The 144,179-nt window shown below is 40.3% G+C and overlaps 2 protein-coding genes and 1 pseudogene across 9 annotated transcripts; all 3 read left to right on the top strand.

Annotated features, from left to right (window-relative positions):
- The first annotated feature begins 40,646 nt into the window (after nucleotides 1-40,646).
- LOC114512395 lies at nucleotides 40,647-41,389 on the top strand (annotated as a pseudogene).
- Nucleotides 41,390-60,127: 18,738 nt separating this feature from the next.
- On the top strand, nucleotides 60,128-112,720 carry TUT7 (terminal uridylyl transferase 7). 8 transcript variants are annotated; one of them, XM_036021803.1, is made up of 30 exons: nucleotides 60,151-60,289; nucleotides 61,445-61,995; nucleotides 66,656-66,837; nucleotides 67,150-67,266; nucleotides 67,759-67,936; nucleotides 69,434-69,522; nucleotides 71,474-71,525; nucleotides 72,428-72,497; nucleotides 73,248-73,374; nucleotides 74,687-74,806; nucleotides 77,920-78,072; nucleotides 80,766-80,946; nucleotides 82,385-83,049; nucleotides 83,080-83,499; nucleotides 83,896-84,046; nucleotides 84,672-84,758; nucleotides 85,351-85,451; nucleotides 86,956-87,013; nucleotides 90,122-90,225; nucleotides 90,863-90,952; nucleotides 91,385-91,498; nucleotides 91,668-91,745; nucleotides 92,350-92,527; nucleotides 95,147-95,194; nucleotides 95,275-95,366; nucleotides 96,613-96,728; nucleotides 98,164-98,489; nucleotides 100,507-100,583; nucleotides 100,957-101,020; nucleotides 111,703-112,720. In XM_036021803.1, the coding sequence occupies exons 2-30, from the start codon at nucleotides 61,476-61,478 to the stop codon at nucleotides 111,768-111,770; spliced, it is 4,626 nt and encodes a 1,541-aa protein (XP_035877696.1). In that variant the 5' UTR covers nucleotides 60,151-60,289; nucleotides 61,445-61,475; the 3' UTR covers nucleotides 111,771-112,720. The 8 variants fall into 8 exon arrangements, with proteins under 8 accessions (XP_028363064.1, XP_035877696.1, XP_028363057.1 ...); XM_028507256.2 differs by having other exon boundaries at nucleotides 82,385-83,499; XM_036021802.1 differs by lacking the exon at nucleotides 60,151-60,289 and adding an exon at nucleotides 60,329-60,603 and having other exon boundaries at nucleotides 82,385-83,499.
- Nucleotides 112,721-116,890: 4,170 nt separating this feature from the next.
- Nucleotides 116,891-129,483, top strand: ISCA1 (iron-sulfur cluster assembly 1). Its single transcript, XM_028514855.2, has 4 exons — nucleotides 116,891-117,092; nucleotides 122,780-122,833; nucleotides 126,350-126,455; nucleotides 127,836-129,483. The coding sequence occupies exons 1-4, from the start codon at nucleotides 117,012-117,014 to the stop codon at nucleotides 127,982-127,984; spliced, it is 390 nt and encodes a 129-aa protein (XP_028370656.1). The 5' UTR covers nucleotides 116,891-117,011; the 3' UTR covers nucleotides 127,985-129,483.
- Nucleotides 129,484-144,179: the final 14,696 nt, after the last annotated feature.

Genomic DNA, 144,179 nt, shown 5'->3' with positions numbered 1-144,179 from the left:
CCTTATTCTTCGCCAACAGGTAAACTGCAAAACCAAAAACCTAAGTGAAAAAAAACCTACATAATCCAGGGCTGGGGTGAAAGGCAATATGCGGTATTTTCCTCCTAGTGTTCCAAAGGGAGAAACATCTGTTCCTGCCCGTGTGTTCATCTGATTGTCTTCTAGAGCTGCAGGCCTCATCCATCTCTCTGGCTGAGTCGGGGAAAGTGGGGGGACAGCCTGAGCAGGAGATAAAGGGGACTTGTGATTGGGCTGTATGCCATTTCCAAGTTCTCATCTCAAGAACAAATTAAGTCCAGATGGGAGTAATTTAAACTATTTATTTATATCATACTTTTAAAATACAGAGCCAGCTGGAAAGATGGCAGCCTGAAGTCGGCCTGCCCCCTCCCTCACTTTCTAAACTGGTGTAACAACCTGAGTGGACAAGGCAATATGAACTGCTATAACTCTCAGGGAAGGGAAGCTGCCACTCTCTATTAAAGAGTAAAAAGTGCCTACACTGAACTCGGTAACCCCACTTGCAGTAACGCAGCAGCACGGGAAGATGCATGTGCTCGCGCTTGGCTTGCTGGTTATTTGTAATGGTGTAAGTATTGGGAAAAGAAAAGCTAACCAAAGACACGTGCGTGGTGTTGAGATCTATAGAAAGAAATGCTTTTTTTAAAAAATCTACTACAAGAAGAAGATATCGAAGTGCATTTTTCATCTAACACCCCAAGACAAAATGGGCATCCGTAGACTTTAAGCATAATGGACCTTTTTGAAAGATTTAATAAGCTTCCTGATGAATCACTTACATTAGCTACTACATTTTAAAATCATCATTAGTTTTCACAACAACCACTGTTTTATGACTCATGTAATTATCTAAATCATGTTTCCGAAACATTCATAACAACTAAGCTCTCTAAAGAGTCTATATGGGTTTAGAAAAATAAAATGTATAAGCACTAGGAAAATTCTTGCCTTTTTTTTACCTTCTATGTCCTGAGCCTGGGAACCAAGCTGAAACGCACTGTTTTTCAACTTCTCCTTAGCCTTGAAAATCCACCTAGCAAGAACCTCACTGTTTAGTGGTTAACTTTCATTCTTAAAGAGAAATCCATACTTCTGATTTCATATTTCCCCTAAGGCAAGATGTAGGTATGCATTTCTTATACAATATTTATCAAGTGGCTAAATAAATTGTGATACCTAATTCATATGAAATATTACAGAGCTTTATTTTTTAAATGTGTTTGATCTATATTTATCATCCTGGAGGGAAACCTACATTGTATAAAGTAGGAAAAGAAATTTGCTGAATTTCCTCAGCAAAGAAAAATGAGCATAAGCCAAAAAAACAATTCCAATACATATAGAATCTATATATTTTAATCCTATTATTTAAAAAATCCAACATAGGTGTTTCTGTGTGTGTATCTTTCTATAGAAAAAGAGAAAGAAATGGAAACATTTATTCTAGATCATTGGGGGGTAGGGTATCGTGAAATTTTTCTTTATGCATTTTATATTGTTGAAATAGCCATAATGATCATAAATTACCCTTGTTTAAAAAAATCAAGAAGAAATAAAAGTAAAAAAGGAAGTATAGATGGTGCTAATAATTTCTTTCAAAGTTTTATATGCCAATAATTTATTTCTGGTAACCTAAATTGTTTTCTTGCTTTTAGCATTTTTTTCCCTTTGGTTAATTCTTTCCACTTGAATTCTTCTTCCAAGAACACATAATTTTTTTAAGTTTTTTATCTGTTTTATTTCCAGAAAGGATGGAAGGGAAGGGGAGAAAGAGGGAAAGAAATATCCACGTGAGAGAGAAAACATCGATCAGTTGCCTCTGGTACATGTCCTGACCAGGGACTGAACCTGCAACCCAGGCCTGTGCTCTGACCAGGAAACAAACCAGTGACCTTTTCTTTGTGGGACAACACCCAACCAACTGAGTCACACTGGTCAAGGCCCAGGAATTTTTTTGATAAATTAGATTTATCTAATTTGACTAGCAGTTACCGGTTTTCTAGATAGCACCTGCATATATTCAGGAGCAATCTGTCATTAAACAATGCTGTGTAAAAAGGAAGAGCCAAGTAGTATGCAAAGTTTAAATGTCTGTGACATGAAAGAGAGGACCTGAAAAGTCAGCATAGGCCTTTGACTTTAATAAATTCACCTTTAACTTGCCAATGCCTTCAGACAAATCAGTATGGGAATATACTAAGTTGCGGAGATTCATCAAGTATAACCACTCCCCAAAGTTCAAGTGTGTGTGTGTGTGTGTGTGTGTGTGTGTGTGTGTACATATGACCCTTAGTAAATGTATCCAATAGTATTTTGATTGGACTGTAGAAAAAGGTGGCTTCTACCTTAAGTACCATAGTTTAAATGGGTGCTCTTTGGAAGACTGACCTTGAACACTGGAACAAGATGACATTAGAATAAAAGATAGAGGTGCCCTACAACCTTCAGCACCCTGCAGTTTACACATGCCCATGTGTATAAACTTTAGGCCGACTAAAGTGTAATCCTGACACTGCGTCTGCTCTGGAAGCCTAAGGCTGTGGGGTGCTGGTAAGGGCAGGAAAAGCCCTCTTAGCCACAGGCTGCCTCATAACCATGACCTTGGGCCAAAGTACTCCAGACACCTGATAGGGAGTTTCTGCACGTTCCCAGGCCCTAATTCCTTCCTGTTACGCAGAACACGCAAGACCATGTGAATATGTAATTACATAACTACACGACTTGACCAGAGGGAGAAGGAAGACAGATCAGCGCTCCCAGGAGCACTCTGGAGCCTGCAGCCTCCAGTTAATGCCTTTCACACTGCAGAGTCCTCCCTTTCATGACTTCCTTCAGGAACAGGTCCTCCCAAACTTTCCCAAAAACTTTCTTTACAGTGAAGCTATCAGACCACCTGGGACTCTCCCTTTAATTACTGCTTATGACATTCGGTGTGGTTTTACTCATTAGAATTCTATTACCAAAAGGAACCAAAGCAATCAGGGACTGAGGAAGCAGAGACAGAACTGTCACTCCACTTGGTCAGATTTCTACCAGGTAAATGACAGTCCAGAGCTCTTCCTGGCTTCTCTCCTCTTTCTCTTATGATATAATATTAACAGAATAATGCTATTTTATTTATTATAATTCCCTACTCTGATTTATATTAAGATACCAACTTCCCTGACCCCATCTTCCTAAGATGACAGACATCCACTTAATCAAGACCTAACTGCTGCATCCAGATGGACATTTTTCTAACATCTTAATTTTTATTGCATTTATTGGGGTTACATTGGTTAATAAAATCATACAGGTTTCAAGTGTACAATTCTATAAAATGAGGACACCCAAAAATGGAATTTATTTACAAAAAATTGTGTATTTATTCTTACATACTTAAACTTCAGTCACCTTCAAAGTACTCTCCATTTGATGCAATACACCTATCGAGACTTTTTATTCCACTGCTCAAAACAGTTTTTTTATCAGTGTTTTTTTTATTTTATTTTAATCATTGTTCAAGTACAGTTTTTTGTCCATTACTCTCATCCCAGCCCACCCACCCATCCCTTCCCACCTCCCTCCCATTTCCACCCCCCTAGTTTTTGTCCATGTGTCCTTTATTCAGAACAGTTTTTGAACTTGTTGATTCTGATGCCTTTTAGTGCTTCTCCAATTTTTTGTTTCTCCTCTTCCACATTGGCAAAATGTTTCCCTTCGAGGACTTTTTTCATCAGGGAAACAAAAAAGAGTCACTTGGGGAGAGACCTGGTGAATAGGGAGGGTGGGGCACAGGGTCAAGCCATTTTTGGTCAAAAACTGCTGAGCACCCAGCCAGCATGGGCTGGTGTCCTCGTAAATCACCCGTCATGACATGGACAGATGCACTGAAAGAGTTTTCCAACAATGTTCACTGAAGCTGAACGCAGCCTCTCACAATACCACCAGTGGTACACTGATGCAGATGGGTTCCTAAAACACTCACCTAGTGGGGGACGCCTGTACTACAAGGCGTCCAGCCTCCAGAAGATAATTCCAGTTTTGGGGGGTCCCCCATCATACATCATCTCTATATTGCATTCACTGTCCAAAGTCAAGTCTTCTTCCATTACCATTTATCCCCCCCTTTACCCTCTTCTACCTGACCCTACCCCTCTTTCCCTCTGGTAATCTCCATACTGTTGTTTATGAGGGGGGGTTTGTTTGCTTGGTTGGGAGCTTTTTTCTTAATCCTTTCACTTAATTCATTCATCCCCTCATCTTCCCCACTCTGGGAGCTGTCAGTCTGTTCTCTGTATCTATGAGTCTGTTTCCATTTTGCTTGTTTATTTTGTTCTTTAGGTTCTTCATGTAGGTGAAATCATAGCACAGTTTTGACTGCTGACAATAATTTTGAGCTAACTCAAATCATCCCATTGTCCCTAGGGCTTCCCACTTGGTGACCCTGCCATCATTCTCTCATAGAACTGTCTGCATTTTTTTGTTTAGGGTCACCCCTCCAATATCCAGTTGGGTTAAGAGACCTCTCATAGGCCTGAAAGAGCCCAAATCACCATCACACATCCCTGTTCCCATACAGTGTTCAGTCTCTGACAACTCAGGATGCACGTCCAGGGGTCAAGGAACATCCCACAGCCCACACTAGTTACCTAACAAGTGCGTGGTGAGGAGCACCCTAAGCCCCAGATGTTGGGTTACAGAAACAACGGGAAGAGCTATCACACCAACCAAAACCGTTATGGAAGGTGGCTTGAGATAAATGTGGTGGCTTGTCCTAGGCTCCATTTACTCATTAAAATAAGCTCTTTCATTTGATAGGCAAGGCCCACCCACATTCCTAACTCCGTCACCCAAACAACTCAAGCTGGAAAGTGCTTGCTAATCTGCTAAGTCTTCTCTTCAGTAAAAAGACGCTGACTTGAGTTTTCGGTCCAACTCTCCACAGAGAGCAAACATCTTGAGCTGTTTGTTTGCTAGGAAAGGGGTGATGTTGACTTTGATTTCCTGCCCCATACTTTGTGACGTTCCCCAAGAAAATGTGTGAATATTCACCACCGCCAAACAAATTTGGGCATATATAAAATCCTCGCCCACGCATGGTTCATACTTTCCTCTCCTCTGCAAATGGGAGCCGTCAAAAACAAATTAAGTAATTACATAATGTTGCTGCAGCTGTGTGTATCCTCATTACATTATATGACTGCAGCTCAAGGATGACTCTCTCCTGCCTAGCTGTTAAAATATTTATAATGGAAGGTAGGTTGTCAGGGCACGTTCCACCACTGCCAGAAAAAACAAAAAGTAAATAAAACTGGCATTGACAGCATGACCCGACTGTGTGCGCAGCGCTTGTGTGTGCGTGGGTGTGCACGGGTGCGTGTGCTGTGCACGCTCTACTGTAAAGGTTACTCTGGTTACCAGGCTTTACAAATTAATGTTAAAATGGCCATAAAAATAGAATCAAAGGGTCTACCAATTTTCTAATGAAAATAAATAAATAAAATACCCTTAGAACAAGCAGGTTTTACTGACCATGATTTATCATTTCTTTCAAAAATTACCACTCTCTGTTAAAAGACACTGTCTAAATTAACAGCAAGGATGTGTACAAGAAAATCACATCTTTAAAACCTAATGATCCCATAAGGTGAGAGTTTTATTATTTTTTGTTGTTTGATATGGGTATGGAAGAAAAGAGTAAAAAAGAAAAAATAAGAAAAAATGAATAAAAATCATAGATCATTCTAGAATATCTTGCTTTAAAAATCCTGCATTAACCTTTGGAGACTGGTAGCCTCAAAACCCTTAATTTCAGCATTCTTAGTAAGAATGAAGAAAGAAAACTTATCATTTCAAAGTTTGTGTCAACTTTCTCAGGGAAAGTCCTCTATCTAGAAGGGAGTAATTTTCAACAAATTGTATTTTCACAACTCTAAGAATATATGTGTTTAATGGAAATACCAGGCAAAGGCATCTGAGTAAAAAAGAGGCTATTATATATGTATTATATATTAACTTTTTATTAAATCTTTAAGATAATATAGTTATTTTGAAACATACCATACTTAGAATGTTAGAGTTTCAACTGGAAGCAACAACAAAGGCCAAACAAGGAATTAAAGAACTACAAAGAAACACCAAGACAAACTAAGAAACAAGCTAGAAAAAAATGACAATAAACAAACAAACAAAAATCTCTAAGACCAATATGACATGAAGAACAGGAATTCCTTTGTTGTCATGAAGGAATCACCTATTCATTATTAACATTTACAGGTAATGAGTAAACCGCAGCCAAACCAACAAAAAAATTAACATGTATCCATGCTAGGAAGAAAAATACCCAGAAAATCCCGATGTGCCAATATGCAAAGAAATCAAGGCCAGAACAAAGAGCTGACCCAACAGCAGTTTCTGTCTTAATCACAGGTACTAGAGGTTCAGGGCTGGGTCCCCATGTCTCTGTAGGACGAGACGTGGAGTGTCTGCAAAGGGCCGAAGAGCTGTAATTGGATATCCCACATGAGGCATGGAGCCATAAAGAAAGCTACCTCCTCCGTGAAAAAACTAAAATAACTCCTCCTTACTAACTGTAAAAGCAGTTAGTAAGCTTGCCACCTCTCCATAGCCTAGGGTTAAAAATAATCACCTGTGAGAAATCAAAACTCCAGGTACCTATTACACATGGGTGTAGGGTTTAAAGGTGTAACGTCCACATGATTAAAGTACCACAAACCATGAAGTCCATATAAAAAGTGTTCTAAAAGCACTCTTAGTACTGTAGAAAGTATGAAACCACTCTTAGTGGATACCTTAAAAGAAGTGAGAAACTCCCAAGGGATCAGAGGTGGGGGTGGGGAGCCCTGTTGTTGAAAATTATTTATAAACCCAATGAGAAATCAAGATACTGTTAGAGAGATTCAGGAAATTCAATCAACAGGAAAATATGGATATAATCCAAAATATGGATTATATACAGCGTGAAAGAGGCTACAAGTTTACTTAAAATTATTCAGATAGGACTTCTAGTCAAGGTGGCAACATAGGTAAATGTGGTACCCGAATCCTCCCACAACCACATCAAATTGCCACTAAACTACAGAACAACCATCATTCAGACCCACATGAAATCTAGCTGAACTGAAGCCCTACAACTAAAGATATAAAGAAGAAGACACATCTAGACTGGTAGGAGGGGCAGGGACACAAAACAGGCTGGTCCCACACCCACATGTGACGGTGTAAAATCAGGTGGGCTATCTCAGCTGCGGAGAACCCCCCTGAGGAAGGAGGGTTCCCAGTCCCATACCAGCCCCCCAGCCCTGGGTTCCAGTGCCAGGAATTGAAGTCCCCATAGCTTCTGGTTCTAAAAACCAGCAAGGATTGTGGCTAAGTGAGATGGAGGGCAGCTGGATTCCCAGACATTCCTCTTCTAGGGCCCCCACGGGGACTTACTCAGACTCACTAGCTTTGAGCCATAGCACTGGGGCAGCACCTCAAAGAATTCCAGGGCCACATGGGGAGTAATTGAATTATCTGGCATCAGGGCAAGAGATGGAAGGGCAGCTTTCTTCCAGACAGAAATGCTGGCAGAGACCACTGTTTCTTTTCTGAGCCCTCCCCGCACAGAGCCAGCAGGCAGGCACCCCATCTGAGTTTCTATCAACTTGGCTATCACTGTTCTCCCTTTCCTGGTGATTCACTGAGACTCCACCCAACCCAACTTTCTGACCCACCCAAGCTGTTTCCCATGGCTTTTCCATATGAATGGCCTGTCTTCGCTCATGTCAAATGGGTACTAGATTTATCAGGATAATTACTTAGCAAGTTATGTAATGTCTAATCAGTGAGTTGTACATCAGAAACTAATATAATATTGCATGTCAACTGTAATTGAAAAATAAAAAGTATTCAAAGTCAAAAATTATTGAGATAAAGAAGGAACAAAACCATAAAAAATGATCAGGCATAATGAAAAAGAACAGGCCAATATGACAAGAAGCCAAATAGAACTTACTGAAATGAATGACAAACTTATTGAATGTAAAAGCAAATAAAAATATCCACACCCAGATACATTATAGAAAACCTTCAAAACTCCAATGACAAACAAATGAGAAAGTAAAGACAAATGATCTATAAACAAAGGGCAGTTAGCCTGACAGCAGATGTCTCATCAGAATGATGGTTCCAGAAGGCAGTGAAATACTTTCAAAGCAATGAGGGAGTGCATATTCAGCAAATTATATAGAAGTAATCGTGAAATAAAAACATTTTAAGATAAGCTAACTTAAAAAGTTTACTGCCGACAATTCCTTCCTGTAATGATTATTAGGTTGGACCTATAGCAGACCATTCTGCGTGGTGTGGGAAATGTAGCCCAGCTCCCACTCAGTAAGTCCAGTGGAAAGCGAGGTCTGGCACACAGGACCCACTCCCACAGATAGGTTCTCCCATGGGGAATCAGGCCTGCATTGTACCTAAGCTACTTTGAGACTTGTTTTTTGCTAAAACTACCTCACCCTGAATTGAGGCAGCAAACGTTTACTGCATGTTTTTAAAGTAACTTCCTAAAATCTATGCTAAACCTCCCAATGATGAATATAACCAGTTCAGCCACTTTTCCCTTTACATTTGCAAATACCCTTCTTTTTTTATGTAATTAGCAACATCTTCTCCTTTGTTTTCTGTGAAAGGTAACCTAAAGCAAAGCTATACATAGTAAATGAGGACCATCCTCAATGTAATGTGCCCAGAAAAGCAATAAAAGCCTGTGTAGGCAAGGGATGGGGCTGGCCCTCTCTTTCACTGAGAGAGTGGTAATGTCATCCCTTTTTCTCCACAGGACTTATGTAGTCCATGTGAATTTGTCTCATCTCATCCATAACACCATGGACACTGCAGGCCAGTGTCTGCATCATGAACCATATGAAATGTCTGGCATTTGGGCATTTTTGACCCACAAAAATTATAATTTTATATAATTAAAACCAAAATTAAAATTTCTAGTCTGTTCCAGACTAGAAATTAATGATGAAAAAAACAAAGTCCCTGTCCTCACGTAGCTTACAGTGCTGTGGGCAGAATATATTTGTTTCAAAATAAATTTTGAAAACACCTGGATCACATATGAGAAATTACAGTAGTATCTAAAATAACATGCCGCACTCAAATTACTTATTCAGTCATACTGCCCAATGCCTAAGTGGTTCTCTGACAATAAACCGGCTATTGTTTAAGAGATTTGTTAATGTTTTAAAGGCTTCACCTGTTCAATGGGCTTTATATGTTTGTTCACATATATATTTATTTCTCACTTTTCTTGACCATGAATATAGAGCTGACACCCCACAGAATGAAATAAAAGACATTAAAATTGCCTAATGTTAAATATACCAAGTCTCAAAAGAATGATATTTTACTGCCAAAGTATGCATGTGGCCAATTAACAATGGTTATAAAAATAATGACTTCATAATTATGGCCTGATACATGAGCAATGTAACTGAAAATCTACCACAGTTCCATGATTTAGAAAGTATAAATAGCAACACAGAAATTCAGCTCACTTTTCCGTTATTTGCTTTACTCTCCTGATGTAAAAGGCATAGATTCACTTACAGTTCTTTGTACAGACATATTGCCATTAAGTTATACGTTAAGGTGACATAAACATGTAAATAGGGAAATCTTTATGAAGTGTATCTCTTTTCATTAACTGTCAAAGTCTACATAAAATATTCCAAAAGAACAAATGACAAAAAAGGTTTTCTAAATATGGTCAAAAAATAATTGGCACAAGCTACCAAAAGAAATGTAGTCAGGTGGCAAGTGATATTTAACTTATATCTGGAAATATTTACAGAAACTATTAAATATTAATGATGAATGATAAGACTGCACTTACAATTTCTGCTATAAATTTCTGCTATACATAACAAGCACAATTTTAGCCAATATAAACACAATTCTAACAATTAGAATGAAAATGTTCCAGGAATTACAACCTGTCCCCACAAAAAGTCAACCTGATACCAAAAATAAGTTTCTACATGCTTAGAAACTTTACCTAGAATAAAAATAAAAGTTTCAAGTTAACCTGATATTTAACAGAGTCTCATTTTGCTGTGTGGATGATGGTATGTCATGTTTGGGCTAGTACATCTAGTGGTCATTTCGAAAAGTTTATGGTTTCCTCATCAATGGAGACAGTTAAGTAACTGTGAACTACACCCAAGAATTCTATGTCCCCAGAAAGTCCAGCATTTTATTGGAAGATTTCCTCGGGTTTAATTTTCTGGTGATCATGGCCCTAAAATTGACTCCCACTACTTTTGCCCATTTGATCTAACCAACTCCACCCAGAATCTCTGTATATATGTTACGTAACTTGCCAACAACTCCAGGGGGAAGGAAAATGCCAAATCTGCTTTACCTCAAGTTTTTGGTACATTCCTACAGTCAGTGAGTTTCCACTTTCCTGTGCATGGAGAGACTGGCAGTAAAGCCCAGGCCTGCCAAGGTACCGAATGAGACAGGATATCCCTGCATAAAGCTGAAGCCCAGAGGCCTACCCTGTGAGGGAGAAGGAGAACTAAGCCCCACCAGCGGAAGAAGATGGAGGCATATGAACTTGCCTACTCCACCCTTGATGCTAATCTAAAGTGAAGGGAAAGAAGGAAAAATCTCCTCTGAGGGGTAATACTCAGCAGGTGGCCCTCACTAGAGTTTGGGGTACCAATTCACAGTGCTTGGATAGTCCAAAGAATCAGTAAGTGGAGAAGTTAGTTTAAAATAGTTGCAGAAGGAATTATTAGGGAGAATAAAGAAGAAATGATATTTAAAGAGATGTGATGAGAGTCTGTAGAGTTTCTGAAAGGTATCAGTCTGCAGATCAGGGCACCCAATGAAACCCAAACAAATATAACATGTACTAGACATATTACAGTGAATCTAAAGAACAGCAGCAGTTAAGAGAACTTTTAGAAACAGCCAAAGAGGGAAGATGTGTTTTCTGCAGAGAAATGGCCCTGAAGCTGAAGGCTGATTTTATAATAATCAGGACTGATTCCACCCACGGGAAGCTGGAAGACAGCACCCTGAAAAAAAAGAAAATAATCAGGACCTGGAATTCTAGTTTCAGCAAATATTCCTTTTAAATAATAATGGTAAGTGGTGAGTATATGGGTGTTCACGATAAAATTCTTTCTACTTGGCTATATGTTTGAAAACCTTCATACTCAAATATTAGAAAAATACTTTTCAAGAATGAGGCAGAATTAGGGCACTGTCAGATAAACCAAAACATTGTTGGACTGTACTTCAGGCAAGAAGAGTATCTAAGATGGAAAGGATTAGATGCAAAAAAGAAAAGGCAAGCAAAGCTGCTGAATTAGTAAGTAGGTAAGTACATATAAACAAATTTATTGTCTCAAACAATATTAACAATCCAGTTTTGGGCAGAAAATATTCTAAATATAAAATACAATTGCAGTCATGTGTAAGGGCGAAGGAGAATGAATAGAAGTGAACCATTCTCAGGTCTTGCAAACAATACAGATACGGACTAGCTTGAACTTTCATAAGCATACTTGGATATGTTAAGCTAGCTTTGATAGTGGCTTAAAGAGAATAGAACTTCCAAGCTAAAGTCAAGTTAGAAAAAACAATTTTTTAAACAAACAAAAACTGAACCCAAATGATGCCAAAAATATTTTTAAGGAAAGGAGGAAGAACTAGAAATAAAAATGAGACAAAAAGAAAGTTGATAATAAAGCTAAATATAGCAAGTAAAAACAATGAAAACAAAACTGAATTTTTTTAAAAAAACTGAAAGCAGGTTATACAATTTGTAAGAGATGCACCTAAAAAGATCATAAAATGGTTGGAAAATATTAAATTACATATACTATGAAAATATCTACAAAATAAAAGCGAAAGTAGATAAAATCGTCACTAAAGCAGTAAGATTTCCATTTCTGAGAATAGAATGATGACTTGAACTTCTTTTCCACAAACTTTGAAGGTCCCAGTTCAGCAAAAATGACCCTTCAGACAGGGTAACTTGGCTTTTTACCCTCACTCTCTGTGACACCTTAGACTTCTGTTCTCACACCTGGGATCCTCACAAAATCTAATCCCTCATTCCCAGTTTTTCCATCTCTATCACAATGGCCTTACCCTCTGGCTTTCTCCCTTTCTCCAAACCTAATCTACTTCCCTGAACCTTCAAAACGCAGCTTTTTTCATTACATCCTGGTGTTGGGGGTTTTATAGACACCAGTAAGTAAATCCAGTTCCCCTCTTGACCTCTGGACCAATTGCAAAATAAAAGTAAAGCAACTAGGAGTGCCTTATCCATTTTAAACAATAAAGCAGCCTTTCCCAAATTCTCATATTTGAGATCTTTTCTGAATACAGTGGCCAAAAACACTGAATGATTTTGTCACCGTAGCTATAGTCTAAGAATGGCCAACAGTTAATCTCACAAAGCATGGCATTTGAGAGTGATTAGTGATTAACTGAGCAATTGGATGGAAATTCTCCTTCCAAGCATAGTGACCTAAGACAAAGCAGGGCACAGTAACAGAAAAAGAAAAATGAAAGAAGAAGAAGGAGGAGGAGGAGAAGTAGAGGAGGAGGAAGAGGAAGTAGAGGAGGAGGAAGAAGAAGTAGAGGAGGAGGAAGGAGAAGAAGAAGAAGAAGAAGAAGAAGAAGAAGAAGAAGAAGAAGAAGAGGAGGAGGAGGAGGAGGAAGAGGAAGAAGAAGAAGGAGAAGGAGATGGAGAAGGAGAAGAAGAAAGGAGGAGAAGGTGGCAGCTAAAGGTGATAGTAAGAAAGAGCCAAAAACAAAAACAAAAAAACAGTTCACTTACTTTTTAACCCAGATTGACCCTGAAAACATTAACATATTATTGGAGTTAGACAATTACCAAAATCTGTCCAATGAAAGGAGGAAATAATTAAATTCCAAACAGCACAAATATTTTTCTCTTTTTTCAAAAGAGCAAAGGGCAAAGTTGCTGATTGCTACTGAATTTCTGTATCTTTTTTCTCCAAAACACTAACAAAATGAGAAAAGCCTCGACTCTTATGTAGAAGATTTTTTTCAGCCACAGATATTAATGCACATTCTAGCTGGAGAGAAAAGGCATAAACAAAGAAAAATATTAAAATAAAAAGAGAGACTTCCAAGATATGGAAGCAGCCCAAGTGTCCATCAGTAGATGAGTGGATAAAACAGCTATGGGCCATTTACACAATGGAATGCTACTTGGCTATAAAGAAGAGAACATTTTATCCTCTATGACACTACAGATAGACCTGGAGAACATTATGCTAAGTGAAATAAGCCAGTCAGAGAAAGACAAATACCAATATAATTTCACTCATATGTGGAATCTAACGAGCAAACTGAACTAATCAAGAAAATAGACTCATAGATAAGAGAGGGGAGGGGAGGGAGTGGAGGGATTGAGTAAAAAGGAGAAAGGACTCGTGGACATGGGCAACAGTGTGGTGATTGTCGGGGTGAGGAGGGTATAAAAGGACTATAATGGAAAAAATACAACAAAAATAAAATAAAATAAAGAATATTTTATTGAAAAAATAAAAAGAAAGACTCAAACACTGGCTAGGAAATACAGGAAATACCAGAAGATTTAAAGCTAATGTCAAAAGAATTGTATTCCAAAGAAGTGCTAAAAAAGATGGCCTGATGGTATCACACTAAAGCATTTGTTGCCAGACCAAAAGATAAGCAAAGGCAAAGAAAACAGCCCCCACATAAGCCTAACTGAACCGGTAACTAGAGAAGCTGTGAAGAAAAGAGGAGCAAGTGAAACAAGCAAAATGTCTGGTTGCATGAACCAACACTTGCAGGAGAGGGAGGAGGTGGGCAGGAGGGAGTGCTGCTTCCTTCACTCAGCCCACAGCCCAGGTCCTAAGAAAGAACCACACCGTGGGAGTGAGTCCGGCGAGACAGGAGAGAACAGCAGGTGTCCTATCTCTGCTAAGTCAGCTGTGGAGATACTGGGAACAGACACTGGAGACTCTGGAATGGGAGCTGATGAGACAGGGAGGGAGAATGCATCCCAGATCTCACTCTGCAGCCACATCAAAGGTTTTGAGAATTAGCAAAAATGCCTGGCCCGTTATGCAAGCAATCCTGGGTCCCCAGAATCTAACCCAGTTGATGAGTTTATTCAGGCCAGTGTTTTGTGGACTTGGTACAAAATTCACATAGGATTTTTTTTTTGTCAAGGAAGCAAAACAAAATAACAGTCTTTTTGCAGCACCATCTTCAACATTCCCCCAACAGCCGTAAAGTAATCCTATAACTCTGCTAATTCTTTAACATAAAAATCACGATTGTCAAGACCACATCATAGACTCAGAACCCCATCTCTCCAGATAAAATCAAGTCTTGGTTATCTGGGCTGTTTAAGTAGCACCCCATCTGTGCACTTACTTTCAGTCCTAGAAATCAAAGCATAGGTCCACTGCTCCCTCTACTGGCGCTGCCGCTGCAGTCAGAGATGAGTTCAGAACGCCGCCTTTTAGCTGGATTCCTTTCTCCAATGACCAAAAAAATGGAGCAGTGCAAGTTTCTCACCGTCAACCTTAACCGAAGATTTACAAAACGTTTAGCAAACATCACTTTAAAAAGTTACCATAAACATGTTTTAAATCCTTTCAAAAAAATTTTACTCGTTTATTTTTGCTGATATTTGCGGGAGCTATTGAAATTTTCTGGTGTTAACGACCGTGGAAAATTAAGAACTAGAAAGGTAATTTGAGAAAGGAAAACAATGAATAATGACGCCACTTTACACGTCAAGAAGCAACGTCTCCGTGCGTTCCCTAGTAGTGCCTCCCAGCTCAACCCTCACAGAGCCTTCGCCACCCACCTCCCACCGCCGAAACGTAAAAACACCTATTTTCGCTGCACATCTAGGAAAGACTATAGCTGTACAGATTATTTTTAAGTAAAATTGAAAACTATGTGGTATTCCCTGGTACTGGAAAACTAATAGAAATAATGGCAGTGTTCTCTACAGAGCTGATTTCACCCGGCAGGAGCCAATTTTGACTTACGCGGTTCAATGGCTCTGTTTCCTCCTTGCTAATAACCTAGCAAACGGTGCGAAGCTGACATTCCAGATTCTCTCTCCCAAGGCCCAATTCCATCCTTAGTGATTTATTCAAACAAATTCACTCATGTGGTCAGTGGATAAATATTCATTGAGCACCTACGTGTGTTGGGCAATGTCGTGGGTGCTGCAGGTATGGGAGCGATGGGATGACCCCAGCCCACTCCGCTGAAAAGACAGAAGCCAGCTTGGGGAGTTCCCATGCATGCTCCTCACAGCCCAATGAGTTTGCACACACACACACACGGTCAAATTCCAATTCTTCCAAGTCTTCCTGGCCAACTTGGGCGTTAGGTCTCACACCAACTCTCATTTTCTGAAGTATTCACCATTAAGCCGCTACACATTTCCTCTGTAGCCAGGTGTTGGCTGCCAATGAATTAGATGTTACTCGTATCTGTTAGTGCCTTGAATTAATATTTAAAGATTTCACTGCCATCTGACTTTTAACATATGTCAGTGTTTTCTCCTCAACTAAATTAAAAGTGCTTTGAACTAAGTAGCACAAGGCTTGACACAGAATTATACAAGAAACCCTTAGAAAGCATAAAATAAATCACATTTAATAACTTACCTTTCTTTTAAAAATAATTACCATCAGCAAAATTTTATGTATCATATAGATTAAGTTGGTTACTAATCCAAATGAGATTGTTTTATATTAAGATGTTCATTATAAACCCTAAGGCAAGCTCTAAGAAAATAATTCAAAAATATAGTAAAAGAAACAGCATAAGAGAATTTAAATGGTATACTAGAATATATCTAACACAAAAGAAGGCAGTAATGGAGAAATAGAGGAACAAAAATGACAAAAGACATAGAGAAAACAAATAAAATGACACTCATAAATTCTACCTTATTAGTAATTATATTAAATGTAAATGGCCTAAGCATTACCATAAAAACGCAGATATTGGCAGAATAGCTGAAAATGATCCAGCTCCATGGTGTCTACAAGACAGACACTTTAGATTCACACACAAATAGGTTAAGAGTAAAACAATGGGAAAAGATATACCATGCAAACAGTAACCAAAAGAGAGCAGGGAAAGAAAGTGAGAGTCCTTTATTAATATCAGACAAATTAGACTTTAAGACAAAGAAGATTTTATGATGCTCAATATACAAAAATCAATTGCATTTCTAGATGCTATCAATAAACGATACAAAAATGAAATTAAAAAGCAATTCAATTTATAATAGCATCAAAAACAATAAAATACTTAGAAATAAATTCAATAAAATATGTGTAAGAATTATACACTGAAAACTACAAAGCATCATTTAAAAAACATAAAGAAGCCCTGGCCAGTGTGACTCAGTTTGTTGGAGTGTCATCCCATAAACCAAAAGTTTAAGGATTCAGTTCCTGGTCAGGGCACATACCTGGGTTGCAGGTTTGATCACCAGTCGGGGTGAGTACATGAGGCAACTGATTGATGTTTCTCTCTCACAAAGATGTTTCTCTCTCTCTCTCTTTCTCAAATCGAGGGTATATATTTATATATATTTCTAAGGATATATATATATATATATATATATATCCTTCAGTGAGTATTAAAAAGAGAGAAAAATTAAAGAAAACCTAAATTAATTGAAACGCATCCTATATCCGTGGATTGGAAGACAGTACTGTCAAGATGGTAATACTCCCCAAACTGGTCTACAGATTCTACATAGTCTCTTTCACACCCCAGCTACCTCATTTTGCAGAAATTGACAAGCTGGTGATCCTAAGAATCATATGGAAATTCAAAGGACCCCAAACAGCCTAAATTATCTTTGAAAAATAGTTGGGGAACTTGGACCTCCCAACTTCAAAACTTACTACAAAGCCACAGAAATCAAAACAATGTGGTATTGACAGGAAGCTAAATACATAGAGCAATGGAATAAATAAACCCATGTATTTCATGTATATAACAGAAATAAACTCATACATCTATGGGCAGAACAGCCTCTTCATTAAACGATCCTGAATATCTGGATATCCACATGCAAAAGAATAAAGTTAGATCCTCATAACACATACAATACACAAAAATCTACTAAAAATGGATCAATGACCTGAAGAGCTAAAGCCATAAAACTCTTAGGATAAAACATAGGATAACTCTTCAAAACCTCAAATTTGGCAACATATTCTTAGACACAACACCAAAAACATGAACAACAAAAAGAAATAGATGAATTGGATTTCATGAAAATTAAAACTTTTCTGCATTAAGGACATTATCAAGGATGTGAAAAGACATCCTACAGAGTGGGAGAAAATTTTTGCAAATCACATATAAGTTAAAAGTTTAGTATGTGGGATAAATGAACTCCCACAACTCAATAGTAAAACAAGAAACAACTCAATATTTAAATGGGCAAAGAACTTGAATAGACATTGCCTCATAGAAGACACACCAGTGGCCAACTAAGCAGATGAAAATATGTTAACATCATTAGGCATCAGGGAAATGCAAAGGAAAACCACAAAGATATTACTTCAACCCACTATGATGGTTATAATAGAAAAGGATAGATAATAACAAGCGTTGGCAAAGATGTGGAGAAATTGGGACCATTGTACACTGCTTGTGGGTAAGATTAACATGGAGCAGCCACCTTGAAAAACAGCTGGTAATTCCTCAAAAAGCTAAATGGAATTGCCATATGACCCAGCAATTTCACTCCCAGGTATGTATATACTTAAGCAAAATCAAAACATATGTCCACATAAAAACTTGTACACAAATGTTCATAGCAGCACCATTAATAATAGCTAAAAAGTGTACATAATCCAAATATCCATTGACAGACAAATGGATCAACAAAATGTGGTATAGCCATACAGTGGAATATTTTTGGCCATAAAAAGGAATTAAATATTGATATATGTACAACACGATGAACCTTGAACACAATATGCTAAGTGAAAAAAGTAAGACATGATAGGTCACATACTACATGATCTCATTTCTATGAAATCTTTTCTATTTGCAGAAATTCACAAAGTTCCAAATTTGTTCTCTTTTAAGACTATTTTGGCTTTTCTGGGTCCTTGCATTTCCATGTGAGTCTTAAGATCATCAGCTTGTCAATTTCTGCAAATTGAGATTTCATAGAAATGAAATCAATGTTGCAAATAGACAAATCTACAGAGACAAAAAGTTAATTAGTGGTTGTCAGGGGCTCAGAGTCATCAGTGGGAAACAGAAAAATGACTGCTAATGGTTATAGGATTTCCTTTGGGATGGTAAAAATGTTCTAAAATTAGAACTGTGAATGTGCTTAAAACCACTGAATTGTAGACTTTAAAAGGATAAATTTTATATGAATTATATTGTGATAAAGCTACCATCTTTAAAAATCCAGTCCATCCTGGAAGATTGGGATGGTATAATACTGTACCCATTTTACCTTGTAACCCTCACAGTCTAACAAGATTGTACAGAGAGGTGCGAAAAAACATATGTATATGTAGATGAATGCATATTACTTTGCATTGTTCACAAATTGTTCCAAATATTAGTTGAAGTTTCTCAGGTGGTCCAAACTCCTTGAACCAGAGTTCTTGTCTTACATTTTGTGAATATTCATCATTATCGGACAGTTCATCGTGGTAACATTGAGCCTGGATATAATCACATGCGTAAAGGGTAGAAACACTCACTACCTTACCTGTGCTTCAATTGTTCAGGAGGCACCTCTGTGCCATGGTTATAGGGGAGGGCTCTGACGCCAGACTATCCAGGTTCGAATCCAGCTTCTCCAACTTAGCATGACCTTGGATGAATAACTTAAGCTCTGTGAGCCTGGGTTTCCTCATCTTAAGGACAGGATTAATAATAGTAACCAACTTCTAGGGCTGTGTGAAGCTTAAATGAGGTGAGATATGTAAAAGCACTTGCATGGCATGTGATAAATGCTTGTTATTCGTTCATTGTGCATTAATTTTAATTCTCTGCCCTCATAAGATAGAAATAGAAAACATGTAACCGTATCAACGCAACAAAATGCTCTAACACTCTGAAAGACACAGGAAGAGCACAAAAGAGATTCCCAAGGGAAGAGAGACCATATGTGTGCATGTGGGAGGGGGCAGGAGCACAGGACATCAGGAAAGGTTTTATGAAAGTACCACTAGCCCTGGCTGGCGTAGCTCAGTGGATTGAGCACGGGCTGGGAACCAAAGTGTCCCAGGTTCAATTCCCAGCCAGGGTACATTCCTGGGTTGCAGGCCATAACCCCCAGCAACCGCACATTGATGTTTCTCTCTCTCTCTCTATCTCCCTCCCTTCCCTCTCTAAAAATAAATAAATAAAAATTAAAAAAATTAAAAAATAAAAAAAAGAGTACCACTAGAAGAGAGTGCTTATTATTTAACTTTGTTTAAGTATTCACTCCCCAGGTTGAGGGAAATAGGAAAACAGGACAGTCTGAATGGAGGACGTAATAAGAGGAAAGCGTCATTTGTTCAAGGAGCTGTGATTAGCTCAGCATGACAGGAAGGCATCCCAGGTGAAAGACGGTGACAGAAAAAGCTAGCAATGCAGGAGCCAGATCACGGAAGGCCTTGTTTTCCCCCTTCATGAGGGCAGAATGAATCTCCTGACAAAAGTAAATCCCCCTCCCCTCTGCAGCAGAGGCATTCTCTTTGGTTGGGTTTGTTTCCTAAGGCTGTAGAACAAAGCAGAGGAAGGATTGAACCTTTGAGACTGCTTTACTATTTCCAAAGTGTTCTAGTAATTTTGATGCTGAGAAAGCCAGACATTCGTGGGTCAGTCACTGAGCACTCAGAGGCTACAGGACAATATTAGGAGTGACAAGTGTCCGGGATAAACATCTGCACTGTGCATGGGCCCGGTTTCCCGCAGTGTCCCCAGCGTGCACTGTTCCCACACTGTGCAATAGAAGGGCTGGAGCAAGATGGCAGCCCTCAGAGGAGAGCCCTCAATTACTCACAACAAGCATCTGGGCATAAGCCTTCATCATAGGTGATTATGGCCACGGGTTAATCTAGTGGTTCCTCCTAATTAATAGACTGGAGTATTGAAGAAGCCAGAAGTGGCCACAATGCTCCAAGTTTTTGGAAAAGCCCAGCTGGCTGAGTGTCAGCCCTCCATTAGAACAAACCTTGGTGTGTTGTTTAACCACATCACCCTTTCCTGGAATCCAGCCCCTTGGCTGACACTTTTCTGTGGAGACAGAGTGTCCCTCCTGTGGCTCCAAAATACCATTTAGGTTTTTCTTTTGCCTCAGCATTCCTCATGCTTTCAGCTTCTTCCAATCCATCTTCTCTTCTCCTGGAACAACACTCAGTCTTTCCTTACTCATTTCTTCAGCTTATTTTCTCCACAGTTGCTTTATTTTCTTCTTTTCCTTCAAAAGACCTGATGGCCCTTTCTTTCCCTATTCTTGATTTCTTGATTTCTCTCTTTCCCTCTGCCTTCCTCCCTCTTTTCCCCACTCACTGTCTTTTCCTTTTTAATTGACCTCAAACAAAAATAAATACATTAATCACACCATGTTTCATAAACTCTCATCAAGTTCCAGCATGGTCCTCTAATTTGATTCATGTTTTTTTTCTAACTTCTTGTTTTTAATAATGCATTAAGCACCAATGACAACTACTGCAACTACTGAAACAAAAGGAGGAATCTCAGTAATATCCTACAGCAAACCATTTGGTAGCCCACTGGCCGGCCCCCTGCCACCCCTACCCAGCGCAGTTACCATGCTCAATCCTGGCCATCATTTCTTCCTTTCTTTTTATATAGGTTAACTGCAACTATATGTAATTCTAAAAACTTATTTTACTCTATTTTTTAAAGTTTAATGGTTAATGCTATTACTTCATTTTACCTACATGATTACAGATATTTTTCACTTTTTATTTTGAAATAAGTTCAAACTTTTAGAAATTTTCCAAGTAATAATACATAGGATTCTCATATAGCCTCACTATACATATTATATATTAATATTTTTTTCTGTCCGGAAAAAGTCCACTCACTTTTAATATAATGAGAACAGTTTGCATGACATCAGTGTAACCTGGCAGCCAAGGACAGTGAACTAGAATGTGAACAGTGGACTAGAATGTGCATGCATGAACAATGATGACTTCACTGCACTAGTTCGTGGGTGCAGTAGACTCCATTGAGTGAGCACATATACTGTGTGACTGTCACATTCAAAATGACTGAGTAGAGCAATAAATCTGCATCAGCTTTTTCATTAAGCTTGAACATTGCTTCACAGAAACTATTTGAAAGATTCAGAAGGCTTTGGAGGACAATGCAATGAGGCAATGCAAATAAAAGTGTGGCACAAACACTTCAAAGATGGTTGAGAATCTGTTGAAAGTGATCCACATTCTGGAAGGGCTGCCACAAGCAGAACACCTGAGCATGTTGAATGTGTATGGGTTGCAATCAACAAAGACTGGTGACTGACAGTGTGAGAACTACAAGTTGATATAGGGATTCTAAAAACTACTGTGTCTGAGATTTTGATGCAAGATCTTGGCATGAAATGTGTCATGGCAAAATTCATTCTGTGGCTTCTGCTACCAGATCAGAAGGAACATCATGCTGCACTTGCTAAAAACTTGATTAAAACTACTACCAATAAACCAGATTTCCTCAAGAAGGTCATAACTGGAAATGAATCGTGGGTGTAAGGCTATAATCCAGAAACGAAGGCCCAGTCCTCCCAAAGGAAGTCATCTACTTCTCCACCACTGAAGAAGGTGTGGCAAAGTCACAGCAAGATTAAGACCATGTTAACTGTGTTTTTTGATTGGGAAGGTGTTGTCCATCACAAATGATTAATAGGTAGTACTACCTCAATGTTCTTTCTCGGTTGAGAGATGCAATATGACAAAAATGGCCACAGCTATGGCAACTGATGATTGGCAGCTTCACCACAACAATGTGCCTGCTCATGCATCACATTTTGTGCAGAATTTTTTTGCAAAACAGCAGATCACCCAGGTTGACTCAGCCCCACTACAACCCAGACTTGGCACCCTATGACTTCTGGCTTTTCCCAAAACTAAAATCACCTTTGAAAGGGAAGAGATTCCAGACTGTCAATGAGATTCAGGAAAATATGATGGGGCAACTGATCGTGACTCCAACAAAGGATTTTGCAGAGTGTTTTAATAGTGGAAGACACACTGAGAGAACTATGTGAGGTCCTAAGGGGCCTATTTTGAAGGGGACTAATACATCATTGTCTTATGTACAATGTTCCTTATATCTTTTTCAAAAGTGTCACTATTTTTCATATTACATGCCTGGACACTTTCTGAACAGACCTCATATATGAGTTATTATTCTCTAAATCACTTGAAAATATGGTGTATATATCTTGCCTCTTTACCCCTTAATATATCAGTGTGTATTTCTAAGAACAAGCATTTCTTTCATAACCACTAGTGAGGAAATTTAACATTAATACCATGCTTATATTATATCTCAATAGTCTACTTTTTAAGTTTTTTCAATTGTCTCATTTATAGAAATTTTTTCTGGTCCAGAATCAGGTCAAAAATCATATATTACAGTTGTTGTGTCTCTTTAGTCTTATTTAACCTAAAATGCTTCCTCAGCCTTATTTTTCACATTATGACCTTAATATTCATGTAATTTTTTTTCAATTTTTTGTTGTTGACACTATTACAGATTTTCTCCTCCCCACTTTGTCCCTTTCCACCCAGCCCCCACCCTTCCCCTTCATCACATTGTTGTCTGTGTCCTTGTACTATGTATATATGTATATATGGTCTTTGGCTAATCTCCTCCAGCCCCTACAACCTTCCTCCCCTCTGAGATCTGTAAGTCTGTTCCATGTGTCTATTCCTCTAATTTTATTCTGTTTATCAGTTTGTTTTGTTCATTAGATTCCACATATGAGTGAGATTTACATGGTATTTGTCTTTCTCTGACTGGCTTATTTTGCTTAGCATAATATTCCCCAGGTCCATCTGTGCTGTCACAAAGGGTAAGCGTTCCTTCTTTTTTACAGCCATGTAGAATTGCATCGTGTTGATTTACTACAGCTTTTTTATCTGTTCATCTACTGATGGGCACTTGGGCAGTTTACAGACCTTGGTTACTGCAAATGCTGCAATGAACATTATGTTCTCCTTATGTTCTTTCTGATTAGTTTCAACATTCTTAGGCTATATTCCTAGAAGTGGGATCTCTGGATCAAAAGGCAGTTCCATTTTTATTTTGTTAAGGAAAGTCCATACTGTTTTCTACATCAGTGTTGCTCAGGAAGCATCAGGTTCTCCTGATGTTTCCTTTGATCGCATTAGGTTATACATTTTCGGCAAGAATGCCATAGAAGTGATACTATGTGCTGTGTCCTCAGTAAATCACATCTGGAGGAATGCTGTTGGTGATATTATCTTTGGTCCCTTGGTTACAGTGCTGACCAGTTTCTCCAGACTGTATGTTGCATATATTCTTTGTTTTCTGTAGATTTGGGAAGAAGATAGAGGCCAAGTACATAGAAGCTGAGTCTCCTTGCTCTTACCCCAAATCAGGTTCTCGATTGATCTCCCAACAAATAACCTGAATAATCAATGGAATCTTAGATGATATGAAGTTTGGTAGCCAAGCAGTACAGAAGACACTTCACAATTAGTGGTAAGGAGATTTTATAGGTTGAAGGAGAAACACCCCATGCATGGTGCCTGTAGCCATGGAGAATCTATTCAGAAATTGCAGCCTTGCAGCTCCCTCCCCTCTCAGGGCAAAGAACCCCTAGACCCAGGCAAGGAGTGACTTGGTAGGATATATGAAGTTGGGGAAATCCAGGCTACACACACACACAGCAAGGAGCACACCCATAGCTGCAGAAGCAAATGCTAACCAGGAGAGTTCTGGAGAGAGAGGGGGACTCTATCTGCACCTGGGTCAGGCAGAAGCAGGCTATGGCCAGCTGTGACTGTGAGAGGATTTTGGCTTTTTGGAGGGGTGGTATGTGTGGTAAACTGGGTAGTGTCTCAGTACTGCAATGGATGCACCCAGAGTAGCTTTTTAAATGGGGAGCTAAAGCGTGCAGGGCAGGGACTCCATGCACAGCTGCCTGGCCAGCAAATGGACAAGACTGAAAGTGTGGTTTGCCCCCACTGACTACAGCTGGGCAGAGAGATCAACAAGCTGCACAGCAAGGGGATTTCTGGGCCCCAGCCTGGAATGACTAGCAGGCGGGAGACTGTACAAAGTGGAGAGTTTGGGACTGTGTCCACTGTGAGGGTAATGGGTAGAAACTGGATAGGCTAGGGTTGAGCACCTGAGATTATTTACAATCAGGCAGAGCCCCCTACCCCAGCAGAGTTCATACTTCTGGGAAGGGAAGGGTGTACCCCCACCTCCTGCAAGACTGCAAACACAGCATCCAATGGGGAAGCTCTGCAAAAAAGGCAGGAGAGGCTTGAGAACCCTCTGCAGCATGCATAAGACAGGAGAAAGACAGGAAGAGGAATGCCCAAAGGGCACATTTTGTACATCTCTCAGGCAGATGAAATATACTGGTTCACGGGCCCTATTCCACTGAGACTAGCAAGGCAGGGAAATCAGAAATTGGTGTAGCAAGGGGGAACCAGGGCCCTGCCCAGCCTCAGCTCCCACACAGAGCCACTATCAGCACCAAGCATGAAAGAGCTGACACTCTTATACAGATTGGCCCCTCCCTTGAAATGGAAAGCTAGTTCACCAGCAACTATACATTATTGGAAATAAGCTGGGACAGACCAAGATGGGTGGTGCAGGGGAAGAGGGAACACAACCACAATTTTCCCAGAAGACTAAATAGTAACAACAGCATATAAGACACAGTGGAGGTTGTGACTCTCAGTCAGCTGGCCAAAGTGTAGAGCCCACCAACAAATGAGCCATCAATAATCAAAGACCAAGTACAGTAAGAGAGCCCACATAAACTTAATAAAGGGTACCCTAGAACATCTGAATCAGGAGATGAAAACAAAGGCCAAAACAAGAGTCAAAGAAGGTCACTACATAATACTTAAGGGAGTGGACCAACTAGAGGATATAACCCTTGTAAACATATATGCACCCCAACATAGGAGCACATAAATACATAAGGAAAATCCTGGACGACTTTAAGAAAGAGATTGACAGCAGTACAGTCATTGTAGGGGATTTTAACACCCCACTGACAACAAAGGATAGATCTTCCAGACAAAGAATCAATAAGAATATTGTGGCATTGAACAACACTCTAGATCAAATGGACTTAACTGATATTTACAGAACATTTAACCCCAGAGAAGCAAAATGTATATTCTTTTCAAAGGCATATGAAACATTTTCAAAGGTAGACCACATGGTAGGACACAAAACAAGCCTTAAAAAATCAAGAAAATTGAAATTATATCGAGCATCCTCTCAGATCACAATGTCTTGAAACTAGAAACCAACCTCAAAGAAAAAAGCTCAAAAATATTCAAATACATGGAGACTAAATAACATGTTATTAAATAATGAATGGGTTAACAATGAGATCAAGAAATAAATCAAAAAGCATCTGGAAAGAAATGAAAATAAACACACAACAACACAAAACCTATTGGACAGAGCAAAGGCAGTCCTGAGAGGGAAGTTCATAGCAATACAGGCCTACCTTAAAAAGAGAGAAAAATCTCAAATAAACAACCTACCCCTACATCTAAAAGAACTAGAGGAACAACAACAAACAAAGTCCAGAGCGAGTAGAAGAAAGGAAATAAGATTGGAGCAGTAAATGACATACAGACTAAAAAAAACAATCCAAAGAATCGGTGAATCCAGAAGCTGTATCTTGTTTGTTTTTAATTAATTGTTTATATATTTTGGATCTTAACCTATCAGAGGATACATATTTGTAATCATCTTTCCCATTAAAGACTGCCTTTTCATTTTGTTGATAGTTGTCTTCACTAGGCAAAATCTTCTTAATTCGATGGCATCCCATTGTTTATTTTTGCCTTTGTTGACCTTGTCTGAAAAAACAGATATAAAAATTACTATTGCTGAAACTTACGTCAAAGAGTTTATGGCCCATCTTTTCTTCTAGCAGTTTTATGGTTTCAGATTTTGCAATGTAGTCTTCAATCCACTTTAAGTTTATTTTTGGAGATGGTGTAATAAAGTGATCCAGTTTCATTCATTTGCATGTAGCTGTCCAATTTTCCCAGCACTTTGTACTGAAGAGACCGTCTTGTCCCCCATCGTATATTCTCACCTCCTTTGTTACAGATTAATTGACCACATAAGTGTGGGTTTATTTGTGGGTTCTCTATTGTTTCATTTTCAATGTGTCTTTTTTTAATTCATTTTTTAATTATCTTATTATTGTATTTTTTTCCACTATCATTTTTTCCCCTTACACTGTCCTCCCCATTGCAATTGCCACCCTGCTGTCCACAGATAAAAAGCAGGGTGACAGCTAGGAGGGAGAAGTGTGGGGGGCAGGGACTGAGCAAAAAGAAAAAGGACATGTGGACATGCACATATTCTTTGGGGAATTATTATTTCACTTAATATTACTTTGCTAAGATTTATCCACATTGTTGCATCACACCTCTCTCTATCTCACCCAGCCCCTCTTTCCTCAGCCCCACCCACAGACACACACAGCTACACGTACTCACACACAAACACTAACTTCCTTTATGTTTTTCCTTCCCTGTCTCATTTCCCAGCCACATTCTTACTTGAAATCAATTTGGAAGTATACAATTCCACATTCCGTCACTATAGGCTAAATCTCCAAAGATCTGCACAAAACAGGCCAAAATTATATGTTGTAAAAATAGGTGGCTTAACAAAGAAGCACACACCAAAAAGATAAAAAAGAGATCCTTCACTGTTCCCTCACTCAACCAACCAGCCTGTCAATATGTATTAACTAAGCAACCATTATTTTTCTCGAACCATGGTTGACTAGATGGGGGCTTATCAAATACAAAACTACAAAAGGTGCAGGAGCCTGATGCTCCCGCGCCCAACAGAGTACCCACGGACACCTTTCTCAAGACACAGTTCAAATTTCATCTCCTCTGTAAAACTACCCTTGCCTGCTCCTGCCCTAAGCACCTAACTTAATACCCATTGTTTTCCAAGCCCAGTATTAGATACAACTAGTACTAGATTATGTAGGCAAAAACAGATTATCATACAACAAGGAGAGCATACAAAATGGAAGAGTAATAAATTACATATTTTATTGAATGGGAAGAAAATGTTCTGTGATAATGTTTCCAAAAGAATATTTATTATGCAAATCCAAGCATATCTGGCTGCCCTGAATTTAATAATCCACAATTCATAGTTTTTGGTTTTGTATTTCATTGAGCACATTAAAAATCTGCATGATTTATGTTTGTGAAAATATAATAGTACCACATTTTTTAACCACAGGAGTTTTCGAGGGCTCATTACAACTCTTTTCCAAATTTTTTTATTATTATACTTTTTCTTACTAATTAGCACAGCATGATTATGTCCACTTTTAAATAAGAAAGCTCTGGAATATTTATCTTTGAGCTCTTCATAAAGCAAAGAGAAAGAATTTGTTTAATCTTCTCACTGACTTTATAAAACAGATTCTACACTGTTGCATGATGGGAGAGGGCCTGGCCTGCCTGCTCCTTATCCATATGATTGTGGTAAAAGCAGACATAACATTATGGCTCAAAGAGAGCAAAGATGAGCTTACAAAGTACATGGTTTAAATCATTCCAGAGCTGTAGGACACAGATCTCTTTTTTCAAGACATGAATCTCGTGTAACCATAATCATGACTGGTGGTGGGGAATTTTAAAAACAGAATCTCCCCTAAAACCCCCCAGACTTAGTTGTGCCACAGCTAAATCAGGTGATTCCAACGCATGATTCCCATCCCGCAAAAATGAAATGTTTACAAGAGCAAATCTCCCAAAGGACAAAGTAGCCTTTTTTCAGAATCTATCCAAACTTTAAGCCAATCTATGTTTTGTTGGGCATAACTACCATGTTTCCCATTCTAAAATAAAAGTTTCATATAAACACACAGTTTTCACATCCAAGTATCAGGGTGCTGACATATATTAAATGCAACTTTGCCATGGTAGATTAGGTCATGAATCAGGTCTATTACTACAGTGATGTGTGCATACACATAATTCCTTTATTATGGAAATTTTTAACCACACATGCAAATGGTAGAAGAAACAATATAATAAACTTCCATGAACTAACCACCCAGCTTCAAAATTATTAGAGGTGTTAGAGATTATATTTTCAAATATGAAGAAAAGATTACACACCACCCTGCTTTGTGCTGCCTCTGTCTGCAGCAAGCACTGCCCACACTGAGTGCACTGCAGAATAGGAGCCGTCAGAGCTGCAAACATGTTGAATTCCAGCCTGAAATGACCAGGGCTCGTAGCTGCATGGAGCAATTTTTCTAACTGCCTTGTGTCATGAAATTTATACTAAAAATTCATGTTAACAATTTAAAATTCTGATTATCAGAAAACAACTTTTATTTTAATGTTCTAAAGCCATACATTTTCATTTTGTAACATTAGCAAATACGATCACATAAATTTTAATATGGGTGGGTCTTTTATGATAAAAAATACTCTTAATTCTCTTTATTATGATAATGGTATTTGGTTAAGTAGCATATTACTTTATTTTGAGGAGACACCTAATGAAGTATTTGAGGGAGAAATGCTACAATGTCTGCAATTTGCTTACAAACAACTCAGCAAAATTGTGTGTGTGTGTGTGTGTGTGTGTGTGTGGACTCGGGTTGGCAATTTTTTCTGTAAAGGGCCAGATAGTAAACATTTTAGGCCTTGCTGACCAAGAGACAAAAATCAAGAATATTGTGTAGATAACTGTATAATCAGTTAAAATGTTGTTGCTTAGAATATTAAAAACCCTTCTTAACTGGGTCTGTACAAAAACAGGTGATGGGTCTGATTTAGCCTTTGCCATAATTAACGAACTCCCAATGTAGACAGATGGATGGCTAGATGGATAGGTACGTAGGTAGGTAGATGGGTAGATAAGGGGGGAGAGACAGACAGAGTGACCAAATACAGGAAAACATTAACAATTGTGGAATGTAAGTACAGTACATGGAAGTTCATTGTATTAGTCTATCAGATTTCTGTATGTTTGAAGATCTTCATGATAAAAAGCTGGGGGAAATGAAAATACATAAAAAAACAATGAAAATAAATATCATCCATAATATAAGCACCTAGAGATTAACCCCATGAATATCTTGCTATTTAAACAAGATGTTACCTAAATAAGTAGCTTCTATTTTTAGTTCCTAGAGTGCGTGGGTTTTTCCCAGCTACAGTGAGATCCCACTCCATGTAAAGTTTTACAGCTGCCATTTTCCTTTAACATTCATTCAGAAGCCTTTTCACATGTCACCATCACCATACTAATGGACACGGAATATTCTATTGAACAAGTGTTTTAAATACGTTAAGTGTTTCCCAGTTACTAAATATTTGTTTCCAATCCCCCCCACATCAGTAAGAATGTCTTAATATGACTTTAATCTACTAATATATTTCCTCCATATGAAAAGACACTTGGTGACAATAAGGATAAATAATTAAGTTTTGTTTTGAATCTGTGTTTCTTTCATGGGAGACAGAGGAGATGGTAAAAGTTGATGGTTAATACTGCTGGAAACTATTTCATATTGTGAAAGTCCTTGTAAATGAATCATCTTGAGAGAATAAATTGAATAATTTTAATATGAAATTGAAGACAATTTTTATTTTGGTAAAATATATGTAACATAAGCTTTACCATTTTAACCATTTTTAATTGTATAATCCAATGGCATTAAGTGCATTCACAATATTGTGTATCATTACTGCCCATTTCCAGAACTTTCTGTCATCCAAACAGAAACTCTGTTTCTGTTAACTGATAATTCCCCATCACCCCCTTCCCCAGCCCCAGCTAACTTCTTTCCATCTCTATGACTTTGCCAGTTTTGGGTGCCTCATTGTAAGTGGAATTATAGAGGATTTGCCCTTTTGTGTCTGATTTATTTCACTTACCATCTTAGCATAATGTTTTTGAGGTTCATCCATATATCAGAATTTCATTCCTTTTTAAGCCTCAATGATTTTCCATCGTATACATGTACATACAACATTTTGTTTATCCATTTATCTGTCAATAAACATCTGAGTTGCTTCCACCTTTTATTGACTGTGAATAGTGCTGCTATGAACACTGGTGTAACAATGTCTGTTTCAGACCCAACTTTCAATTCTTTGGGGTATACACCTAGAAGTGGAATTATTGGATCATACAGTGAGTATATGTTTATTTAACTTTATGAGGAACCACCAAACTTTTTTAAACAATGATATTTGATAATAGATGTTGGGCATTAACAATTTTTTTCCTCTTATTGTTTCTTTGTGGACTTGCTGGTCCATAAGGCCAGACCTGCTCTAGCTCTGGTGCCTGCTGCCCTCATCTTCTATCTGATTCTTATTTCTCACCTGACCCAAGTCACCCTGGCTGCCTGCCAATCTCGGACTCCTCAGGCACACTCCCTCTTCTGGGAACAGCCTTCCCCATGTACACAGGGTCTATACCTTACCTTCTCAGTTGTCTGCTCCAATGTCACCTCCTTAGAGAGGCCGGTCTACCCTGACTGACCTATTTAAAGTGACTGTGCCTGCCACTCTCTATCCTAGCTTCCTACTTTCTCTAACTACTATTCATCACTGCTCAACCTAGTGTATGTTTATTTGCCTTCCTGTTTCTCTAGTTGGAGGTAAGCTTCAGGAGGGCAGGGACTTTGTCTGCAATGTTCATTGCTGTAACCCTTGTGTTATACACTTAGTAGCTGTGCAATAAATATGTGGGGTTTTTTGTGTGTTTTTTGAGATTTTATTTATTTATTTTTTAGGAAGGGAGGGAGAAAGAGAGAGAGAGAGAGAAAGAGAAACATCAATGTTTGGTTGCTGGGAGCCGTGGCCTGCAACCCAGGCATGTGCCCTGACTGGGAATCAAACCTGCGACACTTTGGTTCGCAGCCCGCGCTCAATCCACTGAGCTATGCCAGCCAGGGCTAATATGTGTTGAATGATGGAAAGAATGAATACCAGGCAGGAGCCCATGAGTAAGTAAGATTCAGCCTTGATTTGCTAGAAAGATATAGATCTCATCCAAGACTTCTTACACTCATGTATTTGGTATATTTGCTATAGTTTTGATTATGCTGCACAGTAATTCCTCCTACACATCTATAATGTATGTGAGTTAACCCACAGATTTTGTGATTACTTCTTTTTATTTTCTAACTTTTATTTTGAAGAAGTTTAAAGCTATGAAAAAGTTGCAAAAGTAGAACAACAACCACGATATACCTTCCACCCAGGTTTACCAATTGTTAACAGTTTAACACATTTGCTTTATCTCCCTCCCCCATATATTTATTATTTTCATTGTTATTTTAGAATCTTGAAATTACTCTTAAATTTATTATGAAGACATTGGGAAATTATTCAAGAGCTGACTTCCTCAGGGTTTCCAATATTTATATTAAGTGTCCTCTGAGACCTACCTGATCTTGAGTGGCAGAAAAAAGACAAAAAAAAAAAAAATAGACAGGTGGATAAATAAATAGATGTAGAGATATAGAGAGATGTATAAACACCAGGAGCTACTTTTAAGGACAGGTTCAAATTCAAAGCTTCACCTTGCCAACTAAAAATTACATTGCATATTAGGAGTTAAACTGAGCAGATCTCTACTGCTGTACTTACCCTGCAGTGACACCACATGGAGAGAGAGGGGGAGATTCTGCCCCAGACACATCTTGTCCAAATGAGCACATGACATGTTAGAGCATCATATCACACCTATGTTGTAAGTTAACTTTCTCTTTATACAGATTTTGTTCTGACTCCATCCTCATCCCAGCCTTGTGGAAAATTCACCAAAGCTGCTTCAGATGTTTTGTTTTGTTTTTAACTCTACTGCCATCTAGTGGGGAAGAGAAAGAATTCTGGGTTCCGTAAAAAAGAAAGTGAATGTGTTCTATTTGCTTACGTTTCTGGATTCAAAGCCTCTTCTGTTACAGAGTAAACAGAAAACTATTTGAAAACTATACCTACTGTGACCTTCTTGCTTTACCGTGATGAAGTAAAATTTCTAAGAAGATATTTCTAAAGTTAGACTGTATATCACATTGTCCTGAAAACAAGCTAGGTGATAAGGTTTTCCCACAGACCGCCTCACAAAGGATTCCTCCATCTGCCCACTTCACTCCAATCACATACTCGGGGCTTTGGTGGGACAGGTTGGAAAGAGGGAAGAGAAATGTGGGGAAGAAGGAGAAATCCAAAGGAAAAAGGGAGAGAATGAGATGGGTGTAGATGATAGAAAAAAGCTAATAAAAAAAGACTAAAAATGGAATATAGATAGGAGAAAGTGAGTGGAGAAGGAAAAAACACTCAATGTTAAGAGACTTGAGAGCCTAGAAGACAAGGGGAAGTATCAAGAATCCAAGATAAGAAGAGAAAAGGAAAGAAATAGAGAAGGCAAAGGGTTGTGCTAGTCAGCTGGCTGTTCACTGACTCACCTGAGGAGGAACTGCCAGGCCAGGCCACACACCTTAGGCAGTTTATGCCAACCTTCCATGTCCTCACATCCCCCTCCCCCAACACACACACGTTTCTGCCCTCTGCCTTGCTCTACTCTTTCCTGGTGCTCACTGCCTCCTTTCCCACAGAATAATTGACTTGTCATGCAAGAATGTGTCCTAGAAGAGTGCAGAAATTATTGCTTTCCCCCTGTATTGCTCACTGGAATATCTCAAGTGTCTAGAGCAATGCCTTGCACATATATGGCATGCATTTAGTAAATATTTATTGAACAAATGAAGGAACGGTGGGAACCACTCTAGAAATGGACAAGAAGTTATATTTACAATGTTTGTTTTGCTTTGTGACTGTGATACCTTCCTGGGCAAAGAACATTTTCATCTGCAGGCTGCCACCTGGTTTTTAACATCTATTTTCTGCTATAGACTGAATGCTGTGTCTCCCCAAAATTCATCCACTGAAAACAAATGCTCAATGTGCTGGATGGCATTAGGTGGTGGGGCCTTTGGGAGGTGCTTAGGTCATGAGGGTGGAGCCCTGAAAAATGAGATTAGTGCCCTTATAAGAGACACCTCAGAGATCCCTTGCCTTTTTCCACTATGTGAGGACATGATGAGAAGTCTGCAATCTGGGAGCGGGCCCTCACCTGACCATGCTGGCACCCTGACAGCTCAGACTTCCAAGCTCAAGAACTGTGAGAAATAAATTTCTGTCCTTTACAAGCCACCTAGTCCATGTTATTTTGTTATAGCAGCCCAAATGACCTAAGACACTTCCCCCTCCGAGGAGACAAGCACCTCTTAGAAATCACTGGCTGTATTTCCACGCAAGTAAACATTGCTTCTGAAAGTCAAATTCTGACATCAAAAACAAACATATCAATAGGAATCATGTGATTCTAGAATCAAATCACTTTTTAGAAACCACGAAACAAACTAGAGAATATATAGACCCTCACTTCAGGCTAAATCTTGCAAAGAAAGTTCTTGAGCAAAAAACACAAATTATCAAAGGTTGCTTTCCTTTCTTTCTACTTAATATCTCTACTTAACAATCATGCCTGATGCCAGTCAGATGCAGAGTAGCCTATCAAGGAAGTGCCTCCTCCACCTAGATGAGGCTGGGCCTCTGTTCCCTACACCTGCCCCTGGGGGCTGCTTCTGAGGCTGTGACATGGGCAGCTCAGCTATTGCCCCAGAAGGTCCTGAAACAGGTCAAAACAGAATCTTAAGATAAAGTCAAGGCCATTCACACTGCAAGCCAAAATTCTTTGCCTCCTCTATTTTCCATCTCAAATGATGTTCCACTTAATCCTCAACATTACTCACCACAGATCTTACAATGAACACCAATGGAAGTCTAAAATACCTTAAATAATGCAGAGCCAACAAACCAAAAATGCCCAAATTTTAACATGAACTCAACTCAGTGGTTATATTTACAAAAGGAGGCAGAATTCCAAAGGTGAAACCCTTTTGACCTTGGTCAATTAATGTCTGAATACATTAAGGTTCAACATTTTCTCCCACTCAGGTTTGCTGTATCGTAGGAATCTTCTCAACTACACAATCCTGAAAGCAGAAAGTTGGAGGATTATGAACCCAGTGGCACAGAAGTTACTTTCAGAAACAAGCCAGAGGTCAGATGTATCGTCAACATGATAGCTTCCAGTGGCAGGGTCCTCAGAGAGGAGCCATTGAAACAGTACCCAGTGACTGACAGGCATTCCTGTATCTTCTCGGTTGCTATAACTCTGCTTCTCACCTGAGGAAAAGAATTTATCCTACATCTTCCACTCCCCAGCTCTGTGCTCAGGAAAATGCTAGGACTGCCCACATTTTTAGGCCATTCCCAGAACTCTTGGTGCAACAGGTAGCAGCTGCCACCTTGAAGGTCTGGCTCAAGTTCCCATAAAGAGCAATCAATTAAATACATACAATGAAATGTTCATCAGACTTTAAAATGAAGGAAATTCTGAAGGAATTAAAAAAAAAATCATAGACGCAGACAACAGTATGGTGATTACCAGAGGGAACTGGGAGAAGGGGGAGGTAGAACAGGGTAGAGGGGGGATAAATGGTGATGGAAGGAAACTTGACTTGGGGTGGTGAACACATGATACAGTATGTGGATGACATGTTATAGAATTGTACACCTGAAACCTATATAAGGTTATTAACCAATATCACCCCACTAAATTCAGTTAAAAGAAGAAAATGGGAACTCCAACACGTGTTTGAACATGGATCAGCCTTGAAGATGCTATGATAAGCAGCTAGTCACAAACAGATAAATACTATATGGTTCCACTTATGTGGTACCTAGAATAGTGAAATTCATAGAAAGAAGTAGAATAGTGGTGGCCAGGAGCTGGAGGAGGATGAGGGGTTAGTACTTCTTGAGGACAGATTTTCAATTTGAGAAAATGAAAAAGTTCTGGGGATAGATGGTGGTGATGATAGCTCAACAGTGTAAATGTACTTAATTCCACTGAACTATGCACTTAAAAATGGTTAAGATTATAAGTTTTGTTATGTGTGTTTTACCACAGATTGAATTTTTTTAATTAAAAATTTTTTTCTTACTTAGTTTGATGGTGGAACTAAGAATAGCCTTCTATGATTCTCTCCAGTCCTTAAGTACCCAGTGATGGCAGATGCAATGAAGCTGTCAGGGCATTTCAAGGCCCTTTTTTTTTTTTTTAAAGATTTTATTTATTTTTAGGGAGGGAAGGGAGGGAGAGAGAGAGAGAGAGAGAGGGAGAGAGAGAGAGAGAGAGGGAGAGAGAGAGAGAGAAACATCAATGTGCAGTTGCTGGGGGTTATGGCCTGCAACCCAGGAATGTACCCTTGCTGGGAATCGAACCTGGGACACCTTGGTTCCCAGCCCGCGCTCAATCCACTGAGCTACGCCAGCCAGGGCTTCAAGGCCCTTTTAATGAATTCCACAACCTATCCCACCCTCCTGCGCACCAAATTTGGTCCATGAAGGAAGGCTCTTTCTTCAACATTTCCACCTCTCAGCCAAAGCTGGGAAGAGAGCTTCCACTCCACATTCTGGCCATAAAAACATATATATATGGAAGCACTGAACCTGATTGGTGAGAGATGACATTCACAAGGCATGGTTCACTGGCAGACAGGTCCTGAGTGAGAGTTAACTGCACCTGTCCTTCTCTTTGTACAGTTAAGCAGACCAAGCCCGCCCACTCCAGCAATCCATAATTATCTCTCTGCTCCACCTCCTCTGCCAGTGACTGGGTATAAGTCAAATTAGCCTTGTGGAGTAGACCTGGCTGGACTTGGGTGTGGGGAAATAAAGAGGAGGCTGCCCTGTGGACTGGACTTAGAGCACTACTGGGCCCTTGCCCAACCCAGGACCAAAGTGACACTTTGATCCCCATCTGGGTCTTAATTTATTGGGCCTCTCCTATCTTAGACTTTCCACTGGTGGTGGGGGAGGGGGGAGGGGAGGAAGAAAGAAAAAGAGGAAGGAAGGAAGGAAGGAAGGAAGGAAGGAAGGAAGGAAGGGAGGAGAAGGGAAGGGGTGGGAAGGGAAGGGAAGGGAAGGGAAGGGAAGGGAAGGGAAGGGAAGGGAAGGGAAGGAGAGAGGAGAGGAGAGGAGAGGAGAGGAGAGGAGAGGAGAGGAGAGGGAAGGGAAGGGAAGGGAAGGAAAGGAAAGGAAAGGAAAGGAAAGGAAAAGGAAAGGAAAGGAAAAGGAAAGGAAAGGAAAGGAAAGGAAAGGAAAGGAAAGGAGAAAGGAAAGGAAAGGAAAGGAAAGGAAAGGAAAGGAAAAAGGAAAGGAAAGGAAAGGGAAGGAAAGGAAAGGAAAGGAAAGGGGGGTACCAGATTAACAAGAGGAAATAAACATGCAGCACCATGTATCAGTGGGAAAACCTAAATGAAGAGTAACTGAAATCAGTGGCTTAGAACTTCAGCTTACATAGCATTTTCAACCAAAAATGATGAATTTCTAGAGAACTGACAGGACAAAGGAAAGCCATTGTAGGCTTCCAAGGATGGAAAACTTTGGGAAGGTAAATATATGGGGGGAAACTAATGAAGTAAGCTGTGTTTACAGATTCCTCTGGTGTCTCTGGGCTAATATGAGTCTCTCTCCAGTAAAATAATTTATACTATGATTTTTGGCCCCCCCAAAAAGGGGGGGCAGCATTTCCTACATTTTCTGTTTCTTAAGTGTTTTCAGCTCAAAATAATTTTTCTGTCAAAGAGGAATGTTTTGCTTCACAGGCCAGCACTCAACCACTGGGCCACACCAGCCAGGGCTAAAAGAGGCATATTTTTAGAATGATATATTCTCATTTCCTTCACAGAAAAGGGAACAGCAAAGAAAGCGTGTAGGTTAAGGGTTTCATTATGACCAAATTGAATATATTTTGCTTTACACAAAACTCACTGCCCTGTTTCTTTGTTTTTCATTTTATCTAAACTGATGAAAATTTCCTGTCACCAATCCCTGAACTTGCCTGTGAGGAACATTTGAGGAGTATTCCTCAGAAGTCCTTTTTCATTCTAAAATATTGTGCTGCTCATCCTGTTGCTTCTGTTTCCATGACTCCTCCCAGAACCCCAGAAATTGAAAAGGTAATAGAAGGCTGGAGTGAAAACCAGGATTCAGCACCACACAGAATGCTTTGTACAGATAGAAACTTGACATACAAAAATAAGATAAAATAAGGTCTTATATCCTGTGCCAGGTGATCCATGAAGTCACCAGACCTGAAGTTCCATCTGTTTATCTGTATCCAGGGTCTGCCTGGACTGGGATGTTCCTATGCAGATGGGAAAAAATGCCGGACAGCTCTGTGACACACTGCACCAAAAGTGACTTTGCAAGAGCTACCCAGTTTGTTTTTACTTCATGAGGCTGCTTGCAAATTGAGGTTTCTCTTTGCATTAGTATTCATTTATTTATTAAAGTAAATTATCACATCTTCCTCATTTTTATCTTGCTAGGACTAGAGCTCAAAGTTACGTTAAACTGCCTTCACTTCATATTGTTCTCCAGGATCTGGCTCATCAGAACTCACATATTTCTCTGAGAATATTAGTTCATTCTCTCTACCATGTTCCCAAGCAGAGGAAGAGTGAGAGTTCTGTGCCCCACCCCCACATAAAAGCCATTTTCTCGGGCTTCTGGTCAAAATGGAGACATAAGTAGACACGCCTCACCTCATTACACAACCATAAGAAGGAACACAACCAACTTAAAAATGAAAACACCCAGAAACTGCCAAAAAAAAAAAAAAAAAAACACCCAGCAAAACACCCAGAACTGCATGGGAATCCAACAACAAAGGATTTAAAGGAGCTATATTCATCCAGATAGATAAGAGGGGCAGAGAGGACTCAGTGTGGCAGCAGTGAGCTTGGGACAAAGAGGCAGCAGTGACCAGTGGAGCAGGCCAGCCCCACATTCACATGTGGTGGATAAAAACCAGGGAGACATCTTGTAAGTAAGCGAGCCCCAGCCCCAGGCCAGACTGTGCAGCTCAGGGCTCCAAAGCAGGGGAAAAGAAAGCCTCATAACTTCTGGCTGTAACCCAGTAGGGATTGGGATGGTGGAAGACACTGCCAGAGAGTCCAGAAGTACACAAACCCACCCACCCTGGGAACCACAACCAGGACAGTAGCTGAAGGGGCGCCAGTTGCACACGGGAAGTGGATGAAGCGACTGGAAATGGGGCAAGGACCAGGTAAGTCCCTAGAAGTCAGCCAGCAGTAGCACTGCCACCTCTTCGACCCCTCCCACACACACAGAGCCACAGTTGCCCTGACCTGGTGAATACCCAAGGCTCTGCCCCATATGACTTAACAGGTGCACTAAAATGGAATCAAAGAGGCTCTACCTAATACATAGACACAGGGAGGCTGCTAAAAATCAGGAGACAAAGAAATATGGCCCCCCAAATGAAGGAATAGAACAGAACCCCAGAAAAAGAACTAAGTGATGTGGAGATAGCCAACCTGTCAGATGCAGAGTTCAAAATACTTGTGGTCGGTATGCTCAAAGCTCTCACTGAATATGGCAAAAGCAATAAGGGAAGAAATAAAAGCTCTACTGAGGAAAATAAAGAAAAATCCACAGGATACCAACAGTAAAGGGAAGGAAGCCAGGATTCAAATCAATGATTTGGAACATAAAGAAGAAATAAATATTCAACCAAAACAAAATGAAGAAACAAGAATTCAAAAAAATGAGGAGGGTTTAAGAAGACTCTGGGACATCTCCAAAAGGGCCAGCATCTGATGCCAGAAGGAAAAGAGGTAGATCAAGAAATTGAAAACTTATTTGAAGAAATAATGAAAGAAAACTTCTCAAATTTGGCAAAGAAAATAGACATACAAACCCAGGAAGCACAGAGAGACTCAAACAAGTTGGACCCAAAGAGGTCCACATGAAGACACATTATAATTAAAATGTCAAAGATTAAAGATAAGAGAGAATCTTAAAAGCAGCAAGAGAAAGGCAGAGAGTTACCTACAAAGGAGTTCCCATAAGACTATCAGCTGATTTCTCAGAAAAAACTTTGTGGGCAAGAAGGGATTGGCAGGAATTAGTCAAAGTGATGAAAAGGAAGGACCTACATCCAAGATGACTCTAACCAGCAAAGGTATCATTTAGAATTGAAGGACAGATAAAGTGCTTCCCAGACAGGGAAAGCTAAAGGAGTTCATCATCACCAAATCCTTATTACATAAATGTTAAAAGGACTTATTTAGGAAAAAGAAGATCAAAACTATGAACATTAAAATGACAACCAACAGAACTATCAACGACCAAATCTTAAAAACAAAAACAAACAAAGCAAAACAACTAGAACAGGAATAGAATCATAGATAATGGAGATCATTTGGAGGGTTATCAGCTGGGAAAAAGAAGGGGGAGAATGGCAGAAAAGTTTCAGGGATTTAGAGGCATAATTGGTTAGGTACAGAACAGACAGGGAGATGTTAAGAACAGTAAAGGCCATGGAGAAGCCAAAGAATTTACATGCATAACCCATGGATATTAAACTAAGGGTGGGGTTGGGGGAGGTTGCTGGAGGGAATGGGCATACCTGAAGGAGAGGGGCAAAGGGGGAAAAACTGGGACAACTGTAATGGCACAATCAATAAAATGTACTTTTTTTTTAAGAAAAACCATTCTCTCTTTCCAAGCCAACAGTGACATGTCCTAGATTGTTCTAAAAGGAGCAGCTGCACTCGAACATATAAGAGCAGATGATTCAAAGACTCCCTGACAACTGCACATAATGACAAATGCCAAGGCAGAACATCTGTATTCTGAGTCACCCCATGTTTCTAGAAAGGAGGTCATTAGCCCTCCTGCAGCATAAACCTTTCTGATCTTCCAGCAGGTTCCAGAATTCGTCCACAGTGTGCTGTATCCTGAGACTGCAGCCGACCCCCTCTCTACTCTCACACAAACTCAACATATTTTGAAGTCATCTTAATTATCAACTGCCTGCAGCCAGGAGTTTTAAAGTCTGCGTTTTGAATAATGACTATGCAAAAGCAATGTGTGTGTATGTTTAGCAGGGAGAAGGAAGTAAATAACCTTTAAAATCCCATTAATGGTTTCTGTTCCTCTTGTGCCTAGAATGATACAAATTCAGAAATACTGCCTTTTGTGGGAAAACATCCTAGGAAAAAGTGAAAAGGGAAGCAGATTTTTTTTCTAGAAAACTATAAAAACAGTTATTCCAAAGGAGCTGGTTGAGGCTTTTTGATTAATGAGTAACAAAAAGATGCTGACAAAAGAAAAGCAGGGCATTGATGAATGAAATTGAAAGTTAAGGCAGCTTTTGCATCTCAGCCACCAACATGCCATCCAGACTGAGGAAGACCAGAACTTCAGGGCCATGTGAGCCACAGTCATGGCCACTTGGGAAAGTACAGGAAGCCCCTGGGAGGTCAAGGTAATACTGGTGGCTTGCATCATCACAGGATAACTTTGACAAGTATCGCCAGGTTACTTTGGGAAAAGTTGGTATGAGGCATTTCCACTTAAAAGGAACCAGAGCTTCTGCCCCGCTGTCGACCTGGATAAACCGTGGACCTTGGTCAGTGAGCAGACATGGGTAAACACCATCAAAAACAAGGCCGGAGCGGCTCCCGTCATTGATGTGGTGCGATCGGTCTACTCCAAAGTTCTGGGAAGGAATGCTCCCAAACGGCCTGTCCTTGTGAAGGCCACATTCTTCAGCAGAAGAGCTGAGAAGATCAAGAGTGTTGGTGGGGCCTGTGTGCCGGTAGCTTGAAGCCACACTGAGGGAAATTCATGAAATGCTCACAAGTGCTTTTGTCTTCTGGTCTGAGTGTAGGTTCTTTGGCACCTCTCTCTACCTGTGTGTCAGAAACCTGCAGGTTCTAGGAGTTAAAGGTATCAGGACCTGGGCTCCTCTGCCAACTGCCCTGAGAAAGAAAATGTGCAAGAGTTAGCACCAACACTTAGAGGCCTTGGCCTGTCACCTGACTTGAACTTCTCATTTATACAGTGAAAATGATAGCTGTTGGTGATATGTGTAGATAAATATAAAATAGTTGAAAGGCCAAGAAAATAAAAGTTAAGGCAGAGCCAAGTTCACCAACGTGCTTTTCGGAGTTCCTGTTTCTTCTTGTGTAACTCCTATGGAGAAACTTCATTGTTTATAGGGAGACATGTAAACATATCCGCTGACTTAACAAAACACAGGTTTTCATTCCTCACCCTCCCCACCCCCCCCCCCAGCAGCCATGGCAAATAGTCTGACATTTGGGCTCACAGCCTTGGTGTTGATCAGAGGTTCAATTTTGGCGATTCACAGCTGTGTGTCTTAGGACAAGCTTCCTAACCTAAGTCCCAGTTTCTGCACCTGTACGATGAGGATAATAGTCTGCCCACCTGTGTCAAAGGGCAGTTGTAAGTGATCATGAAATAATGCAGGTAACCGCCACGGTGCAGCTCCTGGCACACAAAACGTGCCCAGTGGCTGTTGTTGTAGAACGGGCTGGCAGTTTATTGTTGTCAATTCATCTAAATAAAAACTCACACTTATGAACACCTGGTACAGGACAGAACTGAAGCTCTCTGTCTGGGTAGGGGCACCAAAACCTCAAACTCTAAAGTGAAGGCCACATCATGTGAAATTCTTGCACAGGATAGCTCTGGGCAGAGGAATGCAACAAAACCTGGAAAACTGAAGATGGCAGAAGTACCCACTTTGAAAACTTAGACACATCAAGTGTCTGAGAAATGAGGATGGCATATTGAGGTCAGGGGTCCTTGAACTGGCTGGAGGTCCTACCTGGTGATCCCAGAAATTCAAGTGGTCTGTCCTGAGTCTGATTTTGCCCAAGTGTCCTCAGAGGAACTCTTGAGAATGTAATCATTTCTACTGTTTCGCCTGAGGGTAGGGATGGGAGAGAAGGGAGTGTCTGGAAGGGAATTTTAGAAGGGCCTACAACAGGACTGCAGTAGCAGAAATGCCTCTCAGGAAGTATACAGAGGTATTCCTTATTCACACTTCCTCTCACCCTCCCCTCCACTAATGCTCCCCAGATGGCATGGACTAGGGCACTGGATATCCTTCAAACTTGACCAGAAATTATCTCAGTCTAACACAACGTAATGAAACTGCTTCCTTTTATTATTAACTACTTTTACTAGCTGGTAGTAGAATTCGTCTTGCACAAGATCTATCTTTGCTGGGTCAGACCATCTGGGGAAGGAGAATACCTGTGGGGTCATGGATGTTGGCTGGTACCATGGCTTCTGCAAAATCACCCTGGGTGGGATGAGATGCATGAGACACTCTTGAAGTAGAAGAGGAAGAAGAACTGGAAGGGAGAAACAGAGAAGAAAGAAGAGTCAGTGGAATGATGGGTGGAGGTGTAGTGACAGAGGAAATAGCTCCTCAAATTCTCACCAAACTGCCAACCCATGAAGGCTTGGGAGTGGTTTTATGTCTGAATTGATAAGTTACAAAACAGAATATACATGCAGAAGTAGGAGCTAGAGAGCCGATGCAATCAAAAATCTACTAAAGGGTCAAAATGTCAAAAGCAGCTATGGAGAGGTGACGAGAAAACCGAGAGAAGATGCAAAGGTAAGCAAGTGGCCTGCCGAACACAGGAAAGTGCCTGTGCTTGTGCACGCATGCAGCCATGCACACCATCACCACTATCAATATTGGCTGAACTCCTACTATGTGCCAGGTACTGTGCTATGCTGTGAAACACCACGGTGAGCAAAGTCAGAGTTCTTGCTCTCCCGGTGCTTCCACGCTAGTGGGAGAGACAGACATTGATCAAGTAAGTGCACAAAAATTTGTGAAATTGCAGTTGGGAGAAGTGCTGTGAAGAAGGGGTACATGGTATTATGAGAGAACATAACAGAGAGATTGGCCCAGGCGGGGAGATCAGATCTTCCCGAATAAGTGATGCTTGATCTCAGCACTGAGAGATGAGGATACATTAACTGGGTAAAGAAAGGAGAGAAAATCAGCCCAGGAAGAAGAATATGTGTAAAGGCCCTTGATGGCAGGTTTGAGGACTGAAAGAAGGGAAACTGTGGCCAAGGCACAGACAGCCTAGGGAGAATGGGCAGCCTGCAGCTGGAAGGCCGGGAGGGGCCAGGCTCCTCGGGGACTGCAGACCACATGATGGAGCCAGTCTCTGTCCCGAGAGCAGTGGGAACTCACTGAAGGGAGATTGACAGGAACCCCCCACCCACCCAAAAAAGCCTCAAAATGGTAAATGAGACCCCTGTTTATACTTTATCCCCACTTTTCTCAGCATCTCCACTGACCGTCAATTTTGCTTAGCCTCAATAACTGAGCATGCCCAAAATCAGAAAGAAAAAAAATTTTAAACATTGTTAACTTAGTAATTTCATTTAAATAAACAGTATTTTTAAATGAATTTTCCATCACCACACAAGAAAAACCCTAAATTTTGACCCACCATTGAAACAAATGCCCAGTGTATAAATTCATAATTTGGTATTTGATCTTTAGTTACTTTTAAAAATATTGGATTAGGAGTCAAACAGCCTAAGATCTAATTCTGACTCTGTCACTCACTAGTCACATCATCTTGAGTAAATCCCCAAACCTTCATTGGTCTCAGTTTCCTCATCTATAAATAGGAATAATAAATTTTCCTAACAGACCCTACAAAATTAGAGAGCCTTCTGTAATAGAGCAAAACAGCAAATAACAATATTATTATTAACCTTTCTCTAAATTGCAGAGGCAAATACACAACATATTCCATTCAGATAATGTTTCTTTAACTTCACATATCAAACTCTTTTGCAATACTGTTACAAAACAATGCTTAATCTTGAAAGTCACTGCCCTCTAACACATTATAAAACTACATCTTGTGTACATAAAACCACCCAGAGGGAGAGTCTTTGATTAGGAAATTTTTGTTTCATTTTATTTGAGCACATTGAAAGATTCAGTTCAAGTATTATCACCAATGTTTTATATCTACTTTTAAAAGGAAAAGGATATATGAAATATGCCCAGCTCCTAAAAAGAGAAGTGCATGTTAAAACTATTATAATATGCTATATCCTACCCATCACATTGGCAAGATGTCAGCTCTTGAAGAAACAGTCTGCTGAACAGATTTTGAGAGAAAATGAACACTCTCAGTCACTACTGGTGGGTACAAAATGGTACAATTCCTATGGCAGGGAATTAGGCAATATCTAGCAAAACTACATATGCATTTACCCTTTGGCCTAGAAATCCCACTCCTAGAAATTTACCCTGAAAATACACCTCTAACAATACAAGAAAACACATGCATGAGGTTGTTCACTGCAGCATTATTTATAACTGCAAAATACTGGAAACACCCTACAGGCCCATATGTAGGAGTTTGGTTGAATAAACTACGGTACATTTATTTAATAGAGTACTAAACAGCTGGAAAATTAAAAAGTGCAAAACATTTCTACAAAATAACATAAACTGATTCTCAGAATATATTATTATTAAGTGAAAAAAATGGAAGCATGCTACATTTCATATATATTTTACATACATTTATCCACTTATTTTTACAAAGAAGAAACAGAAAAGTTAACCAAAAAAACAAATGAATTTGGTTACCTATGGTGGCTGGGGCAATGGAAAAAAAAAGGAGATGGAAAGGGGAACTATGCAACTACAATGTTTTATATAGTTTTGGGTTTTGAACCATATTATTAGCATTTTACATATTAAAAAAAATTAAGTCAACAAGATGGGGGTGGGGGTAGAAAGACCTGAAAGTGAAAGAAATAAAATTGATTTTAAACACAACTGCAAAGAAAAAAAGAGTCCAAAAAACATTTGAACCTATAGTATTCTGACTATCCACTTTCAGTGAGATATATTCTAAGGACAAAAAAAATAACTTGAACTTGGTAGGCTTGTTTTTGGTAGTGATGGCAATTGCAGGACTGGGCAAATGAGTAAATATATCACTGGTGTTTTGAGGAAGCAGGGAGTTACTTGTGGAAGAACAAGGACACAAAAATGGAACAGCATGAGAGAAAGGACCCTATACTACTGAACTGGGTATCAATCAGAGCTATCATTATGAACCAATGGTTTTTTAAACATGCTTCCTAGTTGTGTCTGTGGAGAGGACCTAAAAGCAATTTCAGCCAAGATCAGTGAGTACACATGGCACCCAGGTCTTGCTTTCCAAACACCATTTCCCAAGCCCTTTGGGAAAATGCCTAATTTCAAGGTGCACCTGGAACATCTTGTGCCAGAAATCAAGGAAGTGCTCAAAACTGAGGTAGATATGTCAAGATGATACAACCAGTTTAAGGGGCTGCTACTTGCCAAATTTGGGACAAACTGAGCATCAAAAAAGATGATAGGAACAGATTATAACACACCTAATAAAATAGAATCCATGACCACACTGGTATTTTTAAAAATTTTTTAAATTTGGAGAAAGCCAAAGATAGAAGAATGCCAACTAGTAAACATAGAAGGGATGATAGAAATAGAAAATACAACTAACATAGTAATATTTGATTTCAGGAGTGAATCATCATTGAATACTAAAACCACTGGGAGAAAGATGGGGAACAGAATATTCACACAGCCCAAAGTATCACATCCCATGTTATTTATTAATTTCAAAGTGGGAAAAGGGAATCTTTATGATGAGGAAATATGTTAGCTAGTACCTTAACCAAAAGATCAAACTTACCTTCATTAAAACAACATTTTTGGCCCTGGCTGGTGTAGTTCAGTGGATTGAGTGCCAGCCTGTGAACTGAAAGGTTGCTGGTTCAATACCCAGGCAGGGCACATGCCTGGGTTGTGGGCCAGGTCCCCAGTTGGGGCCATGCAAGAGGCAACCAACTGGTGTTTTTCTCCCTCTCTTTCTCCCTCCCTTCCCATCTCTCTAAAAATAAATAAATGAAATCTTTGGGGAAAAAACACACTGTCACATTATATGTCCTCTGTTGTGATACAACATCACCTATGTAGTATCCCTGTCCAAAAAAAACCACATTTAACTGAAGTCTCATCATGGGGAAACAATCAGACAACTGCAAAAGAATGGGCCTGGGCTCTTTCAAAATGTCAATATCATGAGTGAAAAAAAAAGCGGGCAACCTGTGTTATATTAAAGAACACTACAAAACATGAAAATAAGTGCAATGTATGGATCTTGTTCAAATCTTGAGTAGAAAAAATTGTGTTAAGTTAAAAAGTATACCACTATTGGGACAGCTGCAGAAATTTAGACATGAACTGCCTATTAGAAAATAGCACTGTGTCAGTATTAAATGTCCAAATGTCCTGAGTGTGATCATTGCATTTGTGGCTATACAGGAAAATACTCTCATTTCTAAGAGATACATAGTGAGGGTATGCAACCATCAAATGGTTCCGCTAAAAAATACACATGTTCACAGAGGGATTTAAGGAAGAAAAGGTGAAAAAAATGTGAAAAGTGATGAATTATGTAAATAGAATATGGATGTTCATTGTATATTTCTTATCAATTTTCTGTAGGTTTTACATCTTTCAAAATACAACATGGGGGAGGGAGGAGAAACGGGAGCTGTTTACACAGTCACTGCCAGAAGACAGCATAGCTGGACAATCTGATACGCAGTAAATGCTCTTCAGCAGGCTGAATGCTCCAGGAGTTATCGAAGATAGCCAATTTGGGGAACATAATCAATTAATTAATTACAGAACAGTGTTTCAGTGTATATCCCAAATATTGCCTGGGGTTGGCGTTGGTGGTATAGTGGTGGGCATAGCTGCCTTCCAAATATTGCCTGGGACACACTGTGCTTTACCTGGCAGCCCCTACCCTGAGAGGTACTTTGGCCTATTTCACACCCAAGGGTCAAGGCACACCAGTTTAGAAACTGGACAGTTCAAGGTCAGGGCCATTTATATTCTTAATTACTATATTTACTTAATCAAATTCTATTCTGTTTTCTTTAATGAAGACTATTCTTCAAACCATAATTTCTCCCTAGAAACCATATTTTCTCCCTAAATTGATATAACCCTAATTTAGGCTGTTTTCTCTCACTGAATTTTAAACCTTTCTCCAGCTCCTACCACCTTTGATTTCTAAGTTCAGTGGAACATTGGTTCTGGAACTTAGCTCCTGAAAACTGTTCCGGAAGCAATCTGTTGTCGCCTGAGACATGTGACTGATCGTACTGGTATCAGCACGTAAGGGTTATCAGGTAGAGAAAATCAAGACCCAAAGTTTTGTTAGACAGCCAAGACATTGTCAAGAACTGAACTGTTTGAGAACCAAGACAGTTCAGAAGTTGTTCAGGGAAAAAAGTCTTGATTGTCTAACAAAACTCCGGGCCTTGATTCTCTCTACCCGAAAACCCTTTCATGCTCATACCTGTATGATCAGCCACGTCTCTCAGGTGACAAAGGAGATTCGGTTTCTGAACAAATCGCTTCTCAGTTTTCCGGAGTGAGTTAAGTTCGAGAACCGAGGTTCCCCCATACTTCACTTTTCCCATCCCTTGCACTACCTTTTCCTCTTCTCAACTTCTACCTCTTGGCTCAGGAGAGAACAGTTCCAAAACAGCAGATGATAGAGGGATTGCTTCTGGAAACTCGAGTCACTGTGTTAACCTCACTGAACACCATTAAATGCTTTGGCCTAGGCTGATCCTCTCCTCCTACAAGAATCCCTGGATGTCTTGATGTAGCCTTTTTGATACAGCCTCCATCCATAAGGCCAGAACATCCCAGATAAAGATTTACCTGTTACACTTTCTTTAATTCCCTCTTAGCACTAAAGCCCTAAAGCACCCCCTCTTATTTTTTGTTCTTCTTTATCAGCTTCTCTTATTTTTCTTAATGTTTAAATGTTGGACAGGCTCAGTGTTTAATCCTGGGCATTTTCTCTTTTTTCTGTTAGGTCTAATGCTTCTCAACGTTCAATCAAATATATATCATCTTCATAGCTTATTTCCATCTCTATAACTTTAATAATTTTCTTTAAATTGATTTTTAATTCAAATATTTTAAAAGGAAATTTTATATTACAACTATAAATGAAAATTTCATATGGTAGATTGAAAATTTTTAAATTTTAAATCCAAAAACATTTAATTTTTAATGTACATTTAAAATAATCAATAAAAACAAATCATTATAAATACATAAACTTATAAAGACACACCCCCAAAAATGAGCTACTCAATGAGAAGAAATGAACTGTTCGTGGTCAGTCAAGAATAGTGGAGCCCAGGCCCTGACTGGTATGCTCAGTGGGTTGAGCATAAAGCAAAATTCCATAAAGCATAAAGCAGGCATAAAGCATCATTCCATAAAGCAAAAGGTCACTGGTTTGATTCCCAGTCAGGGCACATGCCTGGGTTGCAGGCCAGGTCCCCAGTTGGGGGCATGCAAGAGGCAACCCATCAATGTTTCTATCACTCTCTTTCTCCATCCCTTCCTCCTCTCTCTACAGTAAATAAAATCTTTTTTTAAAAAATCATGGAGCTCAGGGTGGTGAGGTTCAGTTGGTTGGAGCATCACCCTGTAGCCAAAGGCTTTTGGGTTAAATTTCTGATCAGGGCACTTACTAGGTTGTGGGTCTGGTCCCTGATTTGGGTATATACAATCCCCAGCCCTGGCATGATAGAAGGCAACCAATTGATGCTTCTCTCTTACAACAATGTTTCTCTCACTTCCTTCCACTCCCCCCCCACCAAAAAAGCAATGAAAAAATTGAAAAAAAAATTGTGGGTACTTGACTTCACATTCCTTGTCCCTGGCTTACAGTTAGGGAAACTGATACCCAGGAGAAAAGATAACTTGCCCAAGATCAAAGAAAAACAGAAGCAGAGCCCAGGACCACCAAGTCCCAGCTTCAGAGGGTGGTCTCAGAGAGGGAGAACTCAGAAAGAAACAGTGGCTCTCTGGGGCGTGAGGTGTTAAAGAACAAAATTCAACTGAGTAAATCTGAAGATCTAACACTTTATTAAGTGATTAATTAGGCAGCATCCCACCTAGCAACTAGAAGGACACTGAAAGAGTTGTACATAAGGTTTTTATAGGCAGAAAGGGGGTGGGGCAAAAAAGGTAAAAGAGTAGATTATTTCAAAAAGAATAAAAAAAGAATAGATTACTTCAGGCCAGCTCATCTTCCTTCAGGCAGTGGGGTCTTATCAAGCAGGTTACTTCACTAAGCTTCATCAGGAAATTCCAGACTGATTGGTTTAAAATTCCACTCCTGGGAGAGGTTGAAACTGTAATTAGGTTAGGTATTAAGTCTTGGTGGAGCTTACCACAACTGACTCCATTTGAGTATGCTGTTTCTTTTTAACAACCTCCTCCTTTTGGTTGAACTCTTGGCCTGAGATGTGATCAAAATTAACACATTAGAGCACTCTCAACTACCACTTTGTAGTTCTTTTAGCTTTTTCTGATACTCTCTGTGGTAGTCACAAGTTTTGTTTAACCCCTGTAATATTCACAGGTCACACAGTTTCAGGTTCATATTCCTTAAATTGGCCTTTTCTTCATTCCCTTTTCGACATTCCAGTCTTTGGGAGATCATTTGCTTGGCAGTGACTGCAAATGTGCATTTAACGTATTTGAGAGGATAAAATGCTCCAAGGAGAGCATGGTGATACCAAGAAGCAGGGTAACCATTTTCAATGTTTGGGGTCCACTTGAGAGTCATAGTCCCGAAGACCCACAGCAATCAAAGAAAGACCCCAACTGAAGGATGACACCCTTAAACCAAATGGCTTGCTGAGTGTTCTTTTAACACTGAGTTTCAACTTCCCCACAAGTGCTAACCGAGGTACAGCAGGTGGTTTTGGCCACAGCACAGATGTCTCCTTGCCTAGTGAAAAGCTAATCAAGGACTGTCCTATTATGAAAAACAACTTAGGCCAGAGTCTAAGGATCTTTGCTGGACAGTTAATGCCTTGGTAATGAAATCCACGATGCCTCCAAGAGTTAAGGAGAGATTTCTGACCATATTTCCATTTGTATCTATTCCTAACCAGGAAAATATGACCCTGCCAAAGGAATTCCTGAATTACGAATTTCTCCCGGCAGGTCCTTTCTAGAATAGTTAGGAGCACAGTTAGATAATCTAAGAGGCTCTGCTCAATACTGTTGGACACAATTGTCCATTCAAGCCAGCAGTCAGCTAGGTTTTCTCCTAACCTGAAATAAAAAGTTGCTTTAAATTCCAGAGACTACCTCCAGCAATAACCTGGGAGATAAAAGATGATGGAGTATCTTCCCAGACCAATGCTGAAGAAAGGAAAAAGAAAGCGTTTCCTGTTTAGCTAAAGTAGAAAGTCTTTTATCTGGCATCTTGGGCAGAAGCAGTCTACATGGATGTCAGCTACTTCTCTTCCTCACCAATTTGATTTGAGTGTTTCCAGCATTTGTAGAGGATCACATGACACACGGAGCCTTCTTTAGCTGCGAGATGCATACCCAAGGCTCCACGCCATCTAGTTTGGCAGCAGTGTCAGTGGTCAGGGAGCTTGGCAAGGTCCCTTTCAATGGGGCTCAAAGGCTATCCTATGGTGGTGTTTCCAGAGCACCAGTCACCACGCTCTTGCCTGTAACCAACCCACAGGATACCTTGAACCTGGTCATAGAAAGCACCTTTAAGCTGTTAATGATAGGCTTGCACATAACACATTAAAGACTTCAGTAGTTGCTCATACTAGAATAAGACAAGGGATCAGCAGAAGGTTATACTCCAGCAGACACTGTCTACCAGTAACTATCTCATAGGAGTAAAAACACATTTTCTAACAGCTCCTTTGCTGCTGTTAGGGCAACAGCCTCATGGCAGGGAAAGGCTTCAACCCATCCAGAAAACACACACACAACAATAAGAACATATTGCTAACCCACACTGAGTGGCAGTTGAATGAAGTCCGGTTGCAGGTGCTCAAAGCATTCAGAGGGAGCAGGTCTGAGGCCTCTTAGGACAAAACCATCTTTCTTAAATCCACTGTGGTGGGTGAAGGAATGCAAAAACCTGAAAAATGCATTTTGCCAGGGAGCCAGGTAGACCCAAGCTGACATTTTCCATTTCTCAACTATTTGCTCAACTTACAGCCATTGTTTACCCATCTTGATTTCTCTGATTTAGGAGCAGATTGGTGCCATGTTACAAGGACATCGGGATGGAAAAAATCTGGCAATGGAGGGTCATTTTTGCAGAAGCAGAACGGACTTCATTCAGGTACCACAGTCTTTACAGATTTTGTGGTTGCTGCCTTTGCACTGCAGTCAGCCAGGGCATTTCCCTGATACACTCAGTGCTTTTAGTGAGCCTCAGTCTTTGACAATAATAATTTCAGAAGATAAGACAATAGTAGTAAGTTTGCCCATTGTTAAAATCTAATTAGAATTCATAAGGGAACTGACAAGGAAATTTGGTTATTTTGTGATGTAACAGTCTAACATAATAACTATATTTATAAGTGATAATATAATACCAGGGCACACCATATTTTTAGGAATTTTATACAATTTCTAAAACAACTTATATTAGCCCATACAATATAACCTAAGAAGGTTTATCATCTCTCATTTGATAATGCTTCCCATGTAATTTCATATACCAGATAAGTCTAATTAGTTTAATAGGTCCCTTTTTATGAGGAGAGAAACAAATCCTTTGAGAGTTTCCGGGGGCACTCCAAGAAATTTCAAAGTTGGTGTGAGGTGAAAAAACTTTATTTAGAATTTGATTCTTGAGAATTTTGTCAAAAATATCAAAAGGCTCTAAAACACTTAAATAGGAACCAGAGATTATTATGAAACAATACTGGATTACCTATTTGACCTAAGTGACATACAAGTTTCAAACACAAACACAGGAGGTTAGTACTTACTATTGAGAAGATTCAGTTTTCCTAAGTAATCAAAGACCTGATTAAGACAACACAAAACACAGGACATTATTTTGATAAAACACAAACCCTCTGCATTCTAAGAAGATTACATGAAAAGGAAAAGACTTTTTACACTCTCTTACCAGGAGCAGGCCAACAGCCCACAAAAACTTCTTCCTTTTAGCAGATGAATGAAAATCCTTTTAGCAGATGCACAAAAAAATTGTTTGGGTACACATTTGATATTAAAGCTTAATTTTTAAAACCATTTTAATAACAACTCAATTTTTAACCAGCTTGCACAAGTAAAATTCTCACTTTCTCTCTCTCTCTCTCATCAATCTTTTATTTACATTTAATTGATCCTTCATAACCAGAAGTTCTAGCTTAGACAAAATTAACTCTCATATCCCTTAATAAAAGTGCATCTTCATTCTTCATAACTTTCCTTAGCCAAAAACACATCCTACTTTCCTTATATATAGTCAACTCTTTTATTATTTCGAATAGCTTCAATTACATATATTGTAATTTTTATTCTTTGAAAACATTAATTTCCAGTAAAAACTAAGAAGTAAAATTTATGAACTATCTTATATATTAGCATTCTTTGGCTTGGCAAATTTATAAATATTTTTTATAATCTTTGGAAACATGCTTTCTCAAAGTAAACTGCTGAGTGTGGCACAAACCCTGTTTACTAACAGACCCAAATTTATCATTAGTTTCTCTGCAATCCAAAGCCAAAAATAAATAAACTTATGTGCTGGCGTGGATCCTGGCCAGCAGGGTCTGTGTGCTGTGGCCTCGAGAAACAAATACACACGGACTACAGAAATCCTGTGGAGAAGAGGGACAGCACGGCCACTCTCTAAGCGAGAGAGAGAGGGCCCCAGCCTCTATCTGGACAGCAATAACAGTGTTATTGCTTCTCTGTGTACATTACATCCAGGATGGTCCTCATTTGCTATGCATAGGTTTGCTTTGGGGGTTACTTTTTACAGATGACAAAGGAAAGAATGTTGCTAATTACTTCAAAGAGAAGGATGTTACAGATCAAGGGGAAAAGTGGTTGAACTGATTCCACTCCATACTTGGGAGGTTTAGCTCAGATTTTAGGAAGTCACAGTAAACAGTCGCTGCCTCAATTCAGGGTGAGGGAGTTTTAGCAAAAGCAAGGCTCATAGCAGCCTGGGTACAGACCTGATTCCCCACGGGAGAACCTATCCATGGGCATGGTTTTGTGTGCTGACTCACTCCCCACTGGCCTTTCTGAGTGGGGGCTAGCTACATTCCCACACCACTTGGATCAGCTCCCTATATTGTGCAACAATTAATGTTTCAGTATTTCTCTTATTTGAAAATGTTATAGATATTTAATAAATTTCCATCATTTAATTTAACTTAGCAAAATTTTAAGGTTTTGAGTTATCAAAAAGATCTGGGAAACTTATTTGAAAAGTTAACCTAAAAACTTATATCCTACTTACATTTATTTAATGTAATTGCTCTTAATAATTATGTTTTTCATAAGTAATAATTAGATTACTTATGAACATTTCATCATAACAAGTTATTTGTATTACCTATAAATTTTGCAACAGAGACATGAACTCATTTGACTAGTAAATCCAGGTAGAATAAAGTTGTTTACCTGTGTTATATTAAATGTTGATAATCTACAGTCATGTCCATTTTAATTAAACTAACAATGTAAGCTAATTTTTATTCATTACAGATTTTCTTAAATTATGTAAGCTTCAAAAAAATGGGTTAATCTTTATTTTTCTGCAAGTTTAGAATGCCCAATCCTTATAAACACTTGACTAGCCCAATTAAATAGAGCTCTTTAAGCAATAACCTCAAAAGGTAGAAAGATACCACATATTTACCACACACATATATAAATATGTATATATAAAAATATGTGTATACTGTATATATATGTACATATGTATACACACACACACAGAAAGACACAGAGAGCTTTGAGCCATGAAATATGTTCTCTATGCATTTCCGGGCATACTGGAAATTCTATGTGTCCTTGAAAAGAATCCAAGTGCCAAGGAAAACAGATGGCAAAGTAACCAGGAGATTGCCAATGGAGGAAAGTAGTGAACCATCCATGCTGAAAATAACCTGGGAGTTGAGGCTAGGTCTGAAAACGGATACACGAGGACATCAAGTGCCGGGTGGGTCCAAGTCAGCAACAGCGAAGCACTGGAGATGGACTAGACTGAGAGTTCTAACCATGAGTTCATGCGTCTCAGACCTCAGCATCAGACTGTGAGCAGTGAGGCAAAGAGAGATTGGGAAGACAAGAGAAGAAGACCACCAAAGAGCCTGTGGATGTGTATCCAGGGACACTTCTTTCCAGACCATCACATCTCCAGATGGCACGCAAGGGAAGTAGAGAAGGAAATATGGGGCATATGTCCAAAAGAGACCAAACCATCAAGGGTATAATTTAAATTAGAAAAGACTGAAATAAGTTAACCAGCAAGTCAAACCTTCCTCCTCATAGTTCCCAGAGGGGAGTGGACCCCAGAGTAAAATTTGGGGGGAGGGGGGAGTACATTCTCCTAAGCTGAGTTTTAAATTTTTAATTTTAGGACATTTGTTGCCTTTACCACATTTTTCAACACTTCAAAAACTGGGGCTATGTCTATTTTTCTTACATATCAGACACTCAACATTTGTTGAAAAAAATGAAATGAATAATTATAAATAAATGACTAATTCTAGAACAGCAAAGTCTAGGTTTTAATTATTAGAGTACACTAGCTCACAACTTTTCCTAAGATTTATTTTCCCTGAAACCATGCACTGGAAATAAAATTCTTTTACTTCACAAAACCTTAGGTTGTAAATATAAGGTCCTTTAGTAATTTAAACAAAGAGACTATTTGGCAAGCAGAAGCAGGAGGTTCCATTAGTCCTTTGCAATTCCTCAAGACACAGAAGTCAGAAAAGTCCAATCCAAGCTTGACCTGGTAGGCCTTTGAAAATCTGCACACACAGAGCTCCCCAATGGCCCCAGGAATGTTGTGTCCCTCCCAATACAACTGTTCTTCTTCTCTGTCCTCTGCCATCCATGGGGCAGATGAAGGAGCACCTTTGTCCTTGATATTCTGAATCTGACTGAAAGTTCTCTGGTCGAATATCAACATTCTAAATACATATTTTTCAATTTTCCCACTCATATTCTAATTTACAGGAAAGCCAAAATGTGTTCCAAAGTCTACAGACAAATGTCCTAGGTGTGGAGTGAACATTGTTGGCTGTTACCCATAATCACCTTTGTCCTTCCTAAAGGGACCCAGGTTTTATTCTGTATCCCATCTTCCCTCATGCAACTCAAGTGCCCCAAAGCAAGACAACTCTAACCCCTGGCTCCAAAGCCTGAGACATGGTTCTCAGCCGGCAGTGATATTGTCCTCCCAGGGACATTTGGTAATACCTGTGCATATTTTTTATTGTAACAACTAGTGGGGAAGCTTCTATTGGGTAGAGGCCAGGAACACTACTAAACATCCTGCCATGCAGAGGACAGCCCCCACAACAAAGACTTATCCAACCCCAAATGCCAATAGTTCTGAAGTAGAGAAACCCTAGTCTAAGGTTAATGGCGTTGACCTCACCAGGGACTGATTTAAGAAGACTTTGACCAAATTAAGGATACTAAGATGTAAAGTAAAGTTGGGTTGGGGGGTCTCATTGGGATTCTCTTGGTGGAGGTGTTGTGTCTCTTCATTAGCCTTATTTATAATCAGCCACATTTCACCTGCTATCAGCATGATGTTAAGGAGAGCCTGTACATCTGCCCAGTTTAGATGATGAATGGCAAAAATGGGAATGATAAAATCTGCCCAGTTTCTGAGGCTCCTCTCTGTATGAGGGGTTGGAATTTTTCTAATTCAGTAAGTCTGAAATGGAAAACAGAGTATGGGCCCAATAGTGGTCAGTGGGCTGGCCTTCCTGATTTACTCCACTTATAGGATATTGCCTCAAAGGGAACTGTCTTGCTCTGAATAGGGATGTTGGCTTGCCAAATTGGGTGCCCTGATGGGTCTTTGAGAGGGAGACCCTTCCCTCATCACACAGGGGTGGGGCCATTGGCTCTCTGGACCCTATTTCAGGAGTATTTAGCAGTGGGGTTGGTGACTGGGGAAGTCCTCCTGCTACTAATCCTGTGTCCCCTGGGTTCAGGGCATTAATGAGATTTATTTCATTTTCCTTCTCTTCCTGTGTCTTACTACCAGGGAGGAGTTTTGAGGCCATTTCACTTCTCTGCACCATCAAGAGGTTTTCTGCCCCTGGTGAAACCCTGTTAAGTAATGATATACATGCCTTGACATAGCAGATTTCATTCCATTGTCTCACCATTGGCAATACAGATCCAACTGCATGATGGTACAGTAATTTAGGAAACAATTTAGTGGCCATTCCCTCCCCTCCTTCCAATTCTAAAGTATATGTAGGCCACCCAGTATTACAATAAAGAACTAATTCCTCCTTAGACATTGGATCATGGCTGTACACAACCCAGTTCACTAAAATTCTACCTGGTAGGCTCTCTTCCAGGAGCCAACACAGAACAGCCCTATTGGTTCAGACATATAGGCCTAAAGCTATGACCAGAAAGATGCAGGCAAACTGGAAACATAGAAGGGAAACTCATTATTCCAAACGAGTGCTCACAACCAAGCCTTCTACCAACTGATCTTGCAATGGCCCCCCAAATTCAGCCAGTCCTCACCCAGACCCTGGTTCATGGCCCCCAAAACTGGGTGATCCTCACCCCTTCTTAGAGTTTGTCTCCTTTCCAGTTTTGTTCCTTCCATCTGCCAGGTGTTTTTAGGCAACCAGCGCCTCAAGCAGACGTACTGAGAAACTCCCAGACATTGGGAAATTCCACAGTCCCATCTGAGTTGCCATTGCTGTTACCGAACAGTAAGTGGGGTCCTGGTGCCTGCTGCCACCCTCTAGGCAAAATCCTGAAGGCGGAGGTTTGGTGAAAAAGGAAAGGAGCCTTTATTCAAAAGGTACATAATTTTGGAATAACAGCTTTCCACATGCACTAATCACTTAAGCCTATCGACTAAGGCTAAAGCCTTTTTTTTTTAAGATTTCATTTATTTATTTTTAGAGAAAAGGGAAGGGAGGAAGAAAGAGAGGGAGAGAAACATCAATGTGTAATACATTGATTGATTGTCTCTCACAAGTTCCCAACTGGGGGACTGGCCTGCAACCCAGGTATGTGGCCTGACCTTTCAGTTCTCAGGCCAGTACTCAATCCACTTAGACATACCAGCCAAGGCTAAAATCTTTAACTCTTGTGTTCCCCTGTCATTCCCCCAGTTTTCAAACACCCTACTCAGGGAGATAAGGCACATAAATCCAATTAGTGCCATTTGCCAACCACGCCCAAGGACAGATGAAGTTTAGGGAATAAATCTCATTTTGGCGTATCAGCATAAAACTAATGAATGTTCTGTTGAGATCCTCCCCCAAAGACCTCCCCTAAACTCCAGCCTTTAAAAATTCTAACACCAAAAGTCCCAACCTGTGCTCTCCCTCACAGGAGTATGACTTTGCCTTTCCCTCCCCCTTTTCTTCCCTCACAGGCATGCATCTCCTAAATTCTAAGGGACTCCACAAGGCTTACAACCAGGGAGCAGTAGGAAGCAGCAGCTTACCCCAGGCTAACCCGCTGCCCCTGTTCCCAAGGCCCCCTTTTCTCTGACTTCTTAGTGAGCCAAGGCAGCTCTGATCAGGCTCCCCTGTTGCTTCCAATATCATAAGCCATTCCTTGTTTCACTGTCCCATTTTAATAAACTTCCTCTAAAAATCACGTGGACTCCTGTTGTGAAAGCTTTCCTACACAAAGAGAAACCACAAACTACTGGCTTGCTCAAGGCCAGGTTCCTTTCCAGTAACAATAACCTGGCTCAGATTCTAACACAAGTTTTTTGGCTACAGTGTTGAGAATAGATGAGGAGAACAAACATAAAAGCTGATGATTGCAACAATGCAGTGAGGCCATGGTGGTGACTAACATCAGGTTGGGAGCAGTGGAAGTGGTGATGGGTCATTGGACTCTGGACGAAGGAGTCAATATAATTAGCTAATATGGTGGATAAAAGTCACTAAGGGAAAAAATTGTCTGACAAAGCTATGAACACAACTTTTGCGTTTCTGACCTCATGGCCCTACAGGAAAAATAGCATTGGCATGGGGTTTGTTAAAGGTTAGCTTGTGAACAGGTATCATAACATTAAACTTCTGGTTCAAGAGGAAAAGACTCATTGTAACGTATGGAGCAGTGTTAATGCCCTCTGAACCAAAAGCCCTGAAATTTTTGCTTCAGGTTGTTGGAAATATGTGTAGATGGAGAAACAATCACCACAAAGATTCTGAGAAACTCAGTAGTCCCTCCAGTAATGACAGCAACAAAAAACTAAACCAAACTTTTCAACTGGATTTTAAGGGTTCCAAGACCAATTTAAATTGCCACTGCAGTATATAATATGGAAAGAGGTACATTAACTATCAATATTCTTTGATTAATAATATAGAGAGCATCCCTGGCTGGTGTGGCTTAGTGGGTTGGACATCAGTCTACAAACGGATTCCATAGCCCTAGATAGCCTGTTGGATTTCCAGTCAGGACACATGCCTGGGTTGTGGGCCAGGTCACCGGTGCAAGAGGCGATCACTGTTCTCCTCCTCTCTTTTTCCCTCCCTTCCCTTCTCTCTGAAAAATAAAATCTTTTTAAAAAAATTACTCCACTGGGTGTGGGAAAGCTACTGTTCCACAATGCAATCATGTTCACCACAGTTTGGACTCCTCAAGACCATTATCTACCTGTCAAACAGATCACTGGCTTGATTCCTACGGGTTTTCAGAACCAGAGCATCTAGATATGGCATTATACAAAAGCTGTACCAACATGTTTTTAAAACACCTTCAGCACAAACATTGTTATTGTAGAAAAGACGTTGCCTCGTTAGGGTTTTGATTCCAAAGGTGCCATTTACTTCACCATAAATACTATTTCCCCACTTTAAATGGTGATATTTTCCTAGTGGAGCTGTTTTGAGGAAAATGATTTAATATTTATAAAGCCCCCAGACCAGTGCCTGGCAATGGCCAGTACATGTGTTCATAATTATTCCAAGACGAAGGCTCACCGAATCTCATGAATTTAAATTTAAATGTTGAAAGCAGAGAAATAAAAACTGTCATTTTCTCAACGCTCCAGGGTGTTTGCTAGTTCCAGGTATCCAATCTTCGTTCAAAAACTCGAGTACAAAATCTCCCGATCATCCTTTTAGAGTACACATATTCTTCAAAACTCCATCTTGTTTTTTGTGGTTTTTTTTTTTTAAGTAAAACTAATTACGGACACAATCGAAGAAAAAAGGCAAAGGATTTCCTATGACCATACTGAAAGTTGGGTGAACAGCGGATGTTTAAACGCTGGCATTTCTACAGGACAGGTAACTAAGACCTCCCTGAGACGTTAGTCATTCGGAATTACCAGAAAAATATTAAGAGCGCCACGAGGCCTCAGAACCAGGCTGCACTTGCCCTGGAAGCAACCTGGGGCATCCAGGAGCAAGCCGAGCTTCCGAGCCTAACGCGGCAGGCGACTGCGCCCGTTCTGAAAGGCTCCGCATCCCTCTCCGAGAACCAGATGTTTTCTCCCAACGCCTCCCCGCTGCTTTCACAGCCCAAGACAGCGAGGAGACCAAAGTGAGGTCAGCTCGGAGCGAGGAAGAACAGTGAACGGATTAACCCAGCCAGACTGCAGGCTCAAACTCTGAAGCGTTAGCTCACAGCCGCCGCGGCGGAAGTGGGCGGGGCGCTGTGGAAGGGGGCGGGGCAGCGGGCGGCCCTTCGGGAGGGGCGCGCGTTTCCGGCGTGAGCGGCGGAGTTCTCCAGCAGGGGCACCGGCGGCTCCCAATCGCGCACAATGAGACAGCTCTGAGCGCCGGAAGTAGGACCGAAGGAAAACACAGAGTGGGAGCCCAGCCGGGACAGAAAGAGGCGGAGGACCGCTGCGGAGGTGGTAAGTGTTTCAAGCGTCTTCTCCTGGCGTCCCTCCCAGACTCGTCCCTAGGCTTGGTCTCCGGTAGATTCTCTGGTTCCCAGACTAGAGGGCGGGCTCCGCCCAGGAGTTACGTTGGCTCCATCCACTGCCGGCCTCCTTGCCCCAGTTGCGGGGACCCTGAAGCCCCCAGGCCAGTGGGGACCGACCTCTCGAGTTCGAGTCCACATCTTCACCTGTGTCAGACACTGCAGAGGCAGAAGAAGGGATTTGGGTGAAGGCACTCGGCCTGGGCCCCCTATCCAGCTGGGGGGACCTCAGAACCCATCAAGGAGGTAGGTCACTTCCTGCTTCCTGGTACCAGCGGTGGCTTCGTGGCCAGGAGTATGGGGATGCTTCCTTTTTCTCCGCCTCCTGTCCCAAAGGGTGGAAACTGAAGCGGATCGGCGGTGGGGAGATCAGATGGGTATCGAGGAGGGAAAATTGCAGTTCGAGACAAAACCAAACTTGTTTGGGGCTGAAGAATGAGGACTTGGGGAGGATAGTTGGAGTTTTTGCTTAGTCGGAAATCTAGCCCCTTTGACTAAAGCGGAATCTTGGTTGGCAGCTTAGACCCTCCGTAGCCCAAGCGATCGAAGCCTGTCGTTCTGAATAGTGGTGGTGAGGTAAGCCGAGTCCCCTGGGTGCGCAGAAGGGACGGAAACGTGGAGTTCTGGGATGTACTACGTTCAGAGAAAGATTCGGTTGCTCTGTACGACACTTAAAAGTAATTGCCACTTTTTAAAAAAGACTGTTTCGGGAGTTTTCTAACAGTATAGGCTTGGGATGAAGATTTTTTTTTTTACGAGAAGTGCTTTTGTCAATATAGGTAAAAGCCTACTAACTTGGTATAAGTAACTTTTTTATACTACAGTTCTCAAGACTACAGGGAACTTATTTTATTCACAGATTTAATCATCATGTTAAATAATAAGTACTAATTTTCATGAAGAATGTCATAGGACTAAGCCTTCTAACTTGTAGTGTAATGCACCGATTATTGGAATGTGATAGAAATTAGGGGGGAAAGGAGTTTCTCATAGTCTTTTGAGCATCTATACATGTGTGATATTTTGTACACTTAATGTAATACCTTGTTACAGGTTGATTATTTTTCCCCAAAATGCTTTCTTTCAGGTGCAAAGTAAGAAAACTGAAGTCAAAGACCATGGGAGATGCAGCAAAACCTTATTTTGTGAAGCGTGCTAAAGACCGAGGGATTATAGATGATGAGGATTTTAGAAGGAGTCACCCTCAACAAGATTATTTGATAATGGATGATTATACTAAAGGCCATTGCAGTAAAATGGAAAAAGGCCTTCCCAAGAAAAAAATAACACCAGGAAACTATGGAAATACCCCTAGAAAAGGACCATATGCTGTTTCCAGCAATCCATATGCATTTAAAAATCCAATTTACAGTCAACCTGCTTGGATAAATGACAACCACAAAGATCAGAGTAAAAGGTGGCTATCTGATGAATTTGCTGGTAATTCAGAGAGTTGGAGAGAATACAAACAAGGACCTAGAATTCCTGTTATAAATCGACCAAGAAAAGACTCCTTTCAAGAAAGTGAAGATGGATATAGGTGGCAAGATGGAAGAGGCTGTAGGACTGTAAGACGACTATTTCATAAAGACCTGACAAGCCTAGAAACGATGTCAGAAGTGGAAGCCGGAAGCCACGGTAATGTGTTACAGCTTGTCAAGTTCCAACCCAAAGTTAGCAATGTCTTTTTCATCCAAATGAGCTATTATTTTCAGCAATGCCATTTATTAATTTTTTTGTAGTTTCTGCTTATTTAATGTGATTATTTTAAGGATTACAGTTGCAATATTTGGGCAATTTCAACACTTGTGTGTATATTGGTCCCTTTAAGAGTTTTCTTTGCCACAAGGCTTATTTTACTTTAGTAAGATGCACCATATTTCCTATTGGTGGTTTTTACAGAAGAGGGTGATCATATTCTCCTGGAGACTGTATTATAATATCTGAGTAGTGTGTATATAATCTCTAAATTATGTATCACAGTTCTGTATTTATAAAATGAATGGGACCATAATATAAATGACAGAATATGAAACTTAAAATAATCTTATTCAATGTAAAAGCACAATATAGGCTACATATATCTCTGGCCACAGAGGGATCAGAGGGTAGTCCAAGATTTTCTCTTTCTGCAGAGTGAACATGACAGACAGGTTGAGAGATACTAAGTTTAGAAAGTCAAAAGTACAGATTAAAGCTTTGCCTTTTAGATTCAGTAAAACAAAAACCCTTTTCTGAGTGCCCTACATGCTTGATAATAACTGCTTCCAAGTGATTATACATTTTTCTAAAAGGTGAATAGATTTTGTCTATGTAGCAGTGATATCTATACATAGGAAAATTGTTACTTTCTAATGAACAATAACTACAGAAATGAAGTAAAGTCATAAATTTGAAGGAAAAATAAAACAGTAATATTTAGTCTGAAAATACAAAGTATGCATAGAAAATTCTACTTGGAAAAATGGGCTTTTGCCTTTGTTGGCTTGCAGGCCTGTTTTTTAATGGCCATATAGAATGGGTTGCAAACTGACCAACATATTTAAAAGGTTTTTTCCCCCCATTCAAATGCATTTAGGCAATGTTGGTGCTTTTTAGGCCTCCAGAAGCCTCTTTTCTTCATGTTATATCACAATGGTCAGTGTGTGTGTGTGTGTGTGTGTGTGTGTGTGTAGATATATATTCTGTTGGACATTTGTGACCTGGACCTTTAGAAGACTTAGAAAGGAAAAAGTCATGTTCTATCTTTAGAGAGACTTATGAAAATATCACATGGGAGAAAAGGTGTTATTTTATGTTTTTAAAAATAAGAAAAGCAAAAGAAAATGCTCTGACTCAAATAGCCGAAACAGAATGAGGTATTAGAAAGGAATCAAAGAGTAGGAAGAGATAAAACCTCAGCTTCGTAAATCTTTAAGCTATAAACAGCTTGGAGGAATTGTCTAATGCAGTTCTCTGTTATGACATATAAAAGGGAGAGTCACAGTTTTACAAAGCAGGCAGCTGTGGCTCAGAGAGGTTAAGTTTATGCAGACTTGTTTATGTAGAATGGTAGATGAGGAAGTGGAACTGAAGTTGTGGACTTTGCTGTTCTGGCTCTTGACTAGTCACTACACCTGGAAATCTGCTCAAGAGTTTGCAACCAGAAAGATATTAAAGGAACTGTTTACATACCAAAAATCTCTTATATATATTTTTGTTTAGTCTTAAAAGAAGTAGATTTTAAGGGTTTTGAATAGGAAATACACCTTGACTATCTTTTTATTGAAAACAGTCAGAAAGCTCCCTTGTTTTCTCTGTATGAAATACAGTTGTGGGTGTTCACAAATGCTAAATGAAGGACTTTTCGGTCTCTGTCCCTTGAAAATCTTCATACAGAAAATATTAAGCTTTGGTATAACATTGCTTACTGTAGAGAGAAATTTAAAGTATAAACTTTGTATTGCACTTGGAGATTCCTAAAAAGGATCTCATTAAAGGAACTGAAAATTTTCTTGAAAATGTCTTAATAAAGGATGATCTTATTAAATGATGTGAATTGCTTTATTTTTAATACTGTTTTTCGGTTTTCCATTACCACTTGTGTTTTATCCATCAAATATCCTAGATTGCCAATGTGTAGTGTATTTGGGACATTGCCATTAATGATCTTAGCTGGAAAACAACCACTCAAATACACATCTTTTGTGAACAGAACAGTGGTCCATATGCAAATAAAATATGGAAACTTTGAATACTGTATATAGAGAATTCATATTACAAAAAAAATCTGGGATAAGCCAGGTAGTCTCCTACCCAGTAATTATGGGAATTCTGTAGCGACACCCAGCTTTGACTTCCAGGATCTCCAGCTGCAAGATTTTATTTGATCATTTTTGCTGTGCAGGCCTGTGAGTCTTGGTTCAGAAGGTTATATTGCCTTATCAGTTCTGATCTGTTCTAGATGTCAGTGGGTATGCTACAAGAAGGGATTTTAATGAATTCTTTTTTAGTTCTTGCATTGTGAAGGCTGAATTTAAGAATTCCATCTATGCTTTAATCTCTATTTCAAATCCCTTTACTTTGGTTCAGTCATGTGTCCCTGGACAAGTTACTTATTTTCTCAGACCAGCATTTTTCCCTTCTGTATAATGGGAATAATTTTAGCTTCCATGACACGATCACTGTGGAGATGAAATGAGGCAGTGCACATAAACTACTTGCACTGCATCTGTCACATAATAAAATACTCTAATAGCTGCTGTTATTGTCATCAGACAAAATTTCTGCAACCACCTACTTCTCTGTATAAAAGCAATAAGGACTTAATTATATCCTTTGTAGGGAAGTTGAAGTCATTCTTTCTAGAAAGTGGTTGCAAATATAGTTATATTTAGTAGCCTTTGTGATCAAGAGAAAGGAGGGGTTAAAAAGGGAATTAGACTCCGTATCAGTTAGTGTTTCGGGAACTAACATGGACTTTCCTGATGGGTATTGCACATACTAGTGCAAATCTCCAATGAGCGTTGGCCTAAGTAAAAAATTTCTGTCCTGAATATTCAGGTTAGATGCAATTACTTAAGAGTAGAGTGTCATGATAAGCAAATTAAATGAAAATAGACACATCTCTTAAAGTAAAAGAAATGCTTATCTCAAAAGTTTAGGCAGACCAAGGATACTGCCCTTAAAAGATTGATAATTTAATTGGGAGTAGGGGGAGTGTTTAAAAGCCGGTACTAAGGTAGACTGACTTTTTTTGTTCTAATGACTACTTACCTTTTTAAAAATTTTTTCATCCATTTTGATGGCTTTAAAAAAAACTATTTGTCCTAATAGTATAATTTTGTTTAATTGCTACTTACCGTAGTATAGAAGCTGTTCGCAGAATTTCATTACATTCATCTTACGGTAGTTTGAGCACAATGCTTGCTGATTTTCCTTTAAAACTGTTGACAGTAGCTTTTTAAAAATAAAGGTCCTATACCTCCATTTTCTGACAGAATTTTTTTCAGTCAGCTGATCCATTGTAGCTGCTGTACAGGTAATAAGTGCCATTGGAAACTTGACAGGAATTGCCACATGCAGGGCATTGCAGTAGGTTTCTATTTTCACACTAGTTATTGGCAAACCATTTAGAAACTATTCAATCCATTTATCACAATTTTAATTGGGGAAATTAATTTTAGTCATGTGTTAGTAATAGCTTCTTTTTTTAGAACTTGATAGAAGTTTATCAGTTATTTAAGACAATTTTTTATACAGCAATCCTGCAGTCTTCTTCAGTTGTACAGGTTGAAAAGTTATGTTCTTTAAAAAAGAAACAGATTCATTTATTATAAGGATTATAGTACTAACAGCACAGTCTGTAAACAAATGATTGGTCTATACTTATAGAAAACTTTTAGTGCAATTGCTGATTGTCTTTCCTTTGCAGTGTGCCCAGTGTGCATGCTATCAAAGAAGCTGAAATGAGAGAAAAGATAAAATGGGAAATGGTTGTCCTCAGTAAATAAAGTTTTGGTTCATATAAATGGGGGGGGGGGCAATTATCTGAAGACTACATGTACAATTAAATGATGAATTTTCATTCCAGATAAGAATGTAGTTGATTTCTTTGGAGATGTTTTTATTGTCCATCTTTGCTCTGTTGACATTATTCACTTATAAAAATGAAAACAAATGTTGATAGCTTTTATTAGAATATAGCAGATACATGTACATTATATATTATGATATATTAAGTGTATTAGAATTAGAGGTATACTTGCCTGCCTAGGATAGTTGTGTGTTTTTTTTTTTTCATATTATAAGAGAAAGTTTATTTACAAAGTTACAAACGTATTAGAAGTGAGCCAGCAGGGCTGCATAGACTTTGGAGATAAGTTACAGAAGCCAAAGAAGGGCCCTGGGAGCCTGGAGAGGGGAAGGCAGAGGTTACGCCCCAAGGGGAAGAAGAGAGGGAGGGATGGTGGGAAAGGCTCAGGCCCTCTCAGAGACTGAGAGCTCGCCCACAGGATAATTTTTACTATTGCTTGAGTATGCTTAGCTGTATACTCACAAAAGACGATAGAATTAAATTGTATGGATAAAGTAGAATTCCTTTTGAGTTTTCCAAACAGGTGATTTCTGTGGATTAATGTATCTGGATGAGGTGCTTCATGAATATTTAGACTTTCTATCCATGGGAGCGTCATCTCTTTCACTCTGTGTTCAGATGTCATTCAGAAATTATGTGATTTCATTAATAAATATATAAAATCTGCTTTTCACTCAGTACTGTTATTCAATATCACGGGTAATATTTGTTCTCTAACTTAAGAAAACAAGAAGCAGAAGTCCAGGCCTAGGAAGCCACGGAGGATGAGAAATGGGGAGAGTGAGCTGGACGGCGACTTGGAGGGCCCTGTGATTGACGAGTCTGTGCTTTCAACTAAGGAACTCCTGGGTTTACAGCAGGCTGAGGAGCGATTAAAAAGAGACTGCATTGACAGGCTGAAAAGGGTAACATCTTTTATTTGTTAGTTAAAATCCTTGTTTTGTTTCAACTGCATTAGTAATTGGGAATATGTGCTTTGATGAATTAGGTTTCTTACTTGATTACTAGTATCAAAGCACTACAAGCTACAAGTGATAGTTTGATTTAATGAATTACTTAAATAAATGACTATTAGGATACTGATAAAGTGACAGTAATATATTAACAACTTTAAAAGTGAAGGGGAAACCCTCTTCTGGCTAATTTTTGTTGACCTGTAAATTTGAGGATACATATACATATACATATACGTCTCTGTAAATCTCTTCAAATTATAGCGACCAAGAAACTACCCTACGGCAAAGTACACCTGCAAACTTTGTGATGTTTTAATTGAATCCATTGCATTTGCCCATAAGCATATCAAAGAGAAGAGGCACAAGAAAAACATTAAGGTAGGTTTAATGTCACCACCACAATTATTTCCTTGTCAGTTACTGTTACTTGTCTTCTTTGTGACTTTCCTCTCCTTAATGATTTACTGCTTACATTACTAGAATTTACTTTACCCTGTACACTTTATGTTGGTCAGATATGTTTTGCTGGGTAGTCTTGTAAATTTCCTTAAGGATAGTATCAGGATGAATGAACTCATTGATAGGACCTAGGTGTATATCCTTATGCCAGTAATAATAAAGAAAATAATTTGTCATTGCTGTTTTTAATGTTCTTTTTGGCACATTTTCTTACTCTTGCCTTTCCTCCATTATCACTTTATGTGCATGAAGAAATGTGTTTAACTTTGATAACATGAAGACTAACACAGCTAAAGTGAAAGGGAGGGATAAGAAAAATATTCCAGAATATTACATAGGGTGTTGCCTTGGTAAATGGTAGAAGGTTAAAAACCTATGAGTTGTTTTTAATCTCAACATTGATCTTAAAAGGAAAAGCAGGAGGAAGAGTTGCTCACTACGTTACCCCCGCCTGCGCCATCCCAGATAAATGCAATTGGCATTGCCATTGACAGAGTGGTACAGGAGTTTGGCTTACACAAAGAGAACTTGGAACAGAGACTAGAAATTAAACGTATCATGGAAAATGTGTTCCAACACAAGTTACCAGGTATTTTCTAAATTTGTTTTTCTATTTAGCTACCTAAAAGTACCTCATTCATTTTTTCTAATAGTAATAATTTTCACCTAATAGAAATTGACTGGCCATATCTTGAAGCTCTTAATTTTTTGCATGTTTTTGTTTTTCCTGGATTCCCCCGAGGTTGCAAAGACTTTTACATGCATTGTCGTTAAATCTGTCTTCATTACGAATTTCATTATGTGCATGTATTTGAAATTAAATGCCACATATTATTGGGACCCTGTGGAACTCTCATGTATATGTTTGCTTACCTCTATACCTATTTAAATTGACACAATATTTTGCGTTAAAATAGAAGTATCCTGGAGTCGTTTTCAGGTATCTGTGTCCAAAAAGGTTCTATTTAACCACAGTTAAAAGAAGTACAACATCTAAAATGAGCTTTGCAAACTGATTTTTAATAGATTTTGTATACTGTTGAATTCATTTTCCATGTTATGTTTGTGGAGCCATGGCAAACCGTTTGTTAGAAAGAGCCACAAGTGATTCTGAATCACAGCCGGGATTGAAATCACTGTTTAAATTATCACCATATTACCCATAGAACCATTCGTTCTACTGAAAGATAATTATGTATAGTATATCATTCATATTCATATATGCTTCCATAAAAGTAAAGGGCGAGGATTTGCTCATTTCATTATGTAGTTACCTCATCCTTTATGTTGTAGACAGTTCCTGAAAAGTCTGTAATTTTGATAATTTTTGCCACAGATCTCCATTGTAAAATTGAAACTTTCAGAAAATTGAAAGTTTTTTTTTCCATAAGAAACTTTTAAAGCCCAAAAAAGTCACTTGACTTAACCTAAAAAAAGAAAAACCCAAAGTTCCCTGACAAGAAGGGATCAATTTTTAGCACAATAGTAATAAAACATTCAGGAAAAAAATGTCGTAAATAAATATAGGCAGTACACAAACATACACGTTTTTCTCTGAAAAGTGAATCACATATTGCATAGCATTTAAATTATATTAGTCATAGAATTATTTTTCAAAAGGTTTCCTAAAGGAATTATGTTATATGCTTTTTGTTTATTAATGTAGTAAGTATTCATATGAAAAAGTAAGTTTATGCTGAAGGTCATTTTTATGATTATTGGTTTAGTATACTATAAATTTATAAATATAAAACAGGCATTTCTTGTTATCTTTTGCATATCAGCATTTTTAAAAAGTATTTTCTGCAGAAAGCATGAAATGATAATTTAGGAATTTTTCAAACATATTTTACAACCTAAAAGGGTAGCCCTTACATTAAACCGCAGTCAATGAAGCCTTCCCTGTTAAATAAAATAAAATAAGCAAGAGTCACCCTTGCTACCCTTTGTTTATGCCAGCCTTGAGTACTGTTTTGCTTTTGTATATAGTTGTAATTGATGGTTCCATTTCTGAAATAGTGTTTTGTTATAACTTTCAAGAAGTTTTACTTTATTTACAACTTTCATTTATTTAAATTTTTTTTAGATTGTTCTCTGAGATTATATGGGTCATCCTGTAGCAGATTGGGTTTCAAAAATTCGGATGTAAACATTGACATTCAATTTCCAGCCATTGTAAGTACAAAAGGAAATGCTGGAATTTTCATAGAGTCGTGTAGAAATTCTTACTTTCAAATGTGAGCTATATGTCAGATATGAATATGTTTTAGAGATTTGAAGATATTTTAAGTATAATGGTGGCAGGTCTTTTTCCTAAAATTTCCATTTTTATGTTCTTCTACCTGTCTTCAATTTTAGGGCATTTTTTTTAATACTGTACAGCTTTTCATACTTTACTCTTTAGATCTTTCATACTTCACACATTGGTATTCTTACCATGTGAATCTAATGGGGCTATTTTAGGTTCTGCTAATTTGAAAAGATTAATTTACCATGGTAAAGTCAACTTTCCAATGGCAGGAAAGAAGTTTAGATTTTAAGCAGTGTAGCTATATAAGGGTTTCTTCTTTTTTCTTCTTCTTTTTTTTAATTTTCACTGAAGATACGTTTATTGATTTTAAAGAGAGAGGAAGGGGTGGGGAGAGGAGCAGGGAGAAAAACACTGATGCTCACATCAGTTGGTTTCCTGCTATATGTGACCCTTCCAAGGATCAAACCTGGTCAGGAATCGAACTCACAACCTTCTGGTGTACAGGACGACACTCCAACCAACTTAGCCACCCAGCCAGATAGGGCAGGGTTTCCTCTTTTATATACCTACTTTGTAAATATCATTATGCTTTTGAAGAACCATGCTTGACTTACTTTTCTTGCTTAAACATGATTCAAAAAGCTTTTGATGAGTCAGAATTTTAAAACTGGAAGGCACTTTAGTAGATTATCCATTTATTCACTGGTGGTTCCCATAGCCCAGTTTGCAAATGGTTCATGCCCGTTTACCTGGATTGCTGGTTAAAATACAGCTTCCTGGGCTCTACCCCCAGTTCTGTTTCATAACCTTATTCTTCACCATCCCTGGCTTCAACTGACCAATAGATTTTTCTGTTCTTCCTATTCTTTTAACCTTAAATTCTGAGTAGTAATTTTATTAGCATAGCAGTTATTTTGATCTCATGTCATTCATTCATTTAGTAGTATTCACGGAGTGTTATATTGTATGCCAGGCACTATACTGGATTCTAGAGAACAGAACAGCTATGATTCCTCCCTTAGTGAACGCATACCTAGTGAAGGAGATAGGTAATTACATGTGTATTATAATTAATTATGAGAGTTATGCAGGGAAACAAGGTTCTGTGCCAGCAAACAAGGGATGTGCAGATACACTAGCCATGAAGGCCCCTTTAAAGAGATAACATTTAGGCAGAGCCCTAAAAAATAAAAAGGGATGAGGGGAGCGAGAGGGGTAGACATGTTTCAGGCAGAAGCAACGGCATGCAGAAACACCCTGAATCAATGAAGAGTTTGGCCTCTTCAGGGAGCTGAAGGGAAGATTGCATAGCTGCAGTGAAGGGACCAAGAAAAAGAAGAGCTTAAGATTAGGATAGAGGGGTAGGCTGGGCCCAACAGGCATGATCTGTAGACTGTGGTAAAGAATTTCATTTGAGTTAAGGGCAGTAAGAAGCCATTGGCAGTCTTAAGGAGGGGCATGACCTGACTAGATCAAATCCATGCTTTTAAATGGTTTTGGTTCCTCTGTGAGCAAGGATTGGAGAAAGGCAAGACTGAACTGGAGACTGAGTTAGTGATCTGTTGAAGGAGTCTTATAGAGTGAGAGATAATATTGTTTGACAACTTCTAGCCACAACTTTGAAGATTTACTGAGAGACTAAGTAACTCAGGAATTAGTCAGGAGTTAACTGTGTAGTAGGTCCCCTTTGCCCATACTCATCCTCATTTGATGCTCATCTCTGTGTCCCCGACCAACATGTGCACACAGCGTAATGATTAACTTCTTTACTCTGGGAGTAATGCGCTAATTTGGATAGCTTCAGATGACTGTATTGTCTCAGTGAAGCAGAAGTACTTATGGATTATTTGACATGTTCATTGATTTATTTTCTAGATGTCTCAGCCAGATGTTCTCCTACTTGTTCAAGAATGTTTAAAGAACAGTGGTAAGGCCACATTCTTCCACAGTTTGCTCTTAAATGTTTCTTTTGTCTATAATTTGAATATTTCATTTTTGAAACTTTGAAAATAGGAAGTCATGGTTTTAAAATTATATGGGTAATATGCAAACAAAAACCACAGCGAATGCCTACTAACAAGTTAGAGTCCTATTAGTTGTTCTGCTACGCAAAATAACCATTTTGTAAGTAGAGCTTTTAGCTTGCTGATAATGTCACAATTTATAAAGATAAAATGAGCCCTAGGCCAAGATTAAAGAGACACAAAACTTGTAAAATTTCCTCTTGAGGATAAAACTAGAGATAATCTGTTTAGTTCATTAATAATGGTTTATATTAATACTTTATAATGGCAAATAGATGTGGCGCATCCCTGATTAATACATCAACAAATGGTTGTTCCCAAGTACATTTGTTGTTTGTTCAGGTGATGTCCAGCTTGAGGCTTTATGCTTTCCGTAGGTCTTACCCAACTGTCTTATCTCTTGAATTAGTTTTTCCCATGCTTCTTGAATTAAACGTAATCTATTTACTTACTTTAGTCAGTATGTTTTTTTAACCCCAAGTACTTTAGTAGCGTTTGCAGCAGGGGTTTTTTTAAATATCCTATCCATATTTCTAATTATGTTAGTCATATAACATTTGAACATTCTAATTCAATAATATAGTCATTTCTGGTCAAACATTAGTTTTACAAAATAAGGGTTTTAAATTAATGTTATTACTTGATTCTTGACTATACTCTTCCTTTTCAAGTCATCTCAGAGCTTTATTTAGTAATGGTCTTTTAAAAGTCTGAGCAGATAAGTCACAATAGAACTTGGTACTCTATCTAGATTTTTTTTTAAGGTATAACTCACCTACTTAAAATCTTTTTCTTTTTTCCTCAGATTCTTTTACTGATGTTGATGCAGATTTCCATGCTAGGGTGCCAGTGGTAATGTGCAGAGAGAAGCAAAGGTCTGTTTCTATAAGCTGTTTATGTATTAAATATCAATTTGCCAAAAGCACATGTACTTCACTGAATCTTAGTGTCCAGTTTCTAGAATGATAAACTCCTTATGTAGTTGATTTCATGGACTTACTACTAGCATTCTCCCTATACTTTAGGCAATTGATGCAAAAGGAAACAGTGTTTTAAAGAGAAAATTATTTAAAATGAAAAGAGGAAGGAAACATCTTAACCCATTTCAACATAGTAAAAAAAAAAAACAGCTTTATCAAATACTTACTTGCTCTGATCACCTTCGCTGGCCATCTTTTTTAGCAGAATCTTTAGCGGTGCTAAATAGCTAATGGTGTGACTTCACCCATGTATCCGTCCCTCTGTCTGGAAGAGTACACTGTCAGTACTCTTAAATGGGTGGTTTATAGGCTGTAATGATTGTTCACTAGGCAGACTCTTCCAACTCTTGGGAGAACCCTCTTACAAATATGAATTCATGCTCCTAAAGGAAACATTTTATAGTACTTTCCTTAGTTTTAGTTCTGAAAAGTAAAAGTTAACTCAGAAAAGAGCTGACCTGTCTTTTTTTAAATTAAAAAAAAAATAGTCGCTTAAATGACCCAGAAAGATTTGAGTTTTTTACTTTAGGTACTTATTATCAATATAAATTAGTTGTTGTTGGCATAAAAGATACTTGATACAACTATATAACACTTTTTTTCCTTCTCTTTTTCCTTCCCATCCTCATTCTCAACCCCCACCAGTGGCCTCTTTTGTAAAGTGAGTGCAGGAAATGAAAATGCTTGTCTGACAACAAATCACTTAACTGCCCTTGGAAAACTGGAATCAAAGCTGGTTCCTTTGGTGATTGCATTTAGGTACTGGGCAAAGGTAGGTTAGTGCTCAAATGCATGAATACATTCAATTTATGCATAAGCAGTATGCCTTGATTTTTGCATGGTTAATTTAATCTCAAGATGTTTGGATGCATATTTATAGACATCAAGAGAGTAGACATCTGAATATTGGAACTGAAACTTCAGTGTGCACAGAAAAGGAAATTTGCTGTTTCTGTTTTACTCTAACTGTATTGCTCAAAAGATAAAAATGACTTATAGGGCTTATTAAAAATCAGATTTGTGCGGCAAATCCTAGAGGATGTAGCCCAATAATGTTACATTTTAACTAGTTTTATGAGGTGGTTCTTAAGGACAGGAAAGTTTTAGATAAAGCTTTATTTCCAGTAATATACCCAGAAACTCCCAAAAATGAAAACCACTATCTATATGGCTTTGCTTACATATTCATAGTATCCCAGTTGAAATACCAGTAGAGCATTTAACATTGCCCGAAAATGTAAGGTCCCATCATGATTATCAAATTGAGTTGCTGTGCAAGTGCTTTATAGAGAAAATCCAAAGCTTTACTGATTAATACATGGCAGTAACTATATATACAGTATTTTGCCATGTGTAATGCACACCCACCTTTTGTGCGCATTTTACATGGGATCATGATACATATTCATTATATCCATGCATAATGCATATCCTTATTTTTCCCTCAAAAATTTGGGCTAAAGTGCAAAATACATAGCAAAATACAGTAGTTCTTATGGCTTCGATCCAGGACGAACAGAGAATACCCTACTCTTAATGGGGTGAATTGATAATTACAATATGCCATACATTGAAAGCTATCTTCTGCTTAATCACTAAATAGGCCATGCTTTTTAAGTTGTTTCTGTTTGTGTTAATGAATCTGCCCATATTCTCTCCCCGATCACCTCTGTGGTCAAAGCATGCATTTTTTAAGGCAGCAGGTTAGGATGACAGGGCCATTAGACTGAGTGAAGCTAGTTGGCTTGCACTTGGAATTGACCCAACATTTTTATTTCATTAACAGCTGTTTTAACCAAGTGAATGGATGACTGGATGTCAAAAATGAAACAAAATATTTTAAGGTCCTTCATGAGAAAGGGTAGTTAACAAGATTAAAAATTTGAAATTGAAGCTGTTACTCAAAACCATAATATGTGGTTGCTCCAAAAGTATTAGGAAGTTTTACACTGTGTCACTGTGGTGTTATATTCTGAAGAGTAAATCATATAATACAAGGAAAAGAAGTTACAGGTTTTAGACCACATTGTGTGAATGACAAATTCGTACAAAAGAATGCTTATCCTCTTCTCTCTCTTTTGCAGCTTTGCAGCATAGATCGCCCTGAAGAAGGAGGTTTGCCACCTTACGTGTTTGCCCTGATGACCGTTTTCTTTCTTCAACAGAGGAAAGAGCCCCTTCTTCCTGTTTATCTGGGATCATGGGTATAAAACTTTTTTTGGTTATATATTCAATACAGATTTTTATTACCAGGCCACACAATACCTCTGCATAATTTCAGAATTTAAAAAGCTACTCAGAATTGACATGAAGGTACTTATACTACTAGTGTGAATATTCATACCTTCCACTGCTGAAATATTAATGTATTGGTTTATAAGATGCTGCCCTATGCTCTCCTGGGAGAACTTGTCTAAACTGAAGAAAACACTTAACTTGTGAAACACATGTGATCCTGAGGATTTTGAACAAAGTGGAGATGAACCTGTTTTGAATCCATCATTTGGTACATACTTGCTTTGAGTACCGTTTCATAATTTGATATTTGAATGTACATCTGTCCTCCAGACAGACTGTAGGAAGCATTTGTTTCACTGTAACTTAATTTCTATTCCTAGTCTTTAGTTTTCTTTTTTCCCCAATCCCTGTGAAACAAAGAAAATGTAAGTATTGCTATTGATGCAAAAATTAGTGGTCACCTCTTAAATAATACTTTGGTATTATCTTTAAGAAAAAGTGGACTTCAGTTATGTGACCATTCTTTCTTTCTGGATAAAGTTTAGTTGATTTATTCATAAAATAAGATTGAAGAATAAGCCATCTCAAAGTCCAAATGTTGTTATTCTTATCCTCTTAGAAACCTCACTTTTAATCCCAAGGTATTCATCTTGATAAAATCTATATAGAAAGTCTCACTTAGTGAAAAGCTAACTTTGGCACATTGGGTATTTTAACTTCCTTTCTTCATACTATGTGTAGAATTCTTATTATTTAAGGAGCATATACCAGAGTAGTAGTTCTTTACTATGAATACATAGAAAAAATATGATTATAGGGAATTTTTTCTTTTTATTTAATAGACTGGGAATTAAGCAGCACCCTTTGTCTACAAGGATCTAGGAAGAAAGCAGAGTAAGCCCCTTACAAACTCTGTCCTGGCATAAGGCCTTGCAGTTCACAGTGCCCCGGTTGTCTAATGGGAGCTCTCTTCCTATTTGTGGTCCTGCAGTGAAAGAATCCAGGGCCCTAGAAAGGTGTCTGCTGGACTCCTGTCCTGGCGGAAAGGAGCGAGAGAACAAAGCCAGCTGAATAGCCCTTCCCGTCAGACAGAAGTAGGAGTCTGGAAGTCTGAATGACTTTCCCCAGTGAAACACTGAGTTAAGCAGTTTATTGAGGGAAAGGAAAGTCTTTTCAACAATTAATGCTGGGAAAACTAGATTCCATAAAGGGAAAAAAATGAACATTAAACCTTTGCTTCATAACATACCCTGAAATTAACCCAAAATGAATTAAAGATATGTGTCATAGTTAAAACCATAAAATGCCCAGAAGAAAGCCTAGGAGAGAAATCTTTGCAGCCTGGGAATAAACATGGATTTCTTAAGGCAAACACTAAAATTGCAAACCATATCAATAGAGAAAAATAGTGAAAAGCTTTTTATTCTTCAAAACCCATCAAGAAAACAAACATAAGCCACAGAATTGAAAAACAATAATTGAATACATACATCTAACAAACAGTCACTACCCCTTGTGTTTTCTGTAAGAGAGGTTTGTTCTTTCAGTCAGTCAGCAAGTCCTCACTGAGCTTTACCTGTGCCGGGCACTGTACCAGATGCTAGAGTTAGATCAGTGAGCAAAATGGCATCTTTTTCCTCAAATTTATATATCCAGTGAGGTGGGAGAGACAAGTACATACCAAGTGGCCATAATTTCTCTGAGGAAAACCAAACCAGGGGAAGAAGGACAGAAAGTGAATGGGGAGCTATTTAGAGAAGAAGATATCTGAGCAGAGCTTGAATGCGGTAAGGGAGAGTGGGCTGATTGTTGGGGGAAAGAATTTTCTGAGCAGAAGGACTAGCACATGTCAGCTGTGAGCCAAGAAGACGGGTCAGGGAAGTAGCAAAGGACCAGATTACATGGGCCTTCCTCTAGGCCCTGGAAAGGACTGAATTTCATCCTGAGTTTGAAGGAAACCATTATAACTGGTAGCAACATGGCTTGGTTTGGTTTGATTTGGTTTGGTTTGATGAAAGATTGCTCTGCCTAACCAAAGAAGTAGTCCATCTGATGTGGAAATGCATCTGCAAGGTGGCATACCACATCCACACCCCACCCCACAATTCATTGTGTACGTGAACCTGTTTAAAGCCGGTGGTAAATTCCATTGTGCACTAAAGAAACCTGTTCAACTTGGTTCCACGTTTCTTAGACCTTTTGAGCCCAGACCGTTCTTCAGCGTTTTGCATCTCAACAGTATCAGTAGAAGCACTGTCTTACATTTATTATGTGCCATACCCTGTTTCTGAATCCTTTCATTATTTCATGTTACCACTATCCCATGAAGGATGTTCTAGTGTTATCCATTTTAACAAAGGCCTAAGACCTAAAGTAAGTACGTGATGAGGGAACTGAGATATTTTTCCCTTTTGCATATTTTTAAGCTTATTGGGGTGACATTGGTTAATAAAATTATGTAGGTTTCAGGTATATAATTCTATAATACATCATCTGCTTATTATATTGTGTTTACCACCCCAAGTCAAGTCTCCTTCCATCACCATTTATCCCCATTATATATACCCTCTTCTGCCTCCCCCCATTCTCAAAGCTGAGATTGGATCCCAGACCATTTTACTGCAGAACTCATGGCCTTAGGCTTGGGCCATGTTGCCTTCTCTTATACTGTTTACTAAAGAATTATTTCACAAGCCCTGGCTGGTGTGGCTCAGTGGATTGAGTGCTGGCCTTTGAACCAAAGGGTCTGAAGGTTGATGCCCAGCCCAGGGCACATGCCTGAGTTGTAGACCAGGTCCTCAGTAAGGGGCACACAGGAGGTAACCACACACTGATATTTCTCTCCCCCTCTTTCTCCTTCCCTTCCCCTCTGTCTAAAAGTAAAAATAAAATTAAAGACTTTGGTTTTTACTTTAACAAATATTTTGAAATTTACAGATATCTCAGATGTTTCATAACTGATGCCTTATATATTTTCAATGAGCCATAAGTGTCCTTTCCATTCCTTCTAGGATTAATAAGCTCTGATTGATAAAAAATTGTTTCTGCCTTATAGTAATGTATGTCTAATTTTTCCTAGATTGAAGGATTCTCACTGAATAAATTAGGCAACTTCAGCCTAAAAGATATTCAGAAAGACGTTGTGGTCTGGGAGCACACCGATAATGCCATGGGGGATGCAGACACAGCAAAAGAAGAGGCATCAAAAAAAGTACCTGTTAAAAGGGGACAGGTCTGTTCTGTCTCACTTCTAGTTCTACTGTCTATCTAATTCAGTCATTATGTGTAGATCTTTGAGTTAATCAGTCCTCTCATCTTTCCTCAACCATCTTAACGGTTTCATGGATGCTTCATTTCTTAGTCTGTGCAGTCCTCTGTATAGATAATGAGAAAAGGTAAAAATTTAGGTCGTTGCATTCACAGTTATTGGTGTAGTTCTGTGTGCAGGGTCCTGTGAAAGATACTGAGATTTCAAAGCTAAATCCTTATCTATCCTCAAAGTAGTTATGTCTTAGATAGTGTTATGAGGTTTGAATATATGAAAAATTAACCTCAGATTAGTAAAGTAACAGTGAATAAGTATATGAACTTGTTTCCATCCATACCATTAGGGGTGGGCAGGGGAGTTTTTGCATAAGGAAAGAAATGCCACTTGAATATTAAACAAAAATCTGAGCAGTGGAATTATACTAGTAATAAGACGCCACAACCTTATAATCCTTTGGAGTGAAATGACAGTAATATCCACTGAGACCAGGGTTTTAACCCCAGCTTTACAGCAGTAAATCGTGTCACCCTTCTAGTCCATGCCTAAAATAAGGAGACAGTAACGAACCCTAGATGCTTCGGTTGTGTTTTCTGGACTCCTTGAGGCGGGAAGGGGGAATTGGTGCGTGCCTCTCTCTCTCCCTCCCTCTCTCTCTCTCTCTTGCCTGCCACCAGCATAGCAACACTCTCACACGTCCCCTTTGGGGACTCAGTAGTAGACAACAGCACAGGCTGTGGAGCCAGAGGATGCGAATTTGTGTCCCAGCTCCCCGGATTCCGAGCTCGTGTGTCCTGGAGCAAGTGCTTGAATCTTTCTGTGCCCCAGTTTCCTCACCTGTACGTGGGGATGACTTTGGTATCCTCTCATAGGGCCTTGATTTATAGAATGCTTAACTCAGTGCCAAAAAAGAAAGTGTTCTCTACTTTAAAAAAAAAAGTAATAACAAAAAAACAGCTTAAGCACCACTAGTCTAGATAGGTCAGAGGTCTCTTAAGTTTCATATGATGGTTATTATCAAGTCATTTCAGTGAGATGCTTAAAAATTCTTAGTAATGCTGAATAAGGCTTATGGATAGAGAGGTGAAATTTAATGAGGCTTTCAGTTTCTAGGGGTTTTCTGTGTGCCCTCAACTATAATGTTTGAGACTTAGCCTCCATTTTCAACCAATTCTTTGTAAATCCACCTGATGACTGTCTTACTAGACAGAACCCTCGTGGTTGAGATTTACTGGTTAATAAAATACCATACCGCTCGTTTTCAAGCTTGCTGTCATAAAGTACAATTGGGAACAAATTTGTATACCTTACAAGGAAAAGCTATTGCTACAAGTCCAACTAAATACTTCCTCTGTACATTTTTATGCGGAGAGAGCAATCATGCCACCGCTTCCGAAAGCGAGGTCTAGACTGTTGGAATTGCATGGTGTGCTGAGAGAGCGCTGTCCTGGGACAGAAGACAGCTCTCCTTCTGCCACTGACCAGCAGTAGGACCTTTGGCAAGTCATGTAAACTTTTTGGCTTCAGTTTCTTCTCTTGTAGCATACGGGAATTGAACTAGATTACCTCTTAGGAGCATCGTAACACTAGTGACTTTGTTTCAGTGATAAATGGATTTCTTGTACTTAAAAGATTATATCTAAGTGAAAAAATACAGAGAGCAAACAAGTCTGCTTTCCCTTGTTTCTGATTTAATCCTCATAACTATCCTGTGTTATAGGTAGTATCATCCCTACTCTGCAGATAATGGTAGCGACCATTTTTTGAACATGTGTGCCAGGCACTGTGCTAAGCTCTTTTCAGACACTCTCACTCAGTCCTCCCAACAACCTTGTGAGGTGGGTACTGTGATCCCCATTGTTCACGTGAGGAAACTGAGGCTTAGACGAGGATCATACATGGCTAGTACATGGCGGAATTGGATTTCAGACCTAAGCATGTCTCATTCCAAAGCCAGTTCTCTCAGCCACTGAACTGCCCACTGAGAATAAAAATGCGAAGTCCAGAGCAGTTAGGAAGTATGAAGTGGCAGAATTAGTGTCAGACACATTTTTTTTTTTCTATTCTAAGTCCTGTGTGCACTGTAGTATATTACATCACAGTGTGTGCCAACTTGTCAGGAGTCTGGGAATGTAAAACTAGCATTAATTTCTGATACCAATAATTACTTGACTCTAAAATCAATTTAAAATCACTGGCAGATTCAGTGAGCTTGTGTCGCTTCTCAGAGCAGCTGAAAGGAGCATTTTTCCTTCTGCTCTATGCCTTTAGCTGCCCATTTCTGTGCGTAACATTGTGAAGGCGCCCTCCAGCGGCAGAAACAGAGAGCTCAGTGCCAAGAGTAGAAAGAGATGCATGGTTTTCTCCACTGTCATTAAAACTTTGAAATTAGGAGTGCTGCCTGATTACATACAACTGCCCGTCTGTTCCTGTGATAACAATGAGATTTTAAAATAGTCCAATACCAGCAGTGTAGTGAAGGAGCGCTGTTTTTCCACAAGCAAAATTGAAACTGGAATGTGATTTATCTAAATGGTTTGTCAAATTTATATCTTTGCTAAAGTTTTTCATATTTTGAATATGATGCTTTTGAATGTTCTCTGATTTTTTTAGTGTGCCACCATCTGAAATAACCTGTGTTTTCTCTTTGTTATTAATAGGTATCATTAACATTTGATTTAAAACACCAGCCTTCAGTACCAGTTGGGCAGCTCTGGGTGGAATTGCTTCGATTCTATGCTTTAGAATTTAATTTGGCTGATTTAGTCATAAGTATCCGAGTCAAAGAAATGATATCTCGTGAATCAAAGGACTGGCCCAAAAAGCGCATTGCCATTGAAGGTATCTCAAAACGTTTATCTTTCATTTTTTTTTTGTTTGTTTGTTTTGTTTTAAGGCACCAGTCTAACAGCATGCTTTTTATTTCAGTCTGTTTTCAGCTCCTACATGTAAGTAGGCCTAACCCCAAAAGTGAAATAAATAACTAGAGTCTTGCATGTGTTATAGCGGGTCATTTCAAAGAACTAAACTGTTAATTTTAAGTTTTTTAAGTGCAGCAGTAAGATATTTTAATTACTTAAGCTACTAAAATAATGGCTGGCTGAGTCCTTGCTTTCTTTGTAAATTGCTTAACAACTTGAACCCTTGAAAAGTTTTCTCCCAGTGATTAATGAATCCTTTTCTCTTTTAATTTTCTCACTTCTATATCTTTAGATTCAGTCCTTTCATGAATTGTTGTCAATGTTGTTTAGTTTTACAAACGTTAAGGAAGATGCTTTTTCTCAAGAAAAATAACATTCTTTGTTAGATTTCTCTCCATAGAAAGGGTAGTTGTTTTTGGAACATCTGTAGTAACATTCAGAACTTACTCATAAAAACACTTTTTCTAGTGAAGGCTCATTAACCGAAAACATTGTATAAAAGACACACTGATGTGCCCTATAGACTTCATTAAGTGGACTAGCACTTCTCAGCTTTTCAAAGTCAGAAGGTTGAAAACTCTCTAGAAATCTCAGTTCTCCTCCTTGAAATAATTGAAAGAATCTCCTTAAATGGAATTCTCTTATTCTCTTATTTTTGCTTGATTTTTTTTTCAAGCTTTATATTGCGTAAGAGGGTTTTTTGGGGTTTTTGGTTTTTTGTTTTTGGTTTTTTGTTTTTTTTTTGCATTTTGCATTTTGCATAAATTCTGTGTGCAGTCATAGGGATCTCACATTTTTAAACCCTCCCCTGCAGTTTCTCTGGCTCAGCTCTTCTGGCCAATTGCCTAACCTGCTGGAGTCTAGGGGAGGAGAAAAGATTGAGAGAAGTGGTGTCTCCTCCTGGTGCCTCCCTCTCACCCCTGAATTCAGCCCAGCCAGTTCAGTGATGGGGCTTCCCAGGGCAGAAGAGTGGAGGTAAGCTCTACAAACCACAGGGCCTGGCTGAGTGGGGAGGCAGAGCACTCAGCAGAGCCTGGCGGGAAGTCCTCACTTCCCCAGGGCACAAGAGCTATACTTACAACATCTTTTTTACCTCCATAGTCACAGAACAAAATAGGGAAGGGGTACTGGTTCAGAACAGAATGGGTTCTCTTATAAAACTAAATAAAACATTTCTTTTTGTTCTTAAACTATGTCTTCTTACTCCTCACCTCCAAGTTTTTGAAAGCATATTTAAGATAACATGCTAAATTTTACATTGGTTTATTTGTTGTCTGTTTTTATCTGGAGCAGGCTGTTTCAAACATGCCTTACAAATGTATTCATTGGTGGATCTTTTGTTGTTGTTGTTGTTACAGATCCCTACTCTGTTAAAAGAAATGTGGCAAGGACCCTAAATAATCAACCTGTTTTTGAATATATACTTCATTGTTTAAGGACGACGTATAAGTATTTTGCTCTTCCACATAAAAGTACAAAATCTAGCCTTCCAAAGCCTCTGAGTACTGTTACATTTACTTCAGAACATTCTAAAGAAGTAGCAAAGCATGATCCAGATTTACAAGCAAAAAATAATAAACTCAAAAACTCAGTTGTGGCTCAAGGTGCCAGTGCTCCCAGTTCAGCTGCAAACACCTGCAAGGTACAGCCAGTTACTCTTAAAGAGACTGCTGAAAGCGTTGGAAGCCCACCAGCAGAGGAACCAGGGAACAGACACAGCAGTGTGCACCTGGAAAACTCAGGCTGCAGCAAGGCAGAAGTCAGCTGTGATGATCGTGAGGATGTTAATGTACACCGCCAAGAAACAGGAAGTAAAACTGAGAAAGAAAAAATTGGAAGGGAGGGCAAGCATTCTTTGACTGCTGATGCTCAAGATTTAAGCAGTAGCAAACACGAAGAGCCTCTTGTCTCTGATAGCACACGAAATACTGAGACAGATAGCGGTTTGGATTTAGAAGGTTTCCCAAATCCTACAGCAAAAGAGTGCGATGGATTTGCTTCTTTAGATAACAACATTGATATTAAGCTTGAAGAAAGCATTGATATTAACAACATTGAAGAAAGCTTAGAAGGTACTGATGAGCCAGAAGACACTTTAAGCCACTTTGCCCCTTCCAGACAGGACCAGACATCGGGAGTCATTCACTCCGATGAAGAGGGGGAGGAGGAGGATGAAGAACCCAGGCTGTCTGCTACCCGAAAAGAAGATGAGGATGATGGTGCTAATGAAGATGGGTTAGACAATGCCTGCACCGGGTCAGGGGATGAGGATGCCCTGTCTGAAGAGGATGAGGAGGTGGGCGAGTCTAAGTGTGAAGACTTGAAAGAATGTGGAAAAGATGTGGATGGAGCTCTACTAATGGAACTTAATAAAATCAGTCTTAAGGAAGAAAATGTGTGTGAAGAAAATTCAACTGTGGGTCCATCTGATTTCTTCTATGAATTTAGTAAACTCACTTTCACCAAAGGCAAGGTGGGTAATCAGTGCCAGTCCTAGAACCGGGAGACTTAAAATGGTTGTAGTGCGCGTGATTTCAATTCTGTTTACTAGGACAGGGCTCTCCCCCATTTTGATAGTGGTTACTGAGTTGGTCTTTCACTCCAGTCCCTGGTCCACTTCCCTCCTTAGGCTCTCGGGAATTTGCACAGGAGGAAGGGAATGCTGTTGGTAGTGAAAATACCTGCCTTCTCCTCTTGAGTATGCCATCGGGGAGTCCCTGTCTCAGATGGCTTGGAATGGCTGCACGTTATAGTTTTGGTCCTTTGGAACGTGGAGAGTAGACCATGTACTTTTAAAAAAAGATACAGGGCTTCTTTACTGGGAAAATCAAGTTTTATCTTAAGTCCTGTCTTGGCCCTCTTCCTGCAGTCCCCTATGGTAGTGTGCAGTTTGTGCAAACGAGAGGGTCATCTAAAGAAGGACTGCCCTGAGGACTTCAAAAGAATCCAGCTGGAACCTTTGCCACCATTAACACCCAAATTTTTAAATATCCTGGATCAAGTTTGCTTCCAGTGTTACAGTAAGTTACTAACATTTGTTTTGATTTGTTAAAATGTTACATTGAAGTTTTCTCAAGAGTCACCAGAATCACTAATCTTAGTCCTGGTAGAGGGACTAAGTCTGTTCCATTCTTCAGTGTATGTATCTGCAGTGTTTTGTGTATCTGGTAACATTTGGGACGCATAATAAATCGTTGTTCAAGATAGGGAAGGAGGATCTTTAAAGTCTTGAGATTAGAGTACTATCATTTCCCAACTGGTGTTTTATGCCGTTTTGGAGGTTATAAACTATGAAAGGAAACCGTAGGTCCTCCATAAATATATACATACATGCATAGTCACAAACTTTTATTCAAACTCTGGGAGAGTTTTCTGAATGAAAGTGTCCTTTTCAAGCCCTGGGTCTCTGAAACCCGTACTGGAACCCTGGTTCAGATTGGTTTCCATTTCTTGGTCATAGAATCTTTCTTTTTTTTTTTTTTAAAGGCATCTTCTTTACTTTATATTGCCTATGCTGCCTACCAGGAAGACACAAAATTTAGGGCTTTTATTTTTAAAACTGTTAGGTTTTATTTTATTAAAAGTACAGTTTTCAGAGAGTGTGAACAGTCTTTATTTCTAAATGTTTTTATTTGTTTTAAACAGAGGATTTTTCTCCAACTATTTTAGAAGATCAGGCTCGCGAACATATCCGGCAAAACCTAGAAAGTTTCATAAGACAGGAGTTTCCAGGTAAGTAATTCTTTGTGTTTAAGAAAAGAAGGGTAGCATCCCCTTCCCTCAGAAAGCATCCGTGTGTCCCAGTCACCTTTGTTACGAGAATGAGGCCGTAGTCCTGCAGTGACGGGGACGGGGCGGGGCTTCAGCTGTGTGGTGCACCTCGGGAGGTCAGCGTCTGCCAGGCCCGGTCTTCCAGCAGAGGGGACGGCTGCAGTGTAGGGTTTCTCTTAGCAGATGCCACCAAGTGAGTTCCATTGAGTATTAACGTTTAGAGTCAGTTCACCTCTCTAAAAAGTGAATTTATTTAGAAAGTAATAAGCTTACAGTATTAAATATGATTAGGTGATCCACATTCTCCTCAAAATATCCTTATATTCCAGAATCAAGTGGCACTTGGTAATTTTCATGCCATCTACAACTTGAATTTGTTTAAAGTAAAATTTGAAAGAAAATATAATAAATGACTAATTAATAAGAGAACATAATTACGAGATTAATATATAGGATAATTAACTGGGTATTTTGAGTCATGAGAGGGCCCTTTTGATCCGAAAATGAAATGTACTCAGGTAATTAGTTATTACTTTTCATATATCCCTAACAGGAACTAAATTGAGCTTGTTTGGCTCCTCCAAAAACGGATTTGGGTTCAAACAGAGTGACCTTGACATCTGTATGACAATTAATGGACTTGAAACTGCTGAGGTACAGTGACACGTAAAATTCCGTTTGCTGTGGCAGTGTGACTTGACGGCCTTGGCCGGCAGTGCAGCTCTGTGTTCCCCAAATCTCGCCGGACACAGTCTGTCTGGCCAAGCGCAGTGAGGAGTCTAGAGGTGGACGTGAGGAATTGAAAGGCTTGTACTGTGAACCTGTAGTACAAAGTGGGTTGAAAGCGACATCTGGGAATTCTAGAAGGCCAAAGCAGGCTCTCCAGAGTCCCATTGCCTTGGCCACTAGGCTGATTTAGATGCAAAGACCCACATAAAGTTTTCTGAGAAGTTTGTTAGCAGGCAGGCAATATGGTTTAAGGAGTGCTAAAAATTATAGTCCAGAGACCTGGATTCAAGACAGACTTGGTTTCATCAGTCCCTACACGTGTGGTCTTTGGTTAATAATCTATGAAGTGCAAATGGTCATTCTGGTCCTCTTGCCTCAGGAGGTTGTTAGGCACATCAGCGTGAATCGTGTGTCAGGAGTCAGCAGACGGTGTGGTCAATAGTCTGCCCACTGCCTGTTCTGTAAATACAGTTTCATTACAACGTAGCCACACCCCTTCATTTATGTATTGTCTATGGCCTCTTTGACTCCGGAACTGCAGAACTGAGTAATTGCAACAGGCTCTATGGTCTACCAAAGATTTGCCAGCTCTGCTGAATATGAAGGCATTTATGAAATAGAAAGTACTGTCAAAAGCTTTAAAATCTGAGAAGTACTGAATCTCTACTCTTAAAATTTTTAATAGTCCAAGTGCTGTATAGCCACATGAGTGATGCTGCTGTTGCCCAAGATCTTTTTATGCCTTTTAGTCTCAAGTCTTTGTCTTTTGAGGATGTATTTGATTTGGGGAAATAGCCAAGTTATCTAGCCTAACTTTGTTGAATAAGGGAAATAAGCAATATTGGGATAGATATATAGAATGACCTTAATGTGTGTTATGAAGATTGAATTTTTACATGATTTAGAAACTAGTTTTGAAGGCATTTCTAAAACAAAATTTCAAATATATTAAGTATGATCTATTTCGAATGTTCATGTGTGCTATATGACTTTCATGTTGTATGGTATAGTTTTGGCTAGTCCTGTGGAGAAATAATCTGAGCTTAATCACTCTTCACAGCAGTTCATCGGCTCTTGATGAAACTATAATGAATGTCTACCCAGAATGAATTAGAGCACAGAACCTCCTCTTGTTTATGCTGGCACATAGGGCACTCCATAGTTACATAATTACCTAGAAATGGAAGCCCTCACTGGTTCAGAGATTTTTCTGGGGGCTCTGATTTCAGCCTTTGTTGAGCCTCCAAAAGCAGTAAGTAGGGTATATGAATTTCTTAGGATATTTCCTATGAATGCTGATTAATAAAATATGTATAGAATGAGTTGAAATTAATTTCATTATTTCTAAAGGTAATAGGAACTATTTATAACCAGGTTAGAAACTTGCTTTCCATTTTTGGTTCAGTACATTATGCCATTTTTGTTGCAGGGGTTGGACTGTGTAAGAACTATTGAAGAATTGGCAAGAGTCCTCAAAAAACATTCAGGTATTTCTATAATCTTTTTCTAAAAGATTTTCTATATATATATTTTTTTTTATAAGCAAAAGTTTATTTAGAAAGTCACAGGGGTAGGAGTGAGCCAGTGGGGCTGTGTGGGCTCAGGAAACAAGTTTCCAACAGAAAAGAAGAATCCTTGGAGCTCAGAAGAGGGAGCAGCAAAGAGACATGCCTGAAGGAAGAAGGCACAGGTGTCTCCAGAGAGAGAGCACATACCCTAAAATACTTCTGTCTTTTCTTTTTTAATGTTGAAGTGTACACTGTATTCTTTTTTTTTTTTTTTTTAAGATTTTATTTATTTATTTTTAGAAAGGGAAGGGAGGGAGATAGAGAGAGAGAGAAACATCAATGTGAGGTTGCTGGGGGTTATGGCCTGCAACCCAGGCATGTAACCTGGCTGGGAATCGAACCTGTGACACTCTGGTTCGCAGCCCTTGCCCAATCCACTGAGCTACGCCAGCCAGGGCTAAATACTTCTGTCTTTTATTAGTGTTTTGCATCCTTAGAATTTAATAATGCAAAAAAAATACCCAGTATAGTAGCTTATTTATAGCATATTTGTGGTATTAGCATTGGTGTATTTTTAATAGTAATAAGCATTAAATAACTTCTGAGGAGCGAGTATGAAATTATTGGATGGGGAGATTCATGGGAAAGATTGGTTGTTCTGATCTCAAATGATGCTTAAGTGTGATTTGGAAAGAATAGGAAGAGAAGTCATTCCTCAGAGTGCATGGGTGTGAACATGAGAATTACTGTAGGGTATTTTGGAGAGCAGTGAGATCGATACATTTAGAGAGGAGTTTCAAGTGGGAACTATTAGAAGACAAGGTAACGTCTGTAGATATTAAGAAACCACTGAAGTTTTTTCAGGAGAGGAGAAACCTAATAAAAGCATAACTTAAACTTTTTAGGCGGTTAGCATAATCTCTTATGGAGGGTATAATCTGAGTAACGGGGCAGGCAGACCTTTCCCAGGTCCCAGTGGTCCAAAAAGGAAAAGAATATGAGGGTTCTGGCCGATGTTTGGGAGCTTGAGAGATAGGAATGTTTGCAGAGAACACCAGTGTGGAGGCGTTTAGTTTGCCATGAAGGTGTAATCTCCAAGATTATAATTTCTCCAGTCTAGTGAGAAATTAAAAATATGGAATATTTTTAATATCTTGGAGGTATCAATCAGGATTGAAAAACAAAGTAGAAATTGTTTGATATTAAAAATGTCAATCAGGGATCAAAAACAAAGCAGAAATTCTGCACTGAAGACCTTAAAGAGAAAGAAATAGAGACCAAGAATGAAAGAATCCAAGGGATTGTTTGAGGGAAGTTGAGAGCAGTGCTTTAATTTCTGTGTGTAGAAATTAAGGAAAGAAACTGAAAAAGGAACCGTTGGAATGGTAACATAAGAACTGGGATGATGTGCTGTGAATGAATTTTAGAGGATGGGCTTATATTAAGTGTCATAATGGGTAACAGTGTCAAGTTCTAAATGGGAAGTAGATGGAGCAGAAGGCTAAGTTAGAGGCAGTATGGCAAAGTAGTTGGGGGTGCCTGGGATCAAACTTCCTGGTTTTACCTCTTGGCTTCCCCACTTGCTGGCTTTGTGATCCCAGAAAGTCACTCAGTCTCATTGTAAGCACTCAGTTACTTATCTACAGAGTCAAGACAACAATAATAGCATTTGAGATTAAGAAAGGAAATCCGTTAAAGTACAGGGCCTAGTACACGCTAAGTATTCAGTAAACACGAACTTCTTGGCCTTCCTCTTCATCAATATGTTGGGTTTCTTCTGTCTCCCACACAAACCTGTTTTGCTGAAATTTCTTTTATCTGATCCATCCTGTCCCTCTTCCGCCAAGTTCCAGATCAGAATGTATCTGCCCTCTAAATACATTGGCTTCCCTGGAATCATCCGATGGGATGAAGTAATAATTAGCCTGTCCTGGACTAGGTTTGGTAGAAGCCTAGCGTCAGTCATGCCTAGATTTCAGTTCCAGCTCCACAGGGAACTGCACATTCCTAAGCAAGTCCATTTCCCTAGGTCTGTTTCCTCATCGGTAAGGTGCAGGTGCATAGTCATAGGAGGTTATGTTTATAAAGGATTCTAGGTACTCAGGAAATGGTAACTCTTACTGTTACAGCCTTCCTGCCTTATCACCCTCCCTCCACTTCCTCAACCTATCCAGTTATAGATGCTCGCACACAGGTCTTGCTGCTTCTCCACATTTCCTTGCCACCATGATAGTTCAGGCCCAGATCATTTTTCACAATGGTCACCCTTCCTCTAGTCCAGGTGTCTCCAATCCATTCAGTGCCAGGGCCATTGTCTGAATAGATGTGGTTGATGATTCTCCCCAGCTTATACCAGTTCATTGGCTTCTCTTTGCCTCCCAGGATAATTAGTAGGATATATATATGTTCACCCTTTGGCCTCTCCCAGTTTCTACCCCTTCTCCTATTACTCATTATTTCTTTCCCTCAAGTCCACTGTATAGCTTGACAATTCCGTCAGAGTTCCCTGAACATGCCGTTTGGTTTCAGATATCTACCCTTCAAGTGTGCAGTTTTCCTTGTTGGTAAATCTCTGAACCTCCTGCTTTTGCCCATTCTCCTTTTTGAAAACCTAGCTCAGGCAATTTCTTCCTCTCCTGTTGAAGTCGATTCCTTACATTTACTATCATAATTTCTAGCTCTGTGACAAGTAACTTTTGCTTTAAGGGATCAGATGAGTGTCCCATAGGCTTTTCTTCATGTTAGATACGGTCCCACAAAGAAAATAGAGGGGGGCCACATAGTCCAGACTCTGACAGAGTCCTCCACTTTGGTGTTTATCAAACAGATAGCCCGACACACTCAGATGGTGCAGTGAGCTCCTGCAGAGCAGTGGCTGCCTTCTCGTCCACATGTGGATGTGTTTACAAATGTCAGCTTTGCCAGAAGAGTCTCCCCACACGTTTGTTAGTAGCAGGGAAGTCTTCGACTGGTCCTAGTGACACAGTGAAACGAGGCAGTTAGGGATACATCCATTTTATATTGAAGTGTTCCCATGAGAGCCTCTTTGCCCAACTGTGTTTTAATGATGCTCTTTTTTCACCTGAGGTCTGAGAAACATCCTGCCTATTACAACAGCAAAGGTGCCAATTGTAAAGTTCTTTCACTTGAGAAGTGGTCTGGAAGTGGACATAAGTTTGTATAACACATTGGTAAGATTTCTTCTTGGCTTTTTTTTTTTAGGGAGATTAAGGGAAACAGATGTCTCTTAAGCCATTCATTTTATGTTATTTATTCTTTCAGTAATTATTTATGAGTGCTTACTGTGTGCCCGGCAGTGATCTGAGGCTGGGGATATAACAGAGAATTTAGTTAATACTAGTATTCATTTAAAGTGAGCTCAGAAGTCAGAGTGGCAGGTGCTTTTGTTTGATTTGAACTTTGTTTTAATTTGGGAGTGTGTGTGAGTATGTCTCACACCTGGCTTGCTTCAGGGCTTTGTGGGACCTCTCGGGCCCCTCAGGGCATTTGATTTAAATAATGCTAGGGCAGGCTGGGGAATGGTCCATGTACTTAGAGGAAACTAATTCTTTTAATAGCCCTTCCTTTTTAGTAGTGTTTAGGCTAAGGACATATTAACATGATGGAAATTATGAAGTCAAACACCACTTACAATTCTTAATTATTATCTAGAAAGTTAATGAAGCTTATCTTTGGGGAAGAAATATTAGTTTTAGTTTGAATGTGTTTATTCTAAAATGAATTAGAGTGTAAACCTTTTCATAAGCTTCTAGTTTAAAACATTTTCTTTTAAATGATAGCCTTATAGTATAATTTCCTTTTTAACAGGCTCTTCATAACACGAGGCTCTTAGCTGCTTATTCAGCCATTGATCCCAGAGTGAAATATTTGTGCTATACCATGAAAGTGTTTACAAAGGTGAGTAGGCTTCCTCTTGTGACTTACCAGGAAACTTTATTACATGTTCAGACCTTTATTGAAAGCATAAATGTATCTTTTTCTTAAAGAATCATAGCCATGTCAAAAGCTTCTTTTAACTATTTGGGAAGCCCTACCCGGCAAGCTAACATTTTGTCTTAAATTCTACAGGATTGTCTGATCTTCCTTGTGACTATTCCACTTGTTTTGTTGGGTTCTTTGTTTTGTTTTGGTTTTTCTTTGTTTTGTTTTATTTGTCTTTTTTTTTTAATTGGTCTTTCTTGGTTTTGTTGGCATATTTTAGCATTTGAAAATGTAATTATATAAATGAGCGCCTTATAGAAGCACCTTACTCCTGTTGATAATAGAATAGCTGCAGTCAGAAAACATTGGTGATCTTTCCTTGACGTTGCTCGTTTCCCTTTCCTCTAGATGTGCGACATCGGTGACGCCTCCAGAGGCAGCTTATCGTCATACGCGTACACACTTATGGTGCTATACTTCCTCCAGCAGAGGAACCCTCCAGTCATCCCTGTCCTGCAGGAGGTATGAGTAAAAGAAATTACATTTCTTGTCTGTAATGCTGGGTGGTCTTTGAGCCCTCCTCTCAACAGTTCTGCAGCTCTGTAGTTAAATTTTTAACAATTTTTCTATAAGTTTTTGTATCAGTGCATAGGTTTGTAATCCATACTAATAGTTTCTAAATTAATTGCAGATATACAAAGGTGAAAAGAAACCTGAAATATTTGTTGATGGCTGGAATATTTATTTTTTTGATCAAATAGACGAACTGGTATGTATTTGAATAGTAAAGTTTTCTTTTCCATTCTTTACTAAAAGTTCTATGCTATAGCGTAGATGGTCAACAACTATCACTTGTTATATTTGTTTCTATTAAGGTATTTTTTAAAAAATTAGTATATGCAGATGTTTACATTGAAGTTGAAAACATTTTTATTAAGTCAGGTGAGTTTTTAGGAGCTATTTCCAGGATTTCTTTAATACCCAATAATTCCAAATGGTTTGGTAATTTTACAAATGAACAGTTATTTGCTCTGTGCTTTTGTACAGAGTTTGGGAAGACTTTGAATTATCACCAAAGCTCTTAAAGTTTACTTCAAGATAAACTTTAATACATCCTGAATACATCCTGAATACATCCTGAGGTTGACATTTAAAACCCTGAGCTCTCCCTATCTCCAAGTCATAGGGTAGAGATTAATTCGTGTAAATGATATCTTAAAATGTGAAAGAAAAGTTATATAATTATATATTCTGTATATTTAAAGTCTAGTTAATTAGAAACCTGTCCAAATTTACTTCATAAATTATAAGTGAATGTTAATATTAATACTTTACTTTAGAGCCTGATATCCCTTGTTTTCTTCTACTTCTAGCCCACCTATTGGCCAGAATATGGAAAAAATACAGAATCTGTTGGGCAGCTCTGGTTGGGACTTCTTCGTTTCTACACAGAGGAATTTGATTTTAAAGAGCATGTTATTAGCATCAGAAGAAAATGTATGCTTACAACTTTTAAGAAACAGTGGACCTCAAAATACATTGTTATTGAAGGTAAAATCAAAACTTAAAACTGAACATAGAGTTGGAATTAGGTGGGCATTGTTCTTCTTCCCTCCAGAGTCCTTCCAGGGCAGCCCTGAGCCACTGGGGTGGGCATGCGGCCTTCCTGGTACTGCTGCGTCAGGGGGAGGTGTCTGCTCCCCTCTTGAGGGTTTATTTTGTGGGTCCTCTCACAAACCCAAGTCCTGGGTCACCGTGGCAGGTCTTCCACAGTCACTGAACACTTACTGGAGGATAGGGAAGGCTGCCATAGATAAGCCGGCTTCCAGACGGGTGGGGCCTTAGAAACAATCCTGATAAGAGTGGGTTTTCAAGATCATTATTGGCTACGGATGGGTGGTTTTTACCTGTTGGTAACTGTTTATAAATGTTGACATTTAGTTTGACGATGGTGATCCCTTTTCTTGCCATTGAATGCAGGGATTCACAGACCATTGATGTTTGTAATTTATTATTTTCAGTTTGTGGGGTTTTAATTGTAAAAAGGCCACATTGAGTTTAAGTGCTTGTAGTGAAAGAAATGACTCAAGAAATATTTTGAATTTAATCATACTTTTTTATTCTTTTATTTTTTAATGTAGTCATACCACCTAAATAATGTGTTATGCCAGGTCGGCGTATTCAACCGTTTTTCATCTCGTGGCCCACACAAAGTAATTACTCAAATTCTGTGGCACCCCAAAAATATTTTTTGCCAATCTGTCCAAACAAATAGGTACAGTTTTTATTCATTCACACTGGACAGCTGTTGTGTTAGCTGTTGTCATTTTTTTATTTGACAATCTCAGGGAAAAGCGGTCAGTGCCCCTGAGTACATGGTCGGGTATTGCATGCTTTAAAAACTCCGACAGCACACCAGGTGCTTCCTGCGGCACACCTGTCAAAACGCGCTGCTCTCAATTATACTTTCATTATTGCTGCAGCCCATTGACAGTACTACGATATTGTAAAGTGAAATTCAAATCACCATGGGTTGTAGTTGCGGGTTTTGGGGTCTCGTGTGTCCAAAACACAGAGCTTTGTTTTATCCCTTTGCGTTATCACAGTGGGTGTCCATGGTCTGTCAGTTGTTCATGTTTTGCTTTTAATTTTGGAAGCCTGGTGCTCTTTAGCCATTAGTAATAGGCTAAACTAGAAAGAAGACTTGACTAGTTATTCTGGAGTAGAGAAATTTCAGTGGTGGTAGAACTGTTTGTAACTCTATAGGAGTTAAGGTAGTAATACGTCTACCATCCCAAGCAAACAACCAAACTTACACAAAAACTACCAGAAGAAAGCATGACCAAACCTGCTAGGAAGGAACCTTCCCGTAGCAATCATTAGTGTAGGGCTAAGCTGAGAGAAGGGTCTTAGTCTAGGTACTATTAGTGAGTGTAAGTCCCTGCCTGAGTGAGATGCTCTGATTGTCGTACATTGGAAGCAGAACAGACAACTGGAAGGGCGCCTCTTTTTGCTTCTGCACTCTTTTTGTATACATGTGAAATTTTCCCTTTTTTTAAATGAGATGATTCCCCAGAAAGATGTGAGGTTTTGGGGGGTTTTTTGTTTGTTGCTTTCTTGATTATGTTTTTAAGGATCTATAGGAAATAAATATCTACATGTAATGTTTTGATTATGAATTATCATGAGTGTAAACTTATTTTAAATCATTTATAAAATAGTGTTTTGATTTAGAAAGAGTGCTTTATATCCATTTATATTATGAACCAGTTTATTCAGATCTCACATACATCTTTGACATCAGCATCTTTTTCACCATTCCTACTACTTTTGGGGTCATCTAACAAATATGTTCCAGAACACAACATGTATCCACTCATCTAATATGTTTGAGTGCAGATGTTTAATATCATATGGGAATTCTTATATTAAGCCTTTACTGGAAATTGAGATTCCAGTAGCCATTGCCTATGTGTGTTTTAATTTATCTTACGAGTATATCCTGTGATATCCATGATGAATTATTTTCTAAAGTGGTTTTTAAAAAACTTGTTAAATCCTGACCAGTGTGGCTCTGTTGATTGGTCACCGTTCAGCAGAGCGAAAGGTGGCCCATTCCATTCCCAGCCTGGGCACAGGCCGGGGTTGCCGGTTCAGTCCTGGTCAGGCACATGTGGGAGGCAACTGATTGATGTTCTTCTCCTTCTTCCTCCCTCCCTCCCTTCCTCTCTCTCTAAAAATAAATAAAATCTTTTTTTTTTAAGTCGTGTTAATTAGCAGGAACATTTAGTGCTAAAACATTTTAAATATATTTGTGATCTCTGTATGCATCCAAAACTAGCATCCAGCGATGCTAGGCTAGTGTTAGTCTTCTCTTAACAGTATTTTACTGTTCAAAACACAGCATCTCCTCATAATGCAAAGGATTTCATAAAGATTCAAATATAAAGCAACACCCTTTTTTCTAGTGGACACTTTTGAGGAAAAAACTGGGCTTATCTTTGGGAATATACATTACTTACCTGTATAACAAGTTTGAACCTCATTAAAAAGGCAGTCATGTAATACTTTTATTAATGATAAATTATGTAACACTTTCTTGTTATATAGACTACTTACTGTATGAATAATGGCATTTTCTATTTGATTATCTTATTTTTTTTAACTTAGATCCCTTTGATTTGAATCATAATCTTGGAGCTGGATTGTCAAGGAAAAGTAAGTTAAACTTTGTTTGTAAATATTAATGTGATCTCCTTTTAATTCATCTAATTGGGTGCTTATTCTTTTTTTCTTAGTGACAAATTTTATAATGAAAGCATTTATTAATGGTAGAAGAGTATTTGGTATTCCAGTCAAAGGATTTCCAAAGGACTACCCCTCAAAAATGGTAAGTGTCCATTGGAAATACCAAATAAAAGTTCAAAAAGCCCTAATTTGTACCATTACTTGAGTTATAACTTAAATACTCTGGAAGTCTGGTGAGTCTAGCCAAGCTAAACAATTATAACACCAAATTTCTAAAATCCTTTTTTAAAACATCCCTGTTGTAACGCAATTTATCAGGACAGGCCTCAGTTTACGCATTTCTTAGGACATCTTCCATTCTCATATGACGTCTAGATTTTTCCTTTTATTTATTTATTACTCTACTTGCAAAGAGTAATAAATAAATCCCTTGATGGGACAGTGCTGCCTGAGCTGGAGAACAGTCTGTGCTCATGTAACCTGATACTCAGATTTCTGACAAACCGCACTCATTAAAAACAAAATTGCATTATTACCATGGATTTCAGTGAAGGAAAAGGGGGTTTAGGAACTAGAGGGTTTTGTGTTTAGAATAGAGCTATTTTTTTTCTGCCTTAATTTTCTGAATAAAGACACTTTTAATGAACTCTGGTGTATAACCATATTCAGCATTTGATCACATCTGTATATCTGGTTTTTGCCAGATGTTGCTGTGCAAGTCTGTCAGTGCCTCTGAAGCGTGTTCAAACACATTACCTGCGGGGTTTGTTAAATGCAGGTTCTAGGGTGGGGCCAGGACTTTGCATTGCTCACAGGCTCCCAGGTGATCCTGATTCTGCTGGCCCCCACCTCATCTTCGTGGCAAAGAGGCTGGAGTCCAGACCATTGTCTTTCCTTTCTTTTGATATTTTCCCCCGGGAGCCCCAGTATAACAAAGCTGTAGCACATAGCTGCTTTCTTTTTCTCTGTAATCTGTGTAATGCAAATCCTATTCCTCAGTTCATTAGGCTTTAGCCTTTTCATTCTTTGAGAAAAATGAAGCCTTTGTATTTACCTCAGCTCCCCCCAGTTCCAGGGGCACCTGACTCCTGGGGATGCGTAATGCTGTCATTTAGAAATGTGCTGGGAGAAAAAGCTACCTTTGTGGTTTAGGATACGACAGTTCTGCACAATGAAAAGGAATAAACAGAAATGGAGTTTAGGTGAAACTGTCCTGAATTAGATATCCTAATGGTTTTAGGTTTTGAAATTAAACAGCATAAATAATAGTTATTAAAATAATGATATGTCGATCCTGGGATACAAGATCCCTGCTGGCTGTCAGGTTCATTTTTGTGTTTTGATCTCATATTAATAACTCGTATCTATATATATTTATGTTTTGCTAGGAGTACTTTTTTGATCCAGATGTGCTAACTGAAGGAGAGCTGGCCCCAAATGATAGATGTTGCCGAATTTGTGGGAAAATTGGACACTTCATGAAAGACTGTCCTATGAGGAGAAGGTGGGTAAATGTTCATAAGCAGTGGTTTAGTTTCTCTGTTCTTAATGTACCAGTTTTTAAGTGAGGCTCTATTGCAACAGAAAACAAACTCATAGGAAATCTGGCAGTTTTCAGATGAATTTAAGATTTTTTACAATGAAAATAACATGTAAAATATGGCTTTAAGCACGAATTAACGGAGGTGTACAGGTGACAGTCTCCCAGGCATGGTCCCTTTTCCTAGCTGTGGTCATGGCCTTAATCATTATTCAGTCATTTGGTCATCGACCTCTCTTGTCAGGATGAAAGACAAAAGAGAAAACTAAAATTCTTCCCTTTTACAGCAGTGAGAAGTTGAGAATCATTTCAGTCAATGAAAAGTAAAATGGGTTTCTTCAGGATGTCAACTGCACTTCTAAAGTACAATAATTGAGCCGTCCCACATTGGGATTGGGGCTCACTGACAGTTTATGAGACTGTGGGGCCCTTCACTTGTAGTGACCTGCCCAATTTGGTGACCATGCTTTCTTCCACGTGATGTTTGCACAGGGGGCAGGGAGACATGGTTTGAGTTGCTTGCTTGGAACATACTACTTCCTGGTTGGGGTGGAGGTGGTGTTTTTAATTGCACAATAATACAGTCTTTTAAAAACAGGGTGTCATCTGGCCCTGGCCAGATGGTTCAGTTGTTTGGAGCATCATCTTGTACACCAAAAAGGTTGTGGGTTTGATTCCCGGTCCAGGCCCATACTTAGGTTGCAGGTTTGATCCCCAGTTGGGGTGCATGTGGGGAGGCAGCTGATCAGTGTTTCTCAGATCAATATCTCTCTCCTCCTTCCTCTCTCTCTAAAATCAATAAAAACATATCCTCAGATAAGGATTAAAAATAATTATAATGAATAGGTAAATTGTTCCTCAGTTTTAAAAAATGAGGCTGTTATTTAGTACATGTCTTTGTTTTTTACTCAAATAAGAGTCACTGATCATATTGGGCAAGGTAGAAATGATTTTAATACATTAAGAACCTAAGTTTCCTTATGACCATCACTTCCTTGTGAACCTGTTTCCTTCTAGTTCCTTTTCTAAGCATAGACATGAATGTATTTAAAGATTCACATGTCCGATTTCCAGTGCCTAGTAAAGAATGCTAAGTGGGCTAGAAAGGATAAGGTCGGTTTCGTTACATTAACATCACAGTAGGTATTAAACCAAGGAGTTCCACTAATGGCAAAAACTGGTTTCACAGCACTGGAATGATTGTGAAAATAAAAAGGAAAAAAATACCCCTTAAGCCCTGTGGTTGCTTCCTAATAGAGAAGAGAGCTTTAAGTTTCTTAACCTCTTGTTTTGCCCTCTGATACCTTCTATTTCTGGTTATTTCCTAAACCTGGAGTTGTCTTACTTTGTTAAGTTTCTGTTTACATTGCTCCTACCAGTATTATGTCTTCGTCTACAGAGTGAGGCGACGGCGAGATCAGGAAGATACCCCGAACCAAAGACACCCTGAGAACAAAGAGAAAAGAAGCAAAGAGGACAGAGAAATTCAAAACAAGCACCCAGAGAGGGAGGTGTCCGCAAAAGAGGAAAAGCCCATGCAGTGCACCCCTCAGAAGGCCAAGCCGGGCAAGGCCGCCATCGACCTGGGGAGAGAGAGGACGCTCAGGCCACCCGTGGAAAAGTGGAAGAGGCAGGACGACAGAGACTCGAGAGAAAAACGTTGTTTTATCTGTGGACGAGAGGGGCACATTAAAAAAGAGTGCCCGCAGTTCAAAGGCTCCCCAGGTATGGCCACTGGTCACGCTTCGGTGTTTACAGTCCCGGCTCAAGGGAAACCTCTTTGTTAGAGCTCTTCACTGTTTCAGTTACATTTATTTCTTTAACAAATCCAGTGGCTCAAAAACGATTTTGTCTTTAAGAAACTAAAGCCCTCCCCACCCCAAATTCTGGTATTTTATAAATCTTAAACACTTATTCCTAATTTTATTTAAAGGCTTATGAAAGTCATTTGGTTGACTTTTTAAATAAGATTATCAATGAAATGAAAAGTACCGAAAGTAGTCAACGGTGGTTCTAACTGCAGAGGAGAATTATGGAGGATTTTATCTTTGGGTTTTATTATTTAAACATTTTTCTGCGGTGAGCATGATTATTCTTATGATGAAGATAAGTGTATTATCAGTCAGTAGTTCAAAATCATAATTGTACCCCTTTAAGACACTGGATCTGAATTAACCCATTGTATTAAATGGGTCAAATGTCCATTGAGGGTACCTTTTTAACAGACTGTTAAGAGCATGGGTACCTTGTATAAGAAGTTACGATTTACAAGCAATTTATACATTCTCACTTTTTCAGAACAAACCTGTGAATGTGGATGAAATGTGATTAGTTTAGAAAAGAAGCTCTGAGACATAATTTTTTGATTGAAGTAGTACCACTATTTCTGTCCTCAGTTGCATGTTTGTGGACAGCATATAGAAAGATAGCCCTGCTGACAGTGTCCTTAGAATGTTCGCTGTAGTGTTTGTTGTTCCTGGAACGCCAGCACCTCTTCCTGCATTTTATTGTATCAGCACGCGGGATCTCTTTCTATTTAGGCAGGACATGTTAGACCTGTGCTTCCGCCCCCTCCCCCCCAAAAAAAGCTCTATATGCAAAGAACTATGATTTTAAATTAATAATTTATTTTTAAATGGGACTTAAAGAATTCAGACAAATTCAAATTTAAGCTTTTGCCCTGATGTGGGCAGAATAAAAATTTTTTTGTGATTTTAAGAGGAAATATATTTAAGCAAAATTAAAATAATAGCAGTAGCTAACATTCATTAAGTGCTTAATATAGGTCGGGCACTATTGTAACTACTTTACATGGGCGATTTCATCTAATTTTCACCATCAAATTGGTGTTATTGATATCCCCAGTTTACAGATGAGGAAACTAAACAGTACAGATAAGAGGTAATGGAGTTTTACCAATAATTATTTTTGTAGGCTGCTCTTCTGGGGAACTCACGGTCTGTGTTCCTAATAGCTTGAAGCACACTGTCGTTGGGTTCCTCCCCAGTACAGCAGCGTGGTGGAGGAATGCCCCTGCGGTCCCCAGCGTCAGTGGATTTCCTCCTCCTAGCTAGTAGCAAGTTTTAAGGCCCTGCTAGTGAAGCTCCCAAAATACATGAGTGATTCTGGGGGGTTGGAGCAGCAGCAAATTACAGGGAGAGGGAATAATGTCCTGGGGCAGTAGTGGGTATTATCCAACCAAAGGAAAAGCACTAGAGTCTTGAGGACTTCAGAATGCGGTATTTACACATTAAATCCAGTAGTTGTCATATTATGAAAATTAAATAAGGGAGGAGTGGGGCTGGAGTGTGGTGAATTTCCTCTAGTAACAAGTAATTAGCTGCTTCTTCCTGTCCAAAAATTATGCTGCTCCCTCTCATTTCTTCAATACATTATTATTTTGTCCACACAATATACTGAATGGAGCTTCTGTCTTATCAACGGAAAATCTTTCTGTTTTGCATGAACCAAGAGGTCACCAGTTCAATTCCCAGTCAGGGCACAAGCCTGTGTTGTGGGTTCGGTCCTGGTAAGGGTGCATGCAGGAGGCAACACGATTGATAGTTCTCTCCCTCTCTTTCTTCCTCCCTTCCCTGTCTCTAAAAATCAAAGTTAAATAAATTTTTTTAAAAGATCAAACTTTAAAAAAAGAAAAGAAAGAAAATCTTTCTGTAAAAGTTTGAAAACAGGGTTACTGCTTTCAATTTAAAGTAGGACCAAAAAGTGCTGATTTCTTTCTTAGGTATGTTTAAATCAGATTGTGTATTTGGATTCCCTTCTTCACCTAGCCCTTTGAGACCAGCTGACACATTTGTTCAGGTAAACGTAGCTCAGACCTGAGCAAGAAGGCCTTCCGTCATCTGTCTGTTCAGCAAACACGTGCTGGGTGCTAGCATCTCTGTGCCAGGTCCATGAGGTGCTGGGCAGGCCCAGGCCCTGACTCCCTCCTTCTGGCTGACCCCTTGCTCCCTCACTCTGCCCTCAGCACAGTGTGGTGAGGGGGCTTGCTGTGCCCGGGATGGCAGGGTGTGCTTTAAGGATCCCTGCGTATGTGTCTTGCTTTCCAATTAGCTTGCAAAGTTCTGCCACCTACATGTGTATTTTCGGCTCTCCTTGGATATGGTTACGGTTTTAAAGCTGTTTCGGGTGCTATTCCTTTCGATTTTGTAAACCAGTGTATTTCGTTTTTTAGGCAGTGCTTTTACATGAAGACAAAAAGAAACAAAAAGCAACTATATTTTTGAGTCCCCAGTCAGGTATGTGGTTTAAAAAAAAATGTGTGTTATTTTATTTACTGCTTAGTTTACCACATGCCTTTTGAGACGCTTCTTCTGAATAGGTGGTTTTCACAGGGATTGGACATCAGCATCACTTGGGGAACTTTTAATGATACTGTTGCCCTGCCCCCGCTTCATTTCCTGATTCAGATTCTTCAAGGGTTAGGCTTGGGCCTGTGTGCTTTTTAAATGTTAGAGGTGATTCTCATACCGTCCCTGAGTGGGAACCACAGTCCTCACTTGTTGCCCCTCCATGCTTTTTGTTTCTGCTTTGAAATTGCCGCTGAGTTGTCAGCAGTGTAATCTCTTCGTAGAGATTGTTCGCTGCCCCAAAGTAAGGGAAGAAAGTGATTGTTGGTCTGAACTCCACTCTCTCTCCACAAATATCTGCGCCCTCCCACCCACCCTCTCTGTGCGGGGCGTGCGTCTGAACACAGCGGATGCGGCGCTGAACCAGCACAGCCCGACTCTCATTTACTTCACGTTCTCATCAGGAGAGAGACGTGAATGTTTCATGTGGTGACAGGTGCTTAGAAATATAAAACAGGAAAAAGGACAGAGAGAACGTTAGAGAGGGAGGCAGCCTCTCTGATGAAGTAACATTTAAGTTTAAGGAAAAAATCAAATAAAGGAAGGGGCAAGTCAAGGGAAATGGGAGTTACACTGTTAGAGCAGAAGGAAGAACAGTTCCTGTCCCTCGGTGTCACTGAGTGGAAGGAGCAGGCAAGGGCGGTGGCAGGTGAGGTCAGCGTAGGTGGGTCTGGACCATGTGGCACCTATTGACAACAAGTGAGGGCTCCTGCTATCTTTTGAAGGTAGCACCAATATGGTTTTTGATGGGTTGGGAGACCAAGTATGACAGCAGATGAATCAGAGACGACACTGATATTTGGCCGGAGCAACTAGAAGAGTGGAGTTTGGATTTTCTATTCTGGGGAACACTCAGGAAGAGCAGACTGGGGAGAGAATGATCGTTTAGTTTTAGACATTGAAGTTTGAGAAACCTGCTGGATATCTGGGTAGAGATGCCAAGTAGCCAGCGTGGTATACCGGCCTGGCCTTGAGAGCGAGGTCCAGGCAGGAGATGGAAATTTGAGTAGTGTCCGTGTCAGTAGTGCCTAAAGGCCTGGGTCTGTGTGAGATCGCCGAGAAAGTAAATTCAGATGGAAAAGAGGAGTGGTTAGAGACCCCAGTGGCAAATGAAGGAGACAGAGAACTGGGCAATGAGGGAGCAGAAGCAGCAAGAGAGCTCTGTCCTGAGGTGCAAGTGGAGAAAGTGCCTCAAAGAGAGGAGATGGACCATTTGTTTGAATTGCTGCTCATAGACCTGCTGCAGACAGAGAATTAAGCATGGGCTTTGGCAATGGAGAAGTCACTGGTGACTTTGGAAGGAGCCATTTCTTTGGAGTGGATGGGAGAAAAACCTGATGAGAGGGAGCTCTGGTGAGGAATGCTGGCAGAGGAATTGTAGGCAGTGTACCAGAACTTCAGCCATGGTGCAGAGGACCAGGTCCCTAGGTCTAAAGGCAGATACTAAAAGGGAGGGGAAGCTGGGAAGCTCTGAAGGCCTTTTTCTGGTGGCTCAAAAGTGCTTTCAAGCACTGAAACCGAAGGGGGGAAATTGGGACTGAAAAGAAAAATTAAGTAACTTTAATGTGCTAACTTTTTTCAGCTTTTTTGGTAAGAAGGGAGGAAACTGTAAACTTGATGCAAACATTCTGAGTCTGGCCTGCAGACATCCTTAGTAACTTTGCTTAGAGGTGTCTTTCTGTCTTTCTTACCACCCTGCTTTCCTTTCCCCTCTCCCTCATCTTGTTCAAAAGTGTGGGGTTAAAGGAGGGAAGTTATATCAGCAGGTGTAGTCTTTTGAACTTGATTGAATAATTTATGAGAAAAGTTAAGTTTTTGACATTTTAAAACTTCAGTGATATAACCTGACATTTTTGTATGCAATGTCAAACAGCCCACATCTTTTATGCTCAGCTTTTACATATCATAGTGTTGCTAATGTGCAAACAACTGTTTGCCTTTAGATTGGAGAGATGCCTGTGTTAGTTACATACAGACTGTGAGGAGTCACAACAGTCTCTACCAGCATGTGTCAGAAATAGTACTCTCAGGTCCTCAGCAGCCTGCTCCGCCCTGCAGGAAAGAGAGCTCCTCCCCACTTCCCCCAGCCCAGTGCCGGGCACAGCTGCTGCCCCTGGGAGAGCTAAGGCTAAGGAATGTTTGCATGTCTCTACTTGGGCTGTTGTTAACAAGAGAAAAATAAATGGAATTATTAAGTTATTTAACTATTTCCACTTCTGTTATTGCCAGGGTCAATTATCTCAAATAGATGAAATCATTTAAAAAGAGATAGGCATTTATTTTTATGATCTGTGAACTTCACATTTGGTGGCTTTTTTTAATGATTGGAGAAAACATTTGAAATGGCATCAAATCTTTCTACAATCAAAATTTCAAAGGCGTGGGGATTGAGATTTGCACACAGAATAAAGCCAGATAATTCAAAGAGAAACAGAAATCTTCAAAGAATTGCTGCCCTTACCCAAAAGAGGAATGGTGTGCATGAAAGGTAAAGATGCGGGAGGCTCAGTGAGCAAATTCAAGGGCAGGCGTTTGCTGGGAAGGCTTTATCGTTGTTCTCAGTAGAATTCATGGACTTAAAAACAAGAGCAGTGGTACTGGGGAAGTCCCCAGAACCAGACAGACAGAAGTGAAACAGGAATGGGGCCTGTAGTGAGATGACTTGACTGACAATGAGAGCAGCCAGGAAAATTGGATAAGGAAGTTGACAGGCTGCTCCTGGAAGCAGCTTTCCACAGATGAAAACCTAATGGGAAGCAGACTCCAACACAGTTTATGGGATTGTTTCCCAGGGGTCCTCTGAGAGTTGGAGGGCCACATGGTTAGCAAATGTAAACAAGCCAAAAGAGTTGTTATTATAAGCTTCACCCTTGAACAGACATTTCCAGAACATATTATACACAAAAAATACTGATTCTTGCCTAATTTAGATGTTGTTTTGCAAAGAATAAAATGTTTAAGAATATCAGCTCTGTAGTCAGATTGCATGAAATTTCTAACTTCATAATCTTGAAACATCTACTTAGCCTCCAGCTGCCTCAGTTTCCTCATCTGTTCTAAGGTGATGATAATAATAATAACAGTAATACCTGACTTGTAGGGATGTTGAGAAACCCATGTAAAAGTGCTTACCTGCATAGAACAAGAACAGAGCAGAGGTGGGGGCAGGGGGGAGGGGCGTTCATTGATGTTTCTGCAGGGATATGCCATCATTGCTCCTGCTAAAGGTTTTGCACATCTTCAAAATGGAATTTTATTATAATTTTTTAAGTGCTGGAGGAATACAGATGTTAGACCTAGAAGTGGTACTGACAGTAAGTTCAAATTTCTCCAGTTAGCTTTTGAGTAAGAAACTGGCATTTGTACATCTTTTGAGTAACTGTAAAATTTAAATTACTACAGAAAAAAAATTACTACAATACTAGGGAAAAAACGTATATATGGTTAAAATCTATTGTTTCCAATAAATTAAAACTCTTCGAGTAAGTAAATGACAGCTGTTAAGACTGTCAAATTTATCCCCAATAGTTACCCAAATTATCTGTGTTATACATGTGAAATAATACCCAAAGTAGTATTCGGTTTCCCCACAACTCTTCCTTCCAGCCGTACCCTGCTGTTCCACATTCGCTGTATTGACCTTAGGCAAGAGGTCAGCGCCTCTGAGCTCCAGGTGTCTCCTCTATGAAACTGCAGTAGCATCATCTGTCTCTCTAGGTGCTGAGAAGATGCATCCAGTTGGTAGTGAGCATTCAGCCAAGTTCTCTTTCTTCTTCTAATACCTGCCTCCATTCCTTTCCACTCAGCTGGAAGTACTTGTAGTTCTTAACTCCTAAACAAGTTAGTAGTTAATAGAAAATTTCATGAATTTGTTGGCTCTTCACTCTTACCCCCCCACCCCCGCTCACACACACGGCTAACACAATGCGTTAGGTGCCCAGTAAATCGTCTTGATTAGTGGTATATTCATTTTGAAAGAACAATAAAGGCTAAATGTGGAATGGCTAAGAACATGAGCTTTTAAAGTCAGACATACTTGAGTTTGAAATCCAGCCCAAGCATTTACTGGCTGCATCACCTCAGCAAGTTTCAAACCTCTCTGTGCCTCAGTCTCCTTATCAGTTAATTGGGGCGAACACCTCACAGGGCACTAAAGAGTAATTTTGTACTTGTAAAGCCCGTAGCACAGCATCTGGCACATACCACTCAATCAATTCCCACTACGCTTGCTGCTGTAGTTAACAGGAAGTCTCCAACTTTGCGGTAACTTATCTAATTTATAGGAAATATATAAAGGAATTTCTTAATAAATTGAAAATGTGGAGATGAAACAATCATGGTTATAAACTAATTTAATGCATAAGTTAATTACACTGGCTTACATATAACTTATTCAATATGAGAATCTCAAGAAACATTTTTTATCCTTAATCCTCTCCCATTTTTGTAAAGAAAATTGCGTTTCTGAAGAAACAACGTGTCTCTTCATTCATTCCATTTTAATCCCCTGGTTTGAAACCTTAAAAATTAAAGATGCTATAAAGAGATTAGTGAATATATTTTCTCCCTCATGATGATGTATACTTAAACGTTTTTTCTTGACCAGAATGTTAAAACTTACTTAAAAAAAGAAGCTGTTTATGATAGTAAACTTAAAATTATAGAGGTATATTTTTAAAAATAGTATGGGGGCGCTTATTATCTGTGAATACAGAGCATCCTTTTTGTACCAGGTATTCTTGATATTTCAACATATGACTATTATTATTTTATTTAATCATTCCTGATTAAGGGACTATTTTCAAATACATAATAGATCAATGTCTTCAAAATTTTTTGCTTATATACTCTTCCACAAAATATTGGAAGTGTGTATTTCTTTGTATATTTTTAAGTTGACATCTAGATTTTTCATCATAGTTGCAAAGCTTGTAATTTCTGGAAGAATATAAATAATGACATTATAAATACAATTGTAAATCAGCCTTAAATGTATCAAATGAAATATAAGTATTATTGCAGAAATGTTATATCATTTCATTTTTCTCCTTAAATACTGTTGTTTACTTCCATAGAATTTCATCTTAAGATGATATATTTTATCATATATTTCAAACATTTTATTAATCAACCTATCATTCTTATCTGCAACAAAAATATTTATGTAAATTGGAATTTTAAGGTTTTATTAAGTTTCAAAGTGTAGAAGTGTAAGTCATTTTTACAACTATTAGAACAATATAATTGATCAAAGCAAATGTGACACATTTTTATTTGAAATTACTTTTTTAAGCTTACATACTAAAAATGACTCATTTAATGAAATAGATGGAACTTCCCCCAGTGCATCTGTGTATCTTTAGACCAATACTACTCACTGCAGAAATGAAAACAGCATTCCTTATCATTGCTGTTTCTAACTTTTTTGTTTTTATGGTAGATATGTAGAAACCTCAGTAGTCTTTATGACAGCAAATTAAAAATAGTAGAAATTCTTTAACAGTTTGGGAATAGAAGATTTATTACAATGTTAATTCTTAATTATTTTTCATTCATTAAATAACCAAAAGTCACATAGGATTGTATCATCAGAAATTATTTGTGATGATTATCAGCTATCAGTGTAATTTTACAAGAGCTAAAAATCGGGGTTTTTTATTAGAGGCATTCACATTTATCACAGACCATCATTTTGTTTGCCTCCTTACCCCTCCAGGTGTTTAATTCCAGAGCAGTGCACCACATTAAGGTTTAGATGGTTGGGAGATATACCTGTCTTTTACATTACAGTGATCTCACCTTGGGAAACGGGCAAATACAGTAGAATTATGAAAGGAGAGTTGGAAAGGAAAATTGGTGTGATTCCTAGGAATCAGCCCAAAGCTTTGGCCGTGAGGGCATTCTCAGAAAGAATTCAGATGGAAACTGAGAGGCTGCAATCAACTCCCTTAAAACCCTTTTCCTACTTTTCTTGTTAAGTCAGCTCAGGAATACATGTACCCAAATTGGAAGATCGCCCTGTATATACAACACTATAAAGTATATTTGCATATTTCCCTAGGTATATGTCCTCAGGATAAATTCCTAGTTAGAACGAAGGGTTAAAAAGTATGCACATTTCAACAGTGGTACCAAAAATGCCAGCTTGTCATTGTTGGCAGACAATGCCAGAGAGTCATTCACAACCTGTTTCCCACACCCTCACTTCACTGGAATTGTCTTTTTTTGTCAGTCTGCTTGAATTTCTGTTATTACCGTTGAACTCTTAACATTTGTTTACAGGTTTTCATTTGTATTTCTTCATGTTACATCTTTTTATTAGAGTAGCCAATCTTTGTTTTTAGTTCTTTCTACATAGAAATTTGTTCATGCTTTGTCAACTGTTATAGCATCCTTCACCACTTCCACCCCAGTTTATTTTTTCAACCTCGTTTATAATTTGTTTCACCACACAGACATTTGTTTGTTTCTTTCTTTCTTTTAGTAGCTTGATCTCACAAATTTTGGGGTAGTTTCAAGTTATGCTTACACAATTTTATGAATTTCTTGTTCTTTCCCCAGATTACATAAAAGTTCTTTCATACTTTATTTCTGTTGGCTTTGAAGTTTCTTCAAGTATGCTGAGATTTATTTTTATATATAAGAGGCTGCATGATTAGGTAATACAGTAAATAAGATTATTGAAAAGAATGGCTTCTTCCCTGGCTGGCGTAGCTCAGTGGATTGAGCGCGGGCTGGGAACCAAAGTGTCCCAGGTTCGATTCCCAGCCAGGGGACATTCCTGGGTTGCAGGCCATAACCCCCAGCAACCGCACATTGATGTTTCTCTCCCTCCCTCTCTCTCTCTCTCTCTCTCTCTCTCTCTCTCTCTCTCTCTCTCTCTTCTCTCTCTCCCTCTCCCTCCCTCCCTCCCTTCCCTCTCTAAAAATAAATAAAAATAAAATCTTTAAAAAAAAAGAATGGCTTCTTAACATTTTGGGGAACATAAAAAGATATAACAACTACCCACCTACTAGAGAATTGACATCTTTCCCATATTGTCTTTTCAATCTTTTTTTGTTTTGTTTTTATGGGTTTTTTTTAAGATTTTATTTATTTATTTTTAGAGAGGGAATGGAGGGAGAAAGAGAGAGAGAAACATCAATGTGCGGTTGCTGGGGGGTCATGGCCTGCAACCCAGGCATGTACCCTGACTGGGAATCAAACCAGCGACACGTGGGTTCGAAGCCTGTGCTCAGTCCATTGAGTTACACCAGCCAGGGTTTCAATCGTTTTTTAATAAAAGATTAAAATAGTGCAAGTGCCCTTTCGCTGCCACCCCAGGCCCATTCTGTTCGCATGTTCCTCTGCATCGCAGAGGCATATACCCTTATGAGTTTAGGTGCCCTTCAGTTCTTCATTAAATGATAGCATTCTGTATAAAACTAGCTGCAACCTGCTTTTCCATATCTATTTTTAACAGTGATTTTAAACTTTTATACTTGTTCTTGTGTGTAGATTTTGGATTTTTTTAATAGTATCCCATTATATGAATGCAGATTATTGTATGTACCCATTACCCAGTAAACAAACATTTAGATTGCATATGATTTTTTGCTGTTGTAAAGTGTTCTGGTGAACATGCTTGTGTGAGTGCCCTTGAGCATAGGTGAGAGATTCTAAAGGGTTTATGTGCCCAGAAGTCAAGTTGTTAGGTCATAGAATAGAAGCATTTTCAGTTTAGTTAGATGCTAGCAAATGACCCTGTAATTGGTTGAAACAGTTGCCACTCCCACCAGCAATGTTGATTTTTGCATATCTGATGAGTGAAAAGTACTTCAGTGTTGTTCTAATGTATATTTTCTTGACTCTGGTGAAGCTAAGCTCCTCTTTATATGTTTACTGGCCAGTTGGAGTTCCTCTTCTGTGAATTTCATGTTCAAATCATTTGTTCATTTTCCTGTTGCATCATGGTTCCCTTACTAATTTGTAAGGGGTCATCATTTCTTCCGAATACTGCTCCATTACTATATACGTTCCAGGTGTTTTCCTCCTCTGTATTTTGTCTTCCAACTTGTGTCTGTTGCCACTCCAAAATTTTTAGTTTTGAGATAATCAAATGTTTGATTTTCTGTGAGTAGTTTTTGGGTTTTTTTAGGGTCATGTGGTTCATGATTTTAAAGTCATCTTTAAGAAATTCTTCCCTAACCTGTAGTCATAAAGATATCCATCTATATTTTCTTTTTTTAAGATTTTTATCCATTCATTTTTAGAGAGGGGAAAGGAGGGAGAAAGGGAAAGAAACATCAGTGTGTGTTTGCCTCTCAAGCACCCCCTACTGGTGACCTGGTCTGCAACCCAGGCATGTGCCCTGACTGGGAATTGAACCGGCGCTCCATCTACTGAGCCACATCAGCCGTATCTTTAATATCTTTAAAACTTTGTTTTTCCTATTTAGATATTTAATACATCTGGATTGTGTGTAAAGTATGAGGTAGTGATCTAATTTTTTCCCCTCATGTGAAAAGCCTGTCCTCAATACTTTGTGCAGTTCAGAATATCGAACATGTGTGCCTATAGACTGGTAGACACTCTGTGATATAAATGCCACAGTAGAGTGCTTTGTTTCTTCCTGACCAGTGACACGCATGTTGCACGGTGAATTGACTGTCTGTCAGGGGTGTCCAACCTTTTGGCGATTCTAGGCCACACTGGGAGAAGAGTTGTCTTGGGCCACACATTAAATACATTGCAACACATAATCACAAAGAATCTCAATGTTTTAAGTAAATTTATAATTTTGTGTTGGGCCACATTCATAGCCATCCTGGGCCTGTGGGTTGGACACCTCTGGTAGATGATTGATGCCCTGCTTTGCAAAGTTTGATTTTGAGAGCACAAGTTTTTATTTGCATACTTAATATGCTTGCTTTAGACAATTTAGAAAGTATAGTTAAGTGAAGTGAAATAAAGACCATTTATACTTACTCCATTCTAAAGCATCAACTACTATTTAGATTTTGGAGGTAAAGTCTTTCCATCTTTTTGCATCAGTATAATAATTTAATATTTATTGAGTACTTTCTGTGTGCCAGGTACTATTTTATTTGCTTTATATGTATTTTTGTAATCTTCACTGTAATTCTAAGGGCATAGCATTAGCGCCCTGATTTTACAGATAAGGAAAATAAGGCACCAAATACAGGGGTGGTCAAAAGTAGCTTTACAGTTGTAATACAAGTAAATAATACAATAAATAATAATACAAGAATGAACTGTTTTTGCATACTCATAACTGTAAACGTACTTTCACCTACCCCTGTATATATAATTGGTGGATTTCTTCCCATGAGAACATGTTTTTAATTTTTATTTTATTTCTTTAACATTTTATTTATTTTTAGAGAGAGGGGAAGGAAGAGAGAAAGAGAGGGAGAGAAACATCAATGTGTGGTTGCCTCTCGCGTGGCCCCCACTGGGGACCTGGCCCACAGTCCAGGCATGTGCCCTGACTAGGAATCAAACCAGCAACCCTTTGGTTCGTAGCCTGTGCTCAATCCACCGAGCCAGGGCTAATTTTTATTTCTTTATGAAAATATTATTCGTATGGGTTTATAACCTGCTTTTCTCATGTTATTAATTATTCTGTGCATGACTAGTGTTCATAATATACTTAATCAAATCACAAGTTTTGGACATACTTACACTATTGTAAGGTATATGTGAGTATTCGTTCAGCAAAATTTCTACCCACCTCTTTGTCCTTCTGATCTTCCTTTAAACAATTTGTTGATCAGAAATTGGTGTCTTGTTTTAATTTCCATCTTTGGATTACCCACTGATATTGAAAATTTTTATCTACTCATGCTCTTTTTTCTCTTTCATATAGTGCTTGTATCTATTGTTCATCTTTATTGATTTGTAAGTTCTTTTCTTGCTAAGTATAGCAAGCCTTTTTCATAAGTAAACCATGTAGTGATGTGCTTAGAAAACTCTTTCCCACCCCAGTATTATATAAATACTCGCTACCTCTTATACTTTGACTCCCTAATATTTCATTCCATAGTTCATTCGGAATTGAGTGGGGAGCAAGGGTATGATGTGAGGAAGCAAACTAACTTCTCCCTAACCTCCCAAATTACTTACTTGACACAATACCAGTTTTTGAAAAAAACCCTTCCTTTCTACTATTGATTTGAAATGCAACCTCTTATACAAAATCACTTACACATTTCTCAATTTTCTTGTTTCATCTATTTGTTTAGACTCCAGAACAAAAAGTATTAACTGATCTGTATGTGGTTTTAATTAGTAATCCTTATTTCTAAAACTGTATTAAAATGATGTCACTCTAGCATCTTGTCTACATTTTAAAAGACTTTGTTTTGGACTGGGCTTATGTTTAATAGATCATGTTCCATATACTGTGTACTTTTTTATATCTAGCCTAATTACTTAATTCAGAACAAGTGACCAATTCCAGTGGGAAGAGTTTCTGTGAGTAATTAACGAGAAGAAGTGATGTTACGGATTTTGTGGTGAAGTGAGGCTTATTTTATTTATGTTGGGTTTTGTTTCTTCCCCTCCTCTAGGTAGCCTTTCCAGTAAATACATGACTCAGGGAAAAGCCTTGGCGAAGAGGACCCAGCAGGAATCATGAGGGAAGGAAAATGCAGCGCTCTATAAGGCCACTCAGGCGTTCCTAATCACTTGGAAAATTAGGTTCATTTCACAGGACACAGCAGCATAGATCAAGCTTCAACTTAACATTGAAGGAAAATGTCAGATTTGTTTTTTAATGAATGAAATTCTTAATAAGGAAAAAAAATTTTAATGTAGTCTTACCTACCACAAATCCTCATAGACTTAACGATTTTAATAGAAAGCCATGATGTTATGTATTTGAGCCAGGTTTAAAAAAACGGTGTAACTATGGGCCAGTATTCAGTGAATACAATTTCATGGTTTTTAATTCTTTTCAATTCACACTAAAATGGTGTGTTGATAAACCCTGAGTAAATTAATCCTTTCTTTCCTATACATCTCCCCCTTTTTTTTGTTTTGAAGAGGGGAAGTTATATTTATTGTTTACTGAATCCTCACGGGAAAGCGTGTCAAATATGTGTGAACTGCTACTACTGTATGTATGATTTACAAACCTTGTTTTATTGATATTTGTAGAAATGATAACATGAACATGATTACCCGTTTATGTGAGTCTTCCATGGATGAGCAGTGTCAGTGAGGGGATTTGGGTCTTTCCCTCTCTAATTTTAATGAAGTTGACATATCACTATTATGCTCATAAAAATGAAGTGAGGAAAACAAGTAGTCCTGTTTGCTGCTAAAAAACCTTTTCAATGGAAAAATGATAAATAAAAGTGCTTTTTACTTTTTACGATATTCAGAAAGTAGGGTGGAGAACTTCAAAAACTCCGTGGAGATTAAAGAGGCTGTCTCTGCCAATCACAGGTTTGGTTGGTGTCATTTTGGGTCTGGCTGGAACCCCTGGGGAACTGGTGTGTAACGTCACAAGCCCTGCGGAAGTCGTACATGGTCAGAACTATGCTTCATTTTGATTCTGAAATAAAACCGAATTTCTACCTGTCATTTTATCCACATCCCTTTCTAGTGAGAGTCCTGAATTTGACGAGGAAACTAGATCAAGGAGGAAGGGCCCTCCAGATCCACTCTGTATCTCATGCTCCCTTGCCTGTGCTGACACCTGCTGGATGGCCAACACTGGGAATGCACAAATAGTCCCAGACTCGGGGGGACAAATACGTTAGAGAGAGAGGCAGAGGGTGGTTGCTGGGCAGGCATTTCCAGATAGACGAGACCTCCAAGAGTGCACACCCGTGGCCCTTCTTCTAAACACACTACCGAAAAAGATGCTCCCGCTAAAGAAGAATCATGTAAAAACTAACTTTAGAATTGGAAGCTGTTGTAGAAAGAATCAGGGGTCACTCCTGACTCAGTTTGAATGAACACAAACTCGTGAAGTAAGTGAATTGTGCGGCCTGGGCTGAAACTCGTGCTTTACACGACTTACCTCAGCTGCTGCTCTTGCCTTCATGCATGAAAGTGAACTTGCCGGGGCATACAGTTCTTGTCACACATCCTGGGGAAAGCTGTTGGTGCTGTTGTCTTCTGACATTAGAGCAGAAGTCTGAGGCCAGCCTAGTTTTTGTTCCTCTGTAGATTTTATTTTTCTGCATGGATGGTTCTGCGTGTATTTATCTCTGTAACTTTTGTGTCAGTGACTTTCGTCTGGAACAAATTGCATCCAATGTACCTCCCTCTTGATTTTTTTTTCCAAAAATACTTTTGTCTTAATATTCCTCTCATCATTTTCCTTCATTCTAGGAAAACTTCTCAAATTTTATCTCCACGTGACTGGCTTTATTTTTAGTGTCATTCTGCTGTTTGCTGTTTCAGACATAAATTATGTCAGTTGACATCTAATTTTCTTGACCTTTACCCATTGTTCCTTTCCTCTCATTTTAGTTTATTTTGTATTGTCTTTTCATAGAAACCATGTTTTCTTACATACTTTTAAGGATGTTAAAACTTTCTTACATTCTATTCTGATTTCCAAAGTAGATTCTGTCCAGTGTATTATGCCTTTCGGTTTTGGTCCCTCACACTGGGTCAGTGGGACCATGACCAGTATTTGCCAGCAGACCTAGAGAATGGATTGCTCTTGGTTCTGTGCTCCCTTTATCTGGACGCAGGTCACAGCCCCTTCTCAGTGCCCCCTGGGGACAGACACATCTTCTCCATGCATGTCCAGCTTCCAGGGCACAGCTATCTCTTCAGCGCAGCTGGCCATCTCTCAACATGCTCTGCAAACACCCCACTGCCGGGGTTCTCCTTTTCTCTTTCTCTCAGGAACAAACAAATACAGGAAATCCATTTTTATAGACCAAACCAATACTTACTAATCGGTGCTCAGTGTGTACAGTATCAACAGTGTACACACTTGATTTTTTTTATTTAAATGTTCTGAGATGTCGTCAGTTTACTTTTTCATCTTAAAATGTGTTTCATCAATAGTGCTATTTTTTAAACTTTTTCCTCAAGTAGAAAAATGTGCAGGTAGATAGGTCAAAAGGGTTCATAGTGCTACAGGCCAAAAAAAAAAAAAAGTTGAAAAGCAAAAATAGACTTTAACAACTCCCCCTCACCATAAAAATGTGAAGATGTCCCCCATGCTTTTTTCTTCCAAAGCTGGTGTGTGTGGACAGCAGTTGAGGCTAGCAGACGTCACTGTGAAATTCTAGACTTAATGGGGGTCTGGCTCTGCCAGTTTTCCAGCTGAAAGTGTGGCCCTCCTCCTAACCTGTTGGCCATCCTGTTTCCTTACCTATACAGTGAAAACACACGCTCTTGCACAGCATAGTGAGGATCAAGCGAGGTCTTATTAGGAAAAGGTGTTTTAAAATGTCTAGAACCCTGAAACTAATCCCAGGTGCAGTATTGAACATTTCCCTAATAGAAAGTTTTTAACCTATTAGTGAAAATCTAAAAATGGTTGCAGCTTGCAATCCTCTTCACCAGTTCCCACCCCCACTTCACTTTGACACCACACAACAGCTGCCGCTCTGAGATAAAGGAGTGCACATATTTTTTTTAAAGATTTTATTTATTTATTTTTAGAGAGGGAGGGAGGGGGAGAGAAAGGGAGAGAAGCAGTGATAGGTTGCCTCTTGCACACCCCCTAGTGGGGGCGTGGCTAGCAACCCAGGCATGTGCCCTGACTGGGAATGCAACCAGTGACCTTTTGGTTCTCAGGGTGGTGCTCAATCCACTGAGCTACAGCAGCTAGGGCTGCACCTACTTCTTATAGTCATGAAAACTCTTCTAACACCAGTTTAAGGGAACTGGGCCAGTTTCGAATAACAATAGGTATTACTGAACCACTGACAAGTAGATTTTGTGGATTTAGCACTTAATAGGCAAAACACCTAACCAAGTTAAAAACTGAGTAGTGTGAATTAAAGGAAAGAAGGCTGTTAAGTATACACCAGATACACTAAATCAGAAAAAACTTAGAACTGCATTCTTAAAGTAGCGTCTGATGATTCATATTAAAAGGCTTGAGTTTAAAGCATCCGTTCAAACAGCCGCACCAACATTCCTGTCCTATACAGCTCAAGAGTTGTGAGGCTGCTATGACCCAGTGTGCTTGCCCATTCTCTTGAAAGCTGTAAAGTGCTACACAACCGTGTGATATTTCAACAATTGATAAAAAATGGTAACGGGGTTTTTTTTTACAATTTGATTAACTTTACTTTTTAGAGCAACAATGTGGGTTCACAGCAACATTGAGCAGAAAATACAGAATTTCATTATGCCCCCCCCAAAGCTAACTTCCCCCACTATCCACATCCTGCACCAGGGTGAGGCATTTGCTACAATCCATGAACCGATAGGGACACACCATCATCACCCAAAGTCCATGCAAAGGTTACATTAGGATTCATTTTTGGTGTGGTACATTCTATGGGTTTGGACAAATACATAATGGCATGTATGCACCATTGTGTTATACGGAGTACTTTCAAGATGTGTGGCATCTTTAAATATCCATGAATAAGCAGCAAAGTTTATTGAGCACTACCATGTGCCATGTACTCTTCTAAGGGCTTTTCATTTAATCTTCACAATATCTGTAGGAGGAAGGATGTGAGAAGTAAAATACTTTGTCCCTAAATCACCCAACTACTGTCTCCCACCACACTGCTGTCTCCTAATCCCAGTTCCTTCTGTGTGCTTTGGAGCTTAGGGGAAAAAACAATTTGCATCTCCTAATTGCCAATGCAATTGCATTTCAGTAGGAAGGAACTACTTAATGGGATGTTGAACTACACAATCCTGTAGGCTCTGGGGCATTAAAGATAAACTGGGCTCCAAAACACCGCACCCATTAGTTCTTTACACATCAAAACGCTGAGCAAGAATCTATCCTCCCAGCACCACGCCACAGAACATTTTCCCCTTTACCTGTAGCACTTCCACGAGCAATACCCAACTATCCTGATGATCTCCCATCTGCTAACCTCCTGCTGCACGTCCATCCAACCAGGATTTCTTGTTCCTCCGTAGGTCCTCCGTTTACCAGGCTTCCTGTGTGTGTTCAGATATAGAGCCTGGTGCTCAGGAATATTTGCTGAGTTAACGGAATTAAAAGGCAGGGCCCCTGAGCAGCCACAACAAGGTCTGACAATAGGTGTTCAATCAAGCTTGGGTCTCACTATAAATTTAAGTATCCACGGAGCTGCCCAAGCACATCTTAATGTAGTGTAGGGTTCCAACAACGATACCTAAAGAGAACAATTGCCTTAGTACCATCCTTCAACATCCCAAGCAGTCCAGCACGCTGGTTGGGGGGCTCTTTACTTATTCTACGACTCAGCGGTAATTCTGCGCTCTTAAGAACTGCCCAGCTGGACCAAAAAAGACAACTATCTGTAGCTGTCCGGGACTCCGACGCTTTCTGCCTTCCCAGAGCACAAGCTCCCGTGCGGGGTTGACTACTCAGCGTTAAGTGGTGGAGGTGTACTTTGCCCAGGGGGCAGAGCCTGGAGCAACGCTCCTGGGAGCCCACAAGTCCGAAGGCATTTCGCGTGACCCACCCCGCTCCGGACGGACGTCGCGCCGAGAGCGCCCGTGCTTCGACGACCTCCGTCCCGGACCCCCAAGCTGCAAACAAGAGCCCACAGCCCGCGCCCCGCCCTCCACCCGTCACTCACACGGCCTGCCCAATGGCGGACCGTGAGGGGCGGGGCCTGAGGTTCCCTGCGCCGGAGCTTGTGGCGTCAATGCGCTGCTGTGTCCATGGAGAGAAGGTGAGGCTTCTGAGCTCCGGCCCAAGGCACCTGGGCGCCGGACGGCGAGAATGTCGGCTTCGTTAGTCCGGGCCACTGTCCGGGCTGTGAGCAAGAGGAAGCTGCAGGCCACTCGGGCCGCCCTCACTCTGGTGAGTGAACGCTGCGCGCGGCCTGGCCCTTGACATTGGTTCACCTCCATTCTGCGAGGGGAGGTCACGGCGTTAGGACGCGGCACAGCCGAGCAGCGGGGCCCGCGCCCAGTCCGTAGCTTTACGCCCTTACAACCCCCGAACCCCCGTCCCTGCCAGGAAAATAAATCCGGGAGGGGCTGCCCCCGCGATCCAGCGCCACGGGGACTACGTTTCCCATCAGGCCGCGCCCGCCGTGTGAGGGGGAGGGGTGGTGTGCGTGTGCTCCGCACAAGTCTCCTCGGAGCCCGGGACACATCTGGGGAGGCTTAGGGAAGCGGTGGTTGAGGTCGCACGTTCAGAGGTCGTTGGCCCCAAGCGCGCATAGCTCGGTGAATAAACCAGATTTACCCTTGAGGTCCTTGGGGAGGACGGGGGCTCGCCTACGGACCACAGCGTGAGTGCGGTGATTGGCAGTGAGAGCACGTCCCCAACAAAGCCCACCCCCTTGCTGAGGTGAAGGCTGCTGGGCATTAAGGGTTACTTCCTGGTGTTGGGGTTAGCGGAGGCTTTTTGGAACATCCTCTTTGCCTGTGTTTTTCTAGGCCTCGGTCAGCTCTTTCAAAGAACAAAGAATAAAGTTGTCTATCCTGAGTTTGTTTTTACACCGTTTTCTGGGTGAGAGGTCTGACACACTCAGAGGACACCAGAGTATAAACGCAGGTACTTAAAGAATTTAGCGCTCATACTAGACCTCTGACGCACTATGCAGCGTGTCTTTTATTTTTAACCGAGGGAAAATTCATATAAATTTAATCACTGTAAAGTGTTCAGTTAAGGGGCATTTAGTACATTTGCAATATTGTGCAACCATCACTTCTGTTTAGTTCCAAAACATGTCATCCCAAAAGAAAATCGTGTATTTATTAAACAGTCACTTGTTTTTGCAGTTTGTAAAGATTAATTTCATTGGAAAGCTTATGGTCAGGTCAACGTTTTTCACACACACACACACACACACACACACCCTTGATTAAGGGACTTTGTGCAAGTATTTATCAGCTAGAGACTAGGAAAATAGATTACTGTATTTAAATGGAATCATTGATTTCAGTCAGTGTAGTTCCATAAGCTGGAAAATTGTAGAGAAACAGAAGAAAGTCATGATCAGGTGGGAGAACTCTTTTTTACAATGAATTGATGTTTTAGGCCCATAAGAAGGTTATGCCGATTGTATAGGATACTATATTTTATATTTTTTATGTGCCACTAAGCATGTTTTCATGTTTGAAAGATAACTATCAGTTATTCAGATTTTCTAAAGTCTTAATATCACAAGAACTAGAGGACATGATTCACACTTTGCGTATCATTTTAATCTCAATATAAATTATTCAGGGTTGAAAAGAATTCTGCCACTAGTAATGGTAGAACCAAGAAGTGCAGAGACACTTTTTTGCTTGTTTTTCTCTCCACCATTTGACATGTTACTGGTTTGTTTAAAATTTCTGAGTCATCCTCTTCCTCTCCATTCCACAGACTAAGAAATAAATGGTACATAGTTCCCACTCCCCAGGTCTCTGTCACCTCTAGGAATTAGTAGGAATAATAACACTGCCCACCTTCTAAAACCTGGGCACTCTCTCCTTACGGAACTCCTTGTGTTACCACTTACCAGGCCAGTTCTGCCACCAGCACTGCTTTGTTGTCAGCCGTTGGTTCATGAGGGTTCCACGTTGCCTCTGATGAACTGTTGTGGTTAACTTGCAGGAGTCCATTACCTGAACTCATCCTACTTCGCTGTCTGGCTAACTTCACTTTTTTTTTCCTGTGATCTGCACAGAATCTGGTGCCAGAGAAAAAGCACGTCCGTGCTGCCTTCTGCCAACAGCGTAGAGTAACAGGCTTGCAGTCATTTTAATCCTAGCATGTTTCCTGCTCTTAAGACGCTGTGGCATGCATGTATTGCCATTGGTGCTTAGTTTCCAAGTGTTTGTGCAAACATTTTTAACTCCCAACATGTTCTGTGAAATGTAAAAGGAGTGAAGTTATCAAAGGGTAAAGAGGGAAAACAGATGAGAGCAAATGAAACTAGAGATAATTCAATGAAATGGGTAAGAAGAGCTCAATGTTACCTAGATACACATGTTTTGACATCAGGAATTTGACCTGTTTGCAGCCTTTGAGAAGCGCTGGACCTGTGCAGTCTACTGGAGCTCAGTGAGAGGCTAAGAACAGGAGTTGGTGAAATTAAAACACGGTTCCATGTTGTCATTACCAAATTATCTGCATTAAGTGATGGTAACCAAGGAGGGAATTGGTGGTTTGCTAGAGAGAAAGACCGAAAAGACTGGTGACAGGCTGCTGTGACATTTTTTTATTTTGAGAGGAGGGAAGGAAAAGAGAGAAACGTAGATTTGTTGTTCCACTTATTTATGTATTCAGTGGTTGATTCTTGTATGTGCCCTGACCAGGGATCAGACCCCTAGTTGGTTAGATCCCACTCTAACCAGCTAAGCTACCCAGCCAGGGCTCAAACAAGAAACACATTAACCTTTTAATATGTAGGTGACAGTCACATACATATGCTCTGATTGCACACACACAGGAATAGGAAAAGACAAAAGGAAAACAGCACCACAATGCCATCCACAGCTGTTAAAGAATCAGTTAAACAAAATACACCATAATTTGTTCATTGGTTGCTACTTACCATCTTTTAAACCTTAAAATGCTATATTTATAATGAAGTTAAAGTAGGTTGTAGTTGTTGGTACGTTTACTATATATAATCATGGAGTTAACTTTGGGTTTTCATTTTATTTTTTCTTAAGCAGCAAGCAGTGAAAATTGCCTGGGTAATTACTTAAGGAAACAGTATCAAGGATGAAAAGTTTTCTGCTGCAAGGACTAGAAACCAAATGGCATTGAATAAAAGTGTGTTGCCATGAAGTAGATGAAAAATGCATTACCTACAGTACCTTTCCCAATAATTTTAACACCAAAAACAGACTGGAAATCTTTTTTTTAAATTTTTTTATTAATTGATTTTAGAGAAAGAAGAAGGAAGAGAGAAATACTGATATGCTGCTTTACCCATTCATGCATTCTCTGGTTGACTCCTGCTTGTGCCTTGGTAGGGGGCCACAACCCCCAGGACATGGGGACAACTCTCCAGCCAACAGAGCAAGGCTGGCAGTCCTTTTTTAAAAGGCTGAACTCACTCAAAGATTATTCTTTCATTTGAAAGCATATCTTATTCTGCAATACACATATTAGTAGATTACAAACTATCATATACCATTGAGTTTTAAGAATCTCTTAAGTCTTAATTCACTGGCCAAATCTCAGGTGACTTAGAGTCATTAATTACACATATTTCTTGGACAAGTATGGGTTTCTTCGAGTTTGGGGAAATGCAGTGAAATGGAAAGGCTGGTAGGCTTGCAGCATACTGTTTGGTGAAAGTTTTCATACTATTTCCCAGGTTGATTTTAAGTGCAAAGTTTCTGGAGTATGCAAATAGATTTAGAGCAAAGTAAGCATCTTAGCTTCTGCCTGGTCCTGAGACACACACAAAAAATACCTTTTCTAGCCAGAAGTTTTCTTTTAGTCCTAAACGTTCCCTGTTTAGTCATTCTGACTTGTTCTGAAAATCAGATCCATCACTTTGGAAAGCATATAATCATATCTTTCCCCTTAACTGGGCTATCCATCATTAACAACACTCCTCCCAAAGGAGTGTATCTGGTATTTGCCTGACACAGGAAAATTCAGACATGCCTGGCTTCCTGTGTTTTCTACTAAGAGTTAAGAAAAGAAGGAAATACTATTTTGTGAAAGTAAATTAGATCACTTAGAAAATCCCTTGCAGATCAAACCCTTGGGGCTTGCTGGCAGCACAGTGAGCACAGGCCCCTTGTGTTCTGAGTGCGTCACGCAGCGGTGCGCCCTCTACGCCTTTGACCCCCAGCTTCAAACCGAGGCCGTGCCTTGGGTTGTACTTGCAAGGAATATTTTCCCATGGCCGAGCCTTTTTTATGTGACTTAGCAGAGGTCTTTTGCTTTTTGACAATTACATTAATTTCTTCAGGACTCATGTGGGAGATGTGACCATGAAAATTATGGAAGCTAGTTTTCACTGGCAATCATTTAGAAGGGTAAATGAGCACTTAAAATTTTGTATTCATATTTCTGTAACTATTTGAGGCTGGTGTGCTACAGATTCCAAAAACATAAAAGCCGTATTTGTTCTCTTCAGTATTTCCTTCTTTCTCCCCCTGCATACTATTTCTTGTCTTGTTGGGCTGCTTGCCTCCTGTTCTGATAAAATCATAAGTAAAGGCCTTCATGAACACCTACTGGTAGTGATTTATTTCATTTTTTTACGGTGATGCACAATAAGACATACACACACACATATACTCACCAAGTCAAAGTTTCACATTCATCTTTATCAAGTGTGATGCATTGTTTTCTATTTTGTGTTATTTTCTGTGTTTTAAAAATGCTAGTCTCGACTTTGTCATTTGGGTCCAGACTTTCCTTCAACACCCTCATCTGGCTGAGCCCCACCAGACAAAGCAGCAGAGCACACTCTGATGCCGTCGATTGGCTCAGCTCCCTTGGCACAGGCTTGGTTCTGGCTGCAGTTAGCACCCAGGCACAGGTTGTGGCATCCACTCTTTGTGGTATCACAAACCAGGAAAATGCCAATACAAAAAACTGGAGGACCAGCCCAGCATTGCCAGCTAGAGGAACTAATAAAGTAGGAAAGGCATGATTTCTTCATTGTAACAACAGCTGGCTTGTATTTGGCACTGTCCTAAATGCTCTCCGTGAATCCTGAGGAAGAGGGACTGTTATACCCATTTAAGTCAATTGATGGGCTGGGACACAGCTTGGAGGTGGACCTGGAATGCCCTGGAACAGCTCCATTTGGAACAGCCTCCATCTCAAGAAAGGTGTGGATGGAGCGCACCTGTACACATGCAGTACGTTGTGATGCTTTTCTTATTTTGAGGACAACTGAGCCTAGGTTAAAAGCATTTCTCCCCATTATTGTTTAAAAGTCTCCTCCCTGTTGTTGTTTCCGTCGATGACTAGCGTAAATACCCTGAAATACTGATTGAAACCAACTTTAGAGTCTGAACATTTGGTGGAACTGGGACAAGAGGCATACTCTGGGTTATCTGTTGCGGGTGGCATTTCATCTAGGAATGTGGTTCGGTGGATTTGACATGGGCTTGGGTAAGCAAAGGAGCAGTGGGGTTAATAATCAACAGGAAAAGGGCCTGAAGGTGGGCCATTTCAGGGAGGTACTTGATTCATTCCTTGGCTTATTGAGCACCTTCTGTGTGTCAGACAATTGTTTATTGCTGGGCATACAGTAGGAGCACAAAACAGATGCTGCCCAGAGAGATGACATTCGTGATGGAAGGAGGTAGTGACGTGGAGATTATGACAGGGAGTGAACATTCACTGAGGGGAGCAAGATGAAAAAGCTGTTGCTAGAAGATATTTTTAAAATAAAGAGAATGATTTTCTTAAGTAGAGTTCATATACTGTGTATAAAATCCACAAGGTACACAGGTGAGAATGAAACATAAATTCATCACATGAGTTTGCTAAAGGTAGACTTGCGTAGTCTCATAAGGCTTTGAAGAATGCAGATTTTAGAGCTAAAAGCTGAACATTTTCTTTTCCAGACACCTTCAGCGGTAAACAAGATAAAACAACTTCTTAAAGATAAGCCTGAACATGTAAGTAAAACCAATCAAATGGATTTTGTACTTGGCAAAAAACAGTTGTATTTTCACAATAAATTTAGCTTGTGATAAACAGTATGCTTTCATTATTGAGGGGGTTTTATTTTAAAAGTAAAATATGCTCATGGTTTTTTGTTTTGTTTTGTTTTGTTTTTTATAAGAGTTTGTTTGAGCCAAACTGGTGACGTGTGCCCAGGAGCAGGATCGCAGATGCCCCCTCAGCTCAAACACTGCCCTGGGGTACCCCCTGGGAAGGAAGCCATGCTCTCGCCCCAGCCCTCTTGTCGTCATTCTCCCTTCCAAGAGGCATCTTTTTAGTGCCCTTTTAGAGATAATCCGTACATTTTATAGACCAGGATTTCTCAGCCTCAGCACCATTGATGTTTTGGGCTGCATGACTCTTTGTTGGGGGTGGGTCGCTGGATGTTTAGCATCATCTCTGGCCTCTGCCCATGACTCTGCTCCACCCCTTGGTTGTGACGACCAAAAATATTTCCCTGAGGGGAACCACTAGTCTCTGCTTGTGCACGTGTCTCTTTTCCTGCTTGGGTAAGAGCATACCATACATGCTGTGGTTACACTTGGCTTTTTGCCCCTAGTAAAATAGCTTGAAGACCTTTTCATATCATTACATGAAGTCCACTCATTCTTTTTCATGGCTGCATGTAATAGTATACTCCATTGAACCAATGTGGTTTATTTAACCAGTCCCCCACATTACAGGTCTTTTGTGTTGTTTTCATTCAGTGCTGCCAAAAACGTCATTCATCAGATACTCAGTGTGTGCCGTGGGCCGGGCCCATTGCGCTAGGCCTGTCAGTGTGGCTTAGTGCATCTACAAGGGCCGCGTTCCTAGATGTGGGATTGCTGCGCAGGCGGTGTGCGCATCATGTCAATACTCGTGCACTGCTGACTGCCTGAGGAAAACTGGGAATTACTTCCAAGACTATTAGCATTTAATGATTAGACTACGGAGCAGTTCCTAGGTTCCATGTACAATCTCCCATTACAATGGGAGTTCTGGCACCCTCCTCCTAAGAATTACTAAATGATAAAATATGTCACCGTTCCAGCTCCATTTGGATAAACTAATTGACCAAATAAAGCAAAAATTTAGCTTTGTAGATTTGACGGGTGTCTGTTTGTACTGACGTGAAAAGGACTGAGCAGGCACTGGATCGGGTGTCACTGTGACACCAGCCGTCCCTTCTCCACATTCCCGCTGCCTGAAGCTGCGCCCTCACACACTCTCAGTGCCTAGATCCATTCTCAGAGCTGGACTTCTGCTTGCTGATCTTCCTGCTTACAAAGATAAAAGCTACATTAAATACTTAAGACTTGCACTCCAGAGTTTGAGCAAGGCTATTTATTGGGTATTTGTCATGCTGAATATGTCAGACTCCCTCCTCAGCTCTCTGAGCTGCCACTCTGAGGGTGAAGAGAACTGTAGTTCTGTCTCCCTGCAGTTGTTTAAGGACAGAAGAGATGACTCTGTGAGTACTCCAGCTCATGCAAACCCCCGGGCAGCTTCACATTTTAACTCACTCTCTTCACCAGTAGCTTCCCACTCCACGATTGCTTTGCTAAAGGAAGTGCACGTTGCTTCTTTTCAGAGAATCGGGATCTGCTTGGTGGAATATTATTTTTTTTATGATGATACTTTTGTTGCACACTTAAAAAGCAGGTAAGATCCAAGAATAGAAATTCAGTAGACATTGTTAGAAAATTACATTAAGGTAGACAATTGGTATTTTAAAAGTGCTTTTTGGTTATCTTTTTTAAAAAATTCTCATTGGAGGATATGGTCATTGATTTTTAGAACATTGATGTGAGAGAAAAAATATCCATCAGGTGCCCTCCTCATGCTCCTTAACTGGGGATCGAACCCGCCACTTTTTTGGTGTGTGGGATGATGCTCCGAGCCACTCAGCCAGGGCTGTTTGGTCACTTGTTAAATTTCTTCCCTCTGTGTTGGCAACAGTCTGTGCTTTCTGGTGTTTGAGAATGTTTACACAGGTCTGCCCTAGAATTAAGGCCCATGGAAAGGCAGCATGATTCCAGGCCCACGAACCTAGCAAACCTAACCTAGGGGAACTTCCTGAGAACCTCTCCCAGGGAGAGGTGGAGCCAAAATGCTTTTTTTTTTTGTGGAACTGACTTTTGAGCAAGTTCATTTTATTAGGTTGTCATCTCTGCCATCAGATGCTTTTCTTTTTTTCTTAAAGATTTTATTTTTTTTTTAGAGAGGGAAGCGGGGAGAAAGAGAGAGAGAAACATCAGTGTGCGGTTGCTGGGGGCTGTGGCCTGCAACCCAGGCATGTGTCCTGACTGGGAATCGAACCTGCGATGCTTTGGTTCGCAGCCCACACTTAATCCACTGAGCTATGCTAGCCAGGGCTCTTTTATCTTTTAAAGAAAGTGATCATTTAGCTTTGGCTGGTGTGGCTCAGTAGATTGAGCACCAGCCTACAAACCTAAAGGTCACCGGTTCGATTCCCAGTCAGGACACATGGTCCCTGGTTGGGGGTGTGCGGGAGGCAACTGATCAGTGTGTTTCTTACACTTTGATTTTTTTTCCCTCTCTTTCTCCCTTCTCCTCTCTCAAAAAGTAAGTCAATAAAACCTTTTTAAAAAGTGATCATTTATTTTTTGGATTAAAACTCTTTCCATAAAAGTGTTATTCCCAACCTAAATGGCTATTAGTTGGTTAAGTAATAACTATGCATTGGTATAATGGGATGTTATATAGGTATTACTTGTAATTACATGGAAAGATGATGTCTTAAGTGGAAAAAACAAAGAGGAAAAATTTTCTGCTATAATAAAAACTCTGTTTAGATGATACATATGAAAAGCCTGAAAGAAAATAGGAAAAAACATACAACCTGTGTTTTTAGGGTAGTGGTGACTATAGTTTGTTTTTTTCCCCTCTGTATTGTTTTCTTTATACATAATTGGTTTTTATTGTTTTTGGGTCACCACTAGTGTCATAATGATGTTTGTACAATAGGTAAAATTTTAAAATGCTTGTTTCCTGCCCTGGCCCATGTGACTCAGTTGATTGGAACATCCTTCCATGTACCAAAAGGTCACGATTCGATTCCCGAACAGGGCACTTTCCTAGGTTGCGGGGTCGATCCTCGGTCCCGGCGTGGGCACCTGGGACCCCCAGTCCAGGCACGTGTAATCCCCAGTCCAGCCAGGCACATGCAGGAGGCAACCAATCAATGCTTCTCTCTTGCATCGATGTTTCTCTCCCTTCCTCTCTCCCTTCCTCTCTCTAAAAGAAGTGAAAGAAAATGTCCTCAGGTGAGAATATAAAAATAATAAAATGTCTGTTTCCCATTCCACTTCTGCTTCCTAAAGGGCCATTTCGTAGCCGGGAATCTAATATGTATCTTTGAACTTCTGAATAAATGAATACTGTCATATAGTCAGGACTTTTTAAAATATGATTATTTAACCTGTGCTATTTTAAAACTCAGTTTATATTTACAATGATTTTTTCAGGTAGGTGTGAAAGTTGGTGTCCGGACCAGAGGTTGTAATGGCCTGTCTTACACTCTAGAATATACAAAGACAAAAGGAGATTCTGATGAAGAAGTTGTTCAAGATGGTACGTTTTCTGGGCACTTTGTTTCACCTAAAATGTTCAAAGTGATGATGATGATGATGGTAGGAATGGCACGTGCAGTGCTTACTCACCGTGAGGCGGGCACAGCTTGATGTGATGGACTTTCCTGTAGTGACTGAGTTATAACAGCAGCCTAATGAGAATGGTACTGTGTTGTCCCCATTTTGCAGATAAGAGAAACTGAGGCATGGGAAGATGAAATAATTTGCATAAGGTCACAGAGCTAGTAAGTGGCCTTGTGGATATTTGAACCCAATCGGATTTACTCCAGAGGCTGTGGTCTGGTAGATTATTGGATAAACTTGTTTGTTTCAGTTATGAAAGATTATCGTTGTGTGTTAAAAGAGTTTAAGATGATAAAACTTCAAAATGAACCAACTACTTCTGTGTGAAGTAGCAGTTTTATGTGTATGTCAAATGACATCATCTCATGCTCTTGAGTACTCTATATTTCCAATTTTAATTTCCAAATTAAAATTTTCAGTTCTTTATATTTGCCCCCCACTTCCTACCCCTATGCAGCAATCTGATTAAAACATAATAAATTAATGCTACAACATTGAGGGAACTTTGTCGTACAAGGGTTTTGTGACAGCGGCTTTGTGCGCCGGAAGTGTGCTGTTGGTTAGCTTTCCTGGGTTCCTGGTGTGAGTTCATTGTACTAAATTGGAGTTACTAACCACAAAAGATTTGTGTTAATATTTTAGTTTTTAAATCAATACATAAATTTAAATCTTAAATTTTTCATCTTAAAGAAGAGATCTAATAAATACATGTAGTTTATATTTAAGTAATGACTCAATTTCTTGAGGAAGAAAACTTTTTTAGATCGATTGTATTTGTATGGATGCCAACTTCTGCCTGTATAATTACTATGAGATTATGCTGTCACCAGTTTTCCAGTCCGTACACAGAAGGACAGGACTGCTGTGTCATCTTAAACCAGCCCACTGTCCCACAGTCCTTTGTGTGTCTCCAGGTGTGGCAGTGTGTACAGGTGTCATTGCAGGGTTTTCATAAACGTTACTGACTCCATCGTTACAAAACTCTCACTGTTTTCTTTATGTTGCAAATTGGGGAAATGGGTGAAATATAGTGAAAAGCAAATTGTAGTTTTACATAGTATTGTCATTGAATTTGCTTGTGTACAGCTTCCTAACCTAAGGTAATTGTTTTTGACATAGATTATTGTGTAGAAAGAGGGGACAGGAAACTGAGCTCGGAATCCCTTAAAGGACATAATGAGACAAAAACGTCCTGTTGGGTCTTCGTTAGTGGTTACCATTTAAAGCTTACTCGTGCTCTGAATCAGCAGGTCCTGTTGGCGTGCAGGCTTTATACGTGTGTTTTCTTCTCCCCAAGGAGTCAGAGTGTTCATCGAAAAGAAGGCTCAGCTGACACTTTTAGGAACAGAAATGGACTATGTCGAGGACAAACTATCCAGTGAGTTTGTGTTCAATAACCCGAACATCAAAGGAACATGTGGCTGTGGAGAAAGCTTTAACCTTTGACTCCTCCGGACTCCTCTGGCCGTGAGCCCCAGGAAAGCCCACGGAAGCCCCGGGCTTGCTGAAGAAATCGTGTGCCCGTCACGTGCTTAAGGTTCATACTGCATGGCTGCCTCCTGAGGACAATAAAGTGATGCATTTGGAAAATGAAGCCAGTGTGTTAGATTTCAGAGGTGATGTTTGTATTCTTTTTAGGGGACAGAATGTAAGAAGCCATCATTTTTGAGGGGTCATTTTTCTGATCTGTACAGAAAAAAAAATCCTACCCTGCACTTACTTTCGTGCACCCTTTCTGCTAGATCCAGTTTTACAGAAGGTGCCTGCCTGGGAGGATTCTGGTAAACATGTCTTAACAAGTGTGATTCTGCAACTCTCTTCTGAACAGCTGCAATGTGCAGCTCCAGCCAGGTTGATGGCTGTCGAATTCAGAGGCAGAAGGTCCTGACTGCTGGGTTGACATGGTGCTGCATCGTTTTTCCGCACAAGCTTGGCACGGCCTTGACCCAAAAGTTCATTGTGAAACGCCTCGTTCGCTCACCCTGCAGCAGCATCAGATGCCAATAGATGGAGGTGTCAAAGATTTCCCTGAATGGTTTTGAGTGACAGCCTAAGAAATGCCCCGCCCACCATTTTTCATCCGTTTCCTTCGCTACCCTAGGCGTCTGCTCAAGGAGGGATCTCAAGCTTAGATGCTTTTATTTGAAAGGTCTCTGACAAGCCATGCAGCCCAGCCCCCTCGGTCCTGTACCTAAGGAAGCAAAGCCCTGGGACAGGAGGAGGGCTTGTGTCCGCCGCGCACTGTGGAGCCGCAGGGCTGACATGCAGCCTGGGCTCTGGGGTGGGCAGTGAAGGTAAATGACCGGGCTGTCTGGTCTCTCTGGCTGACATGTTGATGAGATTTCTGTGTAATTTGATGGAGATCTCATTTTTTATTTTATTTTGAGTGGGAAAAATCTTATTTTAAATCCCCTTTATGTGAATTGCCATGTTGTTCCTTCTGAAGTGTGCCACAGTGGTTTATATGAGCAGGGGAGATACTATAGCAACCCAGAAGTTCCCTTTTGGAATGTAGTAGCGATTGTGCAGCAGAACACGGAGGTCTTTTCCCAAAATCCCCAATAAGCATACACTTTCCAAATCTTTAGTCCAGTTGCTAAAATTTTTAAATCTACTATTTTAACCTAACATTTTTAGCATCAATTTTTCTTTTTAACAGTGTTCCTTTTGTAATGTGATTACTGAGTTTCCTAGGTTGGACATAGTAAGTGTTTGATGAGATGCCACATGCTTTTTTGAAAGCCAAGTCTTAAGAAGCTAAGCAGCCGAGTTCCTTGACGTGTGTTGTGTTTGCTGAGTAGCTGCCACCAACCGCACCAAAACCCGGAGCAGCGCAGTAGCTTTATGCTTATGAGTTTGTATTACTGAGATTTGTGCAATACTGAATGTATGTAGTGATCGAGTTCTCAATAAAAAAAAAATGTGGCTTCTTTGTGATCATAAAACTGCCTTTTCTTTTTAAGGAAGAAGGGTGTGGGAACAGTAGCTATTACAGCTGCTGAGAAATACTCACCCCACTTTTCTGACCACTCTCCCCGCTGTCAGAATTCTCTCCACCCAACTCTGCCGCACTCCGTGTGTCCGCGGCTCTGGGCTGCAGCCTTTTCGTTGTTCCCTTTCTTCAGCCCCGTCTTTCACCCTGCCTCCCCTTAAGGACCATCCTTTTCCTTTAAGCCGCTTCTCCAGCCTTCCACAGATTGGTCCTTACACTCTCATGTGTCATCACCCCTACCCGGAACGCTTTGTCCGATCTGTCACCCAAGTTTTATGTTCATCTCCAAAAAGGTTCTCAACAGTTCACTTGAGGCACGTTCGTGTGAGCACCTGCTCTCCCCTCGCGTCGAGGTTTCACAGGTGACCAGAAACCATCCCTGGCCTCAGAGATCTCGTTGCTGGCAAACGAGACAGACACCAACAAAGAATACATGGTAAGTGTTGCTAAGAGCTAACATGGATTGCCGACTTGCCCAGAACTGTTCTGATTAACATAATCTTCACGACACCCCGGGGAAGTCGGTCTGACTCCCGTCTCCCGTCTCTCTCATGGAGGAGAGACCAAAGCTCAGCGCAGACAACACAGTCGACTGAGGTAACACTCAAGTGGCCGAGTCAGTGACAACCCAGGCCATCGGGCTCCAGCCCCGTGCTCCTGGCAGTGAGGCCACATGGCATGTCGCAGTGAGAACCAACATGGGGGTGCGCTCTAGAGAGGTTTCTTAGAGGGTCAAGATACCTGGGCCAAGTCTGAAAAGACATTAGACACCTAGGAAACGAACAAAGCTGAAGAATGAGAATATACTTACGAAGCTGAGCGTTCAGAAGAATGTGAGGCACAGAAGGCAGCAGACGGAAGGACAAGGCAGGTCGGGGGCGCTGGGCTTTCTCCTGGTAATGCAGGTGTTGGCAGCCACTGAAGAGTTTTACAAGGGACTCTTGAAACAAGTGCATTCAGAAGTGTCAGCTGGGCCGTTCTGTGGAGCGTGAAGGCTGCGCGAGGAGGCGGCCTGGAGGAAACTGCTGCAAACCCCCAAGCAGGACGTGAGGGAGGGACCAGTATGAGGAGGGACCAGTGTGAGAAAGGCTTACGTTACCTCAGCAGGCCTCCTTTAATGGACCGAAAGGGCTGTGATTTTGTGGCTTTTGGCTAATCACACTAGCAATACTTGCACTGGCTTTTTGGTTTTGGTTTGTCTCTAGCACCATATTGAAAGACCCTTGACATGAGCCCTGTCATTTTCTTCTCTATTCATTCAACACCAGGCACATCATGTTTTGGCAAAATGATTCCTCCAGCCTTTATCAGCCATATCGTGTTCTGTCTGTGTTCTATGCATCCGAGCTCCACCCTAGACAGGCCCTGGGCATCCTGTGAGAAGCCACTCCTTGGTACCTGTGTGTGGCATGGAGACTGTGAGCTTTGTAGAGGGAGCTTCACACAGAGGCAGAGCCAGAGCCATGGATCATCATGCTTAGAAGCCGGCTCTTCCACATTGAGATGCTTCTTGGCTGGCTCCGCCAGTGTGGCTAAAAGACGCTGGGAAGAGTTTCGGGAGGGGGTGCACCGTGCTGCACCGCCACAGAGTGTGCACCTGCCCCTGTCTTGTGACCACACAGTGGTTTTTTTTCTCAACAAGGACAGGGCGGAGCAGGGCTGGAAAAATCCCTCCAAGATCAGATGTTCCTAAGAATTCTAATACTTCCTACATTCCACTCAGCAGGAAATACCTTTGAAACTCAGTCTTTCTTGTCTCGTTTTGGTGCCTCAGAGATCAGAAAACACAGACACCTGTGACGTTAAGCCACCGGGGCCTTCCCACGCTATCTAACAGCTGCAAGCGCTGTGCAGCCTGCAGAGCTCTTCCGAGGTCACGTGTCCCATTCCTGCCTCAGAGCAGACAGACCTGGGTGGAAGAGATGACACCAACCGGGAGTAATACACGTGCAGCTGGCCGGGCACAGGGCATGGGACACTGCAGGCAAAGGGGTAGCCTGGGAGCAGACACGCCTGGACTTGAACCGTGGGTTCTGTCATTTTGTAGCCTGATGACCCGGCACAGGCTGGGACTTCTCCCAGCCTGTTTCCCTTCTGCAGAACAGTCTCAGAACTGGGGGAAACTGGATGAGTGAGGAGCCCACAAACAGCATCCAGCTTAGATACACCGAAGTTTACCCATGGATTGTCCATCAAAGCAAGAGTTTATGGAGATGAGAGTTTTCCACACAATTACGGAATTATTCTCCCATGTTAAAATCTGGAGAAAATGTGCTGTATTTCTTTCAAATGACCACATCACTTGTTTGAGAAAAAATACTACAAATATAATCATACAGAAAAATTGTATTCTCTTTGTAGCTGATTAGAGGATTCCTGTGTGGAGAGAAACCCGCCGTATTTGAGGAGTACTAGCCAAACCCACTGGGGCCCAGTGGGCCACACCAGACCTCAGAGAGAAAGGGGGGCTGGAGGCCACCCAGCCCTCAACTTCCTTTGAGATGTGAAGCCTGTGGGGGAGATGGGGGGGAGTTAGGCCCCTGTGGCGTGGATGAGCTCCACTCCCCCCCAGCTCTCCTGCAAAAGCTCTGTTGAGTGCTGAGATTCTCAGGATTCTTACCAATGGTGACTTGGAATTCAGCCTCCCCCAAGGCAAGGCCTCTGAACCAGGAAAAGATCCCAGCTTAAAACTCCTATTTCTTTGATAACTTTACAGTTTCAGGGAGTAACTTTACAGTTTCCCTTTCGTAAAGGAGTAATTCCCAAACTGTTCACTATAAACTACCCACTTCAAGGTGTGAATGAGCCACCGGGGATGTGTTACAGCAGACTTGATTCCCGAGGTCTGGGGGGGGGGGGCTGTGTCGGGGCCCACAGGCCACCTCTGAGCACCAAGCTTGTAAAATACTCATCTCTGGGGGACCCTGACGGTGCTCGGTGATGGCTCGAGCCCTCATTTGCTTTGCCGGCACATCCCTTGTGGTGTTCAGGGTTTCCGGTCAGCCCGAGACACCCCTGTTGCCACCCTGAGGTGACAGAGCTCGACGGCCAGGACAGTTCACCAGGCAGCTCTAACACTACATGCTGAGTTCCGTTAGGCATCCTGAAAGGCTACACACATCTCGGGACCCCCAGCCCCATTTCCACACAGCAGCATCGTGGTAGCTGGGGGCCTGCTCGGCCACCACTCCTTCAGCCGCAGACCCAGGCGACTTAACGGGTCCACCAGTGACTTTTATCCCGATGCTCCCAAACCAGAGGCTTCTCAAAGGGAAGACTGAGTTTGACTTCTCAGGCGACAAAAGTCCGGGAGATGTCTTGTGTGGCTCTTCCTTTGAACAGCCACCTAAGGTGGCCCAGGGCCCTGCTTTTCTCAGGAGATATATTTTGTGATAAAATACATGTAGCATAAAATTCACCATTTTAACCATTTTTCAGTGCACAGTTCAGTGGTGTTAAGCACATGCGCATTGTTGTGCCACCCTCACCACCTTCCCGCTCCAGGACTTCTTCGTCACCCCAGACCGAAGCTCAGTGCCCGCTACACAGCAGTTCTCTGTTCCTCCCAGCCCCTGGCAGTACCACCCTACGCCCTGGCTCTGTGAGTTTGTCTACTCTGGCAAACCCCATACCCCACATACCCCAAATCTCACGTTTGTCCTTTTGTGTCTAGTGAGGAGATACAGTTTTAATCTTCTTTATCAGCATGAGATGTGGCTGAAATACTGATCGGGTATGACTGTTGTTCTTTAAGCCATGCTGATGGGGCCCTCACTTATTCAGCTCTGAACCTGCCATTTCATCGTGTGCCTGCTGATGGGTTTTTATGAACAGTTGGGGGGCATTTTAAGAAAAGCACCAAAAGAGTGTGCACTCCACTATAGATGAAACTCTTCATGAGGACCTGAGGGCAGAACCGTCACTAAGGGTAACAAAGTTAAATGCTCAGGACGTCTGCCCCTCCTGTCAGACAGTTAGGTCAAGCAGACTAATTTTGTGCAGCAACAAACCTTTTATTATTCCTCATTTTCCAATATTCGAGCCACTCATTCATTCCATCGATCAACCAAAATGTGTTCCATGCCTCCACTGTGCTAGGACATTTTGAGGATTCCAGATTTCACGAACACCTGTAAGGTCCCTGGGCCTTACACACACAGTTGACTAAAATGAGTGTCACGTGTCAGGAGAGGTTGGCGTTTGTCCTCCAGAGAGCGAAGGCAGGCCGCAGGCAGCTGCTCCAGGAGGGGGTGGCCCCACCTCCAGGGCACGCAGTGGAGAAGGGTGGCTCATCTGATATTTCAGAAGAAGTTCATGCATGGTGAAAGCGGGGGTGAGATCGATTTCTGCATGCTCACCAACTTGAGAAACTGTAGTTCTTTGAAATTTCATTTTAGCAGGGAAACTTTTCAGGGTAGAGAAAGAGAACACTTATCAAACATGAAGCAACTTAGCCTTAAGTCAATTTGCAGAGGAGAAAACCCAGATTCTTTTAGGAAATTACGCCTCTTTACTCTCAATATAACAATTTTTTTTACACCTTAAACCCAAAAATACTACAAAAGTTTAGATATTTTTCCTCCTCTTACTGGAAAACAACAAACATAATATCAAGTCTGTATTACAAAAAATAAGTGAGCTGAGGCACGGAAGGGATCCACCTGGGCCACTTGAAGACCACACCTATCTCACTGCACACCTGTCTCACTGCACATCAGTCCACAGTTATTCAACACCAAAACACCACGTCCGCGTGAAGTAATAGAAAATGTATATACTGGCCTCTGCCCCTGGTTCCTGGCACAGGGCTCCTAAATCCCTAGTAAACTCCTAAGTGACAAGAGCACTAGGAGCATCTCTAGTCTGTTGAGTCAACTCTGGGTGACTCCTGGATGGCTCCCGGGTAAGAGCTGGTCTCAAGAAAGACCGAGTTGTGAGTGGAAGCTTGGACTTTTCAGCCCTACCCCTCGTTTCTCCAGAGAGGGGAGAGGGGCTGGAAATGCAGTTATGAAGGTCATGCCCACAGGAAGGAGCTTCCACAAAATCCCAGGGTTCAGAGAGCTTCCACGTTGGTGAACTCATACCCATACCATGAGGCTGACGCACCCCAACTCCAGGGGCACAGAAGCTCCTGCACTTGGGACCCTCCCAGACCTTCCCCTGTGCATCTCTCCATCTGCGTGTTCATCTGCACCTTTGAGCAGACCCTCTATGCACAGGTGTTCCCCTGAGTTCTGTGAGCCACTCCAGCACTTAGTCGAACCCAAGTAGGAGGAGGGCACGGGAACCTCCAGCCTGAGTCATAGCACTACCTCCCCTGGGTCTCCAGCCTGCAATCACGAGACTTCCCGGCCTCTGGAATTTCCTGAGCCAATCCCGCATAATAAATTTTTGTATATCATATATGTAATGTGTAATTAATGTACTATACAATCACACAAGATCCTTTCAGAAATATCCAGCCTTGTAGTATGAAAAATTAAGACATTTGTTGAAGAAGATACAAGATACAAGAAACAGTGTGAGGATTTCAGTCAAGGATTTTGGTGTAGGTAAACATTCTTTGCCTCCTTGCACAGCTACAGAAAAATTACAACTATACTACAAAACAAATATCACCTAGAGCAGTCAGAAAATGGAAGTCCGACAACCAAGGATCAAAAGAAGCCACACTCACCCAGACAGGTAGGATGGGCAGAGACGTGGAGAGAAGTGGAGAGTCACATGAGGAGGCAGCAGAACAGGCAGTCCCACATTCATGTGTGGTGGATAAATTCGGGAGGGACACCTTGGGAGCAAGGGATCCCATCCCCAAACCAGACCACCCAGCAGGCCAGGGTTTCAGCGCCAGGAAGATAAGTCCCCATGACTTCTGGCTGTAAAAACCAGTGGGGGTTGGTCCAGAAGCAGCTGGATTCTCAGGAGATTCCTCTTAGCTGAGAGGGGGAAAGGGGAGCATGGGGGAAAGGTACAGGGAATAACAAGCATAATTGGTAGCTATAAAATAGACAGGGGGAGGTTAAGAATAGTATAAGAAATGGAGAAGCCAAAGAACTTATATGTATGACCCATGGACATGAACCAAGGGAGGGGGATTACTGCAGGGAAGGGGGGGTACTGCGTGGAGGAGGGCAAAGGGGGAAAATTGGGACAACTGTAACAGCATAATCAATAAACTATATTTTTAAAATCCTTTTTAAAAAGAAACATTGTACATAGGACAATGACACCTCAGCCCCCTTCAGAGTAAGCACCATGGGACCTCACACAATTCTCCAAATCACCATCAGCTGCTCCACCGTATTTTCCTGAATCTCATCAAGAGTCTGAAATCTCTTCCCCTTCAAAGGTGATTTTACCTTTAGGAAAAGCTGAAGTCACAATGCACCAAATCTGAGCCATAGAAGGTGTGAGTCACTTGGGTGATTTGAAGTATTGCCAAAAAACTCTGCACAAGATGTGATGCATGAGAGGTGCATTGTTGTGATGAAGCTGCCAATCACTAGCTGCCCAGAGCTGTGGCCTTCTGAACCATCGGAATAGTTTCCACAGAGGAATGTTCAAGCTTAATGCAAAATTTGATGCAGATTCATTGCTTTACTTTCTCAGTCATTTTGATTGTGACAGCCACACAGTTCACATGCTCAGTCAATGGCATCTACCACCCCCACTGAGTAGTGCAATGAAGTCATTATTGTACACGCATGTGCATTCCAGTCCACTCTCCTTGGCTGCCAGGTTACATGGATGTCACACAAACAGTTCTTGTTATGTTAACAATAGCTGGGCTTTTTCTGGATAGACCTCATATACATATATGTATCTCCATATATTACACACACGCACACACATATCCTACTGTTTATGTTTTGCTGGAGAACCTTGACTAGTATAGCAGTAGATTACATCTGGGGAAACTGTTGTTTTGGCAATGTTTTTAATGACTGTTCCAAAAACCTCCCAATGGGGGAGCCATTTAGGAGTGGGACTCGGCCCAGAGCCTGGCTCCTTGGCTCACTCGAAGTGTGCCCAGCCATGCAGCCCCCATCCACTTCCACCTGGACCATGGGGGCAGGAGTAGGAAGAAACACAGGTCAGTCTCCTGTTTAAAACCTCAACTCCTCCTTTGTACCTTGCCCCTACCTGTGGATGGAAAACGCTACCTGATTATAGGTTATATTCACAAGTCAGCTATTTAATGTTCATTTTTTAAAAAATGCCTTTCCGTCCTCCACCTTCTCCCCATCACCCTTGTGCAGGAAGGCAGACCCCTGACCTGCGGTGTCACACAGCTGTTTATGTGACTGTGAGGGTGTCCGTATGTCACAAAGGACAGGCACTCACTCAGCACTTACTAAACATCAGCACGTGTCAGGTGCCAGCCTGGGCCATGGCACTGTGGCTGAAGGGGACCCAGCCCCTGCCCCAAGGCATGCAGGTCCATGAAAGAAATGGCCACGGAAACAGATCATTGTAAAGCAAGCGGTGAGTGCTGTGATGGGTAATAGGTACAGTGAGGAACCAAAGGGTGAAAAGGAAGCCAGTGTAGGCTTGGCAAGGGGAGCGGGGTGATGTGGGTAATGGGAGACAGACAGAAAAGGCCAGAGCCGAGAGATAAGATGGTGGCCGGGAGCCCGTCATCTCCTCCCAGCAGGTTTCAGGGCGCTGGACTCAGCAGCTCATGACCGAGCCTGCACAACCTCCCTCTGCCTTTGGGACCTTCTCCCCTCCATCCCTGCCTTCTTCCTTCGGCACCACGTTCCCACCGCCACGTGGCCCTGACCTGGCTCGGCTCTCACCACGCCTGGCTCCCTCTCTGCTCCCTCTCCCCACATCCCGCTTGAGAGTGTGTGTGCAGGCTTGGGAGGGAGGAGAGCCCGAAGGAGGAGGAGATCAGAGAATGGCAGAGAGCTCCCTCTCCCCTTTCCCAGAACCAGCACACGGGGTCGAGCAGGATAGCATGAGAATTCTTCATACTACCCAGAATGACACACGATCTAAAACAGAAGTTGTTTATTCCTGCAATTTTCCACTTAATATGTTTGGGCCATGATGGAGCCCAGGCAACTGAAACTGTGGAGGGCGAAGCTGTGGACCAGAGGACGGCAGTAGCGGTCGGCAACAGTGGCAGTGAGAGTACAGGAGCGCTCCCCAGGGGCCAGGCGCCTGTGAACACTCGGCAGCAGCCGGGTCATTTACCCCTCACACAGCCCTAGGTATTCAGTGCCGTACGCATCGCCCCCACGGGACACACCTGTCCACCGAACACGGAGGTCAAAGATGAGCGAGAAAGGCTTTGATTGCAGAGCATGTGTGCTTGTCTACTATGGTGGCCTGGGAAGATAACTAAACAAGATGGAAAATGATCAATGCGGTGGGAGAGTCCCAGGGACACTGTGAGGGAGGCTCACAGAAGCCGGAGAGGACTGCCTCGAGGGAACAGAGAACGAACGTCAAGGGGGCGGCTCCTGAGTGGGCTGGGACCGCTCGTGGTGACAGAAGGGCACAGACAGGCAGGGAGTAGGGAGGTGAGCCGCAGAGGTGGAGACTGTCTCACACTTCGGCAGGAGTGCGCCACCTCGAGGGAAGTCGGGGGGATGCAGGTGGCACTAGAGCCTGTGGCTGGGCGGGGGCGGGGGGATGCCCGGAACGCCAGGACAACGATGAGCTTGTATTTTGTGAGGAAACCACTGAAGGTTTCTGTCAAGAGCAAATCTTGATCAGAATTCTCTTTCAGGAAGGGTAACCCACTGTGGCTTTGTAGAAAACAAGTACTTGGAGCCCAGGGGACCTTTGGTCATTGTAACTATTCTGTATGATACGCAATGTGGGTACATGTCATTTTCACATCTGTCCAGACCCACAGAATATACAACCCAGAGATGGAACCCTAATGGAAACTGTGGACTTTAGGTAGTAATAATGTACCAATAATGGCTCATCAATTATAACAAAGGTATTACACTAAACAACATGTCAATATCAGGGGAAATTGTGTATAAATGGTGTGGAAGGGCGTGTGTGACCACTACTTTCCAACCGATTTTTTCTGTAAACCTGAAACTGCTCTAAAAACCAAGCCTATTAATTACCAGTATGTAAAAAGAAAGTCTTGTATTAAATTAGCAATATGATAGGATAGTTGCATTCCTATGAAAACTCAGGTTTTCAAACATTGCATTGTAAAAACAATTATTTCAAAGAAGGAATTCAGAATTCCATATGCTCAACTATAATGTTCATTTTTCCTACAAAAAATTCAATAATAAAGGTAATTTATAACAGTTGGGTGTGTGCAGCCATCACATCCTCATATTAGAAAGCAATCGGGTCTGGACATCTAAAATCTGCTCAAGAGGATGAGCTCTCCTGGCACCTCAGCACCAGTGGAAGGTGGGGCTGCATGTGCACCACCCACTCCCTGAGGGGCTATTGTCACCACCCAGCTACCGTCCTCTTAGCCAATGAGGTGCTGAGCCTGACTGCTCCATGCTTCCAATTTCAACTGTGTTATTTTCAGTAGTAGCCAACTGCATTTTCTAATCAATCAAATGTGCTATATTCATCTTCTGACAACCCAAACAGAAGGTCTGTAATAATTACCTACTCTGTGCCAGCCAATATGCCAGGCAAGTGAATCCTGTGGGCAGACAGGTGGACACCAAGGCTAAGGAATGCAGGGAAAGCACCCAGGGAAAGCCCAGTGGGCATTCTGGTGGCCAACCAAGCCAGAGAGAATGAAGTCCAGACAAAGCTCAGGTCCCTGTGGGCTCTCACCAGCTTCCCAAGGTGCCCTCTTCTTGCCTACAGTGGAGCTCCCAAAGTGCGGAACCAAGCAATCTCTCCAGTAAGTCACAGGCACTTTGGGGTTTTAGAGAGAAAAAAAAAAGCAATGAAACAGTTGCAGTCACACTTCATGAATTAGAAATGGAGGATTGTAATGTGTTCACAGAAATCTCATTTTGTTCTCAGGAATAGTTGCCATCTTAAATGTTGAATATTTTCCACAAGGGCTCCATTAATCAGATTGTCTTAAATAACATTCAGGTATAATAACATTCACCCTGGTATTTTTCACACCATTTGCTTTTTTTATGTTTATCAAATTTGCAATCTTTATTATTGCTAATGGGTTATGTTTAACTCACTTTCCATTTTAAAAAGGGGATTGGTGCTCACAAGTGTGCCTTGAAGCATAAAATACTGATGGAAACAGTCATGTACACATATATTCTGCAGATCAGGGTAAGTTTACGAACACACAAGCTCACTATGACTCCGAACGCTATATAATATGTCAGTCAGGACTTACTCAGTCAAGCAAATCTGCAGGTGTGATGACTTTACTCAAAGCCACGGAAAACTGAAATTGAAAAGTGGTGCCACCATGAATATCTGAAAACTGAGTTTCGATGTGATCAGAGCTCCCCATGCCTCACCCATCCAGCAGTCATCAGCCCGGTCCGACGATGCCGCCGATGCTTTCGAGTCGTTCACCGAGCAAAGGCAGTGACGTTGTCATAAACCAACGGGCTTTTTCCGGAACAAGTACAAAAAATTTCTTTCTGGGACAAAATTAATTAATTTCACTGGTAAACACAGTGAAGACAAAAATGCCCAACCCATTATGCAAAAGTTTTACTTATTGAAACAAAAGTAAGTACACATTACATTATTCTTAAGAATTTTGTAAACCAGGGGTGTCCAATTCATTTTCACCAGGAGCCACATCAGCCTCACGGTTGCCTTCAAAGGGCCGAAATAATTTTAGGACTGTATAAATGTAACTACTCCTCAACTGTTAGGGAGTTGAAATTACCTTCGGCCCTTTGAAGGCAACCATGAGGGTGATGTGGCCCCTGATGAAAATGAGTTGGACACCCCTGCTGTAAACCTAGTCCTGACTGGTGTGACTCAGTGGGCTGGGCGTTGTCCTGCAAACCAAAAGGTCACCAGTTTGATTCCTGGTCAGGGCACAGGCCTGGGTTGTAGGCCAGGCCCCTGATTACAGGCATGAGAGGCAACTGATCAATGTTTCTCTCTCTGTCTTTCTCCCTCCCTCCATTTCTAAAAATAAATAAATAAAATTAAAAAAAATATCTTGTAAAACTGGCTACAGAATTAACCATATGTTGTACTTGGAAAAAAACAAAATAAGTTATTGGCAAATAATTTTGTCAGAGCTCTCATTGTCTAAGTACTAACAACACACAATGTGACAAAGCATGCCCGGTTGCAAACGTATGCTGGGTCACAGCTGTTGATGTATGTGTTGTATGTACACAGTTGTGAGTGTGTGAAACACAGAATTTATTCTTGCATTGTCATTTATTATTGTGCTATTTATTTGTAGTACAACTGTAAACACTTTCCCCAGCCCCTGCATGTGCATGAAGAAGAAAGCCTCAGCCACAGCGATACTTAATTCCTTTTGTCACTGAAAGCCCTGTGAAAAGCTGTTGTAGGCTGCCGGCCTATAAATGGAAATAGATGCCCAGGTCTCCATACTGAAGGAATACCTGGAGAAGAGCAACAAAAAAGCTTATTGCTCTATAAATAAACTGTCTCTGAATGACTGACTACATTTGATCTCACCGCCAGGAAGAGAGGAGGGGGTGAGGAAGCTGTTGGGAGAGAAAGAAAAAGTTGTAGGAATTATCAAACTTCCAGTGAGTGCCACCTGGTGGCACCAAAAGACAGTCACGAGGGCCTGGGTTGTGGCAGGCACCTGTGGGATTACAGAGCGGATCCTTTCTGTCGTGACGATAATCACATGTTACTGACAGTATCCAGGCTCCTTGGTTGCCCCAAAACAGTGTGAATGGATTTTTCTTGGCTTCCTTCCTTTTTTCCTTCTGTTTTTCTTCCCCTTAGGTAAAGTTTGTGTTGATGTCTAATATACACACAAAAATATGCACAAGTTATCAAGGCACAGCCCTATGAATTTCTATAAATCACACACAACTGGCATTCAGGCCAAGTAAACAGAATGTTACTAGGACGGTGGGCTTCTCGTGCTCCAAGGGAGCATGAGCCCCTCCCAAGGAAAAAAGTAGCCTGCCTCAAACTTGGAGATAAGGTTTGCTCATATTTGAATGTTACCTACATCGAAACATGCAGTGCAGAATCTTGCTGAGCATCATTTTATTGCACAAATAAATCACAACTTATTCTTTATGCCGTTGGTGGGCATCGTGGTGGTTTGCGACCCCCCTTCTCGTAGGACCCTCAGGTTGTTTTCAGTCTGTTGCTGTTAAAAAAAAAACAATGCTGCAATGAAGAACTCCATTCATATTCCATTTTCATATATGCAAATATATAGTTTAAATGTAACAATACATAATATTCAGAGGTGGAAATTCCAGGTTCAGAGAGTATGGACATTTGTAATTTTTCCCTTAAAAGTGACTTCATCTTTCAGCCTTGCTGCCAAAGGATTCTTTCTTTACCTCTGAAGTCCATTAATCTCTTGGTTGCCTGAAGTTCATGTACTGAGAGTCTTCCCTAGAAGGACTCAGGGGAACTCTATTCACCAGGTTCTTAAAAGATCAAATTTTTTTCTTTAGCTTTTATTCTTTCATGAATAGCTTAAATAAATAGGAAAATCATTGGCTCACACTTTTTCTCTTTGTCTCTTACTATAAATAAAATTGATTTTTTCCCCCTGAAACCCATTACTTTACTAGAATATGTCTTGGTGCTAACCATTCTTGGTCAATTTTCCCTTGGCAAATAATGTGATCTTTCAATATACATATTAAAATCTTTAATTATAGGAAAATGTTCTCAAATTTTAATTTTAAATCTTTTCCTTTTCCATGATTTTGGGTTTTTTTTTTGTCTTTGGGATATCCAACTAAATGTGCTTTATCTCCTTAGCCCATCTTCTACATCTATCATTTTTTTTCTAAATCATTTGAAATATTTTTATTGAGAAATAATTTACATACCATAAAATTCACCCATTCAAAGTGTAGAGTTAAACAGTTTTAAGCGTATTCACAGAGTGGTGTGACCATCACCACAGTCAGCTGCAGGACATGTGTATCCCTCCCCCAGACCCCCAGACCATTAGCGGTCCTTCCCCATTCCTGCACTCATGTCCCCAGATGCAGGCAGACACGGATCTACTTTCTGTCTCTATAGATTTCCCAGTCTTATATATTTCACATAAATGGAATCATACAACATGTGACCTTTTGTAGATGGCTTCTTTTACTTAGCACAAATTTTCAAGATTTATCGTGTTGCAGCATACTTCACTACCTCTGATCACTGAATACTATTTTATCACGTGGATATACCACATGTACTTTATCCATTCATCAGGTTATGGGCATTAGGATTGTTTCCACTTTTTGACTATTACAAACAGTGCTGTTGTGAACGTTCAAGTTTTTGAATTGACATAGGATTTGTCTCAGCTGTATATCTGGGGGTAAATCTCCTGGGTTATCAGGTAGCTCTGTGTTTAACAGTCTGAGGAACTGCCAAACTGTTTTTCAAAGTGACTGCACCATATTTTATTCCTGCCAGCAATTTATGACACTCACAAAACATCACTTCCATCTCATGCTGTTGGTCAAAGCTAAGCGTCACGCCAGCCCGGAGTCAAATGTGGGAGCAGACTCAGCTGCCACTCACTAATGAATATAAATTCTATGGCCATTTTTAATCGCTCAAAAGGGGGTTTAAAAAAGGTCTATCTCTAAAATACCTACAATCACATGTGGCCCAAAGCAAATAACTTCAAAGTGTTAATTGTTGTTGTTGTTATTAGCCTTTTTCTTCTGGTTAAAAAAAAAAAAAACAATGCTTTTCCCGGATAAGGAGGTAGGTGAGATTTTCTTTAGATGACCTGAAAATCAAAATATGTAAGACAAAAAGAAGTCTGTATAGGATTCTTTGAACTAACATTAAATACCTGAATATACATGTCAAGTAAGAATCTGAGGTGTTTCAGAGAAAATATTAGATTGGAACATGATTAAGCTGGCAAACCTAGAGGAGGGAGAAAACAATAGAAAAACTTTAATGGTATAAAATTTAAAAAGTGTCCTACTTAGAAAGTTCAGAAGACTTAAAAAGTGTTACCTGTCATGGACACCGGCCGGCAGTGTCCACAGTGTTATGGATGAGATATGAAATACATTCACACGGACTACCGAGTCCTGTGGAGGAAAAGGGACAGCATGGCTACTCTCTCAAGGGGAGGGTGCCTCGGAGCGGCCTGGCCACTCTCTCAAGAGGAGAACACGCAGATCCTTGCCTTCACTGGGTTTTTTTATTGGCTTTTAATTTGCACAGGAATACAAGTAAAGCTCATTAATCATTATCAGGCAGTAAGGATCAAACAATAGATAACATACAAAGTACTCTGAGGGCCTATTCTGAGTCAGGGTCTATCAGCTAAAAGGCTACAAAACTTTGAGAAACAAACTCATTTCCTGCTCGGACCTTTATCATTTAATTAAGAGCATTCTTAGCAAAGCAGGTTTCACAAGAGTTTATGTATTCTTTCTCAGGCTTGATTACCCAGGGAGCCCGCCCTTTCCAGCACAGGGCTGCATCGCCCTCTGTCATTGTTTCAGGCTTAAGTCAGGCAGAGAAGTCAAGATAGCCAAGAAATTAGGAGACTACTCAGAGGCA

The sequence above is a fragment of the Phyllostomus discolor genome, chromosome 3, assembly GCF_004126475.2.
Source record: "Phyllostomus discolor isolate MPI-MPIP mPhyDis1 chromosome 3, mPhyDis1.pri.v3, whole genome shotgun sequence".
Classification (NCBI taxonomy): Eukaryota; Metazoa; Chordata; class Mammalia; order Chiroptera; family Phyllostomidae; genus Phyllostomus; species Phyllostomus discolor.
This window is presented reverse-complemented; position numbering and strand designations above follow the sequence as displayed.

Coding starts and splice junctions, on each gene's coding strand:
- ISCA1 (XM_028514855.2), top strand. CDS start 117,012: ATGTCGGCTTCGTTAGTCCGGGCCACTGTCCGGGCTGTGAGCAAGAGG. Junction 117,093..122,779: donor CTCGGGCCGCCCTCACTCTG/GTGAGTGAACGC, acceptor TTTCTTTTCCAG/ACACCTTCAGCGGTAAACAA. Junction 126,456..127,835: donor TGAAGAAGTTGTTCAAGATG/GTACGTTTTCTG, acceptor CTTCTCCCCAAG/GAGTCAGAGTGTTCATCGAA.
- TUT7 (XM_028507256.2), top strand. CDS start 61,476: ATGGGAGATGCAGCAAAACCTTATTTTGTGAAGCGTGCTAAAGACCGA. Junction 80,947..82,384: donor AAAGCGCATTGCCATTGAAG/GTATCTCAAAAC, acceptor TTGTTGTTACAG/ATCCCTACTCTGTTAAAAGA. Junction 98,490..100,506: donor GCAGTTCAAAGGCTCCCCAG/GTATGGCCACTG, acceptor TTTCTTTCTTAG/GTATGTTTAAATCAGATTGT.